Source organism: Pteropus medius, unplaced genomic scaffold, assembly GCF_902729225.1.
Source record: "Pteropus medius unplaced genomic scaffold, Ma_sr-lr_union100, whole genome shotgun sequence".
Classification (NCBI taxonomy): Eukaryota; Metazoa; Chordata; class Mammalia; order Chiroptera; family Pteropodidae; genus Pteropus; species Pteropus medius.
The window spans coordinates 388599-511864 of NW_024352783.1; the positions used below are offsets into that span (position 1 = coordinate 388599).

Sequence of the window (123266 nt, forward strand, 5' to 3'; positions counted from 1 at the left end):
CTCACCAACGTCACCCAGCTATTCTCCCACCTCCCCCAGCTACTCACCAACATCTCCTAGCTATTCTCCAACATCACCAAGCTACTCACCAACTTCCCCAAGTTACTCACCCACCAGCCCTAACTATTCTCCAACCAGTCCCAATTATACCCCGACATCACCCAGCTATAGTCCAACATCACCCAGCTACTCACCTACTAGTCCCAACTATACACCGACAAGCCCTAACTACAGCCCAACCTCTCCAAGCTACTCTCCAACTTCACCCAGCTACTCCCCCACCTCACCAAGTTATTCCCCTTCAAGCCCACGCTACACACCACAGTCTCCAACCTATACCCCGAGTTCTCCCAGCTACAGCCCCAGCTCTCCCAGCTACAGCCCTACCTCTCCAAAGTACACCCCAACCAGCCCTTCCTACAGTCCAAGCTCACCAGAGTATACCCCAACCTCTCCCAAGTACTCACCTACCAGCCCAAAATATTCTCCCACTTCTCCCAAGTATTCTCCTACCAGCCCCACCTATTCACCCACCACGCCGAAATACTCACCAACATCTCCTACTTATCACCAATCCTCCCTGCTTGCTAACACCCCAACCTCCCTGCTACTCACCTACTAGCCCCACTTACCCCACCTCCCCCAAGTACTCACCCACCAGCCCCACCTACTCACCCACCTCCCCCAAAGGCTCTACCTACTCGCCCACTTCCCCTGGCTACTCGCCCACTAGCCCCACTTATAGCCTCACCAGCCCAGCCATCAGCCCAGATGACAGTGATGAAGAGAACTGAGGGTGAGCAGGGTGAAGCAGCAGCTGGCTAGGGCAAACAGCAACCTGGTGGTGCTCTGCAGTCCTCTCACCTCCTTCATGGAGTGCAGGCCCCTAGCCTAGCTCCCTTGTACATATCCCCTTGTGACAAAGTTACCTGTTGAAGTTCTGGTCCCATTTCCAGTGAGGTTTTTTTGTCTTGTTCTCCACTGTGCTGTTGTCTCAGAACCCACTCACCTGGCTGTGATGTTCTTCCTATCCCAACTACCCAGACCTGTCCCCAAATTGAGGATTGCTTTTTGCCTATGGCTTGATTGGGGGCAAAGGGTATTTTAATTTCTTAGTTCCTGCTCTGGTTCTTTACATCCAGTCTTCAAGAAGAACAAAGCTAAAGCTGCCTTTTGTCTGTTATTTTATTTTTTGAAGTTAAAATAAAGTTTACTAATTTTGATCAAAAGTGTGTACATCGAGTACTTTATTTTGAGGCAAGACTACCTACCCAGGCCCCTGTTTCCTGCCTAGGCCGCTGTGCCATTTATTGTGCTTTAGCTGCTTCCTGTAAAGGGGCAGGAGAGAGGCAGGAAAATGAGCAGATGGTACATTCACCCATTGAACAAACACCTATTATGTCCCATGCAGTGTTCTGTCTTGGGTTTGTGGTAAAACAGATAACAGCCCTAATCTTTCATTAAAGGAATATTGAACATAACAGATTTTTAACCTGTTTTACTGATTACCATAATATGTAATTTGGAAAAGTATAGGAAGGTGTACAAAAGCAGAAAAATTATCACCAACCATCAACGTGGTAACCAGGAGGCAAGTTTTCTTTTGGTATTTTTCCTACATGTTTCTCAAGTCACTTCTAATCAGGCTTTTGTCCTGGAACTGACAATGAGAAGATTATGGTTAATAGATTTTAAAGGTGAAGTTAAAGGATTGGGGGATAATTTGCTGTTTTTAGTTGGCCATTTCATAATTTCTTTTATTATTAGCAGCTTCTTAATGTGGGTACCAACATTATGTATTCTCTGCAAGTTATTTTTGGAGATATTTTTAATTCATTTTTTTTTTGAAATATTTAAAAGAAAAGGAAGTGATATGGCCAAGATCTGTTAATTTATCACCAAGGTTATAGATAATAATATTTTGTCATATTCAGATCTTAAATTGTTTTGAAAGAAATGACTTGTTTTTTATGTTTATTATAACATCTCCAAGCACTATAGAAAAAAAAATCTAATCCCATTACCAAGAAACTAGTATCGGCAGTTGGTGAACATAAGTCCAGACATCTCTTTCATTATAGAATGATAGAACTTGTTTAATAAGAATGGGATTATTTGCATATCATTTTGAGTTTGGGCTGCTGTAACAATATCAGACTGGCTTATAGACAACAGAAGTTTATTTCTCACAGCTCTGGAGGCTGGGAAGTCCAAGATCAAGGTACTGGTAGATTTGGTGCCTGGTGAGGGTTTGCTTTCTGGTTCACAGATGGTCATTTCTCACTGTGTCCTCACATAGTGGAAGAGGCAAAGGAGCTCTCTGGAGTTTCCTTTATAAGGACACTAATTCCATTCATGAGCATTCTACCCTCATGACCTAAGTACCTCCCAAAAGCCCCACCTCCAAATACCATCACATTGGAGATTAAGTTTCAATATAAGAATTTTTGGAAGACAGTCTATAGCATATACTATTGAATAAATTCAATAATTTTTTAGAAGAAAGGGAAATATGAATTTGCTGGATGTCATATTCTGCTATTTGTCCATAAGAAATATTCCTAAAAGGTCTCTCTAGCATTAAAAAAATACATTATGAAAACTTGAGAAGTTGGTAATGTTAGGCTATTTTTAAAAACATTGAAAGTTTAGATAGTATGGATTTCCCACCATAGTACTGTGTTCTCCCTGTGTTTGTTTGTTTGTTTGTTTATTACTATTTTTTAATGTGCTTTAAAAGAATAAAATGGAACACCTGTATGCTCTTGCCCAGTTTACGAAATTGAATCTTGGTGTCCCTTATATGCTCCTTCCTTAGCATGGTCACCTCTCTTCCCTAGAGGTAACCACTATCTTGAATTTCGTGTTAATTGTTCTTCCTTAAGAATGTTAATATTTTTGAACATGTAAATGAAATCACACTATATATCCTTTATGACATGCTTCTTTTAGTCAACATTAAGTTTGAGAGATTCACTCATGTTGAGGTTTATAGCTATCCATTAAGTTTTACTATAGAAGAGGCTATTACATTGTTTATATTTGCTACTGTTGATGGATGTTTATTGCCACCATGGCAATTCCTGTACCTGTCCAATGTGCACACATGCATGGGTTTCTCTAGGGCGTAGCCTGGATAGGGAATTGCTGAATTGGATCATTGGGTGTATGCTAGGTAATAAATTGTGTTCCAAATGATTCTACTGGTTTAGAATCCCACCAAGCAGTGAAAGAGAATTCCCTTGGTCCATAATCTCTTTAATATGTGGTATTGCCCAAATTTAATTTTTTTATCTATGTATTTGGTGCAAAATAGTATTTTCTTATGCTTTTAATTTGCAATTCCTGAATTACCAAGGAGGCTGAGCATGTTATGATAAATGGTCAGCTGTTTTCTATGAAATGCATTTCTCTTTTCCCATTTTTTTCACTTTGGTTGTCTCTTGTGATTGATTTGTAGGAGATATTTATACATTTTTAGATACTAATCTTTTGTCAACTATGTTGCAGATAACCTTCCAATTTAATGGTTTGGCTTTTAACTGTACATGGTATCTTGCGTTCTTATTGTAGTTGAATTTACCAATTTTTAAAATGGTTTGTGTTTTTTTGTATGTTGTTTAAGAAATTCATCCTTATTCTATACAATAGTCTTCTGTATTCTCCTTCAAAAGTTTTATAGTTTGGCCTTTTACTTTCAGGTTTTTAATCCACCTAAAATTGGTTTTTATTTGGTGGGAAGAAAGGATCAAATTTCATTATTTTCATTAGTTTCACATAGATAACTAGTTGTCCCAGCATAGTTTATCTTATCTGCCTAAATTGTTTTCATGTGTACTTAGTTTGTTTCTGGGTTCTTTGTTCCTTTAGTCTATTTCCTTTAGTCTCTTCCACATCATTTTGAATTGCTACTGTATTTTGAATATCTGATAAAGTAATTCCTTCACTTTGTTCTTTAATATGTTTTGGCTATTTTTGGCCCTTTGTTCTTTTATAAAATATTTATATCTAGCCTATAAAAATAACCTAGCAAGGATTTTTGTTAAAGTTTCATTAAATATATAGATCAGTGGGGAGGACCTTCCTACATTGAGTTTTATTATCCTAAAATATGGTATATCTCTCCATTTATTTAGTTTTCTTATGTTCTTTAATAAAATTGCATAGGTTTTCTTCATAGTTTATACTTCTTTTATAAATGCGTTCCTAGATTCTTTATATTTTTTATTGATATACAGTATTTCTATACCTCATTTTTTAGAATCTTGATGTACAGAAATGAAATAACTTTGTATGTTATAAATTTTATATCTAGCAAACTCCTTAATTGCGTAATAAGCTATTAATTTGTTTTTCTTTGTTTTGTTTTGTATATAGACAATCATTTATACACATAATGCCAAGTTTGTTTCTTCCTTTCCAATTATTAAAACTTTCATTTCCTGTGTTCGGTACTCTGGAAAATTTGTATAAGTTGTTAACCAAAAGAATAGCTCATCTTTGTCTGCTCTTGGTCTTAAAAAACAATGCTTTCATTGTTTCACCATGAAGTATGATGTATGCTACAGTTTTTTTAAACTTTTAACAATTTAAGGAAGTGCCCCTCTATGTCTAGTTTGCTAAAAGATTCTTATGAATGAATATTAAATTTTATGAAAAGTTTTTTTCCCAAGGGTTTACTAGCCTCAAAGTTATTTGGGATTATTCCCTCATTATCTCTTTTTTTCAGGGTATGAAATTATCTGTTCTCCAAACATTTGGTAACACTCACCTGAACTGGTTAGGGTCAGATGCTAGGTGTTTTGTTTGTGGGAAGATAGTTATATACTGATTCAAGTTCCTTAATTAATTATAGGACTAACCATGTTTTCTATTCTTAGTTTTAATTGTATTTTCATAGAAACTTATTTTCAAATAAAGTTATTCATAATATCTTTTTTTATTACCTATTTTAACTTCTTTTCTTGAGTTATGTCACCATTTTGTCTCCTGTATTGCTTATTTGTTTTCCATTTATCTAGCCATTTTTCCATAGGGTTGTCAGATTTTTTCTTTAAATGAGCTTTTGACTCTATTAATTCTATTATATGTTTGAATTCTCATTAATTAATTTCTGTTCTTAGTTATATTATTTTCTGCCTTTCTACTTTCTTTGGGCTTATTTTTCTATTCTTTTACTGGTTTCATTAGCTTTTTAGCTATAAACAGTTACACTATTTTTTAGACATTAAAAGGAAAACAATAGTCTTTTATATTTACCTAGATATTTAGCATCTCCTATGCTCTTCCTTTCTGAAAGTCTGATTTTCCCCCTGGTGTCGTTTCCCTTTGGCCTGAAGTTCTTCCTTTAGTATTTCTTATAGAGCAGCATTGCAGGTGATAAATGATCTTGGTTTTCTTTTATCTGAAAATGTGTATTTCCACATTCATTCCTAAAGAATATCTTCACTGTATAAAAGTCTGGTGTGACAGGTTTATCTTTTCTTTTAGAACTTTCAAGATGTCCTACTATCTTCTGGCCTTCATAGTTTCTGATAAAAATGACTCATTATTTCCTTGTGTTATTTTTCTCTGGATGCTTTCAAGATTTTTTTTTTTTTTAATTATTGCTTTTCAGTAGTTTGACTTTGATGTACCTAGGCATAATTTTCTTATTTATCCTGTTTGGGTTTCCCTGAGATTTTTGATTTTGTAAATTTATATATTTCACCTTATTTGGTAAGTTTTCAGACATTCTTTTAAATATTTTTTTCTGCCTTATCCTTTTCTCTTATTTTCTATCAATAACATTCATATTGGACATTTTCATTTTTCCCCACATGTCCCTGAGGCGCTTGTTCACTTTTTCAATCCTTTTTTTTTCTTCTTTTTCTTCTTTAGATAATTTCTATTTATCTATCTTCAAGTTTACTGAATTTCTTCTGTCATCTGCTATTAAGCCTATTCAGTGAACTTTTCATATCAGATGCTATATTTTTCAGTTTTAGACTTTTCATTGGTATATACAGCTAATTTTCATTATTTTTTATAGTTATACAATCGCTGCAAACATTGAATTAGTGAATACTGAACTACTAGGATAAATACAGGGTTAGGTTCCTGCAAGCTTCTGGTCATATTTTCATCAACTAATCAATATATAACATTGTTTTAAGTGTGTTTCTGTTTAAAGAGATCTTATTTAATATATTTTTTATTCATTATCACTGAACTCATTGCGAAAAGCATCATGAATATTGATTTTGGCCTTACAAATAAATTTTGACAAGTAGGCAAATTTGAAAATATGAATCAGCAAAGAAGGATTGAATGGGTGTGTGTATGTATTTATGTGTATGTATGTTCCTTCTTGCTGTTGAAATTTCTTATCTTTTAACTAATTGTAAGAGTATATTTGTTTACCTTATTGAACATAGTTATAATAGTTGTTTTAAGTCTTTGTATAATAATTCCAAACTTTATCTCAAGGTTGACTTTGGTTGATTTGTCTCTTCCCTTTTGAATGGGTTATATTTTTCTGGTTATTTATATATAAAGTAATTTTGGATTATATTTGGACATTGTCAATATTATAGTGACTCTGGATTCTATAATATTATTCCAAAGACTGTGTGCTTTTATTTTATTAGGCAATTAACTTCGTTAGACTCAAATTGCAAATACTGACTCATCTGTGATAGATAGCAAGGGTAGTTTTTGAGTTCAGTTATTTCAGCTTTGTTCTGACCCCACAGGGGTATTTCTCATACTCTAAGGGCCCTGTCTAGCTTAACACCATTTCTGCTAACAATGGGCTGATGATCCTTGTCAATAGAGGATCTGCGTTACCAGATCCTCTTTTGGGACAATTATCAGGATTTAAGGAAGAAGGCCCCTCGCAGAAAGGAGGGAAGAAAACTAGGTTTACTAAAAAGATTAAGAACACTGCGAGAGATATCCCTTATCATTTCCTGCTAAAAGATTAAGAATTTTACAAGTGATGTCCCGTATCAATGAATCTAATTGCTTTTCCTTTGTATGAAATCTGTGTTTTCTCTGGCTATTTTTAAGGTAGCCTTTCCTTGGTGCATCACAATTTCACTATCACATGTCTAAATATGACTTCCTCTATTTATCATAGCCCTCTTGTGATATTCTGGGCTTTCCAGATATAAGGGTTAATATCTTTCAATAATTATGAAAAATATTACCTTTTTTCCATTCTCTCTAATTTCTCCTTCTGGAATTCTGCTTAGATATATATTAGGCTTTCTGAATCTAACTGTCCATGTCTCTTAATCTTTTTTTGTTTTCTGTCACTTTATCTCTCTTGAATATATTCAGATCTATTCTTTGATTCACTGTTTTCTTTAGTTAAACCTATTCTGTTTATTTTATCCATTGAGTTATTTTTAATTTTTATATTTTTTTCCTTTCTAGAAGTTCTGTATGGTTCTTTTCAAATCTGCTTAGTTACTCGTTATAGCATCTTATCTCTTGTTCAAATTTTCAAGCATTTTTTAAATTCACATAAACATATCCTTCAGGTTAGGCTAGGTTATGTGGTAACAAACAACCTGAACACCTTAGTGGCTTAAAACAATGATTTTTTTTCCCCAGTGAAGGTTTGCTGAACCTGTGTTCTATGTCATTGTCCTCATTCTGGGGCCTAGGCTGATGGGGCAGCACTGTCTGGAACTTTGTTGGTTGTAGTGGTAGAGGAAGAAAGAAACTGGTGAAGCTCACTGGTTTTAAAAACTTCTGTAGAAATGGGAATTTGAGCACAAACAGTGGAAAGGCTGAATTGTGGTTTCAGGTTCTCAGGAGAGATTATTTTCTTCTTTTGTTCAAGGTGAAGGCAGGCACCCTGTCTCTCTCCTCTAAAATGGTTTTTTGTTTTTATTTTTATATGCCTTTATACTGAGGTCATAGGAGGTCTCAACCATATGCAGAAATCTCTCACTATCTTGGTAGGGGGAGCCCTAAGCTTTATCTCCTGTCCTCTGCATCCCAGAAAACAATCTGTGTCAAGGTCTCCTGCGTTTCACAAACTCTTGGGAGAAAAACTGACTTTGGAACTCCCTTATCTCCTAGGCTTCCTGATTTAATTTCATGTTTGGCCTCTGGAAGAATACTTTTTTTTTTTTTAAGTAAGTTTATTTATTGGGGGGTGCAACCACTTATCCACTTTATTTTTTAAATATTTAACTGAGATATAATCCACATACCAGAAAACCCTTTAAAAGTATATAAATTAGTATTTTGTAATACACAGTTATACAACTATCACCATTATCTAATTTCAGAACATTTTCATTACAAAAAAAAATTCTGTATCCATTAGCAGTCCTCCCCATGTCAACCTTCTCCCAGTCCTTTACAGCTACTCTCTATTTGTATGGATTTGCCTATTCTTTGTTTTTTTTTTTTTAAATTTTAATTTATTTCTTTTTTATTTTTTATGGTGACATTGGTTAACGAAATCCAATAAGTTTCAGCTGTACACTCTGGAAGAATACTTCTATTTGTGCCAGCTCAGCAGTGTTTTCTTTTGTTGTTTTTGTTGTTTTACAAAATATTTTATTCTGAATTTTACTCTTTTCAATTAGGAGAACTATTTAGGATATCTAGTGTGCTGTACAGCCATTCTACCTCCTGATTATGGCTTTTATGCTTTCTATTTTGTCAGGCCTTATAATATTTACTTTCTGTTCTGTACATATAATCCAGTTATATAGTCTTACTTATGTTTTAAATGGCTCATCTGATAAAATAATATTGAATGTCAACTCTAATTGAAAAAATAGATAAATGTCTCATCTGTAGTCTTCTTACCACTGCTTCTCCACTGTCATCTTTTTTTATTTATCTCTCTAGTACATTTTTCAGAAAGGGTTCATAATTGTTTTTGTTATATTCCCTGAATTCTCTTATTTTTTAAAATATCTTCCTGTAGCCTTTAAAATTGAAGCATATCTGGCTGGATATTTTTTCCTTCAGGATTTTTGTAAAAATCAACATTGGTTGATTTTTGTATTAGGATTCTCCAGAGAAACAGAACCAGTAGGATGATCTATATAAAAGGAGATTTACTATGAGGAATTGGATCACGGAATTATAGAAGCTGAGAAGAACTATGATCTGCCATTGCAAGCTGGAGACCCAAGAAAGCCAGTGGCGTGATTTAGCCTAAATCCAAAGGGCTGAGAACAAGGGAAGCTTATGGTGTAAACCTAGTCCGAAGGCAGAAGATGAGAAGAAATGTCTTACTCAGCTCAAGCAGTGAAGCAGGAAAGAAAAGGGGCAAATTCCTCCTTCCACAGCCCTTTGCTCTATTAAAGCCCTCAATGGGATGGATAAGGCCCACCCACATTGGGGAAGACCATCTACTTCACAGAGTCCACCGATTCAAATGCTAATCGCAACTAGAAACACCCTCACAGACACACCTAGAAATAATGTTTAATCAGGGCACCCCTTGGCCAGTCAAATTGACACATAAAATTAACCATGACAAGTCCACTTATAGTCAACTTGGCACCCATATGTACCTCCTTAGATTATACTTAATATCCAATAAAGACAATAACAAGGTTGTAATTCTGCCTAACATGATACAACTGTCCCATATACAACTGAAATACACTAACCCCTTCCTCCAAAGAGGAAATAAAGTCCTTGAATTATGTTTACTCTTCTCATTAATATCCCATAACTAAAATACTATGATATAAAATCAATAATACCTAAATGCTATGATATAAAGTCAATATGCTTCATGTTACATGATAAGGGAATAAGAGAGGAGAAAACAAAAATAGATATATACCCACACAAATGTGTCCATAACAAAATAAGGAGGAAATATTCATAACAATTACAGTCCTCATTACTGTAACTGGCCATGTGATTATAGCTGGTATTTATAACTACCTTCTTCTACCACCCATTGTGTATTTCCTTTGCCTTCAGCAAGCACCTCAGATGGTGAAGGTTCTTTACCTAGGAGAGTAACCCAAACCTTCATTCCTGAAGGGTCTAGGCCATTACTCTTCCTTGGATTAGACTGTAATTTTCTATTGACTTTAATCACAGGGCATGGTAATACTAAGAGATGCCCTGTATTTCAGACATACTTTCCTCACCTCCATTGTGAAAGTAGTCCAATTCCCACTTAGTGGTCAGGATCAATCACCCCACCCAGCCAACACCATAACTCCCTTCTTTGTCTGTTGATTCAGAGGCATGAGGAGCCCAAAGTGTTTGGGTGGCAGTCTTAACTTCCAATTCAATAGAATCGTTGTTGTATCTCCTGGTGGAAACAACCCTTCCTCTGGAATTAAAACCGCTAGGTTAGCAAGGCATAAAGTCACAGGAAAGGAAGCAAAATTTTTGTTAGTAAGTTATTAAGGGTAATAGTGAGTGGAGCCACTCCCATTTCTACCCCTTGATTCCTTGACCTGTGAATCCTGGCTATCAGTGAAATAGTACTACATATTAAATGCTGAGTCAGAACATATATATAGGCTCTTAGAGAATCTTGTCCCAGCCCTACAAGGTGGTGCCGCCAAGCTGTCATTGTAACTGAATTTTCAGAAGGCCATTTCACCATTCTTTCAAACCAGCTGCTTCAGGATTTTGGGGAATATGGTAAGATCAGTGGACTTCATGAACATGGGCTCAGAGCTACACTTCTTTTGCTGTGAAGTGAGTTCTTTGATCAGAAGCAATATAGTATGGAATACCATGACATATGAATAAGTTGTTCTGTAAGTCCATGGATGGTAGTTTTGCAGAAGCATTGCATGCAGAGAAGGCAAAGCCATATCTGGTGTCTATTCCAGTAAGAAAGAATAAATTACTACCCCTTCCACAATAGAAGCTGTCCAATGTAATCAATCTGCCAGTATCTCTATCACTGACATTTAAGATACCATTGGATCTTCTAGATAATTTGGCCCAAGTGGCAGAGCAGCTTGCACAGCAGTCTGGACTTGTTGCACAACCTTCTCTTGTTCTGGGCCCCACACATAACAGCTTTTTGGGTCACTCAGTAAATGGGCCAAAGGAACACACCCAGATGAGGATTGTATTGCCTCCAAAATTCAAAGAGGCCCACTAAGCATTGTATCTCTTTCTGGATTGTAGGAGAGACCAGATGCAACAACTTGTCCTTCACCTTAGAAGGAAATCTCAACATATTCTGCACCACTAGACCTCTAGAAGGCCCCTGAATTTTAATTGAATTTCTCACCCTCTGACACACAAATGTCTTATTAATAAGTCTAGAGTAGTTGCTACTTCTCGCCCCCTAGGTCCAATCATCATAATGTCATCAGTGTTATGGTCCAGTGTGATATCTTGTGGAATGGAAAGATGATCAAGATTCCTGCAAACACAATTATGACTTAGGGCTAGAAAGTTGACATACCCCTGAGGTAAGACAATGAAGATGTCTGGCTGGCCTTGCCAGCTGAACACAAACTGTTTTTGGTGGACCTTATGGACAGGAATAGAGGGAAAGGCATTTTCTAGATTGAGAGCTGCATACCAGGTACCATGGGATGGGTTCATTTGCTCAAGCAATGAAACCACATCTGGTACAGCAGATGCAATTGGTGTCACCACCTGATTAAACTTATGATAATCCATTGTTATTATTACTTGATTTTTGTGTTAGTCAGGGTTCTCCAGAAAAACAGAATCAGTATATATATATATATATATATATATATATATATATATATATATATATATATACACACACACACACACACATACATACATACATACACACATATACATAATATATATACATACATATTTATATATATATGAAGATTAATGATGAGGAATTGGCCTACATGATTGTGAGGCTGAGAAATCCTACAGTTTGCCATCTGCAACCTGGAGACCCAAGAATGCCAGTGGTATAATTCAGTCTGAGTCCAGATGCCTGAGAACCAGGGGAGCCGATGTAAATCCCAGTCCAAGAGCAGGAGAAGATAAGATGTCCCAGCTCAATTCAAGTGATGCAGGGGAAAAAAAGGGGGTGAATTTCTCCTTCCTCAGCATTTTGTTCAATTCGGCCCTCAGTGGATTAGATGATGCTGAAGTAAACCAAAGTTTTGCTACCCTAAAGTTGTTTTCTGGGATATTGATTTTATGTTGGTTATTAAGAAATGAAAGACTCAGAAAGAACCTTTGACCTTCCCTGTTTCCTGCCCAAGAGATTCAACTAGAAAGGTCTGTTTCAGGAAAGAGATCTTAGGATGTTCACCTTAGCCTAATTTGAGTTAAATATAGTAAATAGGAGGGTTTAGGCAGGGACCTGTTAGCCTAGATACCCCATGTCCCACTGTTTCTGAGTTGCCTAGAGAGTGTTTGCCTGCCATGTGTGTTTACTCTTCCTCAACTACATGTAAATCACCCATTCTCTGTCCCCTTCTTTTCTCCTTTGTCCATAATGTCATATATACCCTATGTTGCCTCACTGTCTCTGGAATTTTCATGCTTATGTGAAATCTCACATGTATGTATTAAAATTTGATTTTCTCCTATAAACCTGTTTCAGTTAATTTGATTATTAGCCCAACTAGAAGAACTTAGAATGTAGGAGGAAAAGTGTTAAGTTTTTTTAGCCTCAACAATTCCCATCTGCATTGGAGAGGGCAGTCTGCTTTACTCAATCTGTTACCTAACAGAAAGAGTTCATCCACTTGGCACTAGCAGAGCCAAACACTAAGCACTAAGAATTGCTGTGGAGAAATATTTTATTTTATTTTATTTTATTTTATTTTATTTTATTTTATTATTTATTATTTTATTATGAATGATGCCACTCAGGAGAATGGGAAGCTAGTGCTCAAAAGCCCAAACTCCCTGATGGCATGTAGATTATAGAATATATAGGGCAAAATCACAAGACATCCTGGGTTAGGAGGTTCTGGGTCATGCTGGGAGCTGATTGGTCTGAGGTGAGGTAAGGGTAATAAGTCATTTCTTAAGGTCTTGAGGACAGTTCTGAGGTTTGTTCTTGTGTCCCTCTATCTAGTTTCATGGGAAAGTAGCCAAGGGGTTGGTCCACCTTTCGGCTAAGGTACTGAAATAGAACTTAGGTCAAGATGTTATCTTTAGCTTGTCAGAGGTCTGGACCTTACGACCATTAGGCAGGTCCAGGCTAGTGTCTTCTGCTGCCTCTGGGGTTGCTGATTATCTAGGGGAAAGGCTAGGTCTCTGAGGGTTAGTTCTTTTCCAAGTTCTTTTCTTTTTTTCAACTGAGGTGAAATTCATAAAGCATAAAATTAACCACTTTAAAGTATACAAGTCAGTTGCATTGAATACATTTATAATGTTGTGCTACCACCACCTCTAGTTCTAAAACACTGTCATTACCCCAAAGGAAAACCCTGTACCCATTAGCAGTCAATCCTTAATCTCCTTTCTTCCATCCCCTGACAACCACCAATTTGCTTTTTTTTGTCTATAATCTTGGTATTTTTGCATGGAAGATGACATGCTAATTCTGAAATTTGTAGTGAAGGGTGAAGGGCAAAGAATAGCCAAGATACTTGTGAATAGAGGAGTAAGAAAGGAGTTAAATATCAAGATTTATTTTTAAACTATTGTAAATAAGATGGCTTTATACTTTTAGAGAGTTAGACATACTGAAAAATAGAATAGAGAGCACAACTTTTTTCTATATTTTTAAAAAATAAGTTTTCATCCAGGAGAAATTGTCATCACTTGGAAACTGTCATCGCTCAGAGCCACAGAGACCTTCATCTCAGTTTGAGTTATGGTTAGATTTATTGTGCCCTTTCCTTTTCTCTGTTTCTTAGATCATGTCTGGAGAACCCCAGTTGCACTACAGGCATGGGTTGAGCACTTAAAAGCCATTAGGCTGCTCACCGCTAGAAGACTCCCATGGTAGGATAACTTGGTCATGGACCAGGATAGTTCTGCATTAGGCATCCCGCCAAGCTCAAAACAATGTCTGCGCACCCAGACACATAGTAAAAGCACACTCATTAACTCCCTTCTCCTTCATCTGCGACAATCACTCCTACTCCTGACGGTTCATTTTCTGGGCCTCCTAGACTGGTCTTACTTTACTTTGTCACGGCTTCCTCCCTCTCCTCTCTACTTTCTAGCCTCAACCTCCTGTCTGTGCCTTCTCGGGACCATTTGTTGCTGTCTTCTCCCACTTAGCTGGTCCTAATGCTCCCTTAGTTCTTTTTTGCCTTAGTCAAATCGCAAGGACCCTAGAGTTCTGCCTCTTCTGTAATCAATCTTTCTGGTTCTCACACTGGTCTTATCTAGTCCTCTCCTGTCCTGATCTCCCCCTCTATGAGATCATTCTGTATCTTGTTTGCCATGTCCTCCTCTGCGGTCCACGATGTCCCCAGAATTCAGAGACGGAATTTGGCACAAACTGACCTCTCTAGTAAGAATGTGGACTTTTGTCCAATCTGTTTTATCTACTCAGGGCCTCGAGACCTCTCCATACTGTGTCCAGATCCTAGCCCTCCTCCATCCTTACTCCAGGCCATTACCCAAGAATCTGAGTACCGCCTTAAAAGGAGGGCGGGCCTCCTCTTTGCTCTGTCCCATGCCATCCAGCCCACTGACCCTTCAGCCTTCCCTTGCCTGGGACCCTCCCTTTTTTATTAAACCCCAGAGCCACCAGGGGTTAAGGCCTGGACACCTTCTGGACCACCCAGGGTGGTCCAACCCGGGGAAGCCCAGGAGCTATTGGTTAAGCTACTGTTGAGGGACACTCTGATGCTTAGCTTAGTCTCCTAGTCTGTTGACTGGATGATAATGGTTGGGGGATGCCCTTGCCCTTGAAATCTGGTCTCCTAGTTCTAGTTCTCCCATTCCAGGCACAAGGGGGAACACTTCATCTATACCTAAAGACTCACTTCTCAGCTGCATTCTAAAGAATTGGAAGGCCTTTAAGCTAGATGGCAGACAGCAGAAGAAGCTGGTCTTCTTCTGTAATATGACCTGGCCCCAGTACAAACTTGAGGATCAAGAGGTTTGGCCTGAAAATGGAACCTTAAACTATAACACATCTTATAATTAGGGAAAATGGACCAAGGTCCCCTATGCCTAGGTCTTTATGACCCTATATCAGGACCCAATAAAGCAAGGCTTCTGTAAAATCTGTTACTCCCAATCCTCCTCTGTTACTCCCCCACCAGACAGCACAGACCTCCTCATTGACCCTCTCCTCTCAAGGCTGCTATTGCCCAGGCAGGAGGGAAGAGGAGACTAGGGGGCCATAGACTCCTCAGCCACCCTCCACTTCCTCTAGTTCTCTTACATCACCCACTCCTTATGCCCCCATATATCCCCTTTACCAGAGGAACTGGCTGGACCCAGCCCCACAGGACATCCCCAGGGTGGAGACTCTTACCACCCAGAGTCCACTCAAACTGTCTGCTCAGGGAAGTAGCGAATGGGGAAATGGGAACCCTCAGAGTCCAAGTCCCATTTTCTGTGACTGATCTTGCCCAATATAAAAATCAAACTGGGGTGTTTCTCTGAGGACCTAAGTAGATTTCTTGATGAATTTCAGGCCTTAGCAATGTTCTTTGATCTGACATGGAAGAACATCCAAGTAGTCATATCTACTTGCTACACCCCCAGAGGAAAAACATAGAATTTGGCTTGAGGCCCAGATACATGCAGATAAGATGGCTACTGCCCAACCAGATAGGCATCCAGTGGGAGCAACTGCAGTCCCAAGTCAAGACCCTGACTGAAATTATCAGGCAGAGCAGAGAGATTTAATAAAGAGAGACTATATGATACTTTGCTTAATCGAAGGGATTAAAAAGGGCATAGTTAAGCCAGTTAACTATGATAAGATCAAGGAGGTGATCCAAGACTGGAGAAAAAAAATCCAGCCTTATTTCAAAGTTGGCTAGTGGAGGCTTTCCAGAGATTTGCTAATATCGATCCCCCTCCCCTGACGGTCTGTCTCTGCTCAGCCAACACTTTATTAGCCAGTCTGCTCCTGACTGACATCAGGGGAAAACTCCAAAAGCTTCAATATGGCCCTCAGACTCGATGGTTTAATTATTACACACAGCCTTTGGAGTCTTTAACAGTAGAGATCAGGCTGAGGAGGATAAAAGGACCCAGCATGAGACCAGACAGACTAAACTGCAGGCTCCAATGATGGCAGTTAACCATCAATGCTGCCTTGCAACCTCAGGGCCACTCTATAGAAAACAAGAGACGTGCAAAAGGGATGACCCCTACAGCCCTGAAGGGGCCTTGCTTTAACTGTGGAACACCAAGACACTGGAGCAACCAGTGCCCCCACCCCAGAAAAGAGCTCCTCCCAGGGCCCTGTCCTCAATGCAAACAATCAGGCCACTGGAAGAAGGAATGTCTCCAGCTCTGAAGGGAGAGGGAGGCTCCCAGATCCAAGGAGGACTGAAGGGGCCCAAGTTTCCTGGTGACTCCTCCTGAAAGACATCTTGTGACTATGGAAGAACTCCGAGTTATCCCTGAAACGGCAGGTAAACAGATGAATTTTTTAATTGATACAGGAACCCCCTACTCGGTCCTGATGGATCACATGGGGCCCTTAACTATTAAGCTTTGTACCATCAAGGAGTAGACAGCCAGCCTGAACAGAGGTACTTGATCCCACCCCTCTGCTGTCATCTTTAAGACTGCCTAATTTCTCAGTAGTTTTTAGTTATGCCAGAATGCCCTACACCCTTAATGGGGAGAGATTTAACATCCCTTAGCCATATTCTCTGGAAATTGGGTCCTCCTTAAAACCTAGAAAGAAGTCTCTGCAGAAGACCAGCTACAACCAAAATGGAAAAGGAACTACTAGGTCCTGTTAAGTACCCTTAACACTGTTAAACCACAGCATATACAGCTGGATACATCCATCTAGGATTAATCTTTTCTCCTCTGAGTCCTCATAGGAGCCTCCAATCAGCTCTATTTAGGAATACCCCTGTGAATCCATACAAGACCAAAAGCTGTTATTCAAGAAAAAAAAAAAAAGAGACACATCTCTATACCAACAGGTGAGTAACCCCGGACTTCTTGACTTGTTAGCTACTGCTTTTGGTTTGGGTCTTCCCTTGACCCTTGCTTTCTCCTATACCTGTGCACTCCTCTCAGTAACTGCCTAGATTTCAGTCAGACTCTGAACTCTGGCATATCTCCTCCACAATGTTTCAATATGATCTTAATCCTCTTAATTCTAATCTATTCTCAGACCCTCTGAGGAGAATTGGAATCCAATGCTGTTGTAAACTTTTCTAATATAATAGCAGAAGGGAATAGTCTCTATAACTGCTGGATATGTCACAAACAACCCCACTGTGGTCCTTTCCTGAATTTCAGCCTGTTGATCTTAATTTCACTCATATATCATAGCAGGTCTCCAAAGGTCTGTTCTAAGCCCAACCCCCTGATTGTCGTCCTCAGCCCTACCACTACCAGCATCAATTTAAGCTGTCTTACCCTTACCCCAGTCTATAACTGATCTAGTAGGACTGGGATAAGATTCCTTAACTGCTCTTCCTTGTCGACTCCACGCAAGAATGCATCACGGAGGGGCGGAAATGCCTTCAGCATCGCCACTAACTCATTCCTCTATCCTGTCACGTTTAATACCTACCTAAAATGTATTCCTGACATAACCCATGGCTGACCAGCAAGCCACTGAGTTCTTGATGGTGCCCAATCCAGTAGACAATCCTAGAAAAGTAAGTCTAGTGACTCTACTACCTCCCCGCCAAGGCAAAAAGAAAGCCAAACGGGCCTAGAGATGCCGAACTTCAGGGAGGCCCCTTGTCCCTTTGATGTCAGACCACTCCATCTCGGGGCCCAACTCCAACTCACTGGTTCAATTCCTCTTCTCCACAGTGAGCATGCACTCCACTGGGATATTTTTCCTCTATGAACCTCCCACAAACATACTACCTACTGAAAACAACCTCAAGGACGATATTTCAAATCTTATACAGCACTAGCTTTCTCTTGCATTGACAATTCTCAGTTTGAGGGCCAATGCAGGCATCTCCTACATAGCCATCTGTAATATTAAACAAGTCCCGCTCCTAACAAGCCATAAGATTCATTACAGTGGCTGCCATAGGTCTAGCAGCCCCTTGGGGGAAGATTTCTCTATCATGAAGCCACCTTAAAAAACCTAACTCAAAGTCTGGCCACCCTAGCACAAAGTACTGGAGATGCCCTCCAAAACCTGTAACATTCACTTGATTCCCTGGCAAATGTAGTCTTTGATAATTGATTGGCTCCTGACTATTCGTTAGCAGAATAGGAAGGCGTATGCGCAGTTATTAACAAGGCTTGCTGTACCTACATTGATACCACTGACAGGTAGAGGTAATCACTTTAGTCCTTCTTCTAATCTTTGGCCCATGCATCTTTAATTTTCTCATCAAATTTGTCTCCAGATTGCAACGGTTCCACGTAAAGATGATGATGCTACAGGGATTTATGCCAATTCACTCAGTGGCGATCACCCTGGAGGAAAATCTTGATCCCCTAGATCAGGCAGGCAGAGATTTTCATCCCAGTTTAGGTAGGGACTATGCCCGGTGAACAGCAGGAAGTAGCTACAGAAGCCTGACCTCTGGTCCTTCAACACCCCATGTGATTATGGGTCTGAAAATATCTCAGGGGGGAGTTATGAGGCAGGATAGATAGCCCAAGGATGCCCCCCTTCCCTTCCAGGATATGACTCCAGAAATGTTTTCCTTTCTTCAGACCTCCATCTGTTTTAGTCCCGGTAAGGGGAGATGAGCCCAAACAAGTCTTTTCCAGCTTAGATGCCATCTTTGGATAAAGCCTGACCTTGGCTAATTATAATATCATTATAGTCTCATCCACATTGCAAATACTACAGCTCTCATTATGCACCTGATGCCATGATAGTTCCAGAGACACCATATAAGGAAGAAAGAGCAGGAAACCAAGCTCCCTGCCTACTGGGAGGAGACAATGAAATCACATCAGTACCATGTTTCCAGGCTCTGCCTCCAAGAAGAACAAAAGTTCATAAACCAGATGTCCTTGCACAACTCTCTCTCTCTGAGTTCACCTGCATTTTCCCCTCTTGAGTGTATACTTTCACTTTAATAAAACTTATGCTTTCCTGCTTGCCGTATGTCTTGTCCTTGAATTCTTTTTCCAGCATAAGACAAGAACCTCATCACCGAAGCTTCAAGCTCTCTGGCAACAAGGTGAACAACATTATAATTCGGTATCTATATACACTACAAAGTGATCACCCCTAAAATCATTATTATCTATCACCTTACAATTGACTCCTTTCATCTTTTTGCCCTCCTCTTCCCCTTCCCTCTGGTAACCACTGATCTGTTCTCTGTATCTATGAGTTTTGTTTTATTTGTATGTTTGTTCTGTTTGGGGCTTTTTTTTTTTTTTTTTTGATTCCACATATGAGTGATATCATATAGTATTTGTTTTTCTTGGTCTGACTTATTTCACCTAGCATAATACCCTCAAGTTCCTCCCATGGTGTTGCAAATGGCAAGGTTCCACTTTTTTTAATGGCTGAGTAGTATTCCATTGTGTGTGTGTGTATTTAAACAAAAATTTTAAATTTATGGCTGAAAATCTTTTTAAAAGAAAGAATTTATTACGCTATTGCTAGCCAAAAAAAAGAAGACCAGTCTTCAAGCATGGAGTCTAAAGCACCAGCTGGCTAGGTAGAAAAGACAAACATTTCTGTTGTCTGGAGAATTTTACAAGTGTTTTTATACACGGAGTAAAGGGGAGGAAGATGTAAGCCATTCTGAAAGAATTTACATTAGCTATAGACAAAGGGGATGGGAGAAGGTGTTGTGGGGCTGCCTCTGAGACAGATGCAGCAGCAACAGAGTCCATAAAGCTCATGTGTAAATAAGAAGCTGAGGCTCCTGGAGTTCATAGCAACTGGCTATTCTCTCCTTTTTGATAATCTCTGAAATAGCCACCTGAAAGTTAATTTAAAAGTTCCAACATACACTAAAGAGTGTGAGCAGTCTTTTGTTGGTTTTGCATTACAGTTGTTAATCCCTTTTTGTCTCTTCCTTCCATCCTCTGGCCTGCTGTAACTTAATTTAAGACATCCCAGAATTTTCTCCTTGTCATTTTATACACACACACACACACACACACACACACACACACCCCATATCTTCTTTATCCACTCATCCATTTATGGATACTTAGGTTGTCTGCATGTCTTGGCTATTGTAAATAATGCTGCAATAAACATAGGGATATATATATCTTTTTGAATTAATGTTTTTCTGTTCTTTGGATAAATACCCAGCAGCACAAAAATAATGATGCTGGCAATTCAGATATGCCAAGAGGGAGGTCTAAAGTGCTTCCTTCAAGTAAAAAAGCGAGTACAGTACAATAAGATATTTTGAGAGAGAGAACATATTTGTATAACTTTTATTACAGTATATTGTTATGTTTATTCTATTTCATTATTAGTTATTGCTGTTAATCTCTTACTGTGACTAATTTATAAATTAAAATATCATAGGTCTGTATGTATAGGAAAAACTTAATATATGTAGAGTTCATTACTACCTGGGGTTTCAGGCATCCACGGGGTGGTCTTGGAAGGTATCCCCCAATGGATGAGTGGGGATTACAGTACATGGGAGAGACACAGGAGTAAATCTCCAAAATGGCCAAAGCCATCACCTTAAATACCATCTTCAGCTAAAGACAAAAGAAGATGTTATAATGGGTTGAGGAGTCTGTTATGGGAGGTTACCAGGAAAATCACAGTAAACAAGGGTAAAGTTGTTATACAGATTTAAGTCATTGCTTTCTCCATTGATAAGAGTTTTTAGAGACTGAATCATCCTTTACCATACAGTAGCGATCCCCAACCTTTTTGGCATCAGGGACTGGTACTCCTTTGAGAATCTGACGCCTGATGATCTGAGATGGAGCTGAGGTGGTGATGCTAGTGCTGGGAAGCGGCTGCAAATACAGATGAAGCTTCGCTTGCTTGCCACTGCTCACTTTCTATCGTGCAGCCCAGTTCCTAACAGACCACAGACCATCAGTTCTAGGCCCAGAGGTTGGAGACCCCTGCTGTACAAAGAGGGAGACACCCCTATAAACAGAGATTTCCTTTATATATGTAAATATCTCTTACAAAGGGGTAACTTCTACTCAGTTTGCAGAGCTTCTCCCAGGTCCTCTGTTTCTTAAAAATAACCAGCTGAAAATAATCCTTATGCCAAAGAGACATATTTGAGGGTGGCAAATTCTGCTCCTTTACAGTATCTTTGTGGGAGTCCAGGAGTTTAGGAGTTTAGTGGAGAGTTTTAGCACACCATTGGAGCAAAAAATCCAAGAATACATGCATTGAAGAGGTTAAGAACAGTTTTACTCTTCTCCCTACCCCCAGTTACCCACCACCTATCCCAGGCACCCCCTCCACCCCCACTTGTGATTTCTCCAAGGGGGCAGCCCAAGAGGCCTATCACTTTCTCACCCCATCCAGAATGCTGAAGTGATCAGTGGGGCTAAGAGGCTGGAAGCATAGCAACCAGGGCTCATAACTCATCACAGGATTTGGGATCTTAGTAAATCCTTCAAAGACTCTATCAGGAATCCTGCCCAAAGCTGCTTGGGACAGATTATGAAAAAATGCTCAACATCACTGATCATCAGGAAAATGCAGATCAAAACCACAACGAGCCATCACTGTACACCTGTTAGGATGCCTATTATCAAAAAGTTGAAGACGTGGAGAAAAAGAAACCCTTGTGCACTGTTGGTGGGAATGCAAATTGTCGCAAACACTATGGAAAACAGTATGGAGGTTCCTCAACAAATTAAAAATAGAACTACCACCTAGTTATTTTCTTTGGGTATATATCCAAAGAAAGTAAAATCACTATCTGGAAGAGATATCTGCACTCCCATGTTCATTGCAGCATTATTCACAATAGCCAAGATATGGAAACAACCTAAATGTCCATCAATGGGTAAATAAATAAAGAAAATGTGATGTATATGTAATGTGTGATATATATATATAATATCTATCTCACAAATGTGAGAGAGATATATTTAATGGAATATTATTCAATCTTAATGTATATATAGCTTAACATGTGATATATACATATATATGTGATATACATACATATACACACAATAAATGTGAGATATATATTATATATATTTCTATGTCTGACTCAGCCTAATGCCCTCCAGGTTCATTCATGCTGTTGTAAATGGCAGGATTTTCTTCTTTTAAGATTGATTAATTAATTGATCTTCAAAAAAGAAGAAAATTCTGTCATTTACAACAGCATGGGTGAACTGGGAGGGCATTAGGCTAAGTCAGACATAGAAAGACAAAAACTGCATGATCTCACTTGTATGTGGAGTCGAAAAAAGTTGAACTAATAGAAACAGAAAATAGAATGGTGGTTGCCAGCAGCTGGTGGGGGTGATAGGGGAAATGGGGGAATGTTGATCAAAGGGTACAAACTTTCAGTTATAAGATGAATAAATTCCAGAGACCTATATCATGGTAACTATAGTTGATAATAATGTACTGGCACACTTAAAATTTGCTAAAAAAATAGATCTCAACTGTTCTTACCACACACATACAAAAATGGTGACTATGTGAAGTGATGGATATGTTACTTAGCTTGATTGTAGTGATCATTTTGCAATGTATACTTACATAAAATTATTACATTGTACACCTTAAATATATACAATTTTTATTTGTCAATCATACTTCAATAAAGCTTGGGGGAAGCAAGTGTCAGGATAGTGGTCACCTTATGTTCGGTTTGTCAGGGGGACCAGCTGGGTAAGAAGTTCACAGGTAGACAAGTTATCATCAATGTTTTAGTTCTTGGTTTGGGTAGTAGGTCGATGGATGTTTTTAAAATAAAACTTAAAAATAAAACAAAATAGAGTCATGCACGGAATAACAATAACAATGTGTCATGAACCAAAGAATATGAATAATCCAATTTTGTGCGCCCCCACCTAATGTCAAAAAATAAGTTTTAAAAATGTAATTCATTAACTTAAGATTAAAGTAGGAAAACCAAATGATCATATAAGTAAATTCAGTAAAAGCATTTGATGAATATCAATATTCATTCATGATTTTAAAAAACACACACAAAAGTCTAATCTACTAGAATAAAAGAATATTTCCTTAGCTTGATAAAGAGAATCTACTAAAAACATACAGGCAACATCATCTTTAATGCTGAAATATTAACACAATGCATTAAGAAGGGAGAAATATTCTTTTTAAGGTCTAGAATGAGACAAGTGTGACCTCAATCACCATTTTTATTCATCTTGTCCAAGAAAAGATGTCTGATTTTACTCCTTAAGGACTCTTAACTTTGGATTGCATAAAAGAGACAACAGAACACAAGACTCAATTTTAAATGCTTCTGCTGCTTGAAAGCTCTAAAAAATATTCAATTTGTGAATCACATGAAACATGGATATCCAGCATCCTAGCACAATTTATAGAAAACACTATTCTTTCCCCCATTTAATTGACTTGGTACCATTATCAAAAATTAGTTGACCAGAAATGTAAGAGTTTATATCTTGTTAATTTTTTCTCATCTTTCACATGTCAAATCGAACATACCTTCCTCAGTGATGACTTCTCTGACTGTTCCCCCCATTTCCAGCACCCAATTAGATAGGGCTTTTGTGATGTGATACCTAAACCCCACTCACAGACCACTGCATATAGGCAAAATTTTTTATCTCCTTACTTGTTCCATGTCTGTTTCTGCAGATTCAAACTCTCTGCAGCTGCTGTAGGATTTGAGTTTCCTGCATCTGGTCCCCCAATGCTGGGCTTCCTGGAGCCCTTTCGAAAGAAGTTCCCTTGTGGTATTGGTTTGGCCTGCAGGAGCCCCTTTGTAGGGTAACCAACTCATCTCTTTGCCTGGAACTGAAAGTCCAGAGTACTATAAAACACCTCAACCCCAGGCCATCTGGATGGCTGCACCCTATGTTAGTGCTCTACCTTACAGACTTGGGGCAGGGGCTCTTCTGCTCAGGCCTGAGTCTTTGTCATATTCCTCAGCTTTCCCCCAAAGTCTATGAATCTGACTCCTTCTTTGTGTCTGTAGGGAGCAGAGTCTGTGCTCTGCTAACCATAGGGGCTTCCCAGTGCCCCTATGGCCACCTCACCTTCACATATCAGGCTATAAGCTCTGTGAGAGGAACTTGGTCAGGTAGGCAGGACTCCTCTCTCAGCCCCTCTGAAGTCCCTCACTCTCCTAATACACAGCCCAGGCCAAGCAGAAGAAGTAGAGATCTCCATTAGAGGTCAGAGTTTATCGCCAACCTCCAGAGCTGCTTTTACCAAAGTGTGCTTCCAGTGATGCTGCAGCCTGCATGGAAAGAGGCTCTTTTTGAGAAATGCTCCATGACTATTGCTCTCAAAGCATTGTGAGGAGGTCATTCTTTACCTTGCCCTTTTAGGAGGATCTCAGGAGAAATGCCTCTGTGGTATTGATTTTAATACCAAGAGTAGGAGGAGTTTTCCTGAGTAATTGCTTTGCTATTAATCTCTGGGACTCTTGGAACTATATTATTGACAGAGTCACCCTCCGCACATTAACTGTTGGGACATTCAGAGCAGATCTGTGCCTCCCATACAAAACAATTAAGGTATCACTAGTCTACATTTTATACTCGTTCCTGGTTTGTGATGCCCCACCTTCCTTTTTCATTATTCTTTTCCCTTCTTTATTGAGGTAAAATTACATCCAGTGAAATGCACAAATCTTTCTTTTTAACAGTGAAAAATTTTTATAATTAGAATTAGCCAGCTGGACTGTTTAGATGATCCCAATTTTGTTGGCAACATCTAAAGCATCATAGTCGGGAGCCGGCCGAACATAATGCCTTCTTCTCCATCAGGCCTGATTAGGGTGTTGACTTTGGCCACGTCAATGTCATAGAGCTTCTTCACAGCCTGTTTGATCTGGTGCTTATTGGCCTTGACATCCACAATGAACACAAGTGTATTGTTGTCTTCTATCTTCTTCATGGTTGACTCAGTAGTCAGGGGGAACTTGATGCTAGCATAGTGGTCAAGCTTGTTTCTCTGGGGGAGGGAGCGCTCTTCCAAGGATACTTGGGTTGCCTTCGGAGCTGCGGTGTCTTAGGCCCTCGGTAGATGGATGATGTGCGTCTTCTTTTTTGTGTGGCTATAGACGCCTTTCAGCACTGCTTTCTTTGCCTTTAAAGCTTTTGTTTTGGCTTCGGCTTTAGGTGGGGTACGAGTTTCCGTCTTCGCTTTCAGCACCATCTTTGTGAAAAGGGCACAAATCTTAATATACAATTGGATGAGGGTTTTTTTTTAAGTTTATGAAGGAAATGCAAGTTGATATATTTGCATATAAATATTCAGGTGTAACTCAGCTTCATTTGTCTTACATGAATATTTTAATAGTGAAAAGTCACACTATTGAGTGCTATTGAGTGCCATACGTTTTGCTTTGACTCATTGTTTCTGCTGAGCTAATTGGCAGAGGGTGTGAGGAGGCTGGGGCACTGCACAAAATATGGAGCACTTCACGAATTTGCGTGTTATCTTTGTGCAGGGGCCATGCTAATCTTCTCTGTATCATTCCAATTGTTTAATATATGTGCTGCTGAAGCGAGCACAATTGAATGAGTTTTGACAACACAAATGCTGAAAGCCATGAACTCAAAAAGGGTCTGGAAGCTTTGGCTAGAAATAAATGATTCAAGGGTCTTAGGGTTGCAAACAGGAAACACAGTGGACAATACACAGAGTGTTTCAAAAAAGCAGGAAAAGCTAAGAGTTCTTACAGTAAAACGTACATCCTCAAGGAAAATCAGTCCTGCATTCTTGCCTCTGGATTTGTCAGAGATGGTAATCCTCTAGATGACCAATGGTCTGGATACACGAACATTCTTTCCTTAGTCCTTCAGGGGGTAATTAGAGGGTTATTTGGAGGTTTGATGTATATCCAGGTATTGTCACAGGACTAGAAACTTTAAAAGCTTGAGTTTCCAGGCTAGTTAAAAACAAGAATAGAATGGTTTCTTCATGCCTCCACCAACCTGATTTTAGTAATTTAGCAGCTTGACTCCAGTGACTCCATATTATTTCTTCTCTCTGTTCCTCATACCTAACACCCAAATCAAAAGAAAGAGCATTTCTGTCACCCAGAAAGTTCTTTCATATTCTTTTACAATGAGTCCCTCACCCCAAAACCACAATATTTTCTTATTGTTTTTCACATATTCTTTTAAATACCTTGAATCTTCTTTTGGAATGAAGAAGGGCATGAATAATTAGGATATCAAAATGCTGAAGAAGCCGTATCCCTGGCACATTCCCTTACAGAGCTTACCTTCCAATTGAGAAAATGACACCCACAGGGCAGGGAATGCTGAGGAAGCTCAGAGAGGCCGATGCCACCATTTCGGGCCTTCTGACCAGGTTCTCCTCCCTGCCTCGTGTCTGAAAACCTCTTCCACATCTCATTACACAGCCTGAAGTGCTTCCCAGGACACCTACTTATGGACTACTCTTGCCCTTATTTCATCTGTCCCTTTCCATCTCAATCATTATGGACCCTCCACCTCCTTCAACCCAGCCCCAAACTCAGTCTCTGCAGTTCATCCAACAAACCATTTGTGCTATGTGCCTAATCACTGTGCCAGGTGACGAGGCCCCAAAGATGAAGCTAAGATGGTTCTGGCTCTCTGATAAGTGAGGGGCTTGCTTACCCACATGTGTTAAAGTCGCTTCTCAATATGAGGCAGTATGTGACTTCAGAAGATGAGTTTCACCTTAAACTCATGTGCACCAGCCTCAGCTGGGCCCGCTCTAGTGCTCAGATGTCGATGGTCCTCTAATTTATTAAGTATTCAAAAATACTTATTCTATGTTTACTAGGTACCAGGCACAGATCTAGACACTTAGGATACATCAATAAACAAAGCTGTCAGGCCCCTGCCCTCGGGGAGCTCACATTTTAATGGAAAAGACACATTATAATTGTAATAAATAAGTAAATCATGTAGTATGTGAGAAAGTGACAATTACTATGGCATATGGGGGGCCAGATGCAGGATTAAATGAAGTGATCAGAGTGAATAGATGAGACTGGAGCAAAGACTTAAAGGCAGTGAGGCAGGAAGCCCAGTGCATATTCTGGAACAGTGGTTCTCAATCAGTGGTGATTCCTTCCTCTTACCCAGAGGACTTTTGCCAATGTCTGGAGACATTTTTACTTGTCACAACTCGTGTGTGTGTGTGTGTGTGTGTGTGTTGCAGGGGCATGCTATTGGCATCTAGTAGAGAGAAGTTGTAAAAATCTTTTAGTGCACAGGACAGCCTCCCATGACAAAGAATCACCAGGTCCAAATAGTCAATGGTGCCGAAGTTGAGAAACCCTGGTCTATCAGAGGAAACAGCCAATGCAAGACCTGAGGCAGATGTGTGCCTGGTGCTCACAGAACTGCGTGGCTGGAGGGAAGTACTAGGATCCAGGGCAGGAGGGTGACCAGGGCAGCTGTCATAGAATAGGGAGGGCCTGTGAGGACTTAGGAGGCTTCACTCCAGTGATGTAAGCTAAGAAGCCACTGCAGGATTTGAAGTGGAAGAATGATGTCATCTCACTGGACATTTTGGAAGCTCCACAAGGCTGCTGGACTGGGAACAGGCTTGGGGATGGGAGTGTTACAGTAGAAGCTGGAGCCACAGGAGACCAAAGCTGTGACACTGGGAGCCAGCTCAGCCTCCTGTTCAGTTTCTTCTCTCACCTCAAAGCTCTGATCCCAATCCCTCTCCTTCACTCTCAGCTGAGAACCTCAGCTCAGACTTCAGAGCAAAAGCAGCAGCTGTCAAATGGGACTCCCACTTCCCACTGCCACACATCTAACACTCCTTTCCTGGTACAGGCCAAGTCCATGATGAGGGCCTACGATCCCCCTTCTGGCCCTTTCCTTCAACACTCAGGTATGCTCTGGTATTTCCCATGTAAAAAACAAACAAATCAAATAGACAAAATTCTCCTTCAACACATGAAACTTGGGATGGGGGTCACCATTGAGTGCCAACCTCCTGAATTGTTGAATTCTTTTATTATAAAAGATTCTACAGGTTCCCACCACCTTTCTGTATGAATTCTTCTTCCCATGAGCATGCATTTTTCCCCCAAATAAAACAGAAGGGGGCAATTGAAAATATTTAACAAAAATGATTAAATGCATTAAAAAATACTGTTGCGGGGGCAGAATTTTCCCCTCTACATTTCTTTAGTTCTTATCGCTGGACTGGTAATAAAATAATAAAATCGACACAGACCAAATTAAAAGGAAAAACACCAATTTAATACATATGCATGGAAGAAACACAATCAGGTGTGCAGATCATAAAATGAGGCTCAAAAAATTATCAAACTAGGCACCTTTTTATACTTGTTAAAGAAATGATAAATTTGTGATATTGATAGGACAAAGAAAGTTGGTACTCATTAGGAAAGAATCTAAGCAAGGTTTGGGCTTGGGTAGTAAATTAGTAAAGGCCTTACAAGGTTTTTTTACACAGGCTTTTCAACTCTGGATTGTATAACTCTTGTGATAAGGTTGTCTCTCAGGCCTCAGGAGCAGGGAGGGCACCTATCATGTGGAGATTTATTTCCTGCATTTAGAGAGACAGACAAGAGTCAAAGAGCTCCTGCTGCTTCTCAAGTGACTTTAATTTGAAATAATCACCATGCTATTGTGGGATATCTTGGGGTGGCCTGCCCTGAGCCCTGACAGTACCCTCCCACCAGCCCTGGGGCCTCCTTCAGCTACCACCTCCCCCACTCCACATCCCTTTAGAGCCAGACTTCACCTTCACTCGCTGCAGTCTGGTTTCTGCCTCCCCACTTCCACAGAAAATGTTCTAATCTGGTTGTTAAATTAGCACAGCTGACCCCTTCCTGCTCCCTGATACCCTCTACTCTCCTCCTCCCTAGCTGGCTGTTTTCTTCCAGTCTTCTGGAGTTCCTCAGGGTTCAGCCTGCCTCCACTTTTCCTCTCTCCCTCCTCTCTCTCTAGGTGATCCCCTCCCATAGCTTTAAATATCATTTATACCATTTTAAAATATCATTTATACCTTCAGCCTGGCTTCAGCCTGAAATACCCAAGTGCTAGGCTAACTTCTCTGCTTAGACATCTTGCAGGTACTTCAGACCTAACACTATCAGAATGGAGCTCTTTGCCTCAACGCTGTTTCTCCCTGGAAGTCGCATCTCGATATATGGCAGTTATATCCACTCAGATGCTTGAGTCATGCGAACTGCGTTTGGTTCCTCCTCTCCTTTAGGACCATTTCCAAGTCATGTTGCTATTCCCCAAGTCATGTTGTGACTATATCTCAAGGCCCTCCACATCTCTCCATTTGCACTGCCTCCACTTTAGACTAAATTGCTATTGTCCCTTACCTAGATGGCTGCAGGAGCCTCCAGCCAGGCTCCCTGCCTCCTCTTTAGCTCCCTCCAGTCTGATCCACATAATCTTTCTAAAGCAAAATCTCTTCTGCCCATGACTGAACCCAGTTTAATGACTTTCTCTGCCCTTAGAATAAACTCCAACATCTTGACTACAGCTTCGGAGCAGGGCACGCCCTTCCTTCACCATGCTTTGCCAGGTCTTTCTACCCCTGCACCTTCATTTGCCTTCTGGGGATGCTCTTCTCATCCTCCTCCCAAAATATATCATTTATGTTAACATATATTTTATTGATTTACAAAATTTGTAATTCTTGTAAAATACACAACAAAATTTACCATTTCAAACATTTTTAAGTGTACAGTTCAAAAGTGTTAAAAGTACATTCACATCATTGCACAACCTTCACTGCCATCCATATCTAAAACATTTTTCATTTTGCAAAACTGAAATTTTGTACCCATTAAACAACAATTCCCCATTCTCCCTTCCTCTCAGTCCTTGGCAACCACCATTCTACTTTTCTGTCTCTATGATTTAGACCATTCTAGGTACCTCATATAAGTAGAACGATATAGTATCTGTCTTTTTGTGACCTGGCTTATTTCACTTAGCATAATGTCGTCAAGGTTCATCCATATTAAGGCATGTGTTTGAATTTCCTTCCTTTTTAAGGCTGAATAATGTTCCACTGTATGTTTATACCACATTTGGTTTATATAATTTTCCATCCATGGACATTTGGGTTGCTTCCACCTTTTGGCTATTATAAATAATGCTACTATGAACATCAGTGTACAAGTATCTCTTCAAGACCCTGCTTTCAATTCCTTTGGGTATATACCCAGAAATAGAATTGCTGGATCATATGATAATTCTATTTTTAATTTTTTGAGGAAGCGCCATGCTGTTTTTTGCAGTGGCGGCACCATTTTATATTCCTACCAGCAGTGCACAAGACTTCCAATTGCTCCACATCCTTGCCAACACTTGTTATTTTATGAGTTTCTTTTTTTAATTTAGCCGCCCTAATGGATGTGAGGTGATAACTTGTTGTGGTTTTGTCTTCTTCAAGACTAGTGATATTGAGCATCTTTTCATGTGCTTATTGCCCATTTGTTTATTTTCTTTGGAAAAACGTCTATTCAAATCTTTTGTCCATTTTCTATTCAGGTTTTTGTTTTTGAGTTGTAGAAGTTCTTTATATAACCCCTTACCAAATATATAATTTGCAAATATTTCTTTCCATTCTGTGGGGTTGCCTTTTCACTGTTGACTATCTTTTGACACATAAAGGTTTTTAATTTTGATATAGTCTAATTTACTTATTTTTAGTTTTATTGTCTGTGCTTTTGTTGTCAAATCCAAGAAATCATTGCCAAATCCAATGTCATTAGCTTTTCCCCTATGTTTTCTTCTAAGAGTTTTGTAATTGTAGCTGAGAATACTCATAAATTCCTCTCTCCCTGAGGCCTTATATAATCTCAGCTGCCTTCCCATTGCCCTACATTCTAAGGGCCCACACAGTTCAACTTTCCTTTTGTGGTTTTACTTGATGGGCACTTGTCATTATCTGGAAGCAAAGGCCTCTTGTTCTCACTGCAGGACCAACATCCAGCACAGCGCTTGGCACCTAGTGGGCCTCTATACATTTTTTGTTGAATGAATGATCAACTGTTAAGTGAATGGGACAGACAGTGAGCATGGGGATGAGGGGGGTGTTATAGGCTGTATGGTCAGAAAGAGGTGAGGTCTGAGCTGAACCTTGAAGGCAAGGGAGGGTTTGGAGCAGAAAGAAGTTTGGGAAGGACTTCTAGCTAGAGGAAACAGCATATACTCAGAGGTGAGAATGAGCAAGGCTTTCTGATATCAGTAGGTGGCCAGACTGTCTGGAGCAGGGGCTGCGTGGGGAGCAGTGGCCAACAGGGCTGGGTGGGCCCATCCTACACTGGGTGCATGAGTCTGACCAGAAGAATGAGGCAAACCAGTGAGGAGCTGGAACCACACTGTGACATAATAAAATATGGTTTCTGGAAGATTCTTTGGCAATAGGATATAAGATGGTTGTGAGTGGGGGATATGCTGGAAAAGGTTTCAAGCCAACAGAGGCCAGTATGGAACCCTCTGCTGGCTTAGAACTTCTTCCACACTATCTGAGAACAAAGCTCGTAACTTAAGTGCTATGGCCTTTCAATCTTTTGCCAAGCTCTTTGTTACGAACATCCTGGGCAGAACTAACTGGTCGCTGCTCAGCTTCCTGGTGTGACCCAGTTTACTGTGCTGGTTGTGCAGGTAGGATTGGTCATGCATACACAGTGGCTTTGTCCTTGTCATCTCTTATCCTTGCACTACACAGCTGGACACACGGCAGGCCCTGAACCGATAGATCAGATGAATAAATGCTTTGTTATAGGCACTCTTTCTGTTAAATTGGGACTGCCTGCCTCTCCACTGCATTTTAAAGGAAAAGCCTGCTATGTTTTCTCAGAATAATGCCTAGTCAAACAGAATACAGAGTACATTCCTTGTACCCAACTACTATTTCCTCTTTGTATAATGAAAATGCTTTGCACAATTCCTTGCATGCAAGTGTGAGCTCAATAAATATTTGTTAGCAGTGAACAGATAGCAGCACCTCAATAATCGTTGGCTGACTAACCCAAACATGACTCAAGAACATACAAAATGTAAATAAGCCTCAGCATCCACCGAAAGCCCAAGGACAAAGCTGCCACCAGTGTGTGCATTTGGTGTCATTTAGCTGCTTACAATCTGATCTGGGGAATTTCCTACTATATGCATGTTGGTAGGAAGTAGAGCCTTCCACACTTGGTGGAGGCCCCAAAGCCAAAGGTTCACTTTCCCAGCATTCCTTGCAGCTAATGGGGGGCATATGACCCAAGCTGAGCCAGGTGGATGACTGCCCGTCAGGGTTTGATTTGAAGGCTACAGAAACGAAGCAACGAGGAGAGCATCCCGTCCAAGGACAGCAGCAGCCTCTAGCATCCAAAGTCAGTGGTGCTGGCAGTCCTGACTGTGTGCCAATGCCCTGAGGGTACTGTGGTGGGCACGTCCCCACCAAACCAGATCTACAATGAGCGTTGGTCCCTGTTCATGATGCAGTTTCTTTGACCAGCTTGTTTCCTGAGCCTGGTTATCCAGCCTTCATGGTGATTCTGGAAGCCACCTATGGCCTTCTAATAAATTATTCTTCTGCTTATAAACACCAGGAGTGGTTTTTATTGCTTTCAACTAAAACTTCTAATGGCTCAGCCACAGACAAGAGCTTGAGGTGGAGGTAGAGGCCTTAAGCTCTGAGGGCCGTGCATCAGCTTCAGGCCCAGGCTCTGCCCAGGGAGCTCATCCAGCAAGGTCTGAGCAGGGCTCTGAAGCAGTGGGGCAAAGGCTGAGAATGCCCTTCTTAGAGCAGAGGTCCCAGACCAGCAGCAGAGTCATCACCTGAAATGCAAATTCTCCCTTCCAGACTTACAGAATCAGAACTCCAGGGACGGGGCCAGCAACTGGTATTTTAACAAGCCCTTTAGGTAGTTCAGATGCACCCTAAAGTTTGCCCTAGCGCCTCAGGGAGGAGCCATGTGCAGCAGCAAAAGCGACAGACAGAAACCAGAGACTCCGTTCTAGCCCTTGGCTAACTGTCTTTTTATACATTTGTTTTATCTCCAAGTGTAGGTTTTTTTCATCTATAAAATGGGGACCATAATATCACTATAGAGGTTTGTTCCAAGGATTAAATTAAATAACATTCTATACATGCAGTGCTAAATCATGGTTCCTGGCACAGAGGATAAGCCCCCAAATCACAGCCATCACTGTTAGGCCTGGTTGTAATTAGTCCTCTTAGTAGACAGTTGTGCAAATTTGGGCAAGGCCCCTAGTTTCTCAGCCTAATTTTTTTCTTTTCTCTGTAACACGCAGATAGCAACCCTCACTTTCTAGCCTTGTTTGGAGAAGTTAAAACATGAAACTATGAAAGCACAAACTAAAATGCAAAAGGTGAAAAATAGTCAACCTAGACACCAACACAAGATGAGGTGGGGCTCACTTGTGGGCTTCTCATCAAGCTTACGCTGGGTTCCCACTGGGGGCAGGAGCGGCATTAGGCTGTGGGGATCCGGCAGGAACCAGGCAGATATAGTCTCTTCCCTTGAAGTTGCTCATAATTTAAATTTCAACTCAATCAGACTAGTGTAGACTGTTCATATTTCTACAGTGAAACATTTGTATAGAGTTGTATGTGTATATATGTATCTATATAAACACAGAACTTATTTATATAATTATTTATATTTATTAAGATATAAAAATTATTTTCATAGTCATACATATATAACTACAAAATTCTCTCTACATATATATTCAATGTATAAAACTTTGTCTCTATATGTGTGTGTGTTAAATATGTGTGTGTATATGTAGTTGTATAGATGTGAATTAGGTTTAGATTGAGGTTAGTTTGGAAAATGCACATTTAAAAAATGTGTTGATAATTCCTTTCCTTGTTGTAAAAGTTATTTACTTATTTAGAAGAGATGAGACATACATATAAAAGTGTGTGGTAAAAAATTCCCCCTCACCACAGACTCCCAGATATTCAGTATTCTTTCTGCAGAGGAAGCTTCTGATACCAGTTTCTTGGGTCTCATTCCAGAAACATAGGTTTTGTGTATACAAGATGTGTGTGTTTTGCAGTTTTGCCTTTTGTACTTAACTTGTTCCTTATATGGCTGCATGTATATATTAGGTTTTGTCCACTATTTTTCTGCCACAAACAATTCTACAACGACAAAATACATTACTTTAAAGTATGCCATGACGTGATCCCAACTTTCTACTCCAGCAGAATCCCCCCACCCAGGCCTGATTTCTTTTCAGCCCATTTCCCCATTTGAGAACCAGAGAAGTGGGTGGCCCACCTAAGGCATTAGCAAAGGTCAAAGCCAGTAGAGATCAGAATCCAGGTTTCTAATTCTCCAACGCACCTCTAGCCAAGGAGTTAGTGACTGTTGGCAGACACAATGTATTTTTTGACTGATATGTGCATTTATCACGTTTGACTTCCCAAAAAGGTCTGAGGTGGCTGCCATTGAGGTATCAGGACTTGTATTTGCTTACCACATCTTCTCTTGCTTGGAGGGAGTCCAGATGGTTTGACCCATCATAGCCAGGCCAGAACTGAGTCAAGCTGTAGCTTAGAGCCAAGGCTGAAGCAGGTGCCAAGGGCTGGGGCCAAACTAGATAGATCGCATTAGCCATCGGGCCAAGAATCACGCTGCCAACACAGCCAAGTTTGCGCTTCAGGCCAGGGAGAGTCTAATGCACACACCACCTGGGAGTCTGTCCTCCTCCTGACACTCAGTACCTGTCTAGGTTGAGTCTTACTTTGAGGCAGACATGAATGGATGGAGAACTGGGGATAAAAGAAAAAACTTATGACCTGGGGAATTCTGAAATACTCAGAGAAGATAGAAAGGCAAAAAAAGGAATGAAAGTCAGGCTAATGATTGCCCACCTAACCTTGGAATGCTGACCTCTCCTCTCTGCTCACCAAATCCTACTCAGTCTTCAAAGCCAGGCCCTCTTTTTCCTGGGGAGTTATGGAACACGTGTGGAGAGAGGAGGTCAGTTTGGAGATCGCGGTTTGAATTCTGGTGCTTCCACTTTCTGGCTGTGGCCTTTGAGCAAAATCATTCATTCTTTCGTGCAACAAATATATATGAAGTGCTAAGTTCTGAGGAACAAATAAATCACAATCCCTGAACCCATAAAGCTGGCAATAAGATAGTCAGATATGTAAACAAATGATAACACAATGGGACAGTGATGTGGTCACGGTGAGCATAAGCAGCTGGAACACAGAAGGAGGCCCTACCCAGGAAAATCACACACAGAGAACGTGAAAGGTCCAGCTAGAAATCCCTTAAGGAATTCCTTGGGACCAACCAAGAAAAGGTAGCCATTTATTCAACAAATATATAAAGTGCCTCTTGTGTGCCCAGCACCAAGCAAAGCACAGGAGATACAATAAGACAGACTTAGCCTAACCCCACACTCATGGAACTTCACACTCCAGTGAGGGAGACAGACAATAAATATAAATTGCAGTAGGTATAATGATGGAAATACATAGTGCTATGATCAAGAATAACACAGGGGAGTACAACTGTGGAGTGGGGAGACAAGGAAGCACCTTGTAGTGTCTGACCAGAATTAGAGGTATCATTATGAATTTACTATATAATATTTATATATCTTATCTCTGTCTGATAAAGAGGCTAGACACCTCCAGTGGTACTGAGTTTACTTTGTGCTTTTGCTTTCTAAATACCCTCTTCCGTGACAGAAAATAATTTCTTGAAGAAATAGCTACTGACTCCAGGGCTGGTGCTGAGGAAGTATAAGGTACACCTGGAGCATCTTATTGTGCCAGGAGAGAGAGAGAAGCAGAGAGAGAGAAGCAGAGAGAGAGAAGGAAGAGGAAGAGGAGAAAGGTAGGAAGGAAAGAAAGAAGGAAGGAAGGGAGGAAAGAGCTCAAAACTGAATCTCTTCACAGGAATCAAATAAACAAGTTTCCCACTGAATGAATCTGGAACGATTTAAATATGAAAATGAATAATGATTTAATGGGTTATAATACATTTAAAACATATGAGTGCACAGTTATACTAAAAATAAAAACAAGTTATAAATAAATGAGAGAGAAGGAAAATTATAGTAGGATATAATTAATAAATAAAACAGGAGAATGAAATTCATATTTTACAATCAACATAGTAATAATTGATTAGACAAGAATTATTAATGGATGCTAAATTTTAGATGAAAGTTTGTTGGAGGACAGGCTATTTACAGAGTCTCAAAATTTATTTCCACAGACTATTTATAACTCACAAAGATAAAAAAGGTAACTTTAAAGTAGAGAAGCTTGGCACATGTGACCTTAACCGAAGGATCAGAGTTAACATCGCTAGTAATGGAATGAGTTGATGTCCTGTGCCTCCTGATGTGTGGCACCAAGGACACAACAACATTTCCTCCCTAGAATATGCAACCTGAATTTAATCATGAGGAATACATTAGGGGAAATTCTGTGATATTGTGACCTATAATAAATATATATTTCATCTCCGTCTGCATTTCTGGCACAAAGTTCCTAAAACCCTTGGAATTTCCCAAGTGATAAGAACAATGGGAGCATCTCTTTATAGTATTTGATTTTTTTTTTTTGTCCTCAGTCCCTGAGATAGCTCCATAGCCATAAAGGTGACAGGAGCATCTTGTGTCATAACCCCTTTCAACCCCACATGAGTATATTAGTTAATGAGGTGACTTATGGAAATCCCCTAAGGATGGGGGCTGGTTGCCAGGGAAACAAACCATGTGATTAGAGGGTTTGAACTTTCAGCCCCACTCCACCTTCACATCCAAGGAGGGGAAAAGGGCTAGAGATGGAGTTTAATCACCAATGGACAATGATTTAGTCAATTGTGCCTACTTAATGAAGCTTCCATAAAACCTCAAAAGGACTAGGTCTAGAATGCTTCTGGGTTGGTGAATACATGGAGGTGCTGGGAGGGTGGCATACCTAGAGAAAGCATAGACGTTCCACACCCCTTCTTATATACCTTTCCCTGTGAATCTCTTCCATCTGGCTGTTTCTGAGTTGTAAACTTTTGTAATAAATTGCTAATCTAATAAATAAACTGTTTTCTTGAGTTCTGTGAGCCACTCTAGCAAGTTAATTGAACTTGAGGAGTAAGTTGTAAGAACCTGATTTATAACCAGTTGGTAGAAGTAACCTGGATTTGTAATTAGTGTCTGAAGAGGGGAGAAGACATGGTCTTGTAGCACTAAGCCCTTAACCTGTGGGATTTTACACAATCTACAGGTAGGTGATGTCAGAATTACGTTAAATTGTAGGACAGGACACTCAGTTGTTGTCACAAAATTGCTTGGTGTGTGGAAAACCCACAAATCTGGTGTCAGAAGTGAAGTAGCATTGTAGAGTATTGAGAGTAGAGGAGACACACAGCAAGTGAATTTTTCCTTTATACATTCTATAACTATACTGTACTCAAAAATATCAATGTCATGAAAGACAAAGAAAGGCCTAAATGGTACTCAATTAAAGGAGCCTAAAAAGATATAATGCAATATGTAATCCTGAATTAGAAGAAACAATTGATATAAAGGGGAAATTTGAATATAAATATTAGATAATGGTATTATATAGATATGAACTATCCAGAATTGGATAGTTATATTGTAGTAAAGTAAGAGGAAAATCCTTGTTCTCAGGAAATCTGTGCTGAAATATATAGGGTAAAAAGGTCATGGTGTCTGCCTCTTACTTTCACATATTTCAATAATAATAATAATATGTACATCCATGTATTATATATATATGTGTGTGTGTGTGTATATATATATATAGAGAGAGAGAGAGAGAGAGATAAAGCAATTGTAGAAAAATATTTAACCACTGGTAAGTACAGGAGAAAAGTCTAAAGGTATTCATTGCACTATACTTGCAACTTTTCTGAGGATTTAAAATTGTTCAAAATAAATTTTCAAAATAAAAGCTAAAACATTCCCGGTGTAAAATACATTGGAGTGAATTCAACAATTGATTATGAAATTTTTGTTTAACTTCATTCGTGACACCAAGTTTGGTAAAATAACAAATGAACCAACTTAAAGATAGCAGCACATTTATCTTCCTAAAATAACAAATGAAGGAAACTAGAAGCTAGGGAGGTATGAAGCTAAGAAAAGAGGGTTTCAAAATGAGAGTGGCAAGCAGAGATGCTGCACAGATGAGGGCTGAGAAGTATCTGCTGGACTGAGGAAAAGCAAGGCCTTTGGTAGAGGACCTGAACATTCACTGGGCAGTGGCAGATGAGCACAGGAGAGTCCTCAGTGAAAGAACAGTTGTGAAAGCCTGGGGAAGGATGGGGATGGTGGGTAGGGGTGGAGAGAAAGGGGCCCAAGATGGACTTTGTGAAATTCAGTTGTTTTACCGATTGAAGTTTAAACAGAGCTTACGAGTTTTGACCAAAAGTGTGTGTGGTAATGGCTTGAGAGGGTGATAATGAATATCCAGTCCTTCCTGAGGCTTGGTACCGACTCATCCCAGTTTTCCTGGGGCTGTCCAGGTTTTAGCATTGAAAGTCTCTCATCCTGGGAACCTCCATAGTTCTAGGCAAACCAACACTTCCAGGCTGCTCTCACCATTAAATATTCACTGTGGCTGCCAGCCTGGGTGCTTAGATTGTATTTATTCATTCGACAAACTTTTGCTGGCACTGGAAATATGATGGCCAGCTAAGCATACACAGTCCCCCATCCTTAGAGACCACCTAAAATTCCTTCTTTGCATTTAAGTGATATTAATCAAATTAGGTCTCTAAAAAAATCCAAAAAACCTTATTTTCCCTCATTGTAATGGTAGAAAATTTGAGAAGAAAAGCATAAAAAGGCAGAGAAAAAAACCATACTGGCAGATTTCCTTTCAGTATTTTTCCTATACATTTCCCAAGTCACTTTTGATCAGCATCCCAAACAATGCAAGTTAATTTTAATTTTGGCTGCAAACCAAGAACAAAAAGGTTAAGGGTATTGAATTAATTTTTCAAGTCAAAGTTAAAGGTTCTGAGGATGATCTGCTGTCTCCAAGAGTCCAATCCCTGTTTTTTCCCATCAGCAGGTATGATCACAGGCCTGGCCCAGATGGGTAATGACTTTCTGTCTCTTCAGCAAGGCTTCCTGCTTTGCAATTTTTTTCCTTTTACAAATTAAAATGCTGCATTCACTTGATAACAAATCAAGTAGAACAGAGGAGATTCTGAAGAAAAACAACAGGGCTTCACTCCCTCTCATCCTGTTCCACCCACCCCACCCCCAGCACCTAGAGGTTTAACGGTTTCTGTTTTTAGTTCTTCTGGAAGTTATTTCCAAAATACTAGTTAAAACGCTCATACTTCTATTTCTTTACATATCAATTTTAGTGAATATTGACTTTCCCATATAAAACATGAGGCATTCACCCACACCCTCTCTTCCCAATGATGACTATTTATATAAATATTTTTGTTTTTATATTATTTTGGTTATAGAAGTAAACCTCTATTGCTCTCTGTCCTTTTGTTGGTGTCTCTGGGGAGAGAGGTAAAGCCTTTTTCTTTCTTCACATGCAACCTTTTCTCAGCCTCATATTTACAAAGATTTTAAGCATTCACAATCTCTCCTGCAACCACAACCAAGTATTCAGGATTTTCCTACAGACTGACTGACTGTAAAAGTCGAAACTCATTGAACGGTACTTACATTATGATGGCCATGTGAGTATTGGTCAAGCTCAGGCCAAACTATGAGCAGGAGTATACTTTCTCCTCCACGTGCTCAATCCACTATCCAGGAAAATGTTTCAAGCTTTAAGGCTATTAATTGATACTGTATCAATTAAATATGATCATGTCATATTATACTTTGCTTTTCATTTAAATTAAGAGTCTTTTATTCAGTTTTGGTATTTTCCCAGAGATTCGAATTGCTTTTCTTTCTTCTTATACTCTCTCAGATTGATTCAATTTCTTTGAAGACAAGATGTCTGACATTTTGCCTGAGAAAAAATGACTTCCGGTTGAGAAAAGGAAGTGAGGTCATCAACTGATGCGGCTGCCCAGTCTTGCAGGCCTTCAATCAATTCTATGTTTTCAGTCCTGCCTCTCCCACTTTCCTTTGCTGGCTGACCAAAGACATTGCCTGTCCTCAGCAGTCTAAATGATCAGGCTTGGCTCGTATACATCCCTCCATCTTTGCTCTCTTATTTCTTTTTGTATTCTCTACTTTTATTTCAATGAGATCTCAGAAGGGATTAAAAACAAAGGAGTATGACTGGCCTGGAATAAGGAATCTCGTTTTATTTTCTAATTGTTCCACACATCTAGTACCCAGATTGATAAGAGACTCATGGTAATGGCTCCCTCATAAAGCTCAGTGGAAACTGAAGATTTATTTAATAAATATCAGGGTCATGTCTCAAACATAAAGCTTGCATGTTTATCTCAGAGCTCTGGCTTCAAAAGCCCTGGCAGTGGAGCTGAGGAAAGAGCCAGTAAATTGCAAAAGGAAACTGAGTTACTTTAAGAAAGCACATTATCTCCCTTGTGTGGGTCAGGTTTTACCAGCTTGGATCTCTTAGGCAACTGAAGGAAGGGGATTAATGGCAGGGACAGACCCCCATGCCTGAGTCTGATGAGAAAAGCCAGCCTCCCTCTGGACTGCATACAAACTCTCCTCAGGTTTTCTTCAGTTCTTCACCTAACTCAGACAAGAGTCTCTGGTACCAATTTGCATCTTCTTTCCTTGATTTTTTCTAACTCTTGCTCAATAACCTCAGAAAATCTCTTTCCATTCCATCTCCCCTTTCTTCATTTCATTTGGATGCACCCAAATAACCCTAACCATATCTATTAAGCACAAAATAATGACAGAGAATCCCTTGGATCAAGGGAAAAAAAAAGGTCACAAGTTTGAGCAAAGTTAAATTTAAATCAGTGCCATTAAGTTATATAGATCCTGAAAATCACCAGAATTCCTTTGGGGCTTTCCACCAAAGTCTCCTGTTAGTCTTCTTTTTCCCTATTTTAAATGTCAATGACTAGAATCCGTTTATCCATTCAGTCATTCATTTATTCAAGACATGTTTGTTGAGTGCTCCCTGTTTTCCAGGCATTAGTCATGTCGTGTAAACAGAGAAAACATACATAGTCCCTGTCCCTTTGTGAGCTTTCAGTTCAATCAACCAACAGATGTTAATTTTAAAAAATGTTAATTAAGCATCTATTACGTCCAAGGGACTGCAGTAGGTTAAGTGAAACTCACGTACCCTCACACAACTTACATCTATATTAACATGATTATTCCACTGTCCTCATCATCATAACTATTATTCTGAGACTTTTACATTTAAGATGTTGAAAATTAACTTTATTGCTTACTCCAGGAACTTTCTAAAAGACCTATCTGCTCTTCAACAGAAATCATCAACTGACAGATTGCACCCTAAGACTGTCTGAACTCATCTCAAAATCTTCCTTTTTCTGTGTTCAGTCTGATTACACCATGACCCTTAACCTACCCTAATCAAGCCCTGCGCCTACTGCAGCATGGAAAGACCTGCCTTAAACCAGACTTCAAAGTCTCCATAAATGTGGCTTGCCCATCTCCATTGTCAGACTGTTGAGGAGTAAGTAATAAACTTTATCTTATTAACAGGTTTGTTCTAGTGCTATTTGTGGAGCCAATATTTGACAAAGTGCTGGGAATATAGTAATAATGTCATAGAGTTTACATTCTAGAGACAGACAATAAGCACATAAACCAGTAAATATGTAATTTTATATTTTACAATGTAGTTGGGGAGATAGTAGCCAAATTGTGATAATAAAGAAATAAAGGGTAACAGAATAGAGAATGAGGACAGTTAAGGTCCTAATTAAAAAAGATAATCTGAAAAACTCTCAAAAGTGACTTAAACTGGAGGTGGGGGTGGTCTGAGTGTTTCAAGTAAGGGGAATAACAGGTTTTTGAGACCCTGAAGCAGGAAAGTGAAAGGGGGATCAGCAGGTTCTAGAACAAAAAGGGAACCAGCAAAACAAGAGCGTGGGGGAGGGGGAAGGGCAGGACTGAGCGGAGGAATAGGGTAGGAGGCTTCCACATACTTATTCAGAAGCACTGCTTTACCCTATTGTTCAGTTATCACTCTTGCGACAGAATTGTTTTCTAATACTTCTCACTGCAAATGTGCAGAAGTGAACAGTACAGGTTAAATGAACTTGCGAGGGCCTTACCGTTTACAAAAGTATTTCCATTGCAAAAAGTTTCCAGCTTTTACCAAATTCAATTATAAAACTCTTGTAGGTCCACCTTGATCTCACATAAGCCCTATTATTAGCTGAAGTGGCTCCTGTGTTTCCAGAGTCGCCTTTGGGGAACACACTGATTGGGAGTTAGGGGTGAGGCGGGAGGAAACCGATATTCCTAGAGACACTTGTTCTCTCCAGCTGCAGGACGCTGAAGTTGAAATTTGCTACAAATTGATTTGCTGAAAGACGCGAAAACACGACCCATGCTAATAACTTCCTCAGGCTCTTTTCCAGTTACTTGCTGGCAAGTATTGTCTTTTAGGTGCAGCTGATAAAATCCGAATGTGTCTTGGCCCTCACCATGTTGACTGAGGTAATAAGACCAGCCTCATACTGCCTAGTTACCTTAGTCTGGAACCCTAGATTAATAATCCCGTTTGGGCAGGACTAGATCGCAGAAATTCCAGGGTCTCTCAGCCTGACCACCCCGCACACAGGCCTGAGTGGAATTTCTGCTCATTTCTGCTTTCGCTCCCTCTCTCAGGCCAACGCGCGGAGAGCTCTCGGCTGTACACCCCATCTCAGCCGGCTGCACACTCACACAAACATCGCTCCTGCTTTTACACGCACAGGTGGTGTGTGCCTCTTCGCAAGGAATCCCTCTGTGCGCGCATCCCGCTCCATGCACAAAGCTCCGGGCTCCGAGTTTAATCACACAGTGTCCGGCTTCCTGTCCTCATCACGCCCCCCCCTCCCGCCCCGTTTCCCTTGCCCCTCCCTCTCCCCAGCCTGATCCGCCCGCCAGCTCCCCCTCCCCCATCCCTCGGGTCCCGGGATGGGGGGGCGGTGAGGCAGGCACAGCCCCCCGCCCCCATGGCCGCCCGTCGGAGCCAGAGGCGGAGGGGGCGCAGGGGGGAGCCGGGCACCGCCCTGCTGGCCCCACTTGTGCTGGGCCTGGGCCTGGCGCTGGCCTGTTTTGGCCTTCTGCTAGCCGTGGTCAGCCTGGGGAGCCAGGCATTGTCGTCTGCCCAGGTGAGGCCCTGCTGTCTACCCCTCCCTGGGCAGATTAGGAGCTGAGTCTGCGGAGCAGCTGATGGGGTCGGGTGGGCTGAGGGCAAAGGGCCAGGAAGATGGGTGGAGGGTGAGATGTCAGGTGGAGAAGAACGGAGTGACGCTGCCTCCTTCCCAGCAGGAGCCTTCCCAGGGAGAGCTGATGGCAGAGGAGGACCAGGACCCGCAGGTGAGTGCGTGTGGGTGCTGACTGCAGGCTGCTGGATATGGGAAGTGTGTGGAAGCTGAGGGTACAGGGTGTGCCCCAGCTGTGTCAGCGGTGCGTGGGTATGAGAGAGAGAGAGAGGGTGACAACTGTATGTAATGGATTTGTGCCGGGTTTGTGTCACCTGAGTACAAAGTGTTGGCTTTGTGGGTTTGTGAGATACGGGAGCCCGTCATGGAATGGGGATGCTGGTTGTATGTGCAGAATGTGTACCCAATCTGTACTCTGGGTGTGGGCATGTGTGCAATGTGCCAATTGTGTGCAGAGTCTGTGCTGGTTTTGGCGTGGGGAGGTGTGACTGGTCTCCGGAAGAGAGTGAGGACTGAGACCTGATCCCAGGAATTGGCCTCCCCTTGGCCTCAGCCACACTTGGCTGAGGGGCTCTTCCCTCCCTAAGACTTCTGTGCCAGTCTGTTCCTCTCCTGATGGCCCCCTGTTGGTCTCAGTTTATGTCTCTGAGAATCCCTGGCAAGACTTTGTTTTAGTCCTGCCCTTAATTCCCCTAGGAACTCTATCCCCAGTCAGGAGAGAGCCAGGATCCTGTGCCTTTCCTGAAACAACTGGTTCGGCCTCGAAGAAGTGGTGAGTATCCCTTTATCCCAATCTCACGAACGATCGTAGTGGCTGGTCTATGGTGGCTTCTGGACTTTACTGCTTTTGTTCATCACAACGGCCCTATGAAACAGGCAGAGCAAAAACCTTATCCTCAGTTATGGGTGGAGAAACTGAGGCACAGAGAATAAAGGAGAGTGGTTCAGATTCATGATGGAGACAAAGTGGGGGAGTCAGAGGCCTGAACCCCAATAAGAAAAGAGACTTATGAATTAGATGACCATGTGACTATATATTGAGCTTTGCGAAGGACTGTCCTGGCCTACACCTGTTATATCAGTATGATTATTAATAGCACCCCTTCTGTTTTCAGAAGCATCTCAATTTGGATGATAAATTATATACTCACTCTACTTATGGATGAAGATAAAGCCTGAGGTTCTTAGGCCAGAAGTCTAGACAAGAATAAGGATGCCAGGGTTCTGGGAGGAGAATGGGTTTGGGGGAGTGGCTCTTGGCCTCCCAGACATTCAGGGAGGTGGGAAGGCTGCTTTGCCCATCTGTCTTTTCTTGATTCTCAGCACCTAAAGGCCGGAAAACACGGGCTCGCAGAGTGATTGCCGCCCACTATGAAGGTGGGTAATGGTAAGCCATGCCCAGGGAAGAGGGGTGGCAGAGGGGCAGGGCAGATCTCACCAACCCTTTCCTGTGTCTTACAGTTCACCCAAGGCCTGGACAGGACGGAGCGCAGGCAGGTGAGACCCTATCTCTGAGCGCAGGCAGGTGAGACCCTAATCTCCACAGCATTGGCCTCCTGGAAAAGGGGCTCTTGAAAACCTTAACCACCCCATCTCTGCCTTCAGCCTTGGAACCCCAGAAGCTAGTTTAGGAAAGTCCTCAGGGGCTTTCTCTGTGATCCAGGCATAGGACCCCAGGAAGACCCTTTCCCCTCCCAGAACCTAGGCAGATTCCTCCACCAGACCATCAGCCCAGCCTCTCCTTCAGCCCTCACTCTTCAAAAAGCACTTTTGATTTTTTCCTCTTCTTTCTCCTCCATAGTTCAGGAGTTTTCATGCTCTGATCATTTTTCTCAAAATGTTTCTAGTCTCTGCTCTTCTCTTCTATGCCTACTTCATTCTCCCATCTCAGCACTATGACATCAGAACCTCAAACCCAGTCATTAATTCTTTCCTCATTCCAGACTCTCCCACCTTCTACTCTGCCCCACCTGTGTTGCTAAACTAAGCCCCCCTAAACCTCACTTACATTATTCTGTTGCTTCCCTGCTTGGTTTCCAGCCTCCTTGGTCTCAACCTCTTTTCCCTGCACACCCTTGTGCATTCTCCACACTTGCTGGGCTGACTCCCCCTCCCTACCAATGTGTTTCTTCTGGACTTTGTATATATTATTCCCTGATCTGGAATGCCCTTCCATGTGACAGTCCAGGAGGCAAGACTAGGGGGTTGGCAGCTGAAATAGAAAGAAGAAGATGGATTCAGCATGTGGCTTGAAGATAGGGCTTGCTTGTAGGTTGGATGTGCAGGGTAAGGGAAAGGGAAGAATCAGAAGTTATTTCAAGATTTTTAAGATCATCTTTAGGAATAATGATGCCATTGGCTAAGATGGGATTAACAGGGAAGAAATAGGTTGGGAGGTATGGAAATTAATAATTAAATATGAGATCTAATTGTAAACAAGTGGATAAATAATAAAAAGTGAGTTTCTCAAATAGATGGCTGGGCATAGTAGACTATCTCAGGCTAGGTCAGGACGAATAAAGTCAGGAGTCATTGCCATATGGATGGTATTTAAAGCTATAGGAAAGCTATAGGACTGGATGAGACACCAACGGAAAGAAGGGCCCTGTAAGCAAAGCCCTGAGGCTCTTGGACACCTAGAAGTGGAGCAGAGGAGGAGAACCCAGCAGAAACTGAGAAGCAGCCAGAGAGAGGGGAAGAAATCCAGGGAGAGTAGTGTCATGGAACCTAAAAGACACAGTTTCAAGAAGGAGGATGTGGCTGTCTGTGTTGAATGCAGCTGAGAGGTCACATGAGATGAGAACAGAGGAATGACTGCTGGATTTGGTAATATTATAAGTCAACTGGTGACCTTGACAAAGGCAGTTTCAACTGTATAGTTAGGATAGAAGCCAGCATGGATTAGGTTAAGAGAAAATGTGAAATAGGAATTAGAGACTGTGACAATCCTTTCCAGAAGTTTCTCTGTGACAGGAGCAGAGAAATGGGTAGTGGGTAGAGGGGAATGTGGATCAAGGAAAAGTCCACTCCTTTTAGTGATATGAAATACTACATGAATCTTAGCTAACATTTATTGAGTGTTCGATCTCATCTAATCCTCGCAACAGTGCTAAAAGGAAGATGTTCTGATCATTTTACAGATAGAGGTTACTTACCTTGTCTGAGGTCATAATGATACTAAGTGGTGGAGCTGGGATTTGAACCCACCCAGAGCATGTTTTTGTACTGGACATGGTCTGTGCGAGAAACAATTGCTGATGCAGGGGTCGGGGGAGCCTGCAGGGCAACATTTAAAAAGGTGGGAGAGGATGGGTTCCAGCACAAAGAAAGGGACACGTCAACCCATCATTACAAGAGGGGCATTGGAGAAGGTAAGAACAAACTAGTTTGTAGTTTTGGTGCAGTGAGATAAAGGAGCTGTTGCCTGATGGCTTTTTAGGTGCCTTGGAGAACAAGGGAGACAGGGGCAGGAGGTTTGAGGAGAGATAGTACAAAATTCTCATCTTGGTGAGTGCAAACAGAAGCTCAGTGAGGGAAAGGAGGAGGAGTGCCAGACAGTGAGGAATGTCCATTTGAGGTTTGTGGTTGTGAAACAGAGTGACACCACAGTCTCAGGTCCACCATGCCCTTTGGCCACAACCAGCCTTTGTTCAAGCTGTTTCCATAGTCAGGAACACCTCTCTCCTTCTCATCCTCTATTCTTCATGCTCCAGGCCAGTCTTCCTCCTCTCATGTGGACCACTTACTTTAGCAGTTACCCAGACATTTATTCATTCATTGACTCAACACACCTACCGCTTATAAGGACCTGGCTAGATGACCACAGTGAATAACACCCAGATCTGTTCTCAAGGAATTACTATCTCAGAGAGGAGACAAACATAAATTTGTAAATTATAGTATGCTATAACAAGAACAATAAAGCTATAGGACTGGATGAGACACCAATGGAAAGAAGGGCCCCATGAGTGAAGCCCTGAGGCTCTTAGACACCTGGAAGTGGAGCAGAGGAGGAGAACCCAGCAGAAACTGAGAAGCAGCCAGAGAGAGGGGAAGAAATCCAGGGAGAGTAGTGTCATGGAACCTAAAAGACAGTTTCAAGAAGGAGGATGTGGCTGTCTGTGTTGAATGCAGCTGAGAGGTCACATGAGATGAAGTAGCCAGAGGTACATGGTGGCATAGAGGAAGACAAACAACTTTACATGGAGTCAGGGACTCCATCCCTAAGAAGCTATGGCTTCCCTGGGCCTTGAAGCATGAGTGTAAAATGGACAAGGGGTCAAGGACATTACAGGTAGAAGGAACTATTTGTGCAAAAACCTCGAGTTTTCCAAGAGTATGATGAGGCCGGAAGATCATGAGAAGCTCCATGTAGCTGAAGGAGAAAATGCTCGAGGAGTAGAATGGGGCACGAGGCTAGAGAAGAATGTGGGAACCAGGTGCCAAGCGAAGTCTGAAAATTATTCTGATGTCAGAGCAAGGAGAAGCAGGCTCACGTCTGCATTTTAGATATATCACTCTGGAACCTCTCATGTAATGTGGGGTTCTCAGGTATGTGTATGTATTAAATTTGGTTATTTTCTCTTGGGGAAGAAAAAAAAAAGAAACATCACTCTGTGGCTATACATAGGCAATAAACTGGAGCAGGCAAGATTGGAAATGGTGAGTCCAATGAGAGAGGGGGCTGAGAATACTCAAAGTGAGAAGTGGCAAGGGCCAGACTGGGAGGGAGATGAGACAGGGCTATTTAGGTGGCAGAATTGCTAGGAACTGATGATGAGTGAATAAATTTGGTAAAGGATAGGGTAAAGGAGGCTAGGTACCCAGGGAGAGGTAGAACCATGAGCCCAGTATGGAATACAGACAGTAAAGCAAGTTTGGGGTTGGAGGCCAAGCTCAGTTTTGGTCAAGATGAGTGTGAGGTGCCCGGGATGGTGGCAGTTAGCAGGGTGAGGAGGGGCAGGACTGGAGTCTCAGATCCAAGTCTGCAGAGTAGAGGCCATGGTAACTCACAGGATGAAAAGGCCCAGAGAGCATTGCATTTTCTTTAAGAAAATAACAAGGATGGGGCTCTGGGGCTGGCAGAGGATGAGGGGCTAGGGAAGGCAGCTGCTGAGGCCGCTGAGGTGCAGCCAGTGAGGTCCAGAAGAGGGGCCTGTGGACCCAAACAGAGAGCTGTTGGCCAAGTTTACCTACTTCTCTCTGTCTTCCCATCAGTCTTTGCTAGGAACCCACTCAGAGCAGGCACAGCTCCAGGTGCCAGGATACAGTGGCAAATAGGACCATTGTCTCTGCCTTCTTAGGGGAGTCAGACCCCAAACTATCACATACATAAATAAACCAGATGATTTCCCATGTTGATGACTGTATGAAAGAAACAGGGTGGCATGGTGAAGAGATTAATAGAGGAAGGGCTGGGACCGGCTATTTTAAACTGGGTGGCCTGAGAAAGTCTCAGATGAGTTGAGACCTGACTGACAGAAAGTGCCAGGCAGGGCAGTGTGTTCCGGGAAGAGGGAAGAACAGTACAAAGCCCTGCAGGGACAAGAAGTTTGGTTGGTGGCAGGAACAGAAAGAAAGCCAGAGTGGGTGCCATGTTGTGAATTAGAGGGGTGCATGAGATTAGATTGGAGAGGTAGATGGATTGGCTGTGGAGGACCTGAGAAGCCACTTGAGGTCCGGTTCTTTCATTTTATTATTTGTCTTGTTTGCAATCTGCTATTACCCTAGGTCTAAATTTCTTTTTGTAACAGCTTTATTGAGATAAAGCTGGGATTACATACCATACAATTCACCTATTTAAAGTGTACAATTAAATGGCTTTTAGTATTTTCACATAGTTTTGCAATCATCACTAATTTTAGGACATGTTCATCCCCTCAGAAAGAAACTGTACCTTTTAGCCATCATCCACTATTTCTCTGTTCTCTCCCCACAACAGCTCTAAGCAACTACTAGTCTACTTTCTGTCTCTCTCTATTTGTTTATTTGGACATTTCATAGAAATCATATACTATGGGTCCTTTGTGACTGGCTTCTTTCATTTTGCATAATGTTTTCAGAGGTCATAGCATTTCTTTTTAAGGCTGAATATACCCATTCTATGGATATATGACAGTTTTTCTTATCTATTCCTCAGTTGATGGACATTTGGATACCATTTTATTATTTTTAATTTTAATAATCCAAGTAACGTATGATTCAAGTAATGTATGTATACATTCACAAAAGAGGCAAAGACTATAGACACAAAATATAACAGCCCCCACACTTCTCCTTCAGCCCTACTCTTCTCCCTGGGAGTGGCTGGTGATGGCTTGCTCTGTATGGTTCTGTTCATATATGTCAGATTTCTTTACATAACTTCCCATTACGCTATGGGCTCCATAGGTCATGGCCCCTCCCTTGTCCTGGGCCATCTCTATATCTTCTGGGTAAGGTGGGCCCTAAAGATTTGTAAACTCGGTGGCTCCCTGGGGAGTGAGAGTCCTGTGAAGGGACTTTCCCCTATCTCCGAACATCCACATTCAGGTGTGGACGGGACGGTGAGTGGCTGGGAAGAGGCCAAAATCAACAGCTCCAACCCACTGCGCTATGACCACCAGAGTGGGGGATTTATAGTCACCCGGGCTGGGCTCTACTACCTGTACTGTCAGGTAAGCCCCACCTCGCTCCATGGGTAAAGCAAGAACTGAGGGAGAAGGGTTTGGTTTAGAGGGTGGGGGCAAGGTAAAGGTGGGAAGAGGGAGCTTGGGGTTTGGGCTGAAGAGATATCTGGTCTCTAAGAAAATTTGAAATTGAGATGAGGATAAGCAGAGGCCTGGACTCTGCCAACCTCGCCCTGTCCCCTAGGTGCACTTCGATGAGGGGAAGGCTGTCTACCTGAAGCTGGACTTGCTGGTGGATGATACACTGGCCCTGCGCTGCCTGGAAGAGTTTTCTGCCACTGCAGCAAGTTCCCTCGGGCCCCAGCTCCGTCTCTGCCAGGTGTCTGGGCTTTTGCCCTTGCGTCTGGGGTCCTCCCTACGGATCCGAACCCTCCCCTGGGCCCATCTCAAGGCTGCCCCCTTCCTCACCTACTTTGGACTCTTCCAAATTCACTGAGGGTCCCTGGTCTCATGATGGTTTTCCCAGGCCACTGGCTCCCTACAACAACTCACTGAGCACCCCAGTCCCCTCTGCCCCACCCTAAGCTGCCTATCCTTCCATAGGCTGCCAGGGCTTGTTCACATGTTTTCCGTGCCTCAAAAAATATTCCCATTCGTCCTGACGACTCCCTCCACCTCTGGTTCTCCACCTCACTAGCTCCTGAACCCCTCTCTGATCTTCGATGCCCCATATATCTCCTGACTTCCCAACCTGGCCACAGCCCCCTGGGACTCTGTGTTTACTGTACTCTGGGTGAGAATGGGTCCCCAGTACTCCTCTTCAGGCACTAAGAGGGCTGAATGCCAGAGAGACTGGGATTAGGCCAGGAGTTCCCAGATGTGAGGACTAACAGATCAAGACAAGCTCCTCTCCTAATAATTCCCTGTGGATTTTAAAACAGATATTATTTTTATTATTATTATGACAAAATGTTGATAAGTGGATATTAAAGAGAATAAGTCATGGTTGCTCTCTTTATTGGGGCTTAAGGGACCTCCTCAGGGCAGCTGAGGGCCCTGGGAAGGGAGTCTGGGTATTGGGGAGTGGGGTGCAGGATGCCTGGAATGCCAGGGTGGTGTACAGACTTGGGAGTGGGGATCCACATGCCTCCACCCCCTGAGGTGTGAGCAGAGAATGGAAAGGCAAACTGCCAGGAAAAAAATTAATCCTCTGCCCAAGGTCCAGAAGAAGCAGCCTCATTTACCTAGAAGGCGGGCTTCCTCCTGTGGGGAATCCCTGGCTCAGAGGAACAGGGGCCCTTCCTCTTGGCAGCCTAGGGACATTTAGCAGGTGCTGGCACAAGCCCTGGCTGGGATGTGGGGAGGGAGCAGGCCCAGAGGGGGTTTCAAGGTCAGTACGCAGGGCATCAGGGCCCAGAAACGTGGGAAGCTGGGTCCCAGGATCCAGTGGAGGAATCCTACAGTGGTAGGGTGCTCAAGGCTGTCTCTTTTCTCTCTTCATCCAGAGCCTTATGTAAGAGCTTTTCTTGGGAAACAGGAAGCCTTGCTTGCCAAGTTCAGCATAGGGAGTAATGCAGGCCTTGTTCCAACACACCCGGCCTGGCCTTAACCCCAGAACTCAGCCAGTTTCTTGTTTCCGCAACCCTAGTTCTCCCCACCAGCTCCTTCCCCTCCTTTCCCACCTTCAGGTACTCCTACCAAACCTCCTAAGAGATCTCTCCCTGAGCCAGAGGGTCTTCCACCCTCACCTCTTGACCCACGATGCTGCCTAGCTTATACCCTCCATCTCTACTCTTGGCACCATGCCCCATAGCCAGCCAACCTTCCCTCCCCCACTTCTGGGGCCGCCCCAGGGTTCCTGTGCTCTGGCCGCTCCTCCTGGGTGTCACTGGCAGCCCTGTGCTTCCTAGAGAGACTGACACCAAATTTTTCTGAGGCTAGAGGAGGGTAGGGGGGGTCTCAAGACAACACGGCCCCACAGGGGCGTGCCAGGAGCACCAACAGTGCCCCTAGCTTTCTTTCCTCCTCCCTCCTTTTTATTCGCAAGTTCCTTTTTATTTCTCCCTTGCGTAACGCCCTTCTTCCCTTCTGCACCACCGCCTGCACCCCCACCCTCCTGCCACCTCCTTGCCATCCACTCCTGAGACCACAGCTGTTGGCAGGGTCCCCAGCTCATGCCAGCTTCATCTCCTTCCTCGCTAGTCCCCAAAGGGCACCGGGGAGACATGGGGAGCCAGATCCGAGAGCCGGCACTCTCAGTTGCCCTCTGGTTGAGTTGGGGGGCGGCTCTGGGGGCTGTGGCTTGTGCCATGGCTCTGATGACCCAACAAACAGAGCTGCAAACCCTAAGGAGAGAGGTGACCCGGCTGCAGAGGACTGGAGGGCCCTCTGAGCAGGGGGAAGGGTATCCATGGCTGAACCTCCGGGAGCAGGTGAGTGAACGGAGAAGGTGTCTGGAAGAGAAGAATGGGTGGCAGGGTCGTCTGTGGGCCTCTTGGTTCCACCCTCCTAGTCTGCAAAGTTTGAAGCGGGTGCAAGAGAGGGTCTCGGGTGTGGAGGTCAAAGGAGCAGCCATTCCAGGAAAGGAAATTGTTAAAGATTAATGCTTCTTGTACCTACCAGATCCTGGAGGACAGCCAGCACCAAGACTCAGGTTGTTGGGGAAAGGAGCATGAGAGATGTGAGGCATTCCTGGGGCAGGTGGAGGGCCGAGAAGAAAGGCTGTCTGGGACCCTTGAATCTTAGCCTAACCCTAATCCTCTTTCCATGAGCAGAACCCTGATGGCCTGGAAGCCTGGGATAATGGAGAGAGATCCCGGAAAAGGAGAGCAGTGCTCACTCATAAACAGAAGAGTGAGGCCTTTGGGCTGCAGCAGGGGTGGGAGGTGATCAAGCAACTTGGGGCTTTGGAAATTATTACCCCAAGTCAGGGTGAGGGTGGAGGGCTAACAACAGGGCAACTGGGATAGGTGGGCACTGCTGAGATTTCCTCCTTCTCTCCTCAGAGAAGCACTCAGTTCTGCACCTTGTTCCCATTAACATTACCTCCAAGGGTGAGCACTATTTTAAATAATGGCTTTTGGGGAAGGGCAAGATCTGGGAACTTTGGGGCTGGCACCTGAGCCCACGAGAATCTTAAAGGTGAAAAGTACCTGTGAATGCACAGAATCCTGACTGCCACACTCCTCACCTCCAGAGGACTCTGATGTGACAGAGGTGATGTGGCAACCAGCTCTTAAGCGCGGGAGAGGCCTGGAGGCCCAAGGATATATTGTTCGAGTCTGGGATGCTGGAGTTTATCTGCTGTACAGTCAGGTAACCCCAAACGTTGAACCTCACATGGGAGCCCAGAGGCCTGTTTTCTGAGCCTTATGCCCCAATATTGAGGTTTCCCAATCCTCTGTTCATACCAAACTTAGAACACCCTTCTTCATTTCTTGGCACCCTTGTCAGGGCTCCTGAGGCCTTCCAAAACTGAGGCACGCTATTTTGTTTTCTTCAACATCTCCTCCCTTCCAGGTCTTGTTTCATGATGTGACTTTCACCATGGGTCAAGTGGTGTCTCGGGAGGGCCAGGGAAGGCAGGAGACTCTATTCCGATGTATACGAAGTATGCCCTCCAACCCAGACTGGGCCTACAATAGCTGCTACAGTGCAGGTAAGAGCCCTGTGGACAGTGGGGGGTGGATGGATGTGAGAGGAGCAGGACATCTCTGACCTGGGAGTAGTGGAGGGAGAGCTATGACAGAAGGTTGGAAACCTGGGTGTAGAGGTGGGTCTGAGGAATGGACAGAATACTTTCATTCAGCTGGAGAAGGGAGGGTGAAACATCAGAGTATCTATATGGCTGTGCTTCACTGAGCATCCATATTCTCCCTTTTCTCAGGTGTCTTCCATTTACACCAAGGGGATGTTCTGAGTGTCATAATCCCCCGAGCAAGAGCAAAACTTAGCCTCTCTCCACATGGAACCTTCCTGGGATTTGTGAAACTATGATTGTGATTAAAGGTGGTTCTGGGCTTGGAAGACCAGGGTGCGTACATATTGGAGACAAACGAGCTGACTAGACAAAGGACAGGGAATAGGTAGAACAGAGGCCTCTTCTGGGTTTGACTGGAACTCTGGGTATGACAGCTCATGACTGTTTCTTTTTCCCTTTCTACCCCCACCTCCACGACTTTGATTTCACGGATATTAAAGAGGTAGAATATCTTACTTTTATCCCCCATCCAGCTCCAAATTCTTGGAGCTTTGAAGGGGTAAGGAGAGAATGCCAGGAATTGTCTAGACCTGCTTTGGGTCCCACTGGAATGCTTCCAGAACAGCATCACCATCTAGCGGCAGGTTGAGAGAATCATCCTGTCTGTTGGCAGAAGTCCACAAAGTCTCCCTCCAAGTACTCTCTGCCTCTTCAACCCACAAGAAGCCTCATCTTCACTTCCCTCTATTGGGCCTCAGTTTCTATCACTTTCTCCAGAGGTGTATTTATTATGGACCCGTCTGCAGGGGTTGCCCCATGACGACGACGGTCCCCTTGCCGCCACATTACTCTTCGGGTCCCAAGTTTTGCCTTTCAAGTTCTGCATTCCCCTGGAGTGGCAGGCCACTCCAAGTTCCTCTGGGCTGACACGGGTCACCAGTGAGCCTCAGATGAATCGTACGCCCTGATTCTAGTCCAGCTTCACTCCTCTGACCTCTTTCTGCTCAAGCTCTGCTTAAAGTTAAATAAAAGAGAATAAATGATGCCTTGGATCCATTTCCCCCATTGCTTTGCCTGAGCCCTGTCCCTCTTCTTGGATCTCCTATTCCACCACACCCCTTCCCCTGCTCTCCCGTGCTCTCGTCTAGCACGCCCCACTACACCAAAGCCACCCGAGCCTGGGTGCTTTAGGGCCTAGAGCGTCGAGAACCACGCAGCAGGGCATGAAGCAGCACTGAACACGCAGGCGCAAAAGGGCGTGCGGTGAGATCGCTGAGCGCAGCTTAGGTTAGCGGGTGTGCGCAGGCGAAGCCCGTCGTGGGGCCTCAAGGCGGGACCGTCCCGTGGCGTCTACGTCAACGGGTAGGCGGGACTAGGTGCGTGGTGGCTGCGCCGGCGCTGTTCGCCGGGTGTGACGTAGTAATAGTGCGCCGCCACCGCCGGTGGGCTTGGGGCTCGCGGGAGGGGAAGGAGGAGGAGGAGGAGGAGGGGGAGGTGGTGGAGGTGGAAGCTGAAGCAGAGCAAGAGGCGGCCGCGGCGCGGCGGCTCAGCGGCGCGGCGCGCGGCCCAGAAGCGTTGGAATCGTGAATTGAGACGACTACGTCTGAAGACAGCAGGAGTGGCGGGGCCGCCGCCGTCGCCGGAGAGATGAGCCGGGAAGCCTGAGGCTGGAGACGCCCGCCTTGGGGCTCGTCGGTCCACGGCTTCCCCTCTCCCGGTGAGGACGCCCTTTCCCCTCCCCCGCAGCGCTGCCCCGGCCTCTCTCATTCCCGGACCTCATTACTACCTAACTGGGGCCCGGGAAGACCTCGAAGGGGTTTCTTAAGGACCTCGCGCTCTAAGCCGCCAGAGCCTGTAGGACCATACCGCTGCTGGGATGCATTCTGGTCCCCGGAGACAGAGCAGGAGAGGGGGCTGGGCCAGCCTGGCTCATGCCGCTCAATTCTATTCCAGTATCTTGATTCAGCTGCTTGAGCGTCGGTTCGGTCCTCTTTCAGTTTCCTTTAAAATCCTCCCCTTTTCATTAGGTTCTACTACCTGAACTATAGCGCTGGTATCCCCCTTCCCTCTTCAGACGACCTGAGCTCCTCCCCGCCCCACCCCCCTCGCTCGCAGTTCATTCCAGGTTGGTAGAGAATTCTCTTCCAACTCTAGACTGCGGTTTCCCTGTGGAAGTTGTGTTTTCTTCATGTATCTCTCTCTGTACCATGTCAGGATTCCCGTGCTGAGCTATCTCCCTTATTAGGCTCTCAATTAGGCCGCCCGGGTGGTATTACCGTAGAGAAGCAGAGCCTGAAAATATTGGTTTTTGACCTGGGCATCTGAGAAATAAGGTCCCCAAGGCCTTCTGGTTAGCCATTCTCCCTTGTCTCTATCTGGGTAGGGGAGAGATGATGGCACAGATGCCAAAGGGTTCATTGTGGACCATGTTAACCAGGAAGATTGAACTTAGTAGTTTTGCTTCTTTTTTCTCTTTCCTCTTTGTATCTCTGAATTTTAGTTTATTTGCATCTAATTCCAAAAGAGTCATGCTGAGGAAGAGAGGCAGGATCTAGGGTACAGGATATTTGGATTCTGACACTCTAATCTTTGTTTTACAGGCTACTGGAAGATGAAAGAGACTCTACAAGGCACCGGGTCTTGGGGGCCTGAGCCTCCTGGACCCGGCATAGCCCCAGCTTACTCAAGCCCTAGGCGGGAGCGTCTTCGTTGGCCCCCACCCCCCAAACCCCGACTCAAATCAGGTGGAGGGTTTGGGCCAGATCCTGGGTCAGGGACCACAGTGCCAGCCAGACGCCTCCCTGTCCCTCGGCCTTCTTTTGATGCCTCAGCTAGCGAAGAGGAGGAAGAAGAAGAGGAGGACGAGGATGAAGATGAGGAAGAAGAAGTGGCAGCTTGGAGGCTTCCCCCCAGATGGGGTCAGCTGGAAGCCACCCAGCGACCTCGCCCTTCCCGTCCTACTCATCGAAAAACCTGCTCACAGCGCCGCCGCAGAGCTATGAGAGCCTTCAGGATGCTGCTGTATTCCAAAAGCACCTCGCTGACATTCCACTGGAAGCTTTGGGGGCGCCACCGGGGCCGGCGGCGGAGCCTTGCACACCCTAAGAACCATCTTTCACCCCAAGAAGGGGGTGCAACACCACAGGTGCCATCCCCTTGCTGTCGTTTTGACTCCCCCCGGGGGCCACCTCCCCCTCGGCTGGGTCTGCTAGGTGCTCTCATGGCTGAGGATGGGATGAGAGGGTCTCCACCAGTACCCTCTGGACCTGCCATGGAAGAAGATGGATTAAGGTGGACTCCAAAGTCTCCTCTGGACCCTGACTCAGGTAAGGTGGGTGGAGGAGGGGGTGGGTAGAGCTGTGATCCTGGAGAACTAGGAGCTTTTTGCTATGATAACTGGGCCTAAGGAAAATAGTATGGTAGAGTTAAGGGGGTCCAAAATAGCTGTGAAATGTCTTAAGCCCCACTTTGATTAGAAACTAAGACAGGGAAGGTAGTCAATGGTGGGATATAGAATCTTTGAGTAGATGTTCTGTGTATAGATGAGAGACGGAGACATCGTTTAGAAAAGTCAGACAGTCTTGTCCACTTGAAATCTGTCCTCATTCAGGATAAGGGCCCTTTCATGTGCATCTCCAGATGGTGCCATTCTCATAGTGGTGGGATGAGATCTAAGTAGTGGAGAACGTCACCTGTATGGTTGTGTGTGGCATTCTCACTCAGACTATTTCTCTTTTGGAGAACCCCAACTAAACAATTTTAGGCTCTCTGTGTCTTTATCAATTACTTGAGTATTTATTTGAGCCTTTGCTATATGCCAGATGCTATGCTAGGTGCTAAGCATATAATGGTAACAAATCTCTCTGAAATACACATCTCTGAGTTTTAGTTTTTTCGTGCTTTCTTCCAGTTTCTAAGTACAGTTGACCCTTAACACAGGTTTGAACTGCATGAGTCCACTTATACATGGATTCAGCCCTCCATATCTGTGGGTTTCGAATCTGTGGATTCAACCAACCTCAAGTCAAAGACAATATTTTCAGTCTGTGACTGGGAATCCAGCGATGTGGAGGGCCGACTATATGCATTATTCTCACCATATTATGTAAAGAAATTGAGCATACGTGGATTTTGGTGTCCATGGGGGTCCGTCCCCCACAGATACTAAAAGACAACTGAATTTTGGGAGGAGTTAAAAGTTATACATGATTTTTAAGTGTAGGGTGGGACCGGGGTGTTGCTTCTAATCCTCGTGTTGTTCAAGGGTCAGCTGTAGTTAAGTCTTCCTCTTTGTGCCTTTATAACCTTTTGGATATGCTTATCTCATGTTTTAGGGTCTCTATTCCTTAGAGTTTATATTGGCAGATTGTTTCGATTTATCTTTCCTGTGGTCTTATAATTTGTGTGTATCATTTAATCTTCCCATTGTCCTTTGAGCCAATTTCTCATCCCCATCCTGTTCCCCTGCCCTACAGGCCTCCTTTCCTGTACTCTGCCCAATGGCTTCGGGGGACCACCTGGGCCAGAAGGGGAGCGAAATCTGGCACCCCCTGATGCCAGCATCCTCATCAGCAATGTGTGCAGCATCGGGGACCATGTGGCCCAGGAGCTTTTTCAGGGCTCAGATTTGGGCGCTGCAGAAGAGGCAGAGCGGCCTGGGGAGAAAGCTGGCCAGCATAGCCCACTTCAGGAGGAGCATGTGACCTGCGTGCAGAGTAAGGAACTCTAAAGGACCTAGTGTCTTTTCCTCAGCCAACTCCTAGATCAGAGTCTGGAGGTCTCACCCCACTCCTCTTTCCCTCCTCCACTCAGGCATCTTGGATGAATTTCTTCAAACTTATGGCAGCCTCATCCCCCTCAGTACTGATGAGGTGGTGGAGAAATTGGAGGACATTTTCCAGCAGGAGTTTTCTACACCTTCCAGGTGCGACATGAAAGAGATGCCCTTCAGAAGAGGGCTGGGACTTGGGGGATAAGGAGAAAATGCTGCTACTTTTTCTGCCATAGGGATGTACTTAAAGAGAAAGAGGAAGCTAGAATAGAAGGGGTGGGGGGAATCTACAGGCAAGGTGCCAAGGTGCCAACTGAGAGGGTCATTACCTGGGATCCTGAAATACTGTGTATACCTGAGTGTTCATGTGCTGCTTTCTGGGGAGTAGGCCTTCAGCAGTTCCTCAAAAGGACCCATGGCCCCCGCAAAATGGATTAGTTTAGACTCTTATCCTAGGCAGTAGAAGGTACATCTGTGTGCCCTAGTCCCTTTGTCTTTTGTGTGACTCCACCTTTGGCCTACTCAGGAAGGGTCTGGTGCTGCAGCTGATCCAGTCATACCAGCGGATGCCAGGCAATGCCATGGTGAGGGGCTTCCGAGTGGCCTATAAGCGGCATGTGCTGACCATGGACGATTTGGGGACCTTATATGGACAGAATTGGCTTAATGACCAGGTGAGGAGGAGTAGAGAAACAGGCCTAAGAGAAGATTTAAGGAGCAGGGCGTCTGGGGCCCTCTTCATGGGGGAGCCCTGTACGCATGCTGCACCCTCCATGGCAAGTTGCCTCCCATCTTCTCCTCAGGTGATGAACATGTATGGAGACCTGGTCATGGACACAGTCCCTGAAAAGGTAGGCCTAACCAGGTACTTCAGTCCCCAGGAGAACTTGCACAGTTTTAAGCAGCTTTTCAGTCTCTGTCATCTCTCCTGTTTTACCTAAAGAGGACCTTTGTTTCTGGGGAGAGGTGGTAGAAGATAATCTGTTAAATTCAAATCTATAATCTTGGTCCTGAACTTAACAATCGTATTCCTTTTGCCTAGTTTTCAGTGTTTTTCCCCTATGGCTAACCCCACAAATTGGGATGGGAAGCTATAAGATAAGGTTAAAAAGTTTGTTTTTTTACCCTTCAATTAATTGGTGTACAGGTATTGAAAGCAGTTCTTAGAGCCATAATGAAATGAAGAGGACACTTAGCACTAGAACCTGAGGTTTTTAATTTCATGTAGCGCTTTTGTATCATTGGAACAGGTGCATTTCTTCAACAGTTTCTTCTATGATAAACTCCGTACCAAGGGTTATGATGGTGTGAAAAGGTGGACCAAAAACGTGAGTTATGAATTCACATTTACTTATGTAACACTTTCCATTTAAAAACTTGAGTTCTATTTTGTGTAAGCTCTTTCCCCAAAACTGTTCATTCTTTCAAATATTTATTAAATGTCTTCTGTGTGCTAGAAACCATTCTAGGCACTAAGGATACAGTGTTAAATGAAAAAAACTTCCTGCCTTTATGGGGTGAGAATAAATAAGCAAGTCCCAGCTAGTAATACATGCTGTGAACGAATTAAAACATAACGTAGCAGCATGGGAAGTAGGTACTTCAGGTGATCTGGGAAGGCGTTTTTTAGCTGAGACTTGAATGATGAGCAGATTTGAGGGAAGAGTGTTTGAGACAAAGGGAACAACAAGTTACATGGGACACAAAGTGAGAGAGAACATTGGAGGAACAGAGAGGGCCTACGTGGGTGGCCTGTGTGTTTGGAGCAGGGTGAACAAAGGGATTTGGTCAGAGAGATAATGTAAGGCATGGAGGGTAGGGTAGATGTTATTCCATGTGAACTGAAAAGCCATTGAAAGTTTTAAGCAGGCTGGAAAGTGCCTCATATTTTAAACTCTTATTTCATTTAAAAAACAAAAAAACATTTCAATGATAGGTTGAAAGGAGGCCAAAGAGTAGAAGCAGGCAGACTAACTTAAGACTGAGTTGCACAGTAGTTCACATGAGGAACTTGGACCAGAGTGGTAAAGATAGAAATAGAAGTAGGTTTATCTAGGATAAGTTTAGTGGATAGAACCAATAAGACTTTCTGACATATTGGATGTGGAAAATGAAGAAAAGATAGGAATCAAGGATTGTGCCTATGTTTTTGGCCTAAGTTACTAGAGAAAATAATTAGGGGGAGAGCAGGTTTGATGATGGAGAAAAAGTTCTTTTCTCCCCTCTTATTCAAAGGCCAGGACATTTCTACAGTAAGGTGGGACCACTGGCTCCAGCATTTCTTAATTTCTGTTTCCAAGTTCAAGAGCTTTTACTCTCAGGGATCTGGCAGGCCTACTCCCTATAGAGGCAAGGTGACATACAGTGAAAAGAACTTGGTCTTCTTTATACCTGTGTTTGAATCCCACCTCTGCCATTTCTTCTGTGACCTTGGGCAAGTTATTTTCCTTTTTCAAGCCACAATTATTTCATTGTTAGGTTGAACACGAGAACATTCTCAAAAGACTATTGTGTTAATTGAGCATTTACCTGGTGCCATACATTATTCTTTGTGCATTATGGATATTAACTAGTTTAATCCTCGTAACAGGTGAGATGTAGGTACTATTATTTTCACCCTCTTACAGATAAGTGGTACAGAAAGTTATTAAGTAGCTTGCCCATGGTCATAAGCTACTAAATGGAAGGACTGGATTCGAACCCTAGCAATCTGGCCTGAGAATCCTGAGAGCCTGGCTGCTTAACTACTAAGCACTTGTACCTCTAATGTGTGACAAGTACCTGGCCTATCCTGGACTGTCGAGCCTTTGTCCTGATACCACCTCCTTTGTCTTGCTTGCTTTTCTCTTTTAACCCAAGAATCTAGACATCCAGATGTTGAGCCTTGCCTCACAATCCAGGGGCTGGGTCTTGTGTTCACCTACTTGGTTCCTTGCCTGCTCCTCCATTCTTTAGAACCTCATGGCAGTAGGCAGGAGTCATGCTGTCTCACCTGACCTTTGGCACTGCTTCCATAGGTGGACATCTTCAATAAGGAGTTACTGCTAATCCCCATCCACCTGGAGGTGCATTGGTCCCTCATCTCTGTTGATGTGAGGCAACGCACCATCACCTATTTTGACTCACAACGCACCCTAAACCGCCGCTGCCCTAAGGTTTGAGCAGGAAGGGGAAAGATGGGTAGAATGTGGGGAAGAGGTGCAGTGGCAAGGCATTCCAGGCAGAAGAGTGAGTTTGGGGTCTCTGAGAAGCAACCTAGTCTTAGTGCCTGTGATCACCACATCTGGTTCACTTCCTCCTTTTCTCCATCTACATAGCATATTGCCAAGTATCTACAGGCAGAGGCCGTGAAGAAAGACCGGCTGGATTTCCACCAGGGCTGGAAAGGTTACTTCAAAATGGTAAGTTTCTAGAGGGAAGAGGGGTATGGGATTGGTGGTGGAGATGATGGTAGGAGGCAGAAGTTGAAGCCACATCCCTAGGAGTCTCCAGGTAAAGGGCCTACCCTCTTTCTTTTCTCTAGAATGTGGCTAGGCAGAATAATGACAGTGACTGTGGTGCCTTTGTGTTGCAGGTAAGCAGATTTCATTTGGGTTAAAGGGTTGGGAGGGAGATTGGAGGCTGTTCTGCATCCCTCATTTGGCTCACAGCCACTTGTGGAGCAGGGAGTAAACCTACGCGTTAGAACACAGAAATCCTGGTTTTGTTGGTCCTGTTGTGCTTCCCCATCTCACATGGGGACTAGGTCTCTGGTCCTTGGTCTCTGGCCATGATATACCTGCCTCTGACCCCCAATACAAAGTGTTCTCTCTCTCTTAACATTAGGTATTTCATGTGCCAAGTGAAAACACTGGCTTTAGAGTCAGACTTTTTTTGAGCCTCAGGCTATGGGACCTTGGCTTCCTTTGTTTATGAAATGGGCATGTTTTCTGAAAGATCGTATGAAATATATAGCACAGGTCCTGACGGGGTGGGGGGTGGGGTGCGATGCTCCGTAGGTGGTTCTCATGGCCTGCTTTGTTAACACCCAGTACTGCAAGCATCTGGCCCTGTCTCAGCCATTCAGCTTCACCCAGCAGGACATGCCCAAACTTCGCCGGCAGATCTACAAGGAGCTGTGTCACTGCAAACTCACTGTGTGAGCCTCGTATCCCAGACCTCAAGCCTATTTATTAATGGGCAGGGGAACATGGGAGACCCTTCCTTCCCAAGAAACTCCAGTTCCTTTCCTCTCTTGCCTCTTCCCCACCCAATTCCCTTTGGTTTTTCATATTTAAATGTTATAATTGATTTCTGTATTTTTTTTTCTTTGAGAATACTTGTTGATTTCTGATGTTCATGGGTGGCCATGGAAAAGCCCCTTTTTCCCTGTCAACAGGGGAGTATGGCCTAGCGGCCTGAGTGGGGCAGTCATCTCCCTACCATGTGTATGGGTGGGGGCCAGAAAAATCTGTGCTGGGGGTGGTGGGCGGGCAAAGGGATTACTGCCTGCCAGATCTTTAAACTTTTTTTTTATATATATATATATATATATATATATAAATGCCACGGTCCTGCTCTGGTCAATAAAGGATCCTTTGGAGATACATAGTGGTGGTGTTCCTTAAGAAGCCTCAAACTAGTGGATATGCTCTCAGGCTTTCCTCCAGCCATTGCTGTTAACTACCCTTTAATGGGTCTTGAGACTTAAGGGGCCAGCTTTCCATCCTGGCTCACCCAAAAGAATCCCCCATCCAAGGGAGCAAGGAATGGAAGGAGGGAGTAGGTAGTCCTCACAAATAAGGGAGCTTTAGAGGTACTAAAGTTGGGTGCAGAACACTTATGAGAGCCAGTCAGGATTCATGACAGCGACCCCAAATGCTCGTAAGCCCAGGAATTGGTTATTCCATCCCTCTTCCCCTCCAGCCAGGGGAATCCTCCCACTCGCTAGGGTATGGCTGCTGATTCCATCATCCCTGGTATACTTCACACATCGGGGTGGTGTCAGACCTTTGCTGGAGAACAAAATAAAATGTGGCTCAAACGGAGACCTGGAGCAGAGGTAAAGGGAAGTGGAAGTCTCGGGAGCCCGGAAGTCCCCGGAGGCTGAAACCTCGCCCCCCTAGCGTGATAGGGCCTAGTAGGCCACATGACTAAGGCACTACCGCCTCTGCACGTGTAGGGGTGCAGGGCCCCAAAATGGCTGCCAAGCCTCGAGGCCTGACGCCTGTATGTCACTTCCGTACCGGCGAGAAGGGCGGGCCTCGTAGCCAATGAGGCTGCAGGGCGGGCCTTCACCTTGATAGGCGTTCAAGTTATCCAATGGTGGCTGCGTGCTAGAGCGCCTACAAACTAACGTCACGCCGAGTTGCTGAGCGCCGGCAGGCGGGGTTGAGGCAGCCAAGCCAATGGGATGGCTGGGGCGGGGTCGGGCGCTCTATAAGTTGTCGATAGGCGGGCACTCCGCCCTAGTTTCTAAGGATCATGTCTGCGAGTCAGGACTCCCGGTAAGAAAAGCATTTGCTAAAGATTGGGGCTACTTACCCTACCGTTCCCTTTCGAGGGCCCTGCGAAAGGTGCTGAGGCCCACCGCCCTAAGCCCACCAGTGTTGTGGGAGAATCAAACCCGGAGGAACCCGTCTTGGGAGAGAGGAGGGGGCAGATCCACCGCCGTAGTTGCCGCCAGGGCCTATACAGGACATCCTTGCTTTTGGGCCTAGAACGCGAGGTTTGTCAGGAAGCCTGGACCCGATGCGGTGCACGAAGCTCCGGCGCCGAGTGGCTAGACGAGGTCGCGACCTAGCGTGGGATAGAAAGGTAGAGGCGGCCGCAACTGTGCGTGGCCCAGAGCCGGCTGGTCCGGTTGCCTCACTGCTGGAGGGAGGGCTCGCGCGCGCTCGGATTCCGAAGGATTCTGGCAGTACCACTCGCCTAGGCGGCGGGAGTTGGGGGTGGTCCTGCGTCCTCAGGTCCAGTTGTTCCATCGCGTTGAGATACGGATCGGGAAAGAAGAAACCAGCTTTTCAGTGTGCTGGTTTTCCTTACGGCCAGGGCTGAGCCTAACCCCCAGGAGCGGTCGCGGGAGCCGCCAGGAGCCCACCCGGCGCCGGGCGGGCGGGTCTATTTTGCGGCACAAACCGGGCAATTGGTAACTGTAGGTGGGCAGGTCTACTTTCCTTTAGGGATGAGCGCCTTGAGGTATGGGAAGGCGACGCCATTTCGCGACGGGGGCGGGCGGGATGTGAATTGTCCATGGTGTGGAGAGACGTGGCTAGGTGGTCGAGAGAAGCGAGCACATGGCGGCCCGAGGTGCTCCCCTCCCCCAGTCCGCTTCGACTCTAAGTGTTGTGCAATCTCCCCCTGTGCTAGCTCGGCTGGGGCTCATTGTGCGCGAGGCCGCCACCGCCCGCGGCCTCCCACATCCGGGCACCACGAGGGGGGAGATGGGCTTGGAGGGAGTGGGGGAGGGCGCGGGCGGAATGACGTGGGGGGAAGGGGATGTCCTACCTTCGGATCTGGGAGGTGAAGGGCGGGACTTCCGGCGCGTTGGGGCCGCGATGGGAGGTGCACGCTCTTGGCCTTGGAGCGCCGGTCCCGGGACACGTGAGTCCAACGGCAAGCATCACCTCCCCGCCTTGTAAGCCGGCATTGCTCCTCCCAGCTTTTATGTCTTCTTAAAGGTTACCCCATCGTGTCGGGGCGGCTTGACCTGGGCTCCTCCGTGGATGTGGCAATGGCCTGATTCAGCTGTACAGTATCTACTGTATCTTCTAGGAACTGGTGGGGTGTGGGTCAGAGAGTGAAGGCTGATGGCATCATGCAAGGCCGATTGCTGGTAGAAATGTCCCAGCTGTCAGGTTTTTTTTAATGTGCTTCAGTCAGCATATTCTACTTCAACAGATCCAGAGACAATGGCCCGGATGGAATGGAGCCCGAAGGCGTCATCGAGGTGAGATTGGATCCCTAACCATCATTTCCCTTCACTCGCCTTTGGAAAGGGCAGTAGCAGTAGCATTGTTTCCTGGTTTCTTGGAGTGGTGGTTCAGTGATTTAAGACTAAAACTGGAACCAAAGATTTATATTTAATGTATAGTCGAACTTCTAAGTAGCTAAGCGCTCCTCATTGAATGCTTTATGGGGATTTGTTTAAAATATTTATGTCCCTGAAAGTATGAATAAGACAAAGTTTTCAGGTGGAGTTCTATCTTTCTAGTCTCCAGTCTCATTTACAGGTGGACTGACCCTTAGAATGATTTCCCAAGCCATATAGAACCAGCTGGGTTCCCTGGAGGAAGGAGAGGAGAGGTTGTGGGCTCTGAAGCTTTGGTGAAGGCACAAGGTTTACTTTGATCCGGTGTGGACCTCCACGTTATCACTTTAATTTTTTGTGTCCTGCAGAGTAACTGGAATGAGATTGTTGACAGCTTTGATGACATGAACCTCTCGGAGTCCCTCCTCCGTGGCATCTATGCCTATGGTTTTGAGAAGCCCTCTGCCATCCAGCAGCGAGCCATTCTTCCTTGTATCAAGGGTAAGCCTCCTCTGCCCTAGAACAAGTTCCGGACTGTCTCTATCCTGAGGAAAGGGGTACCTGTTTTGATGGTGTTTGTCTCATTAGCCAGGAATGAAGTGATGCCATGTTTATCCCAGCTGGGCTTTTTTGGTCTGTGCCCATGCCTGGTTAATGCCATGGACACACATTGCTGAGTTTTCAGTGAAGGTAGTATTTTAGCCAGCTTCTCTTTGCTCTATAATTTATAGCTGTATTTTTAGTTCAACTTCATGTAGTGCTTAATGATTTAATAACCTGATCTGGCTTCCAAATATGTGCATTTGGGTACTATGTTGTGATAAGAATGAAGTCTGAAGCACTTTGTGCTTGGTACCTACCTCTGTTGGTTGCTCATTGATATCATTAACCGAGGGCTTGAGTGTTCTTTGTGCCCTCGACTACATCAAATTTTTCTCCTGATTTGTTTAGGTTATGATGTGATCGCTCAAGCCCAATCTGGGACTGGAAAGACGGCCACTTTTGCCATATCAATTCTGCAACAGATTGAATTGGATCTGAAGGCCACTCAGGCCTTGGTCCTGGCACCCACTAGAGAGTTGGCACAGCAGGTGAGAGAGTAGCTTCTTTTTCCTCCCTTGAAGGGCTGATTTAAGAATAATTGGCATAACCCAAAAATCAGTGTATTCCCCAACCAGCACAACCTTGGAAGAACTGAGGTATGGGGCAAGTTGACCCAAGAGATGACCTAAAGTGAAGAAAATCAATTGATGACTTCTAGATCTCTAAAGACTTGCTGGATTAATTAGAAGTTTTTTTCTACCCAAACATAAATAAGCATCACTTCCGTACACCCATTTCCTGAGTCAAATGGGAAGGCTGCTGGGTGGAGCTTGGCTGGCTAGGCAAGTTTGGTGGCTTTTTTATGAACAAACCCCCTGGCTATGGGCAAGGAGACACCTGATTTGTGGTGATGCTCTTATATCAGTCAGGGGCAAAGCAGATGTACAGTCCTTTGTTCATCCTAGCTTGATGCCTGGATTGGTGGCCAGAGCTGTTTCATGCCTGGGGCACATAAAATCATATTGCTGGACTGTTTTCCTAGGTCTTGGGGAGAGATTAGAAACATTGGCTTTATAAGTTGATTACTACTTGAGGCTTTTAGGGGGAGTCATCTTAAAATGTTCTGTGGAGATGCAATCATTGTGTGTCTTAAAGAGTGAAAATACCACCTAGCGTGGTTTTCGTGGCATTAGTGCAACAGGACACGGATATGTTTTTCTACACATAAAACAGATTTTGAGATCAGTATAAGTGAGTCACAATTGGCTTTTAGAAAGTTAGGGGTCTGGTATGGTAAGAGGCCATATTTCAGAGGGCTGTTATGGCAAAGCAGTGTATTCTTAAGAGCCAGACTGAGTACAAAGACTTGAGTCTCTTCCAGTTAACTGGCAGTGTGATCCCAGATGTGTTTAAGTGGCCTCTTTCTCATATGGAAAGAAAGTTTTAGTAATAGTGCATGTCTGATTTCGGAAAAAAAAAATACATAAGAGGCATTTAAAATGGGGCCTGGCACAGTTGTAGCTAATAATAGCACTTTTTTGTATGTTCAGATACAGAAAGTAGTCATGGCATTAGGAGATTACATGGGTGCCTCTTGCCATGCCTGTATTGGGGGCACCAATGTGCGTGCTGAGGTGCAGAAGCTGCAAATGGAAGCTCCTCATATCATCGTCGGTACCCCAGGCCGTGTGTTTGATATGCTTAACCGGAGATACCTGTGTGAGTATCTCAATTTTCTAGTCCTCTGGGTCACTTCCCTCTTCTGTAGCTTTCCCAGTCTTTCCACTTAGCCACAATCTTATTCCCAGTGAGGCTAGTTTTCCCTTCTGAAAGAGTTGCTCTGTGATGAACCTCATGCGTGTCATCTGAGCCTGGCTTCCCTGTTGCAGCTCAGGTAGTGTTCTACTTCCCCGGGCTGTTTGGCCTGGCAGGGGTGACCCAGGCAAAGGATCAATCTTAGAATTCTGAGAGCAAACCACTTGTCCCTTCCTGGTTCTGTATTGAGAAAGTTAAACATTTTACATTTCCTTAATTATTGCTTGTTAATACATTTTTTTCTGTAGCTCCTAAATACATCAAGATGTTTGTACTGGATGAAGCTGATGAAATGTTAAGCCGTGGATTCAAGGACCAGATCTATGACATATTCCAGAAGCTCAACAGCAACACTCAGGTGAGAAAGACTTTTAGAACGTTGCCTATGTAGCTTATCCTTTATAAGTTGTGGTGTGGTGGGGAAATAAAAGCAATATCAAGTGCCAGAGGAATCATAAAGATTCTAGTCTGTTCTCAAGCGTTTTTATGTATTAGCTTCTGTTTTAGGTGGTATCTAGTGAAGGATAGTATGCACTATCTCCTATCTTGAGGCTGCTTTTTCCCCATTAGGTAGTTTTGCTGTCAGCTACAATGCCTTCTGATGTGCTTGAGGTGACCAAGAAGTTCATGAGGGATCCTATTCGAATTCTTGTCAAGAAAGAAGAGTTGACCCTGGAGGGTATCCGCCAATTCTACATCAATGTGGAACGAGAGGTGGGGCCCAGTGCAGGAGGCGGGCCTGGTAGTAAGTTGTTGGGTATAGCCCCTGACTGATTTTTTTCTCCCCTGCCCCCACCCCCAGGAGTGGAAGCTGGACACACTCTGTGACTTATATGAAACCCTCACCATCACCCAGGCTGTCATCTTCATCAACACTCGAAGAAAGGTTGATTGGCTCACTGAGAAGATGCACGCCCGAGACTTCACTGTCTCTGCCATGGTGAGTTTTCCCTACCTTTTTACCAACAGTGTATATGTGCCAGTGTCCCACTTACAGCCAGTCCACAGAACCAGTATACCTGTTAAACTGTTCTATTTTCTAGCATGGAGATATGGACCAAAAGGAACGGGATGTAATCATGAGGGAGTTCCGCTCCGGTTCTAGCAGAGTATTGATTACCACTGACCTGCTGGTGAGTAAAAGGGAATTTGGAGAAAACTGGGATTGAAGGGAGAAACCAAGGTGATTCCCTCTCCAAGGGGCTGTTACTAGTGCCCCTCTTCAGGAAAGTAGCAACTTGGAATAAAATCTGGCGTGCCTCAGGTGTTCTGGGGAAAAGGGGATGTGTTTCCTTTGCCTTCCTTTGGCTGCCTACATGTATACTTAAGTCCTCAATCTCTTCTGGGTAGAATTGTGTCTTTACTCAACATGTTGAAGCTGTCATCTTTCTTGCCATAGGCCAGAGGTATTGATGTGCAACAGGTTTCTTTAGTCATCAACTATGACCTTCCCACCAACAGAGAAAATTATATCCACAGGTGAGTATTTGCCCAACCCCCTCATGCCCAATCTTCCTTAGGCTGAAACTTCTGTTTTTCCCTGTTTACCTTACCCTTGTGTATCCTAAGGTGTCCTTGTTTTCCAGAATTGGTCGTGGTGGACGTTTTGGCCGTAAGGGTGTGGCTATTAACATGGTGACAGAAGAAGACAAGAGGACTCTTCGAGACATTGAGACCTTCTACAACACCTCCATTGAGGAAATGCCCCTCAATGTTGCTGACCTCATCTGAGGGGCTGGCTTGTCACCTTACCCCAGCCAGGGTTCAGTCCTTGGGCTGAGGAGAGGAGGGGGGAGGGAAGGGAGCCAAGGGATGGACATCTTGTCATTTTTTTTTTCCTTTTTTTTTTTTTTCCTTGAATAAATGTCACTTTTTGAGGCAAAGAAGGAACAGTGAACATTTTAGATACCCTCTTCTTTGGGGTAGGCTCTTGCCCCAGGCGCCGTCTCTTCTCCCCAAAACACTAATTCATTTCCCTAATCTAGTCAACCAGAGACTCTCCTTACCCCAGCCAAATTCCTCTGAAAATGATTCAAGGGGGCTTTAATGTCACTTGACTTCATTTGCTGGACCAAATCTGGAGGGAGAACCCCTGAGTTAGGTGCCCCAGGGGATTGTCCCCAGGTGGGGGGGGAGTGGGGGAGAAAAAATGGTAGCCATTTTTACATTGTTTTGTATAGTATTTATTGATTCAGGAAACACAAAATTCTGAATAAAATGACTTCGAAACTGCCTGTTTGGGCTTCTCTCATTTCTTCCCCTTCCCTCCCACCTGCTATAGGGTATAGCTTCCCTCCTAGCTGACATTATCCCTTGTTGTTAATGTTGCTTTTTTTAACAATGGTCATAACTGGATAGTGTGACCCTTCTATAAGAGATTGGGCAATCACCATCACAAGTGCCTCACATGTCTCATCCAAGAGGAAGTGATGGTGAGGGAAAAGGGAATTCATTTTTTCTGGAAACAACAGAGGCGCTGCTATTTCTCAAGTGGTCCTGTCATTGCTTGCCACATTGTTTTGCTGAGGTAGACAAATGGGGGACTCTGAGGATCTACTACTCCAGAATTTAAACTCATTTTCCTCTCATGACATTTCTTGATCCTGACAACTACTTTTCTGAAGCCAGGGCTAATTGTGACAAAAATTGAGTGACTAAGATTTGTGTCTAGGGTTGAGGTGCCTGAGTCAAGTTGGGGGTGGAGTTATTTCAGTTATGGGAAGTCAAAGACTTTCATTTCCTCCTTTTCCAAAAGAAGGCAGGGAATAGGGTTGACTGAGCAAGCAGCTGGTACTGACACAACCTAGTGGACTCTAGGTGAGGCTGTTCTACCATGAAGCTGGCTATACTTTTCTTGGGAGCCTTGCTGGAGCTACTAGCAGGTAAGAAGGGACCAAAGGGGAGTGAGCCGTTGGGGAGAAGTCTGCTCTTTGGGTTGCTAACCAGTCTTCCTTTGCTGAAAGCCCAAGGAAAAGGAAATTACTGTCCTCACAAAAAATCGGCCACTCTGCTGCCATCCTTCACGGTGACACCTACAGCGACAGAAAGCACAGCAAGCACTGGAACAACCAGCCACAGAACTACTGCCACAGGCACCATCAGCCCCGAGCCCACAACAGCCACTCACAATCCTTTTACCACCACCAGCCACGGAAATGCCACAGTTCATCCAACAACAAGCAACAGCACTGCCACCAGCCCAGGATCCTCTACCAGTTCTCCCCACCCAAGACCACCTCCACCCTCTCCCAGTCCTAGCCCGGGCTCCAAGGCAGATGTAGGAGACTACACTGGAACTAATGGTTCCCAGCTCTGTGTCCATCTCCAAGCTGAGATTCGAATTCGAATTCTATACCCAACCCAGGGTGGAGGAAAGGTAAAGCTAAAAGACAATGGAGAACAGGAGTGGAAGGAACCCTTTGCTATGGTTCGGAAAGGAAAAAGGAGTAGAAAAAGGGGCAAATGCAGCGTGGGGATGAAGGGAACAAGGCACCTTGGATGGCACAGCTGTGTAGCCTTGTGACCCTCTCATCTTTAACTTCCACAGGCCTGGGGCATCTCTGTACTGAACCCCAACAAAACCAAGGCCCAGGGGGGCTGTGAGGGTGCCCATGCCCATTTGCTTCTCTCATTCCCCTATGGACAGCTCAGCTTTGGATTCAAGAAGGTACCTTACCCTCATCCCTCTCACCTTCCAAGTACCCTGTCCCTCCCAGTCCTTTGCTGTACTACCTACTCTGTGAATATGGATACCACTCTCCCCTGCTGCCCTGAGCCTTCCTGGTCACTTCTCTAGGAGCCACCGCAGAGCACTGTCTACCTGAACTACATGGCTGTGGAGTACAATGTATCCTTCCCACAGGCAGCAGGTGAGCAACTTTCCCTTTCTCATCACTTGCACAGGTCTCCTGAAGGGACCTAAACTGGGGGGTGGGTGACGTAGATATGGACCTGACCCTTCCTCACTCTCTTAGAGTGGACATTCTCAGTTCAGAATTCATCCCTTCGAGAACTCCAAGCCCCGCTGGGCCAGAGCTTCAGTTGCAGAAACCAAAGCATCATTCTTTCACCAGCTTTCCACCTTGACCTGCTCTTCCTGAAGCTACAAGCTGCTCACCTGTCCCCTTCAGGGGCCTTTGGGCCAAGTAAGACCTACTCCTTCCCTCCTGGAACTCCCACTGCACTGAAAACCCCTACTCCAGACTTATCATCTCCTTTCTTACACCCCAAAATTTCCTCTCTCAGACTTGTCAATTATAGGGCAACTGTCCTTCCCTCCTCTACAAGACTGCCCATTCTCCCCTTTCATTTACTGTACTGTCATCTAGGTGAGCTCCCCACCAATCTTCTATTTCCTAATGTCCCCCACATTCCTCCTTCTCACCTTTATCCCAGCCACCGCCATTGGATGCCTAATTCCCATATCTTTCTGCCAGGTTTCTCTTGTCCCAGTGACCAATCCATCTTGCTGCCTCTTATCATCGGCTTGATTGCCCTCGGCCTCCTCACCATGGTGCTTGTTACCTTCTGTATCTTCCGGAGACGCCCACCCACCTACCAGCCCCTCTGAGCATCTGTCTCAACCAGGGGTGTCCTCATTTCTCACCACTCGACTGACTCAGAGACAGTTATCATCCCTCTCTGTCTTGAAGAACAAAAATGTAGAGATAATGCAATTAGAAGGGCCGAAGGGGAGATGTTTGTTAAATGTGACAGATTCTGCTTTCCCATCCCCAGTGAGAGAACAGTAAAACCCACTCAAATCTTTGTCTTTGGTTTTCTTTGTCCTTACTGTCAGAATTAAAAGCTGCAGTAACAACTTGTCATAAACTTCTGTGCCTCCCATGGTTGAATCTGAGCCAGAAACAGCTGGTGAGGAGGGATGAAAATGTCAATATGTGACCAAATACTTTCATGTGTTCACCTCACAAAGTCTGGCACAGCTGGTGTTGAATCTGCCTCAGCTGGGGCCTCTGGCTGCTCCGGTTCCCCCTCTCCTCCATCCCATCTTGACAGTATTCTTCCCAACCCTTATATACTATTATACGGGAAGTAGGCAACAATAGCAATGAGTGTGGGTGGGATGGTCACACATATGTCATTTCATTTCCAAAAGCTGTGCAAATGGCTCCTCAGCACAGAATGCCTGCCCTACCCACCATGTCCATGGCTGGCTGAACAGCCTGATTAAACCCTTAATGCACCTGGGATGTTCCTAGCTCACCTGCAAAGGGTTTCATCAACAATGGGAGCAGTGGGTACTCTGACCACCAGTTTTCCTCTGTGCTCCTGGTAACACCACCCTTGGCCACCCGTGGAACCAACCCTGATGTCCCCAGTGGTGGTGTATCTAGTGGTGGTGGGTGGCACCTCCAGGGCAGCCTGTCCAGATTCCACAAAAGGGCCTGCATACAGCCACAGCCTGCACCACCACTGGATGCCATTCCTGCCCTTTATAGTAGGCCGTGGTGGAATCACTCAGGGCCAGAATGGAGCCCTCTCAGTTGTAGGAGCGCCATAAGGCTACTGAAAAGCCACCGGGACCTGGACGCTCACCCCATTAAGGGCAGTCTGCACTTGGCAGGGCCCAGCAGCCCACCACTGCCTCACAGACATCCCCTGTAACAGTGATCCCCAACCTTTTTTGCACCAGGGACCAGTAGTCCTATCAATCTAATGCCTGATAATCTGAAGTGGAGCTAAGGCAGTGATGCCAGTGCTGGGGAGGAGCTGCAAATAGAGACAAAACCACTTATTCACCTGCCACTCACCTGCTACGCGGCCCTATTCCTAACAAGCCACAGACCCCTACCTGTCCACAGCCCTGGGGCCCCGGCCCTATCACTTTGAGACTGGCACACAGGCGAGTAACCAAAGGGCTGCAAGACAGCATAGCACTCGTAGCAGGCACCCAGTGGCCAGAGCATGAGGGCCAAGCCCAGCTCCACCAGGAGGGCTAAGAGTTGGTGTCCCAGCTCAGGGTGGCAGAGGGTATCACTCTTGGCTGGTATTCCAAAGTGCCCTTTCCCAAGGGGAGCTGCTGGGCCCACTCAGCCTAAGTCCTTGTTCAGCACGTGGTCACAGAAGGCAGAGGAGCCTGCCTTAGCCCAGAGGTGGTGCCCTCGGGCCAGCAAAGTGGTAGGGAAGGAAATCGGGGTATCCTGCCTGTGCTTCCCAGGAGTCTACCAGGCTTGGGCTCTGCAGGGATTTGGGGGGCTGCCCTCCCTCGAAACTGGTCTCGCTTTCTCCATCCACTTCCTCTTCTACTTCACTGTCCCAGCACAACAGGTGCTGGCGCACCCTTTCGCCAAGTCCTGGGCGAACCATATGAGAGAGAAGCATGAGCGATCCCCACAGTTCGGGCGCCCATGAAAGGCTGCTTAGCGCAACTGTCCTGCTCCCGCCGGTGCCATTCCCTCTGGAGACACCCAAGAAAAGAAGATTTATAGAGTTAGAGCGCTCCCATCCAACGCCATTTTGGAGACTCACACTCCTTCTCTTTCAACTTCGAACAATGTAAAGTCAGCTGAGAGAAGACAAGATGGCGCCGAGCAGGACAAGCGGAGAAAACCAGGAGGATAAATCTCGCATAAACAAAAGCGCGAAAGATAGAATTGCGCAGGCGTACAGCTTTGGCACGCTTTAAAATTCGAACAGAAGGGAGGGCGTGTCCAAGACGTGGTCTCTGGACGAGACCTATTTAACGCTACTAAAGGCGGGGTAGCGTAAGAAAGGAAAGAACGGGGCAGTCCAGTTGAATCGCGGGAAGACAAGAGGCAAAGTGCCCAGAGTGCGCATGCGCACCGAAAGTCAATGACGCTCTGGAAAGACTGGCGGAAGCTATCTTTGCAATATGGCGGCCGAAGCCGACGGGCCCTTCAAACGGGTGCTGGTGCCGATTCTTTTACCTGAGAAATGCTACGACCAAATTTTCGTCCAGTGGGACTTGCTTCACGGTGAGTTTTATTCGGCATCCGGTCAAAGTTCTGGAGCGCATAATTGGGGCGTGACTGCGGACTAAGTGACAGCGACAACTACGGCATGCCGTGCTGGGCGGAAGTTACTTCTGAGAGGGGCGGAAGTGCCACGGACTTCGTAGAGGAAGGGCGCCATTCATGGATGAGAGGGCGAGTCGACGTGTGGAAATAATTCTTCGGGAAGTTTATGCTTTACCGACAATGAAAGGCCAAAAGACTCAAATTTTATAAAACAAAGTTAAAATATGATCAAATAGTTTCAACTTATAATAGGTCGCTATACCTTCAGGAACAAGGTTAAACCTGATTACAAGCCTATGATGATCCAGGCCTTCAGCGGCACCTTCAGAGGTTCCTACCATCCTGATGGCTTTCCTTCCGGCCTCCACATTTGTGCATGGTCTAATTTTGAGATAATTTGCCTTCCTCTTTTATACGAGGCAACTCCACAGCAAGGCCCACCTCACATCAGACCCTTTGGGAGGATTTCCCAGTCTGCCCATGCAAGTTCATGATACCGCACTGTGCTCCTGAAATACTTGGTTTTAGCTGCATTCATGATCCTTGAGAAGCTGAACCAAGCTTCTTGGAGGGGAAGGCTTGAAGGCTAGAGAAAATGTGGGTGGCCGGAGCATAAAAACAAGCCCTGGAAGGGTAAAGCTAGGACAGCGGGTTCAGGAATGAATGATAAGGAGACCTTGGAGAGAGAAGACGTAAAGTGAAGGGGGAATAAAGGATCAGCGGACACTTGGGCATTGTTCAGCTTTATACAAGGAGGCAGTGGAGCGAAGTCAGACCAAGAAGTTTAGATATAATCTTCGGGGAATGGAAGACAGGGTCAGAGGGAAAGAATGGTGAAAGCTGGTTTGGAAAGTCATCAGATCTGAACGTGATATGATTTGCAGGAGCAAGGACCAGGCCTTTTTCATCTGCTTCCAGACAATCCAAGGCTTCCTTGATTGGGTATTCAAAGTCTTAAGGAGCAGTGGGAAGTCCACAGGAGCTCTTTAAGCCTGTAGGCCTGGAATGTCTCCTGAAAGCCCTGACCTGAGTTCCAGAGGTCTCCTCTCTGCTTATTCCTGTTTTTCTTCTCAGTCCCGTGCCTCAAGATTCTCCTCAGCAAAGGCCTGGGGCTGGGCATTGTAGCTGGGTCACTTCTGGGTATGTATTTTATCTTCCTTTGCTGTTGTTGGGATGGGGAGAGAAGGGAGCATGCTAAAGTGCTGTAAGTTGGATGGGTCCTTTGACTAGAAGTGGGGTAACATTTTTCCCAGTAGTTGTTGCATTAAACTCCTAAAGGATAGCAGCTCCTCAGCACTGTCTTATCTTTTCTACAGTGAAACTGCCCCAAGTGTTTAAAATCCTTGGAGCCAAGAGTGCTGAAGGGCTGAGCCTCCAGTCGGTAATGCTGGAACTAATGGCATTGACTGGGACCATGGTCTACAGCATCATCAACAACTTCCCCTTCAGGTGAGAGGCTTGCCTTTTACCCCCAGGGGTAAATGCCCACAAGTCTAGTGGGGTTAGGGTGAGGAAGGTAAAAGGGCAGGAAAAGCTTAAGCCTTTCTGGAAATCTAGTCATCATCTGTGGAGGTGATGGGAGGTGAGCATCCCAAGAATGCCCAGGATCCAGAGTTTTTAAGTCAGAGGTGGGGAGTGCTGGGAGACAGGAGGGAAGGAACCAGTACAGATGTGGAGGAGAGTAAACAGAATTATGTCCTAAGATGGATGGGCTATGGAGGCTTTCCCTGCCTCTTTCCAGGCCTGCCTTTTTTTCTCCCAACTCTTGACTCTGCAGTTCTTGGGGTGAAGCCCTGTTCCTGGTGCTCCAGACAGTTACCATCTGCTTCCTGGTCCTGCACTACAGAGGACAGACTGTGAAAGGTGCTGGGGATTTCCCAAGATCTGGCTGCGGCTCTTGGGAGCCCTGCTGGGAACGCAGGCCTTGGGAAGCCAAAAAACTCCAGAAGTTGATAAAGATTCCTTGTCTCCCTGATCCCAAGGTGTTGCTTTCCTAGCGTGCTATGCCCTGGTCCTGCTGTTGCTGCTTTCACCACTGACACCCCTGACTGTAGTCACCCTGCTCCAGGCCTCCAGTGTGCCTGCTGTAGTGGCGGGGAAGGTGGGTACTGAGAGCAAGGGAAGAATCGTTGGGAGAGGGATCTGGGTGAGGTGCAGAATGGCAGCTCAAAGTGTGAGGGAAGAATTCAGATGACAGAACAAAGAATCTCAACTTCTTCTAGCTGGTCCAGGCAGCCACCAACTACCAGAATGGGCACACGGGTCAGCTCTCAGCCATCACAGTCTTTTTGCTCTTTGGGGGCTCTCTGGCCCGAATCTTCACCTCCATTCAGGTAAGTGCATGTTCTTCCCTCTAGAGGGCACTAAAACCTCATCTTACCTCTCCCAACTAATGAGTAAAAGCTGCTGCTCTCTGGAACTTTTTTTGCTTAATGAAAAGTAATCCTAGCTCTGTCTCATGCCCAGGAAACTGGAGACCCCCTCATGGCTGGAACCTTTGTGGTCTCTTCTCTTTGCAATGGCCTCATCACTGCCCAGCTTCTCTTCTACTGGAATGCAAAGGAAAAGAAGCAGTAGGGCTGAGCTGGCGACTGGAGTCCATTCCATGTTTCTTTTCATCCACCCAACCTCAGGGTCTTTCCCATCTAAGCTAGTCTGCTAGTGTGGTTTTTAATCATTCCCATTCCTCTTGAGCCGGGGATTGTTTGGACCCAAATCCTTATAAAGGATGGGAGTAGAGATTTTCAGGCTGACATTTTGACACTTACTGTGTGCTGTCCTGTGTATGCACTGTTAACTCATTTAATCATTTGGCTGAGATTCATCCTTTAGCAATTCCCAGCTACTCACCTACTGTGGGCAAAAGTCTTGCCCTGTCCCCCCTGCTCCCCACTTCCCTTCTGGCACTAGAATACCAAAGCCTGTACAGTGGGAAGGACTAGGGACTTATGCCTGACCTCTGCCAGGCTGGCTGAGACTGTCTCCTGGACCCCAGTGCTGGGTGGGGGAAGGAAGACAGAATGACTCAGGTAAGGCCCCAGGGTGGGGTGAGGAAGTTCCTGCTCTGGCAGGTCCAGGCGGAAGGGAGTGGAGACTGCTGGTTCCTGCTGCAGTGAGGGGGAATAGAGATGGGGTAATAAAGACTCAGAGACATGGTTTAATTGTACAAAACTGTGTTCACCCTAAAAATATATATATAAATGTTGTGTTGCACCTCTGGCATTCATGGGTGGGGAGATGGGGAGCCACAAGTCAGCTCTGAACTGTGTGTTCAACAGTGCTAAAGGGTTTTGCAGTGGTGAAAAAGGAGGTTGGAGCCCTTCCTGGGTTGTCCAAGTTCATGGCAGTTAGAGGTGGGCTAGGGGCATGGGGGTCCCTGAGAGAGGAGGGTTGTACAGAGTAGGAGACGCTGGGGGTAGGTAGGGGTTGTAAGGGGGGAGCAGCTCCCCCTGGAGCCTAGGGTTACTCTGATGGAGTGAGCATGGTGAGGGGGCCTCCGGTTTACTGTGGGAAGAGCTGCAAAGAGAGAAACACTGGGGTTAGAGGGTGCTTCCCTGGTTGGAGGTGCCAAGGCAGGGTCCCCAACACCCATAGGAGGGCAGGTCTGACCAGTTCTGGGCAGACAGGTAGACCCAACCCATCCCTGGCTATCTAGGCCCTACTGAGTACCATAGGTCTGGAACCAGACTCCAGGCTGACTTAAGAGAAGTGCAGCCTTGTCAGGGCAAGCTCAGCAGCTGAGCTTTGCGTGCTGCCTGCCTGTTTTCCTCTTTTGGGATGGCAGGCCAGAAAAGGGCTGAGTTGGGTTTGGCCTCTCCTAGCCCAGGGGCTGGGCAAGGAAGCCGGGTCACACCAGGGCCAGAATTGGGGCGGGGGAGACAGGAAATGCGGGTAGGTAGATAATGAACTCAGTCAACATCTAGGGGGCTGTGGCCTGCCCTTGCAGGGCCACTGCTGACAAGTTCAGATGGGAACATCCTCTAGGAAATCCCTGGGCTACTGGAACTCTCCTATCCTACCCTTCACAAGGTGCTGAAAGTAGAGGGGGTGGTGCCCCGCCAAACCTCAATGACAACCTCGAGACTCCCAGGAGTGGCCTATGCTTGGGTGAGCTCAGGGCCCCTGCCAGCCAGGCCCCCTGGTGTTTGGCCTACCCGAACTCCAGGAGGGGAATACAGCCGTTTCCTTCCTCAGCCCGCTCCTTAGCTACTCACCTGTAACGAGGCAGGTAGGCTGTCGAATAGTTGGGGGGCTGGTATCCAAAGCCTCTGCTCCCCTGAGTGGGCACGTAACCGGGCCCCCAAACCGGCCCACTGGTAGCCACGCCGCCGCTTCCCTGGCCGAAGTGGGGTGCCCCGGCACCGGAGTTTTTGGTCTTGCGCCGAGGCCGGTACTTGTAGTCCGGGTAGTCACGCAGATGCCGGGCCCGCAGCCGCTTGGCCTCCTCCACGAAGGGCCGCTTCTCGTCCTCGCCCAGCAGCTTCCACTGCGCGCCCAGGCGCTTGGAGATCTCCGAGTTGTGCATCTTTGGATTTTGTTGCGCCATCTGGCGGCGCTGAGCGGAGCTCCACACCATGAACGCGTTCATGGGCCGCTTCACCTTCTCCAAGGGAAGACCCCCGGAGACCACAGGGCTCCCAGAGCCCTCCCGCTCCTGGGAGCCAGAGGACGAGGAGGTAGGGGCCGTGGGAGCGGGAGGTTCCAGGTTCCAGGACTGGTCGTGTGAGGGACCGGGTAGCGCCATGAGGGTTGAGGGAAGCCTTAAGAGGGCACCTACACCCTCCCCTCCAAAGCCAAACGTTGATCCCCAAAACCGGTATCTTTAAAGCGTGTCTTTCTAGTCTGGAATCGTTCCAGAGAAACTCGTGTCCTTATAAAGTATATATCATCTTCAAATTCAGAGTCCTTATCCTGGAGCCCCTGATCCCTACCAATCCAGCACGCTTTGGAAAAGTCGAGCGCAAAATCCTGTCTGGTACCGGGTACAGGACAGGTTGCACTCTCCTTAATGCCACGCGATCTCAAACCCAGTCCTGCTTCCCCTACCTGCGGCTAGCCACCAGCCCGGTGTTCGGTGGAGGTGGTCAACGTCGCGCTGTCTCTGAAGTATCGCACTTGCCTGGCGGCCACCCCTGCTACCTCGGAGTTCTCACCTGGCCTCAGTGTCTGTGGCTGGCGGGTGGGTCAGGCCCAGGAACAGCTTTTAACGACTCCTCCCCACTCCCTCCCAGCAGACCGCGCCTTCTTAAAAGCGCCAATAACCCCCTCCCTCAGGCAGACCCAGGTGTCCCGTTCTTCCCAGCCCCCAACACCCCCTTGAGCCAGCCCCCTCCCCACCCAAGACCTAGAAGTCAGGCCTTCCAGCCCCAGTAATTTAGCACGTCTTCCCCTCCCTTCTTAAACTTTGGAAATTTAAAGTCAATTCCTTTGCACAATGGGATTAAGCACAGGAGAATCAAAAGCCCTCAGGGTCAGAGTTGTGCGAAGAGGAATTCGTGAGTACCCCACCCCATCCCAGACCCTTTTCTGGTGCCCATTGCACCTCAAACCCCTGACCTGCCCTTGAGGCAAGAAAGTCTGCCAGTTAAAGGGAAACAGGCCATTTTTGTTGCCTGAGTCATCCCAGCAGGTGCTTGGGTGGTGATTCAACTCCACTCCAGGTGAGAAAACTTAAACTCTCCCAACTCCAGCCCCCAACGGTTTCTCCACCAGTTTTATCTCGAAACTTCAGGGTCACAGTGGGAGGCAGGGAGCCAGGAACCCCAGGCCAACTCCTCTTGGGCTCAGAGATCAGTGTTGTGGATGCTGAAGAAAAGGCCTGGATCCAGAGCAGAGAACCAGCGTGAATGGGGGCTGGACACCCTAGGTCCCAGTTGCTATCAGGAGAGAACCCTGCTTCCCACTCAGCCCAAGGCCCAGCCCAAGCCTCAGGCCTCAGGTAATCCGATTAAGTAGACCGCCTTGGCTCTCAGCTCTTAGCAGGAACAACTCCAGCTTGGAGCAGCCCTACCTAGCCTGCTGTGACTCAGGGTTATAGGAGTGGCACAGCTCCCTCCACCAACAAACCTGGGGGAGGGGAAAAGCAGCAAAGCCACAAACTACTCTCCTCTAGACCACGAGGGTACCTGGGCCTGGGGAATTTAGGAATGTCAGGAATTCCCAAAGACCATCTTTGGAACACCAAGAGGAGCTGGGTGTGGAGAAAGAGGAAATGGGCCCAGCCGGGCAAGGCCAGGACTGGTGAGTCCTAAGAAAACAGCTGAACCAAACTGGGCACAAGGAAGATGTAGGAACCAGAGAGCCATTTGGATTTTTTTATTCTCTTTTTAAATACTGTACAGTGAAAAATAAATACGCCTTCTCATCCACCAGACAAGGTTGGTCCCCCTTCCCCTGGGGGACCTTGTCACCCCCCTTCATACACACCCCTGGTTCTACTCCAAAACCTTCCCCATGCCTCCCACCCACTATATACCCTTACTATCCCCGTCTTCCACAGTGATGAGGCCCCAGAAATGGGGGGTACAGGATGGGAGGAGGGATAGCAGGGGAGCCCCCTGAACTGTCAAATCTGGGTGGGTCAAGGAGCACCCCGCACCAATAGGCGGAGAATGGGGGTGTTCAAAGAGATTGGGGCATTAAAGGATAAAGGCACATCCAGTCTGATGGGAAAGGAGAGAGGCTCCCCTCGCCCTGGGGGTAGGGTGGACAAGAGGGAGGGGGGTATGACCCTGTTACACACCCCTCCACTAGCTCCTGGAGGTTGGGGGGTACCCAAGCTGCTGTGCCACCCCCCTCCCCCCTAGATAAGAGCAGCTCCAGCGCAGGTCAGTCGGGCCTGTGAGGGCCATGGTGTTGGGCAGCAAGCGAGATGGAGAAGGGAGGGATGCGAGCTGGAGGTTTTATGAAACCCCATTCACCAAACTACCCAACTCCAGAGGGGCGGAGAGCTCCCCATTCTCTGAGGGGCCCTTAGGAAGCTTGCTGACAGAGTCACCCTGAGGGGAAAGTGGGAAAGAAAATGAAGAGGAAGCAAAGTGGTCAGTAGAAATTCAGGTAACAACATTCTTCCCTACACTCCTGGCATTGGGTGACCCAAGGGTTGGTCCCCTGATCTGACTCTCTCTAGTCACTCTTATCAGGTTCCAGAAAATATGTAACAAACTTTCCTCTCTTCTATTCGAACTTTCCACTATCTTAAATGTAGTCTAAACTCCATCCCACACAGCCTTCTTAGCAGTTAAGAGATTTGAGGACTTTCTTGTGCCTTCTTCCCCCCGAAAAAACAACAAAAAAGGGGGATGGGGAGTAAACTACATCTTGCCTGCCTACCTTCTGTCCTGAAAGAGGGTCCTCTGAGGGTTTAGTACGTTCCAGGGGTGGCCGCTGGCGGCTCTGAGACTCTGCTCGGGAGATATAGTCAGCCACAGTCACTGGGGAAGGCAGAGGACCAAGCATTTCAGAGGGAACCCAAGTATCCAGTCCCTAGACACCCACTGAACCCCAACCCCTGGTTTTCACAGTTAGGAGACATCCCATTCTCTCAGCTCTGAGGAAAGATGCTAGCATCCAGTGTTAGCTGACCTGGCTGACGGTCTCCACTGATAGAACCATCAGTACGGTTACCACGGTTACGGCGACGGCGGCTCCGATTCCGACGCTGAGGTCTTGACTCATCTTCTGCAGGGCATGAGAAAATGAGAGTCATGCATTCGATCCACCATCCCTCAGTTCTTACCTAGCTCTACTTTTTTTAGACCCCAGGCACACTCCTTACCTAGGCCATTCTCTGTCATGCCGGGCCCATCAGATTCCAGGCCACCATCCATGACAGTCCTGTCTTCGTCTGTGCGGCGGCGACGGGAGCGGCGGCGCCTGGCACTTGCTGGGGGTGGTTCCCCAGGCTCTGAGTCAATCGGGGGCTCTGGTTCAGATGTGTCCAGTAGACTATACGGATTGCTGTCTGGATCCTTCAGCACTGGTTAGAGGAAGAGGAGGAACTGGGAGTCAGGTGTCTACCATCTTTCCTTTTGGCCTACATTAATGAACCCAGCTGTCTGGTACTGGTACCTGAGCTAATAGATGAAGAGTTATATCTCGAGGTGGGTCGGGGAGCAGGTGGGGGTCCCCTACCGCGGCCCCCAGTTGGCCGCCTCCGGTTTTCTTCCCCCCGGGTTGGGGGATCCCGGTCTCCTGGCCCAGCTCGGGTGGGCTCTTCCCTCTTCTCAGACTCAGTCTCAGAAGCTGTGGATGGGTCTGAGCTGGGGCCTGTGGAACACAGTGGGGCTCAATTAAGTTACTCCCCTCAACCAAGGATTCATCATGGCCCCCAAACTAGAAGACATCTCCTTTTCACTCACAAGTCCCTCGGCCAATCACCTCATCATCTCCATCACCCTTTCCTCAAACTTCCACCCTCTGCCACGTCCCACACATCACAGCTCGCCTCACTCTCCCAGAGCCATCTCACCATAGGCAGGACCACCTGTCCTCCGGCCCCGGCCCCGGCCCCCGTAGCTGCCCCCATAGGTTCGTGTGGTGTGCAGGGAGGAGGAGGAGCTCTCATCTGTGGTATATCCAGCCTTGTCACTGCCACCGCTGCCCCGCCCACTCCCAGGAGGGCGGAAGCCCAGCCCAATCTGACGAAGCTGTTCATCAATCTGCAGCCTCTCCAAGCGAAGCTGCTCCACCTCCTAGTTGGGTAAAATATGGAGAAAGATATGGAAGGAGAAATAAGTATAAGAGCAATGAACAGTCTCCTTTCATGCTTCTCTGCCCTGACCATCCCTACATATTTAAACTCTCAGGAATGCAAGAAGACATTGGCAAAGAAAATTCAGGGAACTCCATAGCCCCAAATTTCACCCAGTGGTTTCTGTTCTACTCAAGACATAAACTGGGCACCACTACTCCTCACTTTATCCACCAGCAGTCTCAGTACCATTGCTACTCCCAGATCTTTCTCCCCCAGGCTTTCTGGCTTGGGTACCTGCAGGTAGGAGAGGTGATATTCCAGCAGAGCCTGAGCATTGCTGATATTCTCTCGAGTGCCAACAAATATGAAGGGAACCATTCCCTGGAGGGCGGAGGGAAGGAGAGATGGATTAGGAAAGTCAAATGGAAGTATTAACTCCACCCAGTATCCTATGGAAGTCCAAACAATGAAATCTTTCTGGCTCTACATCTACTAGGGGGAAACAAAAGTTCCCGTGCTCCACCCCCTAGAAATCCCAGCCCCCAGAGAATGACTTCATGAACAATCCCACCTACTTCTCGACACCAATCTCGAGGCGTAGTTGCCCCATACCTCCTCCCTGGGGTTCTTCTTGTCATTATCACCTTCTACTCGAACCCTCACCACACCGGATTTATCCACAATTTCCTGGATCACTTTCCCGTTCTTTCCAATCACTTTGCCTAATTGGGTAAAGAAGGAATTAGGCCTTTCCCCCGCCCCCCAAAGAAAGAAGAGTCAAAATAGTTAAGATACAGTCTTCCAGCTTCTATATACAGACTTTAATTATTTTCCTACTTATAAGTTCCTGGTGAGTTTTTACAGGAAAAAATATTATAAGCCCTAGATATTTGTTCTTCCATTTTTGTCACTCCTACTACATTCTGTTTTGTTCCTGTGAAACTAAAGTCCATGAGGATATGCCAAGTCCAGATCACTTTAGAGAATCTCACTTCTGGCCCCCCAACTATATTCTCTTTTATGTATACACACCCCCAACTCACCAACCAGGTTCCTGGGTACTTGAACGGAGTCCTCAGAAAACTCAAGGTAGCTTCGGGCCTGTCGGCACGCCTCAGGAGTCTTAAGAGAAGAGAAGTGGGGAGTCATTACTTAAACAGAGGACCTGGGATTACCTTTCCTTGGAGTAGCCAAAGCTACTGGGCCAAGAGTAGTACCTAGTGTTAGCTGAGCGGCCAACAGATGTTTCTGACTAAATATGAACGGGTTGTGGGAAAATATACATTAACACCTAAATTAAGGCATTAGACTTGGCCCCTGCAGCTAAATTGAAATTCCTTCTCTAAGAGGTTTGCCATGTAAGATGAGGAACAGTTTTCACTGATTGCTCAGACTTATCAACAAGATTATTCTCCTAGAAGTATAAGGCTTGGAGGAAACTGGAGCTTGAAGAGTAAGGGGAGTTTGCTTAAAACCCAGAGATAGCAAGCGGCAAAGCCAAATGCAGATTTTGTCCACATCTCATGTCCAGTATTTTGAGGTTTGCAGAATAAATATAAGACATGGTTCTACCTTTAAGGAACTTGCAGTTTATTTGAGAAAAAAATTGCTTCCATGAAAACTTGTATGGGTGGTACATGGAGGTGAGTCCTGGGACCACATAGTATTCGCAGCTCATAAAAACCTGTTTCTCTGAATTGAATAGTTACGTGTAAAGTAAAAAAAAAAGAGAGAGAGAGAGAGAGAGAGGACCTGGTTCTCAAACAATCTTCCTGCCACACTGTCTTTGGGAAAATGCACTGACACCAAAGTCAGGGAGGGAGAGCAACATGACTCAGGTTTCCATTCTACCTCACCCTCTCTTCTCTGTATATGCTAAGAAACCTAGATGACAGTTATCTTTTGCTGACCTCCCCGTAGATGCGGAAAGTGCAAGTCTCTTCACCCAACTCAATGGCTGTCACCCCAGGTACTTTTCGGGCCTGCTGGATGTTGGCACCATGAGTCCCAATTGCCAGTCCCATAAGGTCCTCTCGCACTGTGAACTCTTCTTGGAATGCTGCCGCCAACTGCTTACTGGTCTGAAAGGAAAAGGCACTGTAGGAATCATGGTGATGTAATCCCAGAACATCTGTCCCAGGTAGGAGGCTCTGCATAACTTCAGTAAGAAAAAAAAAGTGTGAAAGCAAGCCAGAACCATCCATGAGTCCACTGACCACTAGGACCTATGTGGAGAATTCAGGAACTTTTCATTCTACTCCCACCTTTCAAATACCAATAACTAGAGGGGAAGGGAGGAAATGAGGACAGAGTTTGGGCTAGAAGCCACTAACGTCCTAATTTGGCTCTAATACAGGCTGTGTGATCCTAAACAAAATACACACTCAATGCCTCAGTTCTGTCATCTGCTAATTATACCTGACCCACCCAATTCTCAAAGTATCAAGAGAATTAAATAAGATTGGTAAGAAAGGACTTGTCTCAAGGTAAATGCAAGTATAAAGAACTATTACCTTAACCAAACTATTATCGACTCCCAAAAATTTGACAAGAGGTTAAGAAAAGCATAAAGGAGCCTATAGAATACCATACTACTTAATTCCTTCGCCAGTCCTTTGTGTGATCCCTGGGTGCAAAGGCAGAAAGACAGGAAAGGTTCTAGAAGTATGAGTCCTAAGTAGGAAGCACCAAATAGGAAAGATGTCTGAAAAGGGACATTCCCAGATCACATTTCATGACTTCCTACCTCCAAGATGAATAAAGCTGAATTATAGCAAGAATTTACACGAGCGAGAAGAAATGACTGGAAAAAGGAACTAGGTTGGGTATTCAAAATAACTGAGATGATTTACAAATATCTTCTAGAGAAATTTGCCAAGGGTTTTCTTTCCTAAACTGCCTAATGGGTACAAGGGTACTTCTTGTATACACATTCAATATTTTTAAAAGAATCTTTAAAAAACAACACTGGCAAGATTTCTTAAAAATAAAGACACGTCCCCATACTTAAAACCATGCACCTATGGTTAACTTCAGTATCTGGTACTTAATCACACGGATCAATACAGCCATGTCCTGGAAGAGTAGAATATTCTACTTTTTGTCACCAGGAAACCTGTTCGTTGGGAAATGGAGCAGATACAGTTTGTATTATCTGGGGGTAATGGTGAATTTTTACCTGCCAGTGCTCTGAGTAGCATCCCGGGAGAAGTAAAAGATTACCATGATCTAGAATTTCCACAACTCAGAGAAAAGCTTTCCAAAAAGATCAGTTCATTTGATAAATGAAAATGCATGTTCAAACACAAACACACACCCTATTCAGGATGATATAATAACCTAAGAAAAGGGAATCTGACCGTCATAAAATGTCAGAACTCAAACCTCATAGAAATATTCTAGTTGAACTACTTCATTATCACAAATGAAGATGAAACTCAGTAAAATCAAATGATTTGTCAAAGGTCAATTATTTGACAAAGCAAGACTTAGGATTCCAAGTCTAGTATACAAATGGTTCTTAAACATATCCTGAAAAGTGTTTTAGTTCCCAGAGGTGATGTGAGAGATGCCAGTGGAAAAAAGAGCCACACCTCCTTCCACTGCTCTGATTATGTTTTATGCATTGAGCTCTCAAGTAAAATTTCACTTGAGCAAAAGGTCCCATTGCTCAAAAAAGCTTGAAAACAACTACACTATGACATGATGGAGCTCTGCCATCTGGAGGAGTCTGGGATAAAACACAAACCCAGGTATAACGACCCAGAAAGACCTTAGTCTTTTTGTTCTGTAAACATAAGAATATGTGTGGAGGATGGGATGGGAAGGGAGGCAGACAACAATACCAGTTTATTCAGCAATAAAATGTGGAGCCAAAATTTACCTCTAGGTGCTTGGTAGCTTCTTCATTGCGGGACATGAGTAGCAGTTTAGTGCGCAAGCTTCGAAAATGCATATCACCCAGCAGGGATGCCCGCTTCACAGGGGCTTCTGTGGTTGACTAGGAAGAAACCAATGGAAGTCATTAAAACTGACTTTGCATACATACTGTGGGAGAGCCCGCAACTGGGAATCAGGATGCCCGAGTCTCTGGAAAAGGGTGGGAATTAAAACATAAAGTTAAAGAAGAAGAAAATCATTGTGAGCCTCATAAGGGCCTGCTACCTCGGTACCTATGGGAAGTGATTTTAGGCAGCAAGCACAGGTGAGAACTGTACACTCTACTTTGAGAATCCAAATATGCCCAGACTGCAATACAATGACCAAGTTAAAAAAAAATTAGGGTCAGACATGGAGAAGACTAAGGAAAGGTAGGCTACCTGGGCCCACAGGGGTCAGGAGCAATAAAGTCCTCTCTGACAAATAAATATAAACACATTTAGCTCCTCTGTTTCTACAAAGGAGTTAAGGGGGAAGAAGGAAAAATTGTTCAAAGGACTTAACGTGAACTTTAGGCAGAATAAACTCACCAGAATGAAGAGCTCGCTATTTGTGATGTTGAGAAAGATGCAGTTCGCTCCCAATGCTTTCTTGAACTCTTTATGGACATTTTCATTGGAGCAGCTGCAGAAAAAGAGAAAAATGCTCAGTGTAGAGTGTAGTCTCGGAAGAGAGACTTAGAAAAATAAGAAAAGAGGAAGGACTCCAGTAAAAGAACAGGGATGAGGAAAAAGAGGAACTGAAAGCAAGAAGGGTTCTAGAGGGCCAAGGGAATAGAGAAGACTGAAACTAGAAGTGGGGCCTGGGAGAAACAGGGGCAGAGCTGAGGACTGTAGAGGGCCCATCACTCCCAACATCCCTAATACTCACGCTTCTCTCAGATCCTCAGGAACAGCCATGGTAACCTTGAAGAAACTGCCTTTAGTTGCAAGGGGATTGGGATTAACTGGCCGAAGCCGTTCCAGGGTGACAATCTCATTATAAGTGGCATCACAGGCAGCATATTCAATGACATAGAACTAGCAAAAAGAAAGACAGGAAAAGTTGTAGATGACCTGAGCTATCTCCCACCTTTCTATGACTAAAATATTTGTATCGGCAGTTCTCCAAAGGCCTTCACAATCACTCACATCTCCCTTCATCATCCGCACCCGGGCCAGCCACCAGCCACAAGGTTCTTGCTCATTGGCTCGAGAATAAACCTGAGAAGATGAAAATAAAAAAGATATTGAGGACCCTCCCAAAATATTACAAATGGACTAAGCATTAAGACACTTAGAGGGTATCCTTAAACCAAGATAAATAAAACTAGAAGTGGTAGCTACTAATTGAAAATCAGAGGGCACTAGATTTTAGATGCTGTTACCATGAATGAAAGGTAAATAATCTTCTGAAACTGGGAAGCTCCCTGAAAGTTTAGTTGATCACAACAGAGATGGATAGGAAACTGCTGCATTTCACCTGTCCATAAGCTACATGGCTAGATGTAGTAGCTTAGCTCAGGGAAGGAGAGTGAACCAACCATGAGGAGCCTAGAACAGCAGTCTCCAACCTTTTTGGCATCAGGGACCAGTGCTTTTGTAAGAATCCAATGTCTGATGAGCTGAGATGGAGCTGAGATAGTGATGCTAGTGCAGGGGAGCAGCTGCAAACACAGACGAAGCGTCATTCGCTTGCCCGCCACTAACCTCCTGCTGTGTGGCCCAGTTCTGAACAGGCCTCGGACTAGTACCAGTCTGTGGCCCGGGGATTGGGGACCCCTGGTCTAGAATACTGGTATCAGAGTAAGGGAGATGTAGTGAGAAAAGTGACATTTAGAAAGGGTAAACTCCATGACCCTTACCTCTACCTCATCTCCTTCTGTGATCTCCTTATTATAATCAGCTGGAGGTGGTAGCCGGACATCCCCGAAAGGAATTTGTCTCTCACTCTGCCAGCTGCAAAAGAAACTGTGATATGAAAGCTATTCAGGCTAATGTGGCTGCCCATTTCTTCAGGAAGGGGTTACTGCCTAAAATTGCTGAGTAATTTCCACCTTCCCTGGTGATTATAGGCTAAACCCCAGGCCCTGCTCCATAGCAGTATCTTCCATCTCTTGCTATAATCTAAATACTGGGTCAAATGCACCCCCCTCACCAAATTTCAGCCCTTTCCTCTTCTGGGATCCATATAAAATTGCCCACCCATACCGTTGGCTCTCCCCCACCTATTACATGCCTCATGGTACTCAGCTGCCCCCTCTTCTCCACTTCTAGGACCTAGTATGCTGGATTCTCTATTCCCAAGGTCTTACTTGTTTTCAAAGAAGATAGTGACAGAGTCTTCATGGACATCCTTCACAAAGCCCTAGAATTTTAGAACAAAGTAAAAAAAGGAAAATAAAAATAAGGGTTTGTAAGCTGACAAGGTCCTTGCAATCTGTGAAGTCAACCAAGGATTGCCTTGCCTAAATAAGTAAATAAATAAATAAATAAATAAAAAAGGAAAATAACAATTTACCATCACCTCAACCAATAAGGAAAGAGACATTTGGAGGTCCTTAAACTAGAGTTTCAGATTGGAACACAATCTAAAGACAGATCCAGGAAAATAGTTGTATTGGAGAAAGAATATGAATACTCAGGTAAAGATAAAGGAATGATACTGGCATGAAAAGAGATGTGGCAAAATCCAGAAATAAGATGAGACATAAAGTAGAAGGGGGCAACAACTTGCTTCAAAACAGCCTGGAAACTACCTGGTGGTCTACTATGGCTCCCAAAGGGGCCTCCCTATCTGTCTGCCTCCTGTTGTGCTGAGCAACTTGCCAGACTTCACTTAAAATACCAACAATATTCAGCAAGGCTAAGAATATCCCATGAGACAGTGTGAAGCTGTCCTAGAACACCTAGAGGACATCAGGACCTGCCAACAGAGAGAAGGGTCTATCTCCCCAATACAGCAAGACCTGAGCAAACTTGGTGCCTCAATGCCTGGGTCTTAAGAGAATAAAAAGAATATTGGAAAAGTCCAAAGCTATGAACAAAATTTACAAGGAAAAATTAGGACTTAAGAGATGTGAGATTTCTGAATGCTAGACAATGACACTGTAAGCATCTGAAAAGATAATAAAATTTGTAGAACAGCCCAATCTCAAGATCATGACAAGGGAAAACAGTGATGATTAAATGGCTGGTCTATCTTCTATTTCTATGTTCTCACTGAAGAAGCCAAAGCTATGTGTTCAATCCTATGCTTCCAATTTTCTATCTTTTCTATTTTCACATACTCAAAATTAAGAACTGCTAATTTTGATAAAGTCCAATTTATCGATATATTCTTTTATGACTAAGCCTGTGGTCTCATGTATAAGAAATCTTTGCCTAATCCAAGACCATAAAGGTTTTCTCCTATGTCTTCTTCTAGAAGTCTTATAGGTTTTGTTTTACACTTAGGTCTATAATCCATTTTGAGTTAAATTTTGTATATGGTGCAAGATATGATCAAAGTTCATTTTTTACCTATGGATATTGTTTGAGTACCATTTACTGAAAAGACTATCCTTTCACCCTTGTACACTGTTGGTGGGATTATAAATTGGTACAGCCATTATAGAAAAGTCTGGAGGTTCCTCAGAAAATTAAAAATAGAACTACCTTATGACCCAGCAATTCCACTTCTGGGAATTTATCTGAAGAAAACCAATTTGAAAAGATATATGCACTGCATGTATCTATGTTTACTGCAGCACTATTTATAATAGCCAAGATATAGAAGCAACCTATAAGTGCCCATCAATAGACTACTGGATAAAGATGTGGTACACATTACAATGAAATATTACTCAGTCATTAAAAATAAAAAAGAAACTTTACCATTTGCAATGAAATTAACAGACCTAGAGGGTATTATGCTAAGTGAAATAACTCAGAGAAAAGACAAATACCATATGATTTTACTTTTATGTGGAATCTAAAGAACAAAATAAATTACTAAAACGCAAACAGACTCATAGATACAGAGAACTGGTGATTGTCAGATGGGAGTGAGGTTGGAAGGCTGGATGAAAAAGGTGAAAGGATTAAGAAGTACAAATTGGACCAAAACAATAATTTGTAAAGACCTATGCACTCCAATATTCATGGCAGTACAATTTAAAATAGCCAAGATATGGAAGCAATCTAAATGCCCATCAACAGATGACTGGATAAAGAAATTATGGTTCATATATACAATGGAATATTACTCAGCCATTAAAAAAAATGAAATCCTACCATTTGCAACGACATGGATGGACCTAGAGATTATTATGCTGAGTGAAGTAAGTCAGACCTTGAAAGATAAATACCATATGATTTCACTTATATGCAGAATCTAAGGAAAAGAACAAACTAATCAAAAACAGACTCACAAACATAGTGAACAATTTTTGGTGATGGAGAGAGGGGAGGAGGGTTGGGAGGCTGGGAGAATGGGATGAAGGGTTAAAGAAGTACAAATTAGTAGTTGATAGTTGGGTATGAGGAGCATGACAGAGGGAATGCAGTTAGTATTAATATGATGGTTAAGTGGAGGGCCAAGGGAGGGAGGGAGCAATTGGGGGGATCATTTTATGAACATTATAGATGTCTAACCAATGTACTGTATATGTGAAACTAATTTAAGTAAATTTATAGTTTTTAAAAAAGTACAAATTGGTAGTTACAAAATAGTCATAGGGATATGAAGTACAGTATAGGGAATATAGTCAATAATATTGTAATAACTACAAATAGTGCCAGGTGGGTAATAATCAAAAGGATCACTTCATAAATTATATAAATGTCTAACCATTATGCTGTACAACTAAAACGAATATGAAATAATCCTGAATGTCAAAAAAAAAAAAAGTTTAAAAATTAAATAAATAAGATTAACTACTGAATTGTCTTTCACTTCTATCAAAAATCAGGAAATGCAAATTAATACATAATGACAGAAAGCAGTTCAGTGCTTGGAAGAGGACTTCTTGGAGTATAGAAATGTTCATTATCTTGACTGTGGTAATGGACTTATATATTGATGTCAAAATCCAACGAATTATACACTTTAAATATATGTAGTTCACTGTGACAATTATACCTCGATAAAGCTGTTTTAAAAATTACAAGTTTCAAAAGGCTAATTAATACACAGGAACTATTCCTGAGTTTTGCAACTAGGGACAAAAGCTGAACTTGGGAAACATCGAAAATGCACACTTTTGTCACTCCTCCCTCAAAGAACTGGTCAATCATAAATATTCACTATACTGCTGTTTCCTTACAAGCCATCTTTCTCTTCTTTCAGGATAGGATCTTGTTATTGAGCTTTTACTGCTTAAAGCTTTACTACTGCCCAAGACATTAGTACTCCTGATACTGCCTGGCCTCTTATTTACCCATGCTTTAGCTTTCTCTGCCATTCCCTTCCCCAGAAATGCTTTTTCCACTCTTCATTCAGCTCCATCAATTCCCACTCCTACTATTCACAAGTCTTCTGAGGCACTTTCACCCCTCACTATTTTTGCCTGAGTCCCTCTTCCCTTTCCAGTTCTTCTCTTAGTTCCTTGAGTGTCCTCCTCCCTTTCCCCACAGCTACTAATACTATATCCCTTCCCTCTTCTTTTCTCCCTTTAGAAGGGTCTGGAGTTCTAGAAAATTTTCAGCCGGCTTCCTCAGCTGACTTTATCCAATTCTTTACCCAAAATGTCTCCAAGCTTTAGATGAAGAGTAGCTACTATCAAAACATTTTAGGGATGAGATAAAAGTGGAAGAGATAGAGAATCACTTGCCTTCCTTTTTTGTGAAGAGATAAGAACTCCTAGGTATACCTACTTACAAAGGATATGCCTATAGCTCTAATCCCATTCTCCTCCAGGATGTCAGTTGGCCCTCAGGAGGAGATAGCAATATTACTCTGGTTTTTCCACCTACCATGATCCCCGAAGCAGAAATTCAGAGCTCAGAATGGAGTTTTCCCTCGAATTACTCAGCAGTTCAACTAAATGTCACTTAATCTTCAAATATTCTCCAAAACAGGTTTTCTCAACTTCGTATTTCAACCCAGTCTCTGCTCCTTAATTCCACCCACATCACCCCAGTTTTTTTCCTCCAAAGATACTAGTGGTAGATAGTGAGCTCCCAATTCTGCTCAGTGCATGCTTACTGGGAAGATAAGCAGGTGAGGGCAAGAGCTGATAGTGAATCTCTAGAAAGCCAACTAGATCTAAAGGATTATTTGATTCAGTGGACATGGCATATCCTAACTTTGGCTTATAGCAGTGGTCCCCAATCTTTCTGACACCAGGGACCAGTGCTCCTATGAGAATCTAACGTCCGATGATCTGAGAGCAGAGATAGTGATGCTACCGCTGGAGAGTGGCTGCAAACACAGATGAAGCTTCGCTGACCCACAATTCGCCTCCTGTTGTGCAGCCCAGTTCCTAATAGGCTTTGGACCAGTACCGGTCTTGGCCTGTGGGTTGGGGACCTCTAATTTATAGGACCTAGGATCAGATAGAGGAACAGAAAACCCTAGATTCCTAGGTATTTCAGTTTCCTCAAATTCTAGAAGATATGAAATTAGTCCCCACATTCAACCTATCTTCTAGTCCTGGGCTCTCAAAGGAGGGAGTTCTAGGAGAAAAGCAGGAAACGTCTGGGTAAAAACCACATACTGAAACTGAGTATGCCATCCATATTTCTTAAAGAAAAAATGAAAATTAGGATATCCAGGCAAGGTCTGGAAAGTTGGATTGTGCTCTGAAAGGTGAACAGATACTTCACTTAGGAGTACAACTTAAAGAATTTTCAGATACATTAAGTTCTGACAAAAAAGGAAGAGCTGATGGGATAGCTACAAAATCACTTAGATCCCAAATCTGACCCTTGCAGTTATTTCATGGGAGATCAAATACAGGACTCAAGTCTGAGAGGGGAGAAAGGGACCTTCCAAATACACAGTTCTAGCAGCAATGTAAACACTCCTTGACCCACCGAAGTTAGCTGAGTCATGAATATTCAATCTATAGCAAGGTCAGAATAGATAAGTACATGGCACTGAAAGCTGAAGAAAAATTAGTCTGAATTTAGGGATTTATTGTTAACTAAGCCTTGGGACACAAAACACTAATGTGGCCACAACAAAAAAAATCCACAATATCTGGATTTGGCTCAACTGCAAACTCTGCTCATGGATTCAAAGTATCCTGTCCCCAATTCACTCAAGTCTATCACTGCAATAGCCCCCAGAAGAAAAGGGAAAGATTCAGAGAGAGACACTTATATATGGAAAGAGAAACATCTCCCTTCCCAGCTGTGTCACAGTTAATTTGAACTGGATACCAATCTTCCCCAGCTGTGCTTGGCTCCCATGCTTCCTAGAACAAAAGCAAACATATCTTGATCTCAGACTCAGTTTAAGAATCACTTTTCTTGGACCCCAGAATCTGGGGGTAGGAAGGACCCATGTAAAAGACAAGATATTGGGGGAAAATGGAGTGAAAGTCTAATGAGTAAGGGTATTTCCACCAATGTAATGTAAATTTTTGGAGAAAGAATATGAGACAAATGTACTCTATCAGAATCAGAAAAGAATTAGAGACTTTGCCAAAGAAAACAGAAATGCTATGGAGGCAAGCTAAAAGAAAAAGTCCCATGAGTTAGAAAAGTATGCAGAAAAAAAAAAAGACAGAAGAGATCAGCTGGGAGCATCCTTCAGACACTGAATAAGGTGGTTCCTGGGGATTACACAGGAATACAGAAATAATACGGTAAGAAGGCAGATACTTAAATTGAGAGAATACGTTAAGATAGATATGGGTACCGATAGGCACTGAATATAAAGAAATCTGGTGAGGGAAGTAAGGCAGAAATATAAGCATTTGGAGTGGGTAAAAAAATGACTACAATGAACTTATCAGTTGAAGCTGGGGCAGACACCTTCCATTCCAAGTGCAAATATGAGACCCTTTCCATGACTTCACAGAGAAGTTGGAGAAAGTCATTTCCAAGGACATGAAGGTAGAGAAGTCTATTATGGGAGAAAAGCTTGTGGGAAAGTGAAGGAAAGGTGGCTCTTCTTACAAGTGATGTTACGAGAAGGTCTCTCTCTCTCTCTGCTCTTGCTCCTCAGGGTAAAATGAAAAAATAAGAAATTTTAAAAGTCTGTGTAACAATTCCAGGCATAAAGTCTAGAGAGGTTCAAAATAACAAGTCACCCAAAGAAAATTTCCTGGTCTTTCTCTGACTTAATCTGAATGGGCGGGGGGGCGCAGGGGGGGTCCTAGAAAATGGATTCAGAATAAAGGTGGTAGTAAAAGGAGTTCTAAAGAGCTAAAGGGGGAGCTGAAGTAAACAAGGATCTTTTAAAGACAGTCCCCTTCTGCTTCAAATAAAGCTATCAGATTCCCAAATTGGAAGAGTTGACCATAAGTCTTCTAGAAGTGGAAATTGTTAAGATAAACAGAGGAAATCCTCATGAGATCCCCTTTTAGAGATAATATGAAGCTTATACTCCTCAAGATGAGCTATATGAATGACTTAAATGTATCTGAGGTCAGCATGAGATAAATAAAATCCATGCCTGAGTAGAATGGTAGACCAGCTAGCTAGCCTTGGGAATAAAGAGGTGGGGTGAGAGACTTCTGAAAAGATGCCACCTTATGGCTAGAAGGCAACTTGACTGGTACAATCCAGAGTTCCTGAGATCAAAGACATCAAATGTCATACATTTCTGACAATTTCTCCTTAGATTGGGAACAGAAATACAAGGTGAAAGGAGGGTGTTTTCCACAGCCAGTAGGTAGAAGCCTCTGGGAGGAAGATGAAGAGATCTAATACGAGGCTGCCTTCCCAAGGAGGTAACAGGAGAAGAATAAAAAGAATTCTCTGTGTGCTTGGACTGTGAAAAAGACGTGATTAAGGTCTAAGACATGTCCTCTACTAGGAAACAGAAAAAGTCAGTCATTATGAACCTGGGTAAATGAGGTCTCTTGGGGGTGGGGAGACACTGATCCAAGCACGATAATGCCCTGATGTCACCCCCTCTGAAATGGGGGTAAAAGCAGGTGTAACAGAGGGGCCAAAAATAAGAGATAAGGGGTTAACTTCCAGAGGTCTCCCCAGGAGGGCTGCGGGTGGGAGCATGGGTCTAAGGTTCTAAGGGTTAGGACTTACTTAGCTCCAGTTCAATCCCGCCCTACTCTTCCCTGCTCTGGCTAGAGAGAGGGAGCTAAAGATGAGTGTCCCCAGTCGGCGCGCCGCCTCACCTTGTAGAAGGCCCCGTTGGAACCGCGCACCTCCACGGGCAGTCCCGGTTCCACATCCCCCCCAGAGGCCAGGCCGCCCATGGCGCCGCCACCGCTTCCGACTCCCCCGGCGGCGGCTGCAGCAGAGGTCTGGGTACGGACCGGGCCAGGCCCTCGGCGTCTCCCCGGAGGAGGAGCCGGAGGGGGAGCTGCGGGGGGCGGGAGCCGGGCGGGCCCCACCGCGGCCCTGCCACAGCCAACGAGCAGGGGGCCGGGGCCGGGCCGCTCCCCGTCCGCCGCCGCCGCCTTGGTCTCCGCCACCGTGAGGGAAACGGCTGGCGCCGCCGTTGCCTTCGTCACCTCAGCTTCCGCCCGCCGCCGCCCCCGCTGCTGCCTCAGACCCGGGACCCGCTGCTGCCTCTGCCGCTCCACCGCCTCCACCTCCCCCTGCCGCCGCCGCCTACTGCGCAGGCGCGCCGGGCACCCGCCCGTCGCGCGCGGAACCCTGAGGGCCACGGCGCAGGCGTCAAGGCTGGCGACCCAGCTCGCGCTCGCCAGCGCAGCAGGGCTTCCACACTCCCTTTCGCTCTCTTACTCCCCCTCTTGGTAGCTTACTTGCGCTTGCGCAGAACGAGATTGGCTCGCTTCACCACCCTACCACTTCACCTCCCCTCTCTTCCTTCCGCGCCCCACAACACTGAGAGCTAACCAATCATGGAGAGGGAGGGGCCGCGCTCACTCAATCGGATTGGGTTTCTGCTGCTCCTGGCCAGACCACACCTACTTCACTGGGCGCTCCACCAGGTTTGGACAAGTTTGGGATGGGCATGCGCCCGAATGACTGCTTGGTCACTTTCCTCACCTTTGTCTTTCTTGGTGCGCACGCTCCAAAGCAAAAAAAAAAAAAAGTGAAAAAGTGACCGGTGCGCAGGTCGAGTCCATCCATACGTATGTATTGACTCTTTTGAGCACTTATAACTCTGTACAATAGATAGGACTCACTTTCTTGCCTTGAGAAGATTCTGATCATGCATATAGTGAAAGGCTAACTAATAATTTCAAGGCAGTACTGAAGCTCAACGCAAGATGTGATCATGTAAATGCTGAGGAAATTCAGAATAGAAAACATTGTTATGGAGTAAGGATAGTTGTGGGAAATTTTTGGATCCTTGAACTAAGATACGAATTTTAGATAGCAGTGAATAATATAGCACAGAAATTAGAATCATGTGTTATGCATTTAATCATTTACCAAATATTTATTTAGCCTGTGTTCCAATCAATGGTAAATGCTAGGGATACAAAGACAAGGTGTGGCCCCTGAGCTCAAGGAATTTATAATATAATGGAGAAGTGGCAGACAAACAAGTTTTAACAAATAAAAAATAAGTACATAGAGTTCAACTGAAGTGGTAGAGATAAAGACAGGGTATTGAGGGAATCCCATGTAGACAATGGTCATTGTTCTTCAGAGTGATCAGGGAAGACCACAGAAGAGGAGGTGATGCAAATTGAGAGTTGAGTAGGAGTTTGCTAGAAGAAAAGTGCAGGAAGAGTATTCTGGAGCAAACAAGGAATACAATGATGCAAAGGAGCAGAAAGAGCATATCCTTTGGGGAACTACAACTAGTTCAAACACCATCAACTTGAAGTAAGGAGCTGCAGGAAGCTAGATTGTAAAGGACTTGAAACTAGATCAAGGAGAATGGCAAGCCATTGAAAGATTTTAAGCCATAGGTATAATGTGATAAGATTTGCGTTTTATAACTGCGGAGAACAGATAGAAGAGTAGAGGTAGTCCTGAAGGTGGTGAGACTTGTAAGGAGCCATTGCAGGTGAGAAAGATGCCGAGGACCTACTTGAATCAGGGGTAGGAGCTGATTTGAGCCTGTTAAATTTGCAATAGTCAACAAGAATTGGTGATGAGGGTGGGTTGGGATGAGGTCAGAAGCCAATGAAGAAGTGGGAGGAACATAGGACTGCTACCAAATTTTCACCTTGAGTTACTAACCAATAATGCCAATCATGGAAGAGAAAACACAAGAAACAAAGGTTTGGAGAAGTTGATGAGTTTAATGAGTTTGATTTTGCTCTTTGAGTTTGAGAGGCCTGTGAACCATCCAGGTGGTCCCATGATCTCTTGTCTTCGACAAATTTTTCAGGTTCTAACTTCAGTATAATTTCATTAACCTTACATATGCCCACACTAGGTTAAATCTCCTGCCTTACACTGCCAAAGCATCCTATACTACTTTGTGGCACTCATCATGGTTGTATTATTAATCATTTCTCCAGCATCTCTTTTCTGCCATCACACTACAAGCTGTGAGGTCAGAGATTGGGTTGACTGTGTTCCATGTCTGTTTGTATGCACCATTGTATATCCAGTACCTAGCACAGTTCCTGGCACAGCAAATATTAACTGAATGAAGGAATCGATGTCCTGCAGGTCAATGGACACATAAGTGTGTGACCCAGGAGAGGTCTGGGCTAAAGAGGTGGATGTGGGAATCATTAGCATATAAGTCATAGTTAAGGCTGTAAGAGAAAATTAAATCTCTAAAGAAAAGTGTAGACTGAGCAATGAATTGAGTCCAAGATGGAACTCTCAACTACACCAGTATTTAAAGAGCTGGCAAAAAAAGAGATGCCTTCAAGAGTGTCTGAGAAGGAGCAGCAGTAGCTATGGTGGTAGAAATGGTAAAGTGACTATCAGCAGTGATTCTGACAAAAGGAAGCGGGTGTTAGAGAAATTAAGTCAAGCAGATTATCAAGAGTGCTGGCGGTCAGACTGAAGTTTGGGTTTGGACTCTTAAGCAATAGGAGCAACTGAATTTTGTTTTAGAAATGACACTAATCACCAACTTCCAAAGCCTCTGGCACCAATAGTCCTCTCAGGTTTGACTTTTTCTTCTTCATCTGCTCTCATTATTGTTCATTCGAGCAAAGGATGGAAGCAGGAAAGGGGAAAGAGCATTTCAGACAGGAGAATAGCATGCACAGAAGGCCCAAATGATAGAGTACAATGCATTTAAGGTACTGAAAAGAATCTAACATGTTTAGAACTGACTTAAAGAGAAACATGGCTGGATGGGTTGGTTTGAGCCAGAGCTTGGAGAGCTTGAAACATTATTTAGAAGTTTGAACTTTCTCCTGACAGCAGTGGGAGTCATTACAGTATTTTCAGTCAACTTGCCTTTTAGTAAAATTACTCTAGCTAAAGTATAAAGAATGTATAACAGAATGCCCCGTTTGGCTTAGGACTTCTAAATAAAGACACTGGGAGGAAGATAGAAAGATGGATAGAGCGATAGGTGGATGATTAGATAGATACTGAAAAGGGAGATTAAATAAAAGTTTACATACTGAATGTTGAGATTTACTCAAGACTTTTTCACCCAGCTCTGAGATTACCTACAGCCAGGCTTATACCCTCCAAGTGGGAGTTTGAAAGAGTCTTCTCTGAGAAATCTGATCAGACAATAAAAAAGATCTAATGATATTGAAAGCAGGGGTTCCTCAAGGAAATGGCCTAGTGGATCACCCTAAAGTTCACAGTCAACATGCCACTCTTCTACCTCCCAATACACATATACAGTTTCCATTCAGTACTTTAGTGTCCCAATGTTAAATAAAAGCAGACAACAGAGGATTACCAGACATTTGAGAAAAGCTTCTAAAATGAAAGAGTCTAAAACAAATAGAAAAAAAGAGGAAAAAAATCTTAGAAGAAATAAAGATTATACAAGGAGGAAAAGACTCATGAATGCTGTCGGAGAAGAAAAGAACATACATTCATGAAACAAAAACAGAATGCTTGAAAAAAATGCTTAAAAAATGCAGAGAACAAAAGAGAGCTCTTAGAAATTAAAAATAGGAAAATAGAAATAAAAATTCAATAGAAGGATTGGAAAATAAAATTAATTTCCCAGAAAGTAGAGCAAAAAAATATAGAAGGTAGAAAAAAAAGAAAATTAAGGACTAGTTCATGGGATTCGACATCTGAATAAGAAGAGTTCTGGAAAAAGACAATAGAAATTAATAGAGAGAAAATCATCCAAAAAATAATAAATCAAAAAAATTTTCCATAAGTGAAGAACATGCCTTTCCAGATTGAGAAGAACTACACTAAGACATTTCCATGTAAAATTTCAGAATGCCAGGATAAAGAAAAGATCCTAAAAGCTGTTGGAGGATGAGGGAAGGATAATAAAGATAGGCTTCATACAAAGGATCCAGAATAAGAATTGTTTTTAGACTTCTTAACAGCAACACCAGAAGCTTGAGAAAAGCATTGGAGACATGACTAAAATTATTAGGGCAGGGGGTGGCTCCATAGTGTAGTGGTTAGCATGTTTGCTTTACATGCAGAAGGTCCTGGGTTCATGCCCCAGGTGGAGTCACGGACCAGGACCCCCAGGGGTGCCAGGCTCTGGGTACATGCTGTGAGCATGTGGGAGGAGATGCCCTGCCTTCAGAGATCCAGTTCTTAAGGGGAAACAGCAACATCCATAGGTCAAGGGTGGAAGTGGCGGGGGTGGGGGGAATCAAAGAGGAAGAAAAAAAAATTCTTAGGGCAAATTATTTCCAACTTAGTATTTGATACCCAGCCACACTGTCAACTGAGTGCAACAGTAGAACAAAGACATTTTCAGTCTTAATAAGTCTCAACAAATTTACCTCCTAGGACCCCTTTCTTAAGAAGCTCCATCAAAGTAAACCAAGAAAGATGAAGACATAGGTTCCAGAAAACAGGATTATCAACACAAGAGAGAGGCAAAAGAATGTGAAGGGAGATTCCATTAGTGCCTCCTAAAGATCAGGCTCTGGAAAAGTTCTTCAAATAAAATAGATCAAATCCCTTATGTGTTTGTATATCCTTAAAAGAGATTAACACAACTAAGGGAGAATTTTGGGATAAATTAGTGTACACAAAAAACTAAGCAAACAAAAAAGACAAGGCAAGTATTAATTCCAGGGTAAGCAAAAATGGTGCAGAAAAGAACTGTTAACTTTCCACATGGCTCAACTGTGAAAGCATTTGCATAATCATTAATAATAATGTAAACACTGAAAACAGATCCAACAAGATTATGATATAATATTGGAAAGATGAGAGGATGGGATGGGTAACAGGGGAATTGGAAAAGAGAGTTAGCGGTGGGAAGTCAATAGCCAATAGCTAAAACAGAAACACCAGGAAGTGGTAATACTCACATGCTATTCAGAGTGTGGATTATGAAGGTGAATACAAAACACAACAACACAATTTTAAAAATTAAGCGATTGTCTTTAAAGAGTGAGGGAAGCTGGAAGACTACTGTTTTTATATAAGCCTTTTAGAACTGATTCTTTAAATGATATATATCTTGACAAAAAAAGATAACCACAGAAAAGGCGGGTGGTTACGGAAGGAGGCTGGGAGATTAGTTAGAAGGCTGGGGCAATTTTCAGAGAGGTGATAGTGGAAGTGGGGATAGGAATATGGATAGATTTGAAAGATATGTTAATTAAGTTTTCTTTATTCTCCCTTTAAAAAGCCCTCCCCCTAAATGCTCTCCCCTCTGTTCTCCCTGCAATGGCCAGAATCCAGGCCTTATCACCCCATACAATTAACGCATATATCTAATAAAATCACCTTATAGGAGGTTAATGAAGTGATGAGTGGGCCAGAGCCCAAGGAGTGGCTGCAAAATGGGGTGATGCTGGAGTGCGGACATCATGCTGTGAAAACTGGTAAGATCTGGGGCCAAGGTGAGATAAGAACATAAAAAGTGTAAACTCTGAAAAGCAAAGACAGCAAGATGGGGGCAAGAAAAATTTTGGAAATATTAAGCTTCCTAGTTTAGACCCTTTCTTCTGCATTAATGTTTAGTTTTGTTCTTTTTTTTTTTTTTTTTTTTCATAGAAGCAATACATGGGCATCACACAAAATTCAGAAGGTCCAAAATAGTATGTGGGAAAAGCAATCTCCTTCTTTTTGTTCCCTGGCCACCTAGTTCCTCTCCCAAGGCAACAACACTTTCAGCTTGTTTATGCATCCTTCCAGAAATAATCCATTCTACATTAAAATTTAAGTTTAAAAAGCCCCATATCTAGGTAAATTGATCATGTTTACAAGATATTAATCCCTGCCACATTGAGATCAGAGATATTAATCCCTGCCACATTGAGATTGGCCAAGGATGAGACTGGATTCTTCTGGCTCTCATCTATGGAAGCAGCTGACCAGCTTTACTATCTCTTGATCAAGGTTGTCGTAAAAGCCTATCTGCAGTAAACTAGTTTTAAAGGCCAAAATTTGGCATCACTCTGGAAGAATTGGGAAGAACAGTGTACTGTTTGGCTGAATCTTTTTTTTTAATTTGAACTTAAGATGGATCTTTAACTCTATCTAGACTTCAGTAGATCTTGTTTCTTACAATTTACGTATTTATTACCTGCTTGTCCCCTTTCAATGTCTAAACTGTGACCATTTAACCAATAGTTCATCCACAAAGGTAATAATATGCCACCATTGAAAGGGATGACAGATGTTTATGTTTAATGGCATGGGAAGATGCTTCTAATATAGTAAATGAAAAAACAGATTGCAAAAGCGTATGGTCTCATAAATCCCTACACACTCAACTAATTATATGTATATACATACATTGAAAAAATCCAAAGAAATGATACCAAAGGGTTAACGTACTTATGTATAAAATATTATAAAAGTGAGAAACGAGCCTGTTCCCTTCCTTGTCTCCATGGGTCCTAAAGGTTTTTTTTGGTTTTGCTGAACTGAAAATAAAGGGTTTGTGTCTTTTGAAAAATAAAGAGCACTAGCTAGCTGAGCTGATTTTCAAAAAGTTGGAGACATGGTTCCATAGTGTAGCGGTTAGCATGTCTGCTTTACACGCAGAAGGTCCTGGGTTCACGCCCCAGTGGAACCATGGTCCATGGTCTACGGCCATGCCACCCTGAACAAGCCTGATGTCTGATCTCGGAAGCTAAGCAGGGTGAGATGGGAGACAACCTAGGAAGACCATATGCTGTAGGCATTAAAAAAATAAAAAGTTGGGGCCAGTGTCCTTCCCAGTGACTCTGAAATACTTCCACCAGGTGGCAGCCTGTTCCCTCTGTTGAGTCCGTGGGCCTGCCTCAGTCTTGGATCTCACAGCTCATCTAGACATTGGAAGTCTTTGTCTGGGTCCCAAAAGTGACCAAGAAGCCTGATATGCCAAGCTAGTACCTTGCTCTTCTTTTTTCTATAGTCCACAGGCCAGAGCCAAGACTCTGGATCACTGAGGGTGAAAGTCACCTCACCGTCAGCTCACCTTTACCCCTAGGAGTGACATTCACTGACCAGAACACTGAGGAAGGGTCATAAAGCGGCTGAAAAATATGAAAACATCAACTCTTCTACCAACATCTGGACATAGTGATTCTTGTTTATTTTTCACCCTCAATAAGGAGGTGGAAAGACCTCTCCCTCAATTCCGCTCTTTCTGTACTTCAGGAATATTCACCTCCAACTCTCTTTTCTTCAGTGGAGACAGTCTCTGAGGAGTACTTGGGCAGGTGGAGAAGGAGAAGCTCACATACTGAGAGATACCCAAGGGATGGCATCACTTTCCTGCCAACTCCCTCATCGCCTCTCCTTCAAAGCAAAAGGAATGCCAGCCCTCGGCTTCAGTCAGATCTTGGGCTCCTAGGGCCTTGTACAAGTCCATGGCCCTCTTATTCCAGTTCAGGACTGCCAGGCGGAACTGGGAGCAGCCCTTATCTAGGGCCACCTGTGGGAAAAGACATCACTCTTTCACTTTCCTGGATTCAGAAAAGAAAAGGTTTTCTCATCCTCTATTCGAGCCAATTCCCTCCCATACACCTTTGCCTTCCCAGGGCGGAGCTTGTAGACCCATCCCCCTCCTCACCTCAGCCACCTTTTTGATTATTTTGGAACCAATCCCCTGACCTGATGTGGGGAGAAAAAGGTAAAAAAGAGAAATTGTGTGAGTTGGAGGGGATCAGAAAAGGCCATAGGCTTGGATTAGATGGTGGTCAAATCTATGGGATGCTTTTCTCCCGCCCCAGCCTCAGCTTCTGTCCTGTACCCCGGTATTCTGGCTTCACATATATGTCTTCCAAATAAACGTTGCGTCCCTTCCACGTGCTGTAGCTGAAGTAATATATCCCATAGGCCACCACACAGGGCCCTGAAAAAGAGAGAAGAAAGAGGAGTCAGGCCACTGGGTGCCTCAGGGGAGACCTCTGAGGCTGACTGGCGAGGCATACCTCTGAGGAGAGGCATACCTCTGAGGTCGAGGTGTTCTTACCCTGTGGCTCCCCGGGGCCGGGAAAAATCTCTGCTACCAAACAGTGATAGAAAGGATTCTCTCTAAATCCATCTGCCTTCAGGGCTGCAGAAATCAGAGTTGTAACAAAGAGAGAAAGAGGGCCTGGGTGTGTGCCCGGCCTTGAGCTACTGTTTGGGGAACCCATCTCTCATTTTCCCACCCCGGCCTCCGTCAGGACCGAAGTGCTGGGCCCCTACCTTCTTCACTGATCTTCACTTGATTCGAGAATTTCTCGTACTCAGCTAGTTCCTACAGCATGGGTACAGAGGCCAGATTAGGGCAAGTGCTGGAGCAGGACCCCAGGGCGCGTTCCTCCCCCTGCTCCCATCGCCTGCCGCTGCTCACACCCCCTTCCCCTGTTTTCACTCCCTCCCCACCCTCGGCCTCCTACCCGACCCCTCCAGCCATGCCACTCTGACCCCTTCTGGGACCCTGGTTTTCCCGACCGCAAACTTCACCCGAATCAGCCTCAGGATATTTCCACAGTCTCCCTCCTTCGCCTCTCGGATCCGCACGGAATCCATCCCTATCTCTACTGTCTGGGACCGAAATCTAAGATCCCCAATCCGTTCAGCAGGACCGAGAGAACGGCAACTGGGACCCTTTAAAGGGCCTACAAATTCGGATACTTGCAAGCCGGGGAAACGAGGCGGTGACTGGGTCACGGGGAAGCGGAAGCCCGATTGGTGTGACCGCGGGGACGTGGGAGTGGCCGAACGAGGCGGTCCTCACTGCCTGGTAGCCCATAAATTCTGCCCCTGCCCGGAAATTCTGACCCTGAAGGCCCGCACCCGCCAGCCAATCAGCTTGAAGAGTAGGCGCGTCTCCGCTCCCTTAAGCCTGCTCCCCTTGGTGGGGTCTTGTGTGATTCGGCGCCTGGGTAGGTGTCAAGTCTTGGCTGCAGAGGCTTGGTCGCTGTTGTTATTGGGTGTCCCAGCCTGCATTGAAGAAACCCCAGGTTCAAAAGTCACCCCCCGGTCCTTTAACTGAAGTATGCAGTGATTATCTGCTCTACCCTTCACTCTCACTCACCCATTCAAACCCACCCAGACCCTTTGTGAGCTCTATGACCCCCAGCTCTAAATGCTATTTTTCACATATTACAGACAAGGATCTAATTAATGCACAACAGTGGAGTGACTTGCCTAATGTCACTCAGCTAAATATTTGGGATTCCGTGTCTCAGCTCTAGTCCCGACAGGGATGCTACTAAAGGTGCCAGGCAGGACCGTTTCTACGCTTCAAGCCTATCCAGGACAGCCTCCCTTGGAAGACTTGGAGGACCCAGGCTAGGCCCTAGAGTAGGAGGAGAGGGGAAATGGGGTGTCCTTTCTCAGCTCATAAAATTTCTCTGGAGTGGGGCAGGGTAGTGGAGGAACTGTGTCCTTCACCCCGTTTATCCCCATAGAGGGGTGGTAGGGTCAATGCCCCTTCTTCCCCTGGGGCAACCTTTAACCTTCCGCCAAACATGGGCAAGGCTGCCTGCTCTCACGCATTCTCCCCTGAGTTGTCTAAGCCTCAGAGAAGCTGATTATGGAGCGCAGAGCGCCTCTGGCCACATTGTGTTGGCTGCTCCTGCTGCCACCTAGCAGCCACCAGGGACAGGACCTGAGACAATTCCCCCAACTCAAGTGCAGGAGTGGGACAGGTATTCAGCCCATGTGTGTGTTTAAGTGAGCTACACTTTGGCTCTGCCCTCTTCCTTTCTTTCCTCCTCTGGCTCTGCAGCAGGAGGCCTCTCCATCTGTCTCTGGCATGTCCTTATTCCAGCTTGTTTATTTTCTAGCTCTGATAGAGGATCTAGGACCTTCCTGCTGTGCACCTCAGCAATGACTCAGGATAAAAGCCTATCTCCATCATAACCTTCGATCTCACCAAGATCACTAAGTATGGGGTTGTTCCAGTCCCTTGACCTTGGTATTAGTTCCCTGATCCTACACTCTATCAGCTTTTCTCTTTTCTCTGTCTCCCTGTTTCTCTCTCTTTCTCTCTCTTAACTCCACTTCCCCAAAACCCACAGCTACCCTTAAAAGGCACACTCCATACACAGTCCCTTCTATCATTCCAGAACCTCTTCTTCCTTTGAGTTTCAAACCTGGGATCCAGAAGGAGTGATTTTTTTATGGTGATATCAACCCAAAGGATGACTTGTTTGTGCTGGGACTTCAGGATGGCAGCCCTGAGATCCAACTACACAATCATTGGGCCCAGCTTATAGTGGGCACTGGACCCTGGCCTGGATGATGGGAGATGGCACCAGATAAGCCAGATCTGGTCTTAAGGGAAGGGTGTCTTGAGCTGGTCTGAGGAGGGAAAACAGAATCAAGTTATTGGGCATCCCAACACCATTGCCTCTCATTTAATCTGTATGAAACCCCCATGAAGTTACTATTCTTCTCTCCATTTTTTCAGAGGGGAATTCTGAGGCTCAGTCAGTATAAAAGTGACAAGTCCTAAGTGAGCCAAGGATGCTAGCTGATTCTCAAGTGCATGTTCTTTCCACTATACCGCTACCTCTGAAGAAAGTGGTGGAGGCAGCCCCCAGGAGTCTCTGATTTTGCTTTTCTCCTCCTTTGTGTAGATAGAAGTAAAGATCCTTGGAGACTCAGTGCTGCTGGTGGTGGATGGGGAGGAAGCGCTGTGTCTGAGACAGATCTTTGGGCCTCTGGCCGAAAAACTCTAGGCCATCATGAAGGTTGCACTGGGCGTGCTGCTGTTCCCCCTCTCCAACTTCCAGTAGCCGGTAACTGCATCACAGGGTAGGAACCATGACCAAAGTTGGTAAAGCATTGCTGGCTGGTTAGGTGGCCATGGGAGTCTAAGTCCACGCTTTTGAGAAGAGGAGATTGGATGAAAGGTACATGGGGGAGGCCAAATACTTGTGTCTTGAGGGAGAATAAACTGAGAATAGGGAGGCTGAGACTGGGCTCAGATGTCTCAATTCCAAAATCCCTGCATCTTCCCTTCCCCCCGCCCCACTGGTTCCAGCTGGTCCCTGCCCTGGATACCAACTTGTGCAGGGATAACTAGTTGGACCAACAGGCCCGAACCTCAGTGTCTGCCCCCACTAGCCTCAGAAGCGATGCTGTAGAGTCCCAGCCTAGGATATTCTTCCCTCTAGGGACTTATGCAGAATTCTATCTCCAAAGTAAAAGCTACTTTTTCCCCTCTATGGATAGCTCTGCGTCTGCCTTCCTCCATCTCCTTCTACCACTAGCCCCCTCCCTCCGTGAATCTTCAGCATTGAGGCCTCAGGAGGATTATTTCTCCCCGCAGACATTCCCCAGCCTCATGCAGAGCCCTGGGCCTTATCTCTGGACCTAAGACTCCAGCTGGCAGCAGGCTCTGGCTACCTCCTTGCCCTTAGGACCCCAGAAAACCCTTGTTGACTTAGCCTCCACCTCCAAAATCAAGTAAGAGGGGACACTGCTTATATTCAGTGGCACCTGGGAGCAGCAGAAAAGAAAGGGAACTCCAAAATGTCAATATTAGGAAAGCTTAAGGGTGGGAATAGGTGGCCAGGGACACATCTTGAAGCTGACCACAGCAAGCAAACAGGTTTTATTTAGATTGTATATTTACTTGGGGATGGATATGGCTTTATAGAGGGTCAAGCCAGGAGAGCCGAGGCAGGATTTAAGAGGTGGAAATAGCCAATAGATAGAAGGTGTGGGGCTAAGAGGCAGACTTAAGGCAGCTAGGAGTGGGGCTACAAGAAGTAGATGTGGTTTATTCTTTCCTTCTCCACTTATATCCCTGTCCCACACACTCTGCAGAAGATGGTTCTCTCTTCTGGGTTAGGGCCAGGGCTGAATCTGCCATTGGTCTTGGAATTCCCTCTTCAGCTGAAGCTGGCTGTGTCCAGGGTGGCCTTGAGCCAGGTGCTGAAGAAGGAGTTCCTTGCTCTGTCTCCTGTGGGCCTTAACCTCTGGGCCCACCCACAAGGGCATCTCTTCCTGGGGGCTTTGCCAAGTAAGAGAGAGTGAAGTTTAAGTTCCTCAGGACACCATTGGAAATAACTAAAGGGAGAGAAGATAAGAAAGGGCTCATTTCTAGGGGAAAGAAACCTCTGAGAAGGCAGAATAAAAGGCTACAAGAGTGAGGATAGAGGGCAGTAGGAGTAAGTGCTTTAAAAAATTTAGTTTTGGAGAAAGGGGGGTTGCGGAGGAGCTTCTGGATCCAGACCACCTTAATACCCTAACGCCTTGCCTGCTCCATGCCACCTCCCTCTAGGAGAGGTCTCTTATGCCTCATTTTGCTTGGATGACTTTGGGCACAAGACCAGAGGCTAGACACAGACTGGTCTTGAGCAGAAGCCAGGACATCTGGACTCGCAGCTGTCCCCAGAGCCCAGGCAATGGCACCCATTAAATCCCCACCTAAGAATCCCCTTTGAATGTCACTTATTTATTTATCAACAACTATTTATTGCACATTTGCAAGGTACCAGTCATGGTGCCGAGCGTTGAGTTGTGTTGATGTGCAAAAGCAACCCTCTGGTTTCTGTTCTCTTGGTACTCATAGTCTCCTGGGGGATGCAGGCACTCATCAAAGACTGACAAGTACATAATTGGAAATTCTGATAATGCCATAAAGCAGCAGGCAGGGAGTTGAAAAGGCTTGGAGACTAAGAGCCTTAACCTAGACTGGGAGTCAAAGAAAGCTTTCTGAGGAAGCAGTGACTTTTCAAGCTGAGATGCCAAAAACAGCACTCAGACAAACACTAGATATAGGTCACTTTCTGGAAGCTAGGAGCCCATTTCCTTCCCCAGCATATACTTATTTTCTCTGAGACTTTAGCTTCTTCCCTCTGAGGCTGGTTCTGAGGGGTCAGGAAGAAAGGGAAGAGATGAAATTCTGTTGTCCTTTTGACTGACCACTGCTGTGCAAGGAAGGAGCAGCAGGGGGCATGAGAGGGTCATAGAAAGTAGGGAGCAGGGGTTCTGGGAAAAGGGAGGCAAGCAGAGGGAGAAAGCAGCCTCTGTCTCTCCTCATCTTGCTGCATTCTGGCTTGTGGTGGTCACAGCTGGGAAAAGCAGACAGATTCAGGAGTATCTCTGCCTCAAAGAATATGGCAATTCAGCCCTTAGGCCCCAGACCTCTGGAGAATCCTGGCGTTTCAGCTCCTCTTGGGGGCACCCTCCTGCCTCAACCCCCAGCTCCCTGGGAAATCGTTATGCCCAGTCTTCAGCCCCTTTGGGAATCCTTGTGTCCTGGCCCAAAGCTCCCAGCCTCCTTGGGAACCCTGGGACCTCAGCTCTCAGTCTCCATCTCTCAGTCCTCCTCCCTCTCATGAACTGTTAGCCTATTCCCCATCTCCAGATGCCATGGAATCCCAGTATCCCAGCCTCCTAGCTTCTCACAAAGATCTTCCTACCGGTAACCCAGGCCACACCTGCTGTCCCTTTCTGGAGGACCTAAATGACCCAGGGTAAGGAGTCTCCAGGAGAGTCTCTAGGGCAGAAAACTCAAATCCTAGGTCCCTCCTAATCCTGAGTTTGCAGCGTCCATGGATGCCTCCACCAGCTGCAGTGTTTTGTAGGAGAGTCCTCAGCAAGGGACCCCAAGTCCCTTGGCAGTGTTGGACATGTCCATTCAATTGAAGTTTATTGACTACCTCCTGTGTATCAGGTGCTGAGGATTCATTGATGACAAAGATAGACACAATCTCTGTTCTTATGAAGCTTATAACATAGGGCAGGGGGCAGCCAGACAGCCCATAAACAAGAGAAATAAATAAGCAAGATTATTTCAGATAATAGTTAGCTCTATGAAGGGAATAAAATCTGGTAATATAATAGGGGGTAGTAGAGGAGGGACAACATTAGCTGCGCAGATAAGGAAGGCCTCTCTGAGGCAGCGTCACTTGAGCAAAAACCTGAATAATAATAATAATAATAATAATAATAATAATAATAATAATAAACAATCCCATGGGAGCCTCCAGTGTGAGCCAGTGGGTAGAGAGGTTAAAGGGCCTGGACACACCTGAGTCCCCACTAAGGGGGTTGTTTTGAACAACAACTTCCTGACTTTGTGTCCTTGAGGAATATCCTAGGGGCTGGCTTTTCTCTCTTCCCTCTATTCCATCCTGTCCAGGACACAATGCCTCCAACCTCCCTTTCTTTGGCCTGCCCTAGATTCTAAGATTCCTGATTACGAACCAGAGCTGTCTACACTCTTTCATTAGGACTGACTTTGCTTTGACATAGACTCTGCCAGGCCCCTACCAAGGGCACTTACAATGCCTGCCCAGTGTCCCCTGCCTCTCCCATACCCCTAAAAACCTTTCCGGAGCTTGGCAACATAACCTGCAGTCTCCAGGCTTGGTCTATCCACTTACTTCACCCACTTTGCTGCCTCTCTCTTCCCTCCCTCCCTCCTTTTCTCCTTCCCTTCCTCCCTCTTTTTCTCCCTCTCTCTCTCCCTCTCTTTTTCTTTTGTCAACTAACGTTTACTGGCTGCTAACAATATGCCAAGCACTGTGTTAGGTAGTCCACAGGGACTCCAAAGATGAATAAGACTAGGTCCTGGCAGAGACATAGACATGTAAAATGTTTTAGTAGAGATCTCCATGTAGTGCCAGGGAACCTCATTGCAGTTCCACCAGTATTATCAAAGAGGTAAGTTTTTAGAAGTATGAACTTGAAAAAATGACTAAACCTCTTTAAATTTCAGTTTCTCCATCTGCAAAATGGGGAAGTTACCTTGCTTATAACCTTGCTCTGAGGATTTGATGACATCATGTAGGTCAAATGCCTAGCACAGTGCTTGGCATAGAGAAAGTACTTAATATACGAGAGATGTTGCTCTTGTCGATATCATTAACTTCATGCATATATTTCTTGAAATATAAGTCTGAGCCTGTAGGTTTATAAAAGATGAGGAAGAGTGTATTATGTGGCTGAATCAGGGGCAGGCTGAGATGGAAGGAAGGAAGACTGGGGATGCTTCTGGAGCTACATGGTCAAAGAACTTGTATGTCCTACTGAGAAATTGGAGCTTGATCTGGTCAGTGGAGGAATATCAGTTTTTCTTTCCTTTCCTATTTATTTATTTTTCAAAATTGTGGTAAAATATGCATACATAAAATTTACCATCTTAACCACTTTTAACGGTACAGTTCAGTGGCATTAAGTATATTCACAGTGTTGTACAACTTTTACCACCATCCATCTCCAGAACTCTTCGTTTTGAAACACTGAAACTCTGTACCCATTAAATTATAACCCCGCCCTCCATATCCTCTCCTCCCATACCTGTGTTTCAGAACTCTCTTCTTTTCTTGTTTCTTTCTCTATAAAGACCTATGTTGTCAGGAACCCACACGGCTGGGTCCCTGGGATTGTGTGAATTGTTGGGAGAAGGATCAAGGAATATAGACTTCATGACTGGATCTTGATATGGAGGACGGGGCATGGGGGCTCTTATTCCCTTCCTCCTTTCTGGAGATGCTGGAGGGAGGGCTGGGTTCCAGGAAGAGCTTGGGAGTTTGTAATGACTCTTTGCCCTCCTATCCCTTTCTCAGCTTTTTCCCTATGAACACCAGTAGGACAATTAGTAGAGTGTTCCCTCCTTTCCTATCCTCTACCCTCCTCATGCTGAGACAAAAGGAGAAGGCAAAGACAGGAGCAACAGGTATCTTACCTTTACTAGATACCTTTTCAATCATCCTTTCCCAAGTGAGCCTGGGTACAGGACAGAGACAGAGCTAGCAGTCTGAAGGCCATCCTTAGGCCTGTGTTAGCCAAACAGTGTGTGTCGAATATAGGGTCCAGGTCTCATCTCTCCAGATCGAGTCTGTCCCATTTTCATGCTCCTTGCTTGGTGAAGGAAAGGACAGTAGTATTCCTGAGGTTTCTTGCGGGAGTCATTCCATATTTATGCCCAATTCAGCAACCAGGAATTTTCTTCAGTATCTGTGGATTGCTTGGGTACAGAGGATATATACAAAGTATAAGACAAAGGCCTCCTTTCAAAGATGTTACAGTCTGATTGAAAAGATAAAATACACACAAGAGTTTTCAGCTCAAGAAGATCCTGAGCATAAGCCTTGGTTCCTTTCTTTCTGTCATCTCCATTGTTCATATCACTATACTTCCAAAATAGAGCCTGAACTCATCCTCCTGTCTCCATCTGCAAACTTGCTACCCTGGTCTATGCGATCCATATCTTCTGCCTGGACTGCTGGTCTTCCTAACTAGTCTCCTTTGCTTCCCGTGGTGATTTTCATTCAATTTAATCATGTTACTCTCCTGCTTAAAATACCAGAATTGCTTCTGTGATGGCTGGATAAAAATCCAAACTATTCTTTTGGCTCACAAGGACCTGTATGATTTGGCCCCTGACTACTTCTTAGATCTCTTGCTGTATCAATTTTGCCTTCCCTCATTGAAGGCCAGCCTTTGCACTTGCACATCCCTCTTCCTACATCTTTCCACATGAAAAGTCATCTTCTCAATAAAGCCATCCCTGACCACCCAGGCACTCTCTGGCACATCACCCTGTTATATTTTTCTATATAAGATTAACATTCTTTTATTTATTTGTTCGTTTTTATTGTTTATTGGGATGGGAGCCCCAGAAACACGGGGACCAAACAGCATCTGGCTCTAAACGAATGCTCATTAGATATGCATAAAATGAATGAGTGAGAGTTGGGGGTGGACTCTGAAGTGTGGGAGTCTTCCAGGATGAGGAAATGAAATGGACAAAGGTGTGAAGTCAGGAGTAAGCACAGCCTGTCCTGGGAGTGGCCTGCTCAGCTCCAGCTGAGGACTAGTTGGGGCCTAGTAAGAAAGGAGGCTGGGGACACAGGCTCGATTTAGATTGTGCAGTACCCTGAAGAATCAGGACTCCATCCTGCAGGGTAACAAAAAGCCACTGAAAACTTTTGAGCTGAAGAGTGGCCTAATAAAAATTGTATTTTGAGAAAACGAATTCAGAAGGGCTGAAGCAGGGCCAGCTGTATAATTTTCAGAATCCACTGCAAAATGAAAATGAGAGACCTCTTGTTCAAAAAGCAGGAAAAAAGTGCTGTTCAGGGTACCAAAATGTAAGATGTTTTCCTTTCTTCCACAGTTTTCTTGACTTCTCATGGCATTTTAAAATTTGCTATTTCATATTGTTCTAAATAAAGAAAAATTAACATTTTCTACCTTCAGTTTATCGATGAGTATAGAAGAACTGGAAGGAAAAGAAATTATGGGTTGCCCCAGCTTTCCCTTTCCTTCTATGTCATCATCGCCAGCAAAAGTGGTTGCTTCATTCAGAGAAGTAACATGACTGAGAAAGGTTATGATAAGATCCCCTGATCATTCATGCCACCTAGAAGGCCATTGCATTCTTTCTGTTTTCAAAACAAGTTCTGCTTTGAATGGGAAGTTTGGCTTCTCAGCTGTCAGCACCTCTATTTCTTCAGGTGTAGGCATAACACACTTACCTTGTACTCACTTTGAGTCTCGCTGAACTTCAGCGCATGGTGAGTCACAGAGTTGTGTGCTCATGAAACATCACCTATGGCCTGTTGTGCATATCTCTTCTGCTCACATGCATATTCCGTTGTCCCATTGGACTTCACTTGTAAAGACAAGTTCAAAGATAAAATTGTGAAGAATTTCAAGATAGTGACAGAAGAGCACTAGACCATTCTGAGCACAGGTAGATCTTGTTCGATGGAGTAGATAGATTCCCCAGTTCATGAAGCTGGCCCTGGACAGGAGGAACAGAGTTTGGTCAACATGGGAGTTGTTGAGGACTAAAGCAAATAATTTAAGATGAGCGTTGAAAGGAGAAAAAAAAAAACCCTCGCCACACAAAAGTGACAAGATTCAAAGAGAGATGAAAAAAAGTAATGATTCTTAAGGTGAGATCTTTAGAGTCTCTTATACTCCCCAAATAGACTGTAGGTCTCTTGAGCCCTGTGAAAACTGAGACCTCATCTCTTCAGAGCTAGATTTGCACCAGGTCTCTAAGTAGGTGCTCAATAAATGTGTGTTGACCCAAATGGGCAAATGAGTAGGGGAGTTTAGATATGGGGATGGGAGGAGGCAGAACACCTAAGCAGACCTGGCTCCAGGGCTGGGGTCTCAGGGCAATGCTAGGGGCTGGAAATGTGGTGTTGGGAGGGCTTCACGGAGAGAGTTGATGAGAATACTGAGAAGCCCCTAGGCTTGGAAAGAAACCATTGATAGGATAAAGAGCTGTGGGACTGGAGAAGAAGGTGTTGGAGGAGACTGGGAGAAAATCTCACAAAGAGAATTTCCCTGTTGTGGTGGCCGTTTGCTTCCATCCTGCTGCTCTTCTGTTTTTCTTGATCTCTAGCTTTTTCTTTATTCTTTTCACATTCTGCCTTGCCTGTCTCTTGGATCTTGGTTTCTTTTCAGCTCTCTGCCTGGGGCCCCCATCTCAGCGTATATCTACTTCTCTCGCAGTCTCTTTCTCTCTGGGGTTATCTTTCCCTCTACTCTGCCCAGACACGCCCTCTATCCCCTCTAGCCTGCCCACCCCATCCAGTCCAGTACTTGGGATTTGGGTAGAGGAGAGACCTCCAGGTCCCGAAGAGGAGGCAGGGGGCGGGCCCAAGCCATCTCTCCATATTTGCATATGTGTGAGCCCCCCCCCCGCGGGCCAGCGGCGAGGAGGCGGGGCTTCTGGGAGGTGGAGAGGGGGCGGGCATCCCGAGAGCCGCTGAGTATAAAGACTGCGCGCCGCGACTGCCGGCCCCGCACTGCTGAGGAGCGGAGCCTCCAGCCGGGGGGACCCTCATCCCTGGCTGTCCCCCAACTGCGCGTCCCCATCCCACCCCCGCGGCCGAGCCACCACTAGTGTGGCGGTATCTGCTTGGAGGAAGAACCTTGACCTGTCTCCCAGCCCCTCTCTACAGCCTCTTTGCATCTCGGATTTCGGGGCAGTCCCCTCCCCCACCTCTCCTTGCCTCTTTGCACCCCGAGTTTTTCTGCGTTTCGCTAGGGTTTTGCAGCCATCTATTTTTGCATCTCTTTTTGTTTAGTTTCCAGGAGGTTAAGGGCGAGTGAAGCTGCATTCACACCCCTTCCTCTTTTTATCCTTCCCTGCTCTGACGACCCCCTTTTCATCGCAATAGGGGGGCCTAGGATCGGTGCATCCACGCCGCGCTTCTGGCAAGCCGCAGCGCGTGGCCGTGCACCCGGGAATTTGCAGCAGCTGCATATCTGAAGAGGGTCTCTTTCGTCCCGGCTGCCCTTGCTCCCGACGCGTTTCGGTGCGGGGGGGGGAAGGCTTCAGTGCACGGAACCTCAGCTTCTCCGTAGCCCCCAGCCCTGTGCGGGATTCGACACCCTCCGCCGAGATGGTCATCCAGAAAGAGAAGAAGAGCTGCGGGCAGGTGGTTGAGGAGTGGAAGGAGTTCGTGTGGAACCCGAGGACGCACCAGTTCATGGGCCGTACAGGGACCAGCTGGGGTACGCGGGGCCGGCCGCCCTAGGGGCGGGGGCAGGGGTAGGGGTCCACTGGGCGACGCCCCGGGGCACGAGGTCCCGCCGGCGCAGCCCCAGCTCCCTTCTCGGGTACCCGGCGTCCGACCCCCCTGCCGTGCTCTAGGCTGGGAGGGGACCGAATGCCGGGTCTAATCTCCCTGACTGGCCGCTGCGGAGGCGGAGAAAGTAGGTCACTGCCGCCTTCCTGCCCCCCGCAGAGCCCCCTCGCGCGGGGGGTCGCAAGCTCTGTGCGCGTGTCAGTGCTGCGGCTCTCGCACTGGTTCTCTGGGGCCGGTCTGCTCCACACGGTCGCCCCCCTTCTCCAAAAGAGAGCCCTTCCCGTCCTCCTGCTCCCACTAGCTAGCTCAGCCTGTCTATTTTTAGCTCGTGCCCACCCCTTGGACCCTGGGAACATTCATGAGGGGGCGGGTCTTGGAGACGTAGAGGTTTGTGTTGGGGGAGGGGGACCTTCACAGTGAAAGTTATCTGTATCCCACTGCGGAGCTTTTGGAGCCTTGTATGGCTGCTCTTTGGGTGGGGGATCTTGGGGAGGGGTGGCACTGTGAGGTTTTTGAGGATGGATGTTCAGCTCAGGTATCGCAGACAGAGAGAAGAATGGTCACTAGTGGTGAGATGTGTACATCATCCAGCCTCGTGTGTCTGTGGGATTGGGGTGGCAGGTGTGTGGAGGGAGTTGGGTCTGGTTGAGGGTCTGGTGCTGGGTATGGGTGCAGGTAGACTTCTTCCAAAAGGGCTTGTCAAGCTGGGAAGTCTAAGCACAGGAGACACTGTGATACAATCTGCAGTTCATCCATACAGATCAAAGGCAGTCCCCATCAGTGCACCCACTTTGGGCCCTTGATGCGGATCCAATTTAGTCCTTGCCTTCAGAGAACTTGAAATCCAGCCCCTGGGACTGGAGGGGTCCATGAGTGCTTGAGAGAATCTGAGGAGGCTTCATGGGGGAAGTATCTTCTGAGATGGAAGGATTGGGGGGTCCCCGGTGGTGGAAACAGCATGGACTCACACTAGGCTGAGGAGTGATGGAGTGACATGTCACATCCACGAAGGACCTGCCCTCTGCTAGGAAGGCTGTGGGAGATCTGCCTTTACTCTCCTCCTCTGCCCTGGATGTTGTATGTGAGTTGGGGGTGGGGCGACTGTTGAAGGTTCTGGACAGCTGTCTCTGAGAGATTTTGTAGTTAGGCAGGGACTGCATTAAAGTTTTGGCTTCTGTGGGGTGCCTGGAGAGAGATTTTGCTATTTGACCGTGAGGGACCATGCTCTGAGGGATGAGAGTTTGGTGTGAACAGTGGCCAGTGCCAGCTTAGAAAGTCATTGTATGGGACAACTTTAAGTATGAGTATCAACACAACAGTAACAGATGTGCTTATTTCAGGGCCATGACTTGTTGAGAAGTTGGGAATGTAATCTGAGGCAAAAGGACTGTGGCTATGGCCTATACTTGGCGTTGTCCCAGCAACGAGAGTTTAGGTCTCTTGTGGCCTCCACAAGGTCAGGCTTTACTGTGTCCAAGGACTGGGAGGTGGCTGGGAGTCATGGCTGGGAGTCATGACTAGAAACCAGACACCAACTGCCTATTTCCAGCTTGTCTCATTTTGCACCCCTGGGGAAGACTCTAAGATATCCCTGAGGCTCTGCAACTCATCCTAGTGCAGAACCTCTGAGTGGGAGAGGGGTGTGTGGGGATAAGTAAGGTCAGGGCAAGAGACTTGGAACCTGCTGACCCTGTTTCCTCCTCCCTAGCTTTTATCCTCCTCTTCTACCTTGTCTTCTATGGCTTCCTCACGGCCATGTTCACCCTCACAATGTGGGTGATGCTGCAGACTGTCTCTGACCATATCCCCAAGTACCAGGACCGGCTGGCCACACCAGGTGAGTGATAAAGCTCCCCTACCAGCTCCTCTAACCGCTCTTGCACGCCCGAGCCTCCAAAAGGAACTCATAGGCTGAGAAGAACTCAGAGTTATTCTCAGAGGTGTGGTTTTCATGATTCAATCATCATGTGCTGAGAAGTTCGTGAAGTCGGCTTTCCTTCTCATTTCCCACAGCTGAGAGTTATGTGGATCTGGGGAGGTGGCAAATGTTCATAGTAGGTCTTCCTCCCATGAAGAGGATCTCAGATCTTCACCCTACCCCTCACCCTGGTGTTCCCTACGTTCATCTTCTTCCCTCTGTGTGGTCCCTCATCTTACATATAACCCCCACTCCTGCCCTTGTCTGGCTGTAGGTTTGATGATTCGTCCCAAGACTGAGAATCTTGATGTCATTGTCAACATTAGTGACACTGAAAGCTGGGACCAGCATGTTCAGAAGCTCAATAAGTTCTTGGAGCGTGAGTGTAGGGCTGGTGATGTGGTTGTATGGGACCTTGGGCAGGGGATTGAGGACCCTGGAAGCAGAACATCAGGCCCGTGCTCTCTCTCCCCCACCTCCTTAGCTTACAATGACTCCATCCAAGCCCAAAAGAATGATGTCTGCCGCCCTGGGCGCTATTATGAACAGCCAGATAATGGAGTCCTAAACTACCCGAAGCGTGCCTGCCAGTTCAACCGGACCCAGCTGGGTGACTGCTCTGGCATCGGGGACCCCACTCATTATGGTTACAGCACTGGGCAGCCCTGTGTCTTCATCAAGATGAACCGGGTACCCATGACCTTGGTCCCCAGGGAGAATGGAGGAGGGAGCTGGGGTCACCATCTGCTGGCAGTTGCTTCCTTTCAATGGGGCTTATGGGCATTAGAGATTTTTGGATGTTTGAATGGCTGAGAGAACAAGAGATGGGGCCATTGGAAGATGAGATCATGACTGGAAGGCTGGATATTTGTGTCTCTGGCAACTTCTTTCTCTAACCCTCATGACTCTCTCTCCTCACTCTAGGTCATCAACTTCTACGCAGGAGCAAACCAGAGCATGAATGTTACCTGTGTGGGGAAGGTGAGATTTTTGGGCCTTGTCCACCTGCCCATCTGTTTGTTCATCATGATTTCCATATAATTCACTCATCTCTCCAAATCTTCTTTGCTCTCAGAGGCCCCGTCACTATAGGGACAAGGGGGTAAGAGTGGGCTCCAATATGGCTCAGACTCCAAGGGGCTCCTTCCCCTCTTGCTTCTCTCTAGAATGCAGAAGCCTGCTCTTGTGTGGATAGACACCCACCTCCCTGACTCCACCCAAGCCCTGGTCTTCGGCTTGTCTCCTTAACCCTTCCACCTTCTCCTCTATTCCCTGATAACCATGTCTTCTGCTCTCCCTCCCATATCTCGCCTGCCCCTCAGTTCTTTTTAGGTATCTGGTAGCTGCTGATCTGTTAACACCACTTGCCACCACTAAGTTGTCCTTGGAACCCCGCTCTCTCCACCTTTGTCCTCTCTAGGACTTCCTGCCAGCTCTTCCTTCACGCCCCCTTGCTTCCTACTGAGCTCCCTTACTTATTTATCTGTTCTCTCTTGGCTCTGCTCCAGAAACTGATTCCTGAGGATGGGGTAAGAACTTGAGGTGGGAGTGGAGTATGAAGCTTCAGTATCACTAGCACCCTTTAGGACTTCCCAGTCTGATGAGACAGGGCACCCTCTCCTGCACACATGCAAACACACACAGGCTCACAGCTCAAGGGAAGTAGATTTGAGACAGAGTCATCTAGGGTGAAAGAAAAAAGGGGAGTCTGGTGAACTTCCGGGTTCTTGCCATCCTTAACATGCTTTCCCTTCAACCCTCTTGTGCCCCCACAGCGAGATGAAGATGCTGAGAATCTGGGAAGCTTTGTTATGTTCCCTGCTAATGGCAACATTGACCTCATGTACTTCCCCTACTATGGCAAAAAGTTCCACGTAAGTCTTATGCGAGGTCCCAAGGCGATTGATGGCTTCTAGGGAAGCGGGGTCCATGGGGAGGAGTTGCCATGGGCCTGGACTCACTCTCTTCCTCTGGCCCAGGTGAACTACACACAGCCCCTGGTGGCTGTGAAGTTCCTGAATGTGACCCCAAATGTGGAGGTGAATGTGGAATGCCGCATCAATGCCGCCAACATTGCCACGGACGATGAGCGAGACAAGTTCGCTGGCCGTGTGGCCTTCAAACTCCGCATCAACAAAACCTGAGGCCCCTTCCTCCTGCCCCCACCTCTTTCCTATGGATGCTTCTGGAATGTCCCTGACCCTGCCTGATCCCTCCCTCACCCACCCCAAAGGTATTTTTTTATAACGGAGCTATGACTTGTCTGAACCTCATGCCCTTTTCCTTCTGAACTCAGCGTGATGTCCATTGTGATTCCCCACCTTTGCACCTTTTCCACTACCTTCTCCAGACCCTAGCTCAGTCAGACAGGGAGATGGGATCCCAAGAGGGTCACATAGGAGCCATTCTGGTTCTGGTTTAGCTGTGAGTGGGGTGTCCCTACAGCTACCCTTCTATTCCGAGAGGACAGCTATAGAAAACCCCCGCCCACCCACCTACACACACATATACAATCTCATTTCATCCCTTAGCTTCCAGAAGGGAATGTGGAAGCACAGCCACTGTCACCTTTCTCTATCTCCCACACTTTCTCCCTCATCTACGCAGTTGCTGTCTTGGTGGCTTTTGACTTATCTGGCTCCTCTGGGAGGTCTTTCCCCACCTCCTCTCCCTCCCCATTCTCTCCTCAGGACAAGTGGTTCTGTGGCCTTTTTTTTTTACCCCTGGCACATTCCACTTCTCATCCTAAGGTGACTATGTGAGCCAGGAGTGAGGGTCTGGAAGAGAAGTCCCTACTGGTTCTTGCAAAGTCTCTTCCTGGTCTGTCCTGTCACCCAAGGTGACAGAGAAGAGCTGACCTAGGCTCAATATCCACTTTGTTTTTGCCAATGGCTCCCTTCCCCGTCTGCTTTCCCAGAATATCCTTCAAGTTCCACTTCTCAGGAGCCCCGGGGGAGGGGCAGCCATTTTGGATCAGTCCCCAGTGGCCGCCTTGGAAACATCAGCCGGCTGTGGGACTATTCCACCTCCTTCCCCGGGCCCAGATCTGCCCCCACCATCCTCTCACTGGCTTCTCTTAGCAATTTATCAACTAATCACTAACTTCTTCCCTTTCCTCCACATGTTAGCCTGAAAGTTGCAAATACCCTTTCAATCTAGGCTCTGAATATCCAGGCTCCGTCTCCTTCAGATCCTTTGAATTTTTAAACAACCCCCTAAAGCCCATAGAATTATAAAAGAGGGACCTCCTGTATGCTCAAGTTACAGAGGCATTTTAACTCTTTCTCCTCCAGTGCCCTTCACTTCCTCACCTCTCTAATCTCTCTTTTCTTTTATGATGCTGCTGCCTCCACACCCTACCCACAAATGGAACTTTTCCTTTTTTTCTCTTGCTGGAACTGAGTTTCTTCTCTTTGGGTCCCTGTGTTTTCCTGCACTCCCCTCTCCCCAGTGGTCTCTCTCTGCAGTTATTTAATGCCTGTGTCAGATCTACTGTAAAAAGAGGATAAAGGACAATAAAATGAGAGCAATTATATATATAAATATATATCATAAACAGAGCCCTGTGTGCGGGTAGTTCTTTTCTGAGTATTTCGGAGAGCCCTGGGAAGAGGGTGGAGGGTGGACTTGGGTGATCCGGGGTTACCCAGGCCCTGGAGGACTGTGACACCCCCAGCTTTGACCTCTGCTGTCCAGTATCTCCGCATCTACCTTTTAGATCACTCCTTCACCTATACTCTCTTGAGATCATGCAGTACAAGAGACAGGAAGCCTATGTCCCTTTTTATAGCCATACTTATAAAGTGCCTACTATGTGCATTCTAGGCACTGTGAGGACACTTACGAAAGAGGCAGAATTCCTGCCTCCAAGGAGCTCCCCAGTTTACCAGGAGAGGCGAGAAGCACATGAGAAACTATCATATCAGGTAGACCTAAATGTGCCTCAAGGATGGGAAGAAAGCTGGTGAGGATGAAATTCAGAGTGGTCAACCACTTTCTACTGGGGGCTTCAAAGGGAAGATTTCTTAAAAGTTTAAAGGATTGGGCGGTTTGGGGAGAGAAAAGCATCAGCAAATGCTTCAGATGAGAAAAATTGACTAGAAGAGAGAGACATAGATCTCAAAACACGAACCATATGACCTTATTAATTTCATGTAAAAATAAAAGTACACAAGCATAGAGAAAGCAATAGGTAGGTCTATACAACAATGTTTATTGCGGTTTATGGGATGAGTTTATAGCTCATTTTTTTCTTGAGGCTTATTTTCTTTAGTTTGTTTCTAAATGGCTGCATATTTTTTCTATTGGGTCTTTCTGTTGTTAATTTATTAAAGCTCCTTGACAGCTATAGATAAAAACTATTTTCTGCATTGTAAAATTTCTCCCTGCCGATATTTGCCTCTTGAGTTTGTGGTTTCTTTTACTGTTAAAAAGTGTTGAGTTTTCACATACAATGGAATATTACACAGCCATAAGAAGAGATGAAATACTGCCATTTGTGACAACATGGATGGAACTCGAGATAATCATGCTAAGCGAAATAAGCCAGACAGAAAAAGTTGAAAATCACGTGATATCACTTATATGAGGCATATAAACCTAAAAGCAACATGATCAGGACAAAGAGACTCAGGGACATGGACAATGGACGAGTGGTTACCAGAGGGTAGGGGGTGGGG

The 123266-nt window shown here is 45.2% G+C and overlaps 12 protein-coding genes, 5 non-coding genes and 1 pseudogene across 24 annotated transcripts in view; 13 read left to right on the forward strand and 5 right to left on the reverse strand.

Moving 5' to 3' along the window:
* POLR2A (RNA polymerase II subunit A) overlaps window positions 1–1202 on the forward strand; it is a 23034-nt gene extending 21832 nt beyond the window's left edge. The window contains 2 exon segments of the mRNA XM_039847217.1: window positions 8–580; window positions 582–1202. Of these exon segments, the coding sequence (XP_039703151.1) occupies window positions 8–580; window positions 582–794 (786 nt within the window). The 3' untranslated portion in view covers window positions 795–1202.
* A 23673-nt stretch (window positions 1203–24875) lies between these two features.
* Window positions 24876–25348, reverse strand: LOC120589766 (60S ribosomal protein L23a-like; annotated as a pseudogene).
* Window positions 25349–25598: 250 nt separating this feature from the next.
* Window positions 25599–25707, reverse strand: LOC120589962 (U6 spliceosomal RNA). The gene has a single exon (XR_005649594.1). It is a non-coding gene; the product is annotated as a U6 spliceosomal RNA (small nuclear RNA).
* Window positions 25708–43173: 17466 nt separating this feature from the next.
* TNFSF12 (TNF superfamily member 12) lies at window positions 43174–51101 on the forward strand. Its single transcript, XM_039847221.1, has 7 exons — window positions 43174–43436; window positions 43597–43644; window positions 44187–44262; window positions 44814–44867; window positions 44952–44987; window positions 50022–50146; window positions 50343–51101. Exons 1-7 carry the CDS (start codon window positions 43278–43280, stop codon window positions 50592–50594), a joined length of 750 nt encoding a protein of 249 aa, XP_039703155.1. The 5' UTR covers window positions 43174–43277; the 3' UTR covers window positions 50595–51101.
* A 134-nt stretch (window positions 51102–51235) lies between these two features.
* Window positions 51236–54850, forward strand: TNFSF13 (TNF superfamily member 13). Of its 2 annotated transcripts, XM_039847219.1 has the most exons (6): window positions 51236–52530; window positions 52873–52951; window positions 53104–53151; window positions 53295–53413; window positions 53618–53756; window positions 53985–54850. In XM_039847219.1, exons 1-6 carry the CDS (start codon window positions 52273–52275, stop codon window positions 54092–54094), a joined length of 753 nt encoding a protein of 250 aa, XP_039703153.1. In that variant the 5' UTR covers window positions 51236–52272; the 3' UTR covers window positions 54095–54850. The 2 variants fall into 2 exon arrangements, with proteins under 2 accessions (XP_039703153.1, XP_039703154.1); XM_039847220.1 differs by lacking the exon at window positions 53104–53151.
* A 418-nt stretch (window positions 54851–55268) lies between these two features.
* Window positions 55269–63155, forward strand: SENP3 (SUMO specific peptidase 3). 2 transcript variants are annotated; one of them, XM_039847225.1, is made up of 11 exons: window positions 55269–55515; window positions 56399–57124; window positions 58274–58513; window positions 58611–58722; window positions 59096–59243; window positions 59373–59420; window positions 59820–59897; window positions 61587–61724; window positions 61887–61970; window positions 62093–62143; window positions 62601–63155. In XM_039847225.1, the coding sequence occupies exons 2-11, from the start codon at window positions 56410–56412 to the stop codon at window positions 62709–62711; spliced, it is 1725 nt and encodes a 574-aa protein (XP_039703159.1). In that variant the 5' UTR covers window positions 55269–55515; window positions 56399–56409; the 3' UTR covers window positions 62712–63155. The 2 variants fall into 2 exon arrangements, with proteins under 2 accessions (XP_039703159.1, XP_039703160.1); XM_039847226.1 differs by lacking the exon at window positions 59373–59420 and having other exon boundaries at window positions 62601–62859.
* A 793-nt stretch (window positions 63156–63948) lies between these two features.
* Window positions 63949–70168, forward strand: EIF4A1 (eukaryotic translation initiation factor 4A1). The gene is made up of 11 exons (XM_039847227.1): window positions 63949–64055; window positions 65449–65497; window positions 65947–66079; window positions 66530–66669; window positions 67672–67840; window positions 68185–68294; window positions 68507–68650; window positions 68739–68876; window positions 68980–69069; window positions 69336–69415; window positions 69523–70168. The coding sequence occupies exons 1-11, from the start codon at window positions 64033–64035 to the stop codon at window positions 69665–69667; spliced, it is 1221 nt and encodes a 406-aa protein (XP_039703161.1). The 5' UTR covers window positions 63949–64032; the 3' UTR covers window positions 69668–70168.
* Window positions 66114–66249, forward strand: LOC120589980 (small nucleolar RNA SNORA48). The gene has a single exon (XR_005649607.1). It is a non-coding gene; the product is annotated as a small nucleolar RNA SNORA48 (small nucleolar RNA).
* LOC120589979 (small nucleolar RNA SNORA48) lies at window positions 66992–67136 on the forward strand. Its single transcript, XR_005649606.1, has one exon. It is a non-coding gene; the product is annotated as a small nucleolar RNA SNORA48 (small nucleolar RNA).
* Window positions 67959–68093, forward strand: LOC120589985 (small nucleolar RNA SNORD10). The gene has a single exon (XR_005649612.1). It is a non-coding gene; the product is annotated as a small nucleolar RNA SNORD10 (small nucleolar RNA).
* On the forward strand, window positions 69113–69256 carry LOC120589974 (small nucleolar RNA SNORA67). The gene has a single exon (XR_005649603.1). It is a non-coding gene; the product is annotated as a small nucleolar RNA SNORA67 (small nucleolar RNA).
* Window positions 70169–70391: 223 nt separating the features above from the next.
* Window positions 70392–72766, forward strand: CD68 (CD68 molecule). The gene is made up of 6 exons (XM_039847228.1): window positions 70392–70818; window positions 70900–71312; window positions 71484–71603; window positions 71733–71805; window positions 71911–72081; window positions 72373–72766. Exons 1-6 carry the CDS (start codon window positions 70770–70772, stop codon window positions 72504–72506), a joined length of 960 nt encoding a protein of 319 aa, XP_039703162.1. The 5' UTR covers window positions 70392–70769; the 3' UTR covers window positions 72507–72766.
* Window positions 72767–74580: 1814 nt separating this feature from the next.
* On the forward strand, window positions 74581–78139 carry MPDU1 (mannose-P-dolichol utilization defect 1). Of its 3 annotated transcripts, none has more exons than XM_039847230.1 (7): window positions 74581–74892; window positions 76009–76074; window positions 76251–76383; window positions 76712–76797; window positions 76932–77035; window positions 77157–77267; window positions 77401–78139. In XM_039847230.1, exons 1-7 carry the CDS (start codon window positions 74790–74792, stop codon window positions 77509–77511), a joined length of 714 nt encoding a protein of 237 aa, XP_039703164.1. In that variant the 5' UTR covers window positions 74581–74789; the 3' UTR covers window positions 77512–78139. The 3 variants fall into 3 exon arrangements, with proteins under 3 accessions (XP_039703164.1, XP_039703163.1, XP_039703165.1); XM_039847229.1 differs by having other exon boundaries at window positions 76917–77035; window positions 77401–78105; XM_039847231.1 differs by lacking the exon at window positions 74581–74892 and adding an exon at window positions 74911–75519 and having other exon boundaries at window positions 76917–77035.
* On the reverse strand, window positions 78091–81104 carry SOX15 (SRY-box transcription factor 15). Its single transcript, XM_039847232.1, has 2 exons — window positions 79149–81104; window positions 78091–78450 (listed from the first exon to the last, which is right to left on the reverse strand). The coding sequence occupies exons 1-2, from the start codon at window positions 79676–79678 to the stop codon at window positions 78282–78284; spliced, it is 699 nt and encodes a 232-aa protein (XP_039703166.1). The 5' UTR covers window positions 79679–81104; the 3' UTR covers window positions 78091–78281.
* Window positions 81105–81234: 130 nt separating this feature from the next.
* On the reverse strand, window positions 81235–97277 carry FXR2 (FMR1 autosomal homolog 2). Of its 3 annotated transcripts, none has more exons than XM_039847222.1 (17): window positions 96837–97277; window positions 89862–89914; window positions 89412–89505; window positions 88699–88770; window positions 88439–88587; window positions 88099–88192; window positions 87513–87629; window positions 85540–85710; window positions 84673–84751; window positions 84242–84351; window positions 83924–84010; window positions 83405–83627; window positions 83005–83202; window positions 82712–82912; window positions 82519–82614; window positions 82267–82367; window positions 81235–81932 (listed from the first exon to the last, which is right to left on the reverse strand). In XM_039847222.1, exons 1-17 carry the CDS (start codon window positions 96915–96917, stop codon window positions 81837–81839), a joined length of 2022 nt encoding a protein of 673 aa, XP_039703156.1. In that variant the 5' UTR covers window positions 96918–97277; the 3' UTR covers window positions 81235–81836. The 3 variants fall into 3 exon arrangements, with proteins under 3 accessions (XP_039703156.1, XP_039703157.1, XP_039703158.1); XM_039847223.1 differs by having other exon boundaries at window positions 82267–82337; window positions 96837–96918; XM_039847224.1 differs by lacking the exon at window positions 82267–82367 and having other exon boundaries at window positions 81796–81932; window positions 96837–96918.
* Window positions 97278–104228: 6951 nt separating this feature from the next.
* On the reverse strand, window positions 104229–105878 carry SAT2 (spermidine/spermine N1-acetyltransferase family member 2). 2 transcript variants are annotated; one of them, XM_039847233.1, is made up of 6 exons: window positions 105613–105864; window positions 105352–105403; window positions 105134–105217; window positions 104912–105013; window positions 104732–104772; window positions 104229–104593 (listed from the first exon to the last, which is right to left on the reverse strand). In XM_039847233.1, exons 1-6 carry the CDS (start codon window positions 105676–105678, stop codon window positions 104426–104428), a joined length of 513 nt encoding a protein of 170 aa, XP_039703167.1. In that variant the 5' UTR covers window positions 105679–105864; the 3' UTR covers window positions 104229–104425. The 2 variants fall into 2 exon arrangements, with proteins under 2 accessions (XP_039703167.1, XP_039703168.1); XM_039847234.1 differs by lacking the exon at window positions 105134–105217 and having other exon boundaries at window positions 105613–105878.
* Window positions 105879–106357: 479 nt separating this feature from the next.
* On the forward strand, window positions 106358–109525 carry SHBG (sex hormone binding globulin). The gene is given in 12 exon segments (XM_039847391.1): window positions 106358–106369; window positions 106959–107041; window positions 107223–107271; window positions 107273–107383; window positions 107385–107418; window positions 107740–107897; window positions 108143–108302; window positions 108431–108567; window positions 108931–109126; window positions 109388–109417; window positions 109420–109452; window positions 109455–109525. Coding segments are annotated over 12 exon segments (1074 nt in total).
* A 6336-nt stretch (window positions 109526–115861) lies between these two features.
* On the forward strand, window positions 115862–122147 carry ATP1B2 (ATPase Na+/K+ transporting subunit beta 2). The gene is made up of 7 exons (XM_039847235.1): window positions 115862–116595; window positions 118378–118506; window positions 118862–118966; window positions 119072–119277; window positions 119512–119568; window positions 120363–120461; window positions 120567–122147. Exons 1-7 carry the CDS (start codon window positions 116484–116486, stop codon window positions 120729–120731), a joined length of 873 nt encoding a protein of 290 aa, XP_039703169.1. The 5' UTR covers window positions 115862–116483; the 3' UTR covers window positions 120732–122147.
* Window positions 122148–123266: the final 1119 nt, after the last annotated feature.

Coding starts and splice junctions, on each gene's coding strand:
- SAT2 (XM_039847233.1), bottom strand. CDS start 105,678: ATGGATTCCGTGCGGATCCGAGAGGCGAAGGAGGGAGACTGTGGAAAT. Junction 105,218..105,351: donor AGTGAAGATCAGTGAAGAAG/GTAGGGGCCCAG, acceptor TGATTTCTGCAG/CCCTGAAGGCAGATGGATTT. Junction 104,594..104,731: donor TAATCAAAAAGGTGGCTGAG/GTGAGGAGGGGG, acceptor CTTTTCCCACAG/GTGGCCCTAGATAAGGGCTG.
- MPDU1 (XM_039847229.1), top strand. CDS start 74,790: ATGGCGGCCGAAGCCGACGGGCCCTTCAAACGGGTGCTGGTGCCGATT. Junction 76,798..76,916: donor CAGAGGACAGACTGTGAAAG/GTGCTGGGGATT, acceptor CCTGATCCCAAG/GTGTTGCTTTCCTAGCGTGC. Junction 77,036..77,156: donor CTGCTGTAGTGGCGGGGAAG/GTGGGTACTGAG, acceptor AACTTCTTCTAG/CTGGTCCAGGCAGCCACCAA.
- CD68 (XM_039847228.1), top strand. CDS start 70,770: ATGAAGCTGGCTATACTTTTCTTGGGAGCCTTGCTGGAGCTACTAGCA. Junction 71,313..71,483: donor CAACCCAGGGTGGAGGAAAG/GTAAAGCTAAAA, acceptor TAACTTCCACAG/GCCTGGGGCATCTCTGTACT. Junction 72,082..72,372: donor TTCAGGGGCCTTTGGGCCAA/GTAAGACCTACT, acceptor TCTTTCTGCCAG/GTTTCTCTTGTCCCAGTGAC.
- SOX15 (XM_039847232.1), bottom strand. CDS start 79,678: ATGGCGCTACCCGGTCCCTCACACGACCAGTCCTGGAACCTGGAACCT. Junction 78,451..79,148: donor GCCTACCTGCCTCGTTACAG/GTGAGTAGCTAA, acceptor CTCTCTTTGCAG/CTCTTCCCACAGTAAACCGG.
- SENP3 (XM_039847225.1), top strand. CDS start 56,410: ATGAAAGAGACTCTACAAGGCACCGGGTCTTGGGGGCCTGAGCCTCCT. Junction 61,971..62,092: donor GGAAAGGTTACTTCAAAATG/GTAAGTTTCTAG, acceptor TCTTTTCTCTAG/AATGTGGCTAGGCAGAATAA. Junction 62,144..62,600: donor GTGGTGCCTTTGTGTTGCAG/GTAAGCAGATTT, acceptor GTTAACACCCAG/TACTGCAAGCATCTGGCCCT.
- ATP1B2 (XM_039847235.1), top strand. CDS start 116,484: ATGGTCATCCAGAAAGAGAAGAAGAGCTGCGGGCAGGTGGTTGAGGAG. Junction 118,507..118,861: donor GGACCGGCTGGCCACACCAG/GTGAGTGATAAA, acceptor GTCTGGCTGTAG/GTTTGATGATTCGTCCCAAG. Junction 119,569..120,362: donor ATGTTACCTGTGTGGGGAAG/GTGAGATTTTTG, acceptor GTGCCCCCACAG/CGAGATGAAGATGCTGAGAA.
- TNFSF13 (XM_039847219.1), top strand. CDS start 52,273: ATGCCAGCTTCATCTCCTTCCTCGCTAGTCCCCAAAGGGCACCGGGGA. Junction 53,414..53,617: donor TTTATCTGCTGTACAGTCAG/GTAACCCCAAAC, acceptor CCTCCCTTCCAG/GTCTTGTTTCATGATGTGAC. Junction 53,757..53,984: donor CAATAGCTGCTACAGTGCAG/GTAAGAGCCCTG, acceptor CCCTTTTCTCAG/GTGTCTTCCATTTACACCAA.
- FXR2 (XM_039847222.1), bottom strand. CDS start 96,917: ATGGGCGGCCTGGCCTCTGGGGGGGATGTGGAACCGGGACTGCCCGTG. Junction 85,711..87,512: donor AAGCTACCAAGCACCTAGAG/GTAAATTTTGGC, acceptor TTTTCCTTTCAG/ACCAGTAAGCAGTTGGCGGC. Junction 81,933..82,266: donor ACCCTCTTTCAGGACAGAAG/GTAGGCAGGCAA, acceptor CTTTCCCCTCAG/GGTGACTCTGTCAGCAAGCT.
- TNFSF12 (XM_039847221.1), top strand. CDS start 43,278: ATGGCCGCCCGTCGGAGCCAGAGGCGGAGGGGGCGCAGGGGGGAGCCG. Junction 43,437..43,596: donor AGGCATTGTCGTCTGCCCAG/GTGAGGCCCTGC, acceptor CCTTCCCAGCAG/GAGCCTTCCCAGGGAGAGCT. Junction 43,645..44,186: donor AGGAGGACCAGGACCCGCAG/GTGAGTGCGTGT, acceptor TAATTCCCCTAG/GAACTCTATCCCCAGTCAGG.
- EIF4A1 (XM_039847227.1), top strand. CDS start 64,033: ATGTCTGCGAGTCAGGACTCCCG. Junction 64,056..65,448: donor TCTGCGAGTCAGGACTCCCG/GTAAGAAAAGCA, acceptor CTACTTCAACAG/ATCCAGAGACAATGGCCCGG. Junction 65,498..65,946: donor AGCCCGAAGGCGTCATCGAG/GTGAGATTGGAT, acceptor TGTGTCCTGCAG/AGTAACTGGAATGAGATTGT.